A 144,179-nucleotide genomic window follows, 5' to 3' on the forward strand; every position below is an offset into this window, starting at 1 on the left:
TCGTCTCACCACACGGCATCAAACCCAGGTCCTCCCATATGGTAGACACAGGCCTATCACTTAAGTCACATTTGCTTTCCTATATTTAATTTTAGAATGGCAATAATCCTATAAGGGTCTTCGGACACTTTTTTTTTCCTCCACATTGCATCTTTCTGACTCTTATTATGTGATTGTTCTAGGTGCATCTTTACATAAAGATGCTCTTTGTCAATTTGTGAGAAACTCCACTAAATTTAATAAAATCAGAAGCTATCTCGAATATGCTCCAATTGCAAAACTCAGGATAAATGTTGGTATGTGAAGGGATCAAATATCCCAGGATCTTTTGTCCTACCAGGGAGAATATGCTTTCAAGTACTGATATAGGGAAATGGACTTTGGCCCAGTGGTTAGGGCGTCCGCCTACCATATGGGAGGTCCAAGGTTCAAACCCCGGGCCTCCTTGACCCGTGTGGAGCTGGCCATGCACAGTGCTGATGCGTGCAAGGAGTGCCGTGCCATGCAAGGGTGTCCCCCGCGTGGGGGAGCCCCACGCACAAGGAGTGCGCCCGTGAGGAAAGCCGCCCAGCGTGAAAAGAAAGAGCAGCCTGCCCAGGAATGGCGCCGCCCACACTTCCCATGCCGCTGACGACAACAGAAGCAGACAAAGAAACAAGACGCAGCAAATAGACACCAAGAACAGACAACCAGGGGAGGGGGGGAAATTAAATAAATAAATAAATCTTAAAAAAAAAAAAAAGGACTGATATAACTGTTTTAGGAGATGCTTCACTAGGCTTAAAGCATGAATAAAGAAGGCATAAGAATATCCTCTCAAAATCTCATGTATAACTATATATATATAGTTTGGCTATATAAGTACAGTAGACTGATATAGGCAAAAATTAAAAAGTAATTTGTCTTTTCTGAAGTTACTTGAAAAGAGTTTGTAGGAAAAATTTTCCAGGATAATTGTCAGCTGCTATCTTCTTATGTAGATAAGATATATGCATCTTTTTTATTCTAACTGTGGAAAACTTTTCTTTGGAGCATAGAATTCCTTTAAAATAAATCTATCTACACTGCAAATAATAACAATTGTCTGACATTAAGAGGCAGTGAAGAAGATGGACAGGCATATCAGATAATAAATAAGCATATAATTACCATGAGGGTGGTTCTTGGACACAGGATTTACCCTGAATCTCTGCACCCTTTCCTTTCCTTCAAAATGTTTATCATAATTATAAATAATTAACTATATGATGGGCCTTTAATAAAATTTTCCATGCTAGAATGTGTGTTCTATAATGTCTTGTGTATTACTACAACTAGGAAGGTGTATTTCATATATAGAGGGGACAAAAAATAATAAGTGATGTCATAATGAATGATAGTTCTACTGTTAAACTGATTTTAATTAGCTTTGCATTATCTTTATTGTTTATCTCTCAGCCCTGGTTTAATTTTTAGATAGGTTTTGTCATTTATTCCTTTGATTATAGTAGTTGAAATATTTAAAAATAATTAATGATCTAAAGGATATTCTGAATGATCAATGTTAGGAGACTTAAATATAATTTATAGAAATTATACACTAGAAGAGTAAACTTCTAGTTTTAAATATAAAACAATCACACACATAGTAATACGTAAATCATGCAATGTATTTTGTGTAAGCATTCTTTAGGACACGTTGCACGCTAGAACTCTCATGAAGGTATTCAATGAATTCTTCAGGAGAAGCTGTCTGGCCAAAATAGAGATTGAAATTCTTTCTTCAGATTGCTGAAATTATCACTTCTCCTTTTAAGACCTTCAACTCATGGGATTTGAAGACTTTCATAAACTTCTCAGTTGATTGTAGATGTAATTAGCCATAGATGTGATCGACTTACTAATGGTTTAAGTCCATGAAATGTACTCATAGTAACAATTAGGCTAAAGCTTCTTTGACCAAACAACTGGCACCATTACCTGGCCAAGTTGACACATATGCCTAACATCACAGTTCACCCCTTGTGAACTTGGCAGCCATACACATCATTTTAAACCACACATAATCTCTAAATAAAAACAAATAACATTTTTCACCTAATAATACACAAATGGCCTTTGTACAAAGAAAAATGCACTAAGTCTTTCCAGAATAGGGTGCAACTCCTTGGATGATATGCCCTCTTAAACTTGATATCCTATAACTTAATTATTACAAAATAAAACTAATATAAGTTATGTCATAAGATAGGCAGGATGGAGAGGGAAGAAAACCAAGGTATTTTCTTACGTACATCTACAAATATTCTCATGCTAAAATAAGGAATAAATATCTATAACCATTACAGTCTTTGTTTTTGTAATTAGTCTTATGCTCATAGCTTATATTTATCACTACCTTCTTCCATTATCCACTCCATGTTCCCTTTTTCCTCAATAAGTACATCAGTTGGCTAGAGTTCTTTTCTTGGAGAGGTGACCCAAAACTTCATTCCTGAAGTTTCTGGGACATTATTAGTCCTGACTAGATTGCATTGTTGCAGTTTTCCATGGAGCTTCAAGGCCTGGTAATACAAAGACATGTTCCTAGGGGATCTCCTGTATCCAGGCAAATTCTTCTTTACTGCCATCTTATAGTTGTAATTCTATTTCCCCTTCTTTGTCAGAATCAAACACAATACCCACTATAATAATTCCCTTCTTTGCTTATTGATTTGGAGGCATGATTAAACCACAGTGGCCAGGTGACAGTCTTAGCTTCCAGTTCAATGGAATCATTGTTTTGTCTCCTTATGGAAGAACAGCTCCTTTTGGAACTAAGACCTATAGACCAGCAGAGCTTAAGGTTGAAGGGACAGGAAGCAAAATCATTCCTAGTGGTTCACTAGGGGTAATAGTGAGTGGTGACTCTCTCCTCCCCACCCCCTGATTCCTGAACCTGTGAATTCTGGCTCAAATGTATCCAATAAAATATATTTTGGAGATAAATTTTTGCATGGATGCTTTTGATGGAAAAATATTTCCACATATCTATTCCATGTAGGAATATCATGTTCAAGTTTACTTTATGTCTATAGCTGGAAGAATGTAGTATCCATCCGTGGCTTCAGGTAGGGAAAATAATTTATTCTTATCATAGTGCAAAGTAAAATGCAAATGTCTTCCATGGATTGTGCAACACATCAGTATCAATTTTGGTATGACACTGGCTTAAAAATCTTATTCTGATTCCTAAAAATAAATTTAGTTCTGTTTGACACTGGTCACACAGAATAATAAGGCTATACTGAGTTCATCAGCTAGAACTAAAGGAAATCATTTACAACAAAATTCTTAGTAATAAACCTTTTAAAATATATTTTAAGTAGTTGGGCTTTTGATGACATAAACAATATTCAAAAATTTTCATATAACTTGTCGATAGAATATGTGATAAAAAAAGATTTTTCAACAAAGAAAAATGAATGTCAGTTAACAATGCCTCACTGATCAATAATTTGTACATGCACAGAATTTTTTGACAGCAAGGGATATGAGTCACTTTTTAGTAAAAGACTGATATTTTTTGAAAGAGGAAACATTCAAAATTCCATATGACAAGAGAAAATATATATACTTATAGCAACATATTCTGACTGCATAACCATTATTTTGTATTACTCACACTTGATCTTAAAATGAATTGTTTTTAACTTTTCTTTTTATGTGGTTGTTACCCAATATCATTTATGGTTCCAGAGCTTCTTCATCGCATTTTTCACCTCTGCCTTTCTGAGGGTGTAGATTAAAGTGTTTTGCATGGGTGTTACCAGAACATAAAATACAGCCAATGCTTTGTAAATGGGGAAAGCATTCATGAGCAGAATGTATACAAATATGCAAGGCACAAAGAATAAGACAACCACAATAATATGTGAGGCACAGGTGGAGAGAGTCTTCTGCCATCCTTTAGAGATATGAGTTCTGAGGGAGCAAAGGATGAGGACACAGGAAGTAATAAGAACAAAAAAAAACTGAGTAAACACATGAAGCCACTGTTGTTGACAACAAAGGGTCCAATGAGGTGAGGGTCATTACAGGAGAGCATCAGCAGAGGGTAAGTATCACAGAAGAAATGGTCAATGACATTAGGGCCACAGAAGGGCAATCACACAATGAAAAGGACTTGAATCAGGGCATGAAGAAATACCCCAGCCCAGGACATGATCACCAGAATGCCACACAACCTCCAGTTCATTATGATCATGTAGTGCAAAGGCCTGCAGATGGCCATGTAGTAGTCATAGGCTACCACTGAGAGTAGAATGATCTCAGCTCCACCAATGACATGCTCCTCAAAGAGCTGAGTCATACACCCAACAAAGGAGATAGTTTTCTTCTCAGAGAATAAGTCAAATATCATTTTGGGGGCTGTAGTAGAAGAGAAGGCACCATCTTGAAACGACAAAGAGGACCAAAAGAAATACATAGGAGAGCCAAGAGGGGAGCTGCTGGCAATTGTTACTATGATGAGAAGGTTTCCTGCCATGGTGAGAGAGTAGATGATTATAAACACAACAAACGAGTTTCTGCACACCTGGATTTTGTGTCAAGCTTAGAAGGATGAATTCTGTTATATTGTTCACTAGTTCCATGATCCAATTTTTCATTTAAATAACTGATCTATCTGCAAATAGCACAGGAAATGCCATAGTGGTAGATCAATTTTGTTCAAGAAAATAATATATCTCTCAGGTAATTTGTTCCTTTTAACGTTGATGTTAACCCAAGCATACAAAGTCTATACTTAAGTACCACTGTATTTTTAATCAAAACATTGTTGATTGCAAAATCCTCTTCTATATACACATACACAGACAAGCACCATGAGAAAAACAGCATCTGTTACTTGTGGCTGGTTATGCTCATGTTTTTCTTCAGACTGAGGAATCCCCAGAGTCTGTCCTAACCAACATTTTTAAGTGTGATTTCAGGAGATATTTAAATTGATATTACTTAAGGGTATTCTGTACTTTCAGTTCCCAGAGGATTAGAATTAGCAGCTGCAGTTAAGAAGGCAGCCAAAAAAGTTCATCCTGTTCTCTCTTATGGCTGTAGCATCTATGACCATGGTTGGAGTTGGGGGGCAGGGATAGGGCAGGAATGAGAACCAGTTAGGCTAGGTTAGCAGGCTCTTTGTGAAAATAGTTTGGAAGTGATCCTCCAGTCTGGGATATAAGGCACATAATGTTCTACTGTTGAGCATATGGGTGCATGAACTAATTAGAGACTATATACAACACTATTGATACATATCTCAAAGAATTAAAAATAGACTAAGCATGTGAAAAAATCCAGATCAATACAAAACTTCTATTTTTCTGTTGAAACCCTGAGGAGAGATACAAGCAGGACAGAAACACTATTGTCTAATATTAAAAATTGGAATTATTCACAGGAGTAAGAGCTTTGGAATACAGCAAGTCTAACCTTCTAAGGCTATCTCTTCTACTTATTAATTATGCAAAGTTTGGCAAGATAATCCAAGTCTTTTGCCTCAGTTTCCATATCTGTACAAAGTGGATGACATGGTACTAATCTCATAGGACTGTTCTGGGTTTATGTGAAACAATGTATGATATGTGTTTAGAATGCTGCTTGAGATAGAGCAAAGGATCATTGTTTGCCTCTATCACTTTCTGTACAGAAAATGAGAGCTCATGAATTTACTAACCAGGTTTATTATTGTTTCATTCATTCAGCAATTGTTTCATTTCATTCATGTAACTTGCTTTATTTTTCTCTGCATTTGAGAAGATTCTGGAAGAATGCTGAAATTAGAAAAGAAAGACTAGTTTTGTGACCCTCAATACTTATTCAAGATTGATAATAATTAAACGTTTTCAATAAGGTGTTAGATCTCTTTACTAAAATAACTGACAGTGATGTTGAGATTTCCTAAAAAGGTTGAAGGAGTTAACGCAATTATAAATACCATGTGAATTAACAAGTATCAAACATTTTCTAAGCATAGATCACTCATTATGTGAGAATTATATAGTGCGGGAGATACTAATGTCTCCATTTTCTATATAATGAAATTAATGCTAACTTTGAACATGACTTGGATAGGATCTCAATGCTAAAAATAAGTAAATCTTAGTTTTACATCCAGGTTGATATGATTCCAAGTTTGTATTCTAGTCAATGTGTTATGTTACCTCTTCAGAGACTGGTGCTATGATGTGTCTTATTCACTGGTTGTGATTGCAGAGAAATCCTGACTCAGACAAGCTCGTCTTTCTACCATTAGTGGCAGACAGTGTTTATTCTTCAGACAGATCCACATCAAGCAGCTCAAGAAAGAGTGATAGAGAAAATAGAATATCTTGTAACTTCCTTTGCTAACTCCTAAAAAGTCTGGAGGAATTACCTAAGCACTATCAAGACACATTTGATTCTGGGAATTTCTTAGAACCTACAGGATGGAAGAAAAGTATAAGAAGTTCAGACTTAGAAGCAGGGACATCACCTACATGAAAAGTATATGGTAACATTTTAGAGAAATTAAACACATATCTAATTTTGCCAGTGCTGCTATGACACTACAACACAATGTGTTGGCTTAAACAATAAGCATTTATTGGAAGTCCAAAATCAAGATCTCAGCAAGATCATGCTCTGTCTTGGACTTGGTAATATTAGAATAATGGCAGCCCTCTGTCACACGAACATATCTTGGGTTACCTCCTGTGACTTTCCCTGACTCTGGCATCTCTGATAGTTTCCAAACTTCCTCACATAATAAGGCTTCCAGTTTTGGTGACTATGTCCTGTCCTCTTTGAGTTTTGCCTTACATAAATAGTATCTTCAAAGATACTGCTCACAACTGAGTTCACAACCCAACATATTCAAAGATACTGTTTACAAATAGGTTCATTCAACCAAGAACATGGGTTTAGATCAGGACCCTTTCTTTATTGGGATACCTGATTCAGTCCTCAATACCACCAAACACATGAATTTAGAGATGATTCCCAATAGTTCCAATAACTAATTATATGACTCAATGAATCTCATTTAACTTTCCTGAGCTTGTGAATAAACTATAGATAAAAGTATGTAATTGGAGGAAGGAATAGCAAAGAATAATAATTGAAATCATCCATTGACAGTATTTATGCATAGAAAATACTTAGAAAATATTTTGTGAATTAAATTGAAAGAAAGGTTTTGAAAGTAGATGTATCAATTACTACTTCATTGGTCTTTATCATTTTTTAATTTCTGACCAATATACTTGGTTGCTTTGTGAAATTCCTTCTGCCTCCACTTTTCTTCTGCACAATTAAAGATTGCAAAATATAGAGTTGCTATAAAAACCTAACTATTAACTAAAAGGGGAAGATTTATTGAGGAAGAATATGTTTGCAATGGATAAAATTGATCACGTGTTAATGTCAGTGAGAGAAAATTAGTAGAGGTGAGGAGAAAAAGTAAGAGAGAGAAAGAATGAAAAGATATAGGATAGAAGAGGGGTAATCAGTAAAGGCTGGGGTGTGATAGACTGTTAATTGCTAACAGATTTTCTATTAGAATCTATTCTATTCTGGTGTCAGGCAATCATGCTTTTCAGGGAAATTGAGTCCATTCCCAAACTAAAGATGCAAATGTGGATTACATTTAGTTCAGATTAAAGCAAGTATGGTAATGAAATTCTTCTTCCAGTAATATATAAGAATAGGCAAATGGTAAACTTCTAGCCAATGCAGCAGGAGAGAAAATTCTAGAGGTCTTCTGGAAGATGTTCCTGTGTTCTAAAAAGAGAGAAATGAAGAAAAATTAAGTTTTCAGAATGATGCCCTCTGAAAGGTATACGGAATTGTCACCAAGCAGTGAATACTGAGCTTTTTAACTGCCAAGCTTTTGGACTGACCCTATAAAAATACACACCATTTGAAAGGCAATTGATAAGAACAGATAATACACTTAATCTTAGTCAAAAGGCTGAGAAGCAACAGCAGGCACATGGTTGGGAGGGAATTCTCCAGAACATATACATAGGGTACACAAAAATGTTTGGATATATGTTGGGTATTTTCTTAGTAGTTACCTTACAAAAGACAACTGAGGGAGTACTGAGTTCCTAGCCAGGGGAGCTCTATCACATTCCCCAATGGAATAGCAATAATCCATCAAGTGCAATGACAAAGACCAACAAAGAGGGATAGTCCAACCATGAACCCTTGATACTGATGACTATGCTTATGAGACTGTGTGCCTGAAATATGAACTAGGCCTAGAGTGGCAGGGTGCCTAAGAGTTACCTCCTGAGAGCCTCCATGTTGCTCAAATATGTCTTCTCTCTAAGCCAAACAAGCATGTAAATGCATTACCTTCCCCTCAGCCTGGCACATGACTCCTGGGGATGAGCCTCTCTGGTGCTGAGGGATTACTACCAAGCACCAGCTGGTAATGTAATTAGAAAAAGATCTTGAATAAAAAGGTCAGCTAAGACCAGGAGACTGTCTCACCCTACATGTAGGATCATGTGTTAAAAACTGCTTTTTCATCTGGCATAAAAGGGGGAAATGGCAAAGACAAATGAGTTTATATGATTAAGAGCTCTTCAGAAAAGAGTCAGAGGTCATCAATGGGGCCATGCTTATGCACGCCTCAGCAGGACCCCAGAGACAGCCAAGTAAATACTGGTTCTGCTGAGGGCTAAGGAGCAGACCCACAGTTTCTATAGTCATGACAAATGGCTCTGGAATTCAGCGCTGTTTCAGGTGGCCCTACTTTGGAATTCATGTTCCTGAATGTGATGGAGTTGGACTCCATTGTGACCTTTCTACACATGTCTCTTCTGCCACTTTTACTGAAACAGTGGTTGGTGCTATGGTTGGCATATACTCAGGAGACTTGAATCTCTGGACTGACCACCTGATAGATGGGCCCTGAGCCTCAGCAATCTTGCAACTCCTACCCTCTGGTTCACTGGACTTACCCAGGCCAGCTACCAGGGAGTTGAAGATGGTCAACTACCCCACCGAGAGTACCTACAACTTCAAGCAGGGGAATTGCATCCATCATTCATATGGAATTTAAGCCTACTCTTGATTTAGAGGTGGAGTGAACATCACCATCCCAGGGTCCACAGGATGGAGAAATAGAGTACAAATTAGAGTGGATTTACTGATATTCTATTCTAGAACTATGTGATTAGTAATGGAAGAAAATGTAGCATTGATATGGAGTAAGTGGTCACAGTAGTTGCTGGGGGCAGGGAAGGGGAAGAAGAGATGTGATGTGGGGGCATTTTCAGGACTTGGAGTTGTCCTGAATGATGTTGCAGGGACAGATACTGGACATTACATATCCTGCCATAACCCATTGTGTGGACTGGATGAGAATGTAAACTACAATGTTTACTGTTATCCATGTGGTGCGGCAGTGCTCCGGAGTGTATTCACCAAGTGCAATGAGTGTGCCGCGGTGGTGATGGGGGTTGTTAATGTGGGAGGAATGGGGTAAGGCGGGCTGGGGATATAAGGTAACCTCTTATATTTTTTGAATGCAACATTTTTAAAAAAAATAAAGAGATCATGGGGGGGGGGAAAAGAAAGCACATTAGAGCATACCAGGGGAAAGGCACGGATGTGGGTAGGAAACTTAGGAGAATATTTGTAAAATACATAAAAAAAGAAAAAAAGAAACCAGTTAATTTAAAAAAAAAGAAAGGCAATTGGTTGATTCATACTGGATTTTACTTAAAATTACATTTAGTACTGAAGGAAGTAACTCTTTTTTTAACTTAATTTTTAAAGAAGTTTTAGATTACCGATAAGGGAACCAAAAGTGTCTAAAACTGCAAGCAGGAGAATCACATCTATCAGCCATGAGGGATCTAAATCCCCTTTCGATTTAGAGGTGGAGTGGACATCACCATCCCTCAGTGGTGTTACAGCACCTATTCTCCAGTTCGTTGGACTTGACAGGGAGGTGAAGTTTGACAACCACCACACCAAGGAACCAAGAGAGTCTACAGTTGCAGGCATGAAAGCCTTATTCACCAGTCATGTGGGATCAAAGCCCCCACTCAACTGAGAGGTGGAATGGGCATTGCCACCCCAAGTCCTCAGAAGGGAGGAATAAAATATGAATTAGAGTCGACTTACTGGTATTCTACTTTAGAATTATTGTTACTCTAGCAATGGAAGAATTTGTATCATTGATGTGGAGACAGTGGCCACGGAGTTGCTGAGGGCAGGGAGAGGGAAGAAGAGATGTAATATAGGGACATTTTTGGGTCATGGAGTTGTCCTAAACGATATTGCATGGGGAGATGCAGGACATTATGTATCCTTCATAACCCACTGAATTGACTGGAAGAGAGTGTAAACTACAATGTAAACTAAAATCCATATGGTGTAGCAGTGCTCCAAAATGTGTTCACCAAATGCCATGTATGTGCCACACTGATGAGAGAGGTTGTTGATGTGGGAGGAGTGGTTTGTGGGTGGGGAGTGGGGTATATGGGAATCTCTTATATTTTTTAATGTAACATTTTTTATGATCTATGTGTCTTTAAATATTAAACAATTTAAAAAATGAAAGGAAAAAAATATAGGGGAATCCCATATACTCCAGCCCTACCCCCTCTCATATTTCCCCCTATGAACAGCATCTTATATGAGTTTGGTACATTTGTTATAAATGATGAACAAATATTGAAACATTGCTATTAACCATGGCCTATAGTTTACATTGTGGTTTATATTTTGCCCATTCAGTTTTATAGGTTTTGACAAAATGTATAATGGCACGCATCTGCCATTGCAAAAGCATGCAGAACAATTCTAACAACCTAAAAATGCTCTATGTTCCACCTATTCACCCTTTCCTCAGAACCTAAGGGTACCATTATCATTATGTCAATGTAACAGGGTCTTCGGTTGTTATAATAATAATGTTTAATTTTGTTCATGGTTGCATTTCCCCCTTATGTCTGTTCATTCCTCAATTTTGCCCATCCTACTTCTCACTGAAAGGGGACTTAGATCTAATGGGGCAGATGGAAGGAACAGTTTTGCTTGCAATTGTAGACATTCTTTGCTTTTGGGGATGGGTGGTGTGTTGTCCATCATCATCATTTAGTTAATTGCCCTGGTTTAGTTAGTTGCCCTGGGAATAAACCAGGAGATACAAAAAAGTAGAGTGGTGAGCCCACACTCAAACTGGGTAGAATGTACATATTGGCTGAAACTCTGCTGAGAATAAGGGCTCAACCAGAGTTCTTCATATAAGAGACCAAAGATTTAAGTCTCTGGGGACATATATTTAACAGGCATAGTGATAATTATGGGTTCAAATAAAAAGGGTATAGGAATCATTTATAAGGAAATTATGAATAAGCCTAACTCTGTTACAGTGGGGAAATTGGTTATTATATATTCCAAGGTAAGGCCTACTGACAGGATGCTAATTTCATGGGATTACTGCTTTGCCTATACTTTTAGTATCCAGATGTTTCTAGAGCTCTTGGTAGTATCCCTTTTTGAGGCTTTTTCACTGTGACTATTAGTGAGATCCATCTAAGATTCACTTAGGTGTAACATCTGAAATGATCTCCCAACTCATTTTGAAATCTCTTAAACACACACACACACACACAATATTTCAATATTTATATTTAATGCCTTCTTCTTTTGGTCAACGTCTTTTTCCAAATTCATCATGTTTTTGCTCTTGTTATCAATCATTCAGTGCCAGGAAGGCTTATTTGAAGGATCGGGTCCCATGCCAGAGGGACGATCGTGAGTTTATTTGCAGAGTTTGACTTAGAGAGAGGCCATATTTGAGTAACAGGGAGATTTTCAGGAAGTAACTCTCAGGCAATAGATATTATTAGGTTAAGTTTCAATTTTACAAGAAAAAGGTTCATGAATACAAGTATTAATTTTGAGTGCTTAGTGTATTGGTCTGTTTTCTTTTATTATGCACTGTCTGTGTACTCTAGAGATTCCTGCCACTCTATTAGAGTACATGGCTGGACTCACCAAGATGAGAATTTAAAATTCAGTTGGTTTTTGTGTGGGTCTCCACCCACCCACTAAGAAAACACTCTATCACCACATGAATGCATTCATATTCTTAAAGGCATACTTCAGTCTCATATACCCCACCACTGACACCCTGCAACAGTGACCCTCCCCTAACATAGTTGCAAAAAGAAATTTCCCGTAATTGTATTCTCAACCACAGTCATCAACCTCCCTAGAGTTCACTTGTTCCTTCCTCCAGCCCTCCCCCCAGCTCTATATATAGTCCAACCCCCAACTCCCAACCCTGCTCACATTCAAACTCCATCATCATAGACCCCCATCACCATTACTGCACCATCCATTGCCAAATGTCCCTAAACCAACTATCATAGATTCTACCCAGTTTGAGCATGAACTCACCGCTCTACTTGCTTTGTGTCTCCTGATAAACTGTCTTACAATATCTGCCTCTGTGAGTCTGCTCAATATCCTTAGTTCATGTCAGTGGGATCATGCAATATTGTCCTTTAGTGATGAGCTTACTTCACTCAACTTCAAGATTCATCCATATTGTCACATGTGTCAATACTTCATCCCTTCTTACCCCATCCTATGTATATTCCATATTTTCCTTATCCCCATTCATTCATTGATGGGTACTTGGATTGCTTCCAACTTTGGGCAATTGTGAATAATGCTTTAATGAACATTGGTGTGTATATATGTGATTATGTCCCTGCATTCAATTCTTCTGGGTATATACCCAGAAGTGGGATTGCCGGCTCATTTGGCAATTCTATACTTAACTTCCGGAGGAATGGACATACCACCCTCCATGGTTGTTGCATCATTCTATAGTCCCACCAGCAGTGAGACAGTGTTTCCCTTCTTCCACTTCCTATTCAACACTTGTGGTTTTATAATGTTGTTTTCAATAGCTGCCATTCTAATAGGTGTAAGATGATGTCTCATTTTTTTAATTTGCATTTCCCTAATTGCTAGTAATGTTGAGCATTTTTTTCATGGGCTGTTTAGCCATTTGTGTTTCCTCTTTGGACAAATGTTTGTTCAAATATCTTGCTCTTTTTTTTTTTTCTTTAAGGAGATAACTGTGATTGAATCTAAAACCTAATACATGGGAAACAAGCACTCAAACCTCTGAGCTTCCCTTGACCATTTTTGAAATAAGTTGTCTTTTACTTTTAAATGTAGGATTTCTTTCTATATGCTGACTTTTAGGCCCTTATCAAATAGGTGGTTCCCACATATTTTCTCCCAGTGAATAGGCTGCCTTTTCATTTCTTGACAAATTTCTTTGAAGGAAAAAGTTTTGAATTTTGAGGAGACATCATATATCTGTTTTTCTCCTTTTATTGCTTATGCTTTGAGTGTAAAGTTAATGAAACCATTTATTACTATCAGATCTTGTAGATGCTTCTCTACATGATCTTCTAGGAGCTTTATGGTTTTGGTTCTTATATTTAGGTCTTTGACCCATCTTGAGTTAATATTTGTGTAGGGGTTTAGATGATGATGATCTTTCATTCTTTTTTTTCCTCTTTTTTCTTTTTTTGTCTTTATTTTTTAACATTACATTAAAAAAATATGAGGTCCCCATATACCCCCCACCCCCCTTATCTCACTCCTCCCCCCATAACAACAATCTCCTCCATCATCATGAGACATTCATTGCATTTGGTGAATACATCTCTGAGTACTGCTGTACCTCATGGTCAATGGTCCACATCACAGCCCTCTCCAGGACTTATTTGTTGAAAAAACTATTCTGTCCCAGTTGAGTGGGCTTGGTGGCTTTCTCAAATATCACTTGGCCAGTCATATGAGGGTCTATATCTTTCATTGGTCAGTATGTCTATCCTTGTGTCAATACCATGCAGGACTTTTCTTTTTAATTAAATTTTACTTTTAAAAAACTTTAAATTACATAAATGTTACATAAAAATATAGAGGATTCCCATATGCCCCACCTCCTCCACCTCCCACATTATCCCACATTAACATCCTTCATTAGTGTGGTTCATTTGTTGTGATCAATGAACACATATTGTTGCATTGCTAATAACCATGGACTATAATTTACATTATAATTTATACGCTATCCTGCACAATTTCATAGCTTATGACAAAACATATAATGACCTGTATCTGTCATTGCAATGTCATGTGGAAAATTCCAATATCCCAGAAATGTCCCCATATTACAACTATTCTTTCCTCTCCCTCCCCTCAGAACCTGTGGTGGCCATTGCTATTATATCAATGATTAAAGTTCTTCCATTGCTAGAATAATAATGTCTATAATAGGATAATAATAAATCTACTTTCCTTGATGTTCATTCTCCATTCTTGAGGATTTTGGAATGGTGAAGCCCACTCTATTTGTAAATGATAGGAGACTTAGTTCCCATGTGGCAGACTTATGAAATTATCTTGCAGTTTCAGACCCTCTCTATTCCTTGGGATGGGTGTTGTCCATCATCATCTCCTTGTTAGTTGTCCTGGGTCAGTTCAGTGAACTGGCGACTAGGTGTTGCAATTCTGAGGAGTTTCAGGACACAACTGACACATAAATGGTCCAAAGATTAAATTTCTGGGACATATATTTAACAAGTATAATGGTAATTATAGGTTCAAATAAAAGGGGCAGAGGAGCCACGTGTGTGGAAATTAAACGAGTCTGTTTTGGTGAGCCAAAGGGGTATTGATGCAAAGTACCAGAACTCTGTTTGCTTAAAAAGGGTATTAATTTGGGATAAAAGCCCTCAGTTTCAAGGCTCTAAAGAGTCCAAGGTTTCTTTCTCAATAAAGATGGTTGCCAATCTCTGTGAGGGTTCAGGCTTTCCTCATCTTTTTTATTTTAATTTTTTATTGTTTTTTTTTTTAAGATACATATGTCACAGAAAATGTTCCATTAAAAAATATAAGAGGTTCCCATATACCCCACACCCCCACTCCTCCCATATCAACAAGTTCTTTCATCATTGTGTCACATTCACTGCATTTGTTGAATACATTTTTGAGCACTGCTGCACCACATGGATTATAATTTACATTGTAATTTACACTCACCCCCAAGTACTTTCAGTGGGTTATGGCAGGATATATAATGTCCAGCATCCGTCCTTGCAATATCATTTAGAACAACTCCAAGTCTCAAAAATGCCCCCACATCACATCTCTTCTTCCCTCTCCCTGCCCTCAGCAACTACCATGGCCACTTTCTCCACATCAGTGCTACAATTTCTTCCATTACTAGTCACAATAGCTCTATCCTAGAATACCAATAAGTCCACTCTAATCCATATTTTAAGGCTATGTGGTTCCAGTTTCTTCAAATCTCAGCTTTGGCTGGCAGAGGGCTGTATCTTTCCAATATCAGCTGCTCTGTTCTCTTCACAAAGTCAGCTGTAAACTGTTAATATTAGATGACTGGTTCATCTCTCTTGTAGGGGCTGCAGGATCAAAGCTGACAAACTTCTCTCTGTTCATATCTATGGCACTTTCTTCCGCTGTATATCCTCTTCTTGAGTGAATGTCTATTTATATATTCCACAAAGGGTGCAAGGACTACACCCTGAGAAACCCTAATGACATGGTCAAATCAAGTCCTAATCTTAATTTAATCAAGTAAATATAAAACCTTTGAATTGGGTACAATCAAAGGATATCATATACAGAGGAACAGATCAGTTTACAAACATAATCATTATCCTTTTGAGGGTTCATTAATAATCTCAAACTGCCACAAAGTCTATGTAACACTGGGAAACATAAATCCCAGAGGAAGATCCACTGAAATGTGCTGAATTCCTCAGACTGTCATTCTTATATTATTTGTATGTCTCTAGAGCCTTCAGGGACCCCAATGTTTGAGGTACTGTACTGTTTGCTGAGCAGTCAATGATATCCTGCTGGGATTTGCATATTCATAACCTCTGGAATGACCTCCTGACTCATGTTGAAATATCTTAGTCATAAAATTTCAAATATAATTTTTTGTCAAGATCTTTTTCTGGAAGCATTGCTAGTTGGCACATGTCCCATGCCAGGGTGAAGTTATTGTATTTATATTCTGAATTTGGCTTATTGTGTGGCCATATTTGAGCAACAAGATTTTCAGGAGGCAATATATAATACTAGGTTAAGTTTCAACTTCACAAGGAAAGGTTCATAAGAACAATCATCAAAATCAAGGGCCTAGCATAATGTTCTGTCTTCCTTCCCTAGGCACTGCCCTTGTACTCAAGGTATTCTTGTCATTCTATTAGAGAAAGTTGCAGATTTTCCAGGATGGGAATTTAACATTCTTTCAGTTACTGTGTGCATCTCCACCCACCAAGACAATGCAATGTGAACATGTGAACATATTTATATGCTTTAGTGGCACATTCACCACTCCCCTTGCATTCCCCAGCACCAACACCTGATACCAGTGACCCTCCACTGCCATAATTGTGACATTTTTGTGATGCAAAGCCTCTCTAAAAATGAAGTTAACAAAATAACCAAACAAAACTAATAGGAAAATGGCAGGATATATAATATCCAGCATCTATCCCTGCAATCCATAACCCACTGAAAGTAATGGAGGAAAGTGTATACTACAATGTAAACTATAATCCATGCAGTGCAGCAGTGCTCCAAAATGTATTCACCAAACGCAGTGAATGTGCCACAATGATGAAAGAAGTTGATGTGGGAGGAATGGGGTGGGGTGGGGTGTGGGGTATATGAGAACTTCATTTTTATGATCTATGTATCCTCAAAAACAATAAACATTTTTAAAAATTAATAGGAAAATGAAATAATCATAATTTAAAACATAACAAAGTACAAAATATTTGAAATAACATAAAAAATGCTTTGACATTCTACCTTTCATTACTGTAAGATCTGTTGTGTTCTATGTACCATGACAATTTCTTCTATGTATTCTCCCAGTGACAAACCCTGAACTAGACTAACAAAGAAAAAAGATAGAGGATGCAAATACATAAAATAAAAAGTGAGGAAAGGAATGTCATCACTGATACCACAAAATAAAGAATATCATAAGAGGATACTTTGAGAAATTGTATGCCAACAAGATGCATAACTTAGATGAAATGGAAAAAATTCTAAATCACACAAACAACTGACATTAATGAAAGAGGATATTGATGAACTCAACAGATAAATCACAAGTAACAAGATTGATTTAGTCATCAAAAAGATCTTGACTAAGAAAAGCCAGGGATGAGGTTATTAAATAGTTCTTCTAACAATCATTTCAGAAAGAACTATCCCAGTCTTACTTAAATTCTTCCAAAAAATAGAAGTGGGGAACTCTGCATAACTCATTCTATAATGCCAAAATCATCCTAAGACCTAAAGCTACACGAAGATGTACAAGAAAGGAAAACTACAGACCAATCTTTCTAATGAACCAGGATGCTAAAATCCTCAACAACAAAATACTTACTAATCATAATCAAAAACACATCAAACAAATAATATACATGACCAACTGGATTTCATCCCTGGTGTGCAAGGGGGTTTATACATAAGAAGATCAATCGTTGTGATACAACACATTAACATTTCAGAAGAAAAAAATCACATGATCATCTCTATTGACACAGAAAAAGCATTTGACAAAATACAGCACACTTTAGAAAGTAAACGTCCTCAACATGATAAAGGATAGATATGAAAAACCCACAGCTAATGTCATATTCAATGGTGAAATGCTAAAGGTCTTTCCCTCTTATATCTAGAACAAGACAAATTCTTATTTAACACTGTCACTGCTCTTATTTAACATCACATTAGAAGTACTTGCCCAGGCAGTTAAGCAAGACAAAGATATAAAAGGCATCCAAATTAGAAAGGAAGAAGTAAAAATTTCACTATTTTCTATGACATGATTCTATATATAGAAAGCACTGTGAAAATTACAGAAGATCTTACAGAGTAATAAATGAGTTCAGTAAAGTGGCAGGATATAAGATCGACATGCAAAAATCAATATCACTTCTGTACATCAATAATAAGCAGAGTAAGAAATCAAGATAAATATTCCATTTATAACAGCAACTAAAAGAATTAAATGCCTAGGAATAAACTTAACTAAAGATGTAAAGGACGTGTACACAGGAAAATATGCAACATTTTTAAAGGAAATCAAAGAAGACCTAAACAACTGGAAAATATTCCATGTTCATGTATTGGAAGACTGAATATCAAGATGTCTATCCTACCAAAATTGACTTACAGATTTAATGCAATCCCAATAAAAATTACAACAGCATCTTCTTTATGGAATTAGAAAGCTAATTATGCAGTTATTTGGAAGGGCAAGGGGCCCCAAATAGCCAAAAACATATTGTAAAAGAAAAACAAAATCAGAGTAATCGTACATCCTGACTTTAAAACATACAACAAATACCATGCAGTGATCAAAACTGCATGGTATTGTCACAGGGATAGGCATACTGACCAATGGAACTGAATTTTAAGTTCTGATATATATCCTTACCTACATAGTCAACTGATATTTGATGACAAGACTAACAAGACTATTCAAACTGGAAAGAATGGCCTCTTTAACAAATGGTGCTAAGAGAACTGGATATCCATATCCAAAAGAATGAGAAAGGAACATCTTATCACACCTTATACAAAAATTAACTCAAGATGAATCAAAGATCTAAATATAAGAGCCAAGAAGATAATGATCGTGGAAGATTATGGAAGGACACATCTACAATATCTTGTATTAGGAAATGGTTTCATGAACTTTACACCCAAAGCACTAACAATGAAAGAAAAAAATAGATAAATGGCACATCCTCAAAATTAAAAACTTTTGAGCCTTAAATGCATTTGTCAAGAAAGTAAAAAGGCAGCCTTCTCAATGAGAGAAAATGCTTGGTAATGATATATCTGATAGGGGCCTAAGAACCAGCATAAATAAAGAAATCCTACCCCTCAAAAATAAAAAGACTAACAACCCATTAAAATAAGGGAAGTGATTTGAACAGACATTTATCCACAAAAAGAAATTTAAATGCCTAAAAAGCACATGGAAATATGATCAATATCATCAACTATTAGGAAAATGCAAATCAAAACTGCAAGGAGATAACATCATACACACATTAGACTGGTGGCTATTAAAAAATAAGAATACAAGTGTTGGAGAGGATGTGGAAGAAAAAGAACACATATTCACTGCTGGTGGGAATGTAGGATGGTGCAGACACTGTGAAAGACACTTAGGCATTTCCTCAGGAACCTAACTATACAAATGCCATATAATGCAGCAATACCACTTCTGGCTATACACAGAAATAGTGAAAGCAAAGAAACAAACAAATTTGTGCACACCAATGTTCATAGCAGCATTATTTGATATTTCCAAAAGTTGGAAGCAACACAAATGTCCATCAACAGATGAATGGATAAGTAAACTGTGGTATAGACATACAATAGAATATTACTCAAATGTAAGAAAGAATGCAATATTAACACATGTGATAACATGGATGAAGCTTGAAGACCTTATATTAAGTGAAGTAAGCCAGATACTGAAGGACAAATGTTACATGACTTCACTGATATGACTTAAGTAAATTGAACAGACTCACAGCCAAATCCTGTAAGATAGGCTTGCAAAAGACACAGAGAGAGTAGAGAGTGGTCAGCCAAAGCCATATGGGCAAAATCTATTACAAGGTGGAAAAGTGGGGTTGTGCAGTGGATAGATGTGAAGGTCCTGCAGTGATGACTGGGATTGGCAGTAGTGGTCTGTGACAGGGAGTAGGGTGGGGGTGGGGGGGGTTGGACTATCCATGGAACTTGGAGAAGGGTTGGAGGTGAACTTGGAGATTTGCAGGTCTGGAGTTAAAACTACAATGTTGGTAATGTTCTTTTGGTAAATATACCAATGGAGGGTTACTGGTGTTGGGTGTTGGGTATGGGGGAATTTACAGAATAAGGCACACCTGGGGCATGCTTTTATGAAATATGTTAATGTTCATGTTGTCATAGTATGTTATCTCAGTGGGTAGAGACCCACACAATAAACAAGAAAATATGAAACTCCTATCCTGTGAAACCCTGCTATATTCTTATTTAGAGGCACAAGAATCCCTCAAGAACATAGGAAGTGCCCAATTAAGAATACAGATAAATGAGTCAATCCCTCAATATTACTATTCTTCAAAAATGGAAACTTACTGGTTACCATAAGTTCTGAAGGGAAGGGGAAAGAAGAATAGAATACATGGAATATAGGGCATTTTAAGGCATTAGAATAGTTCTGCATGATCTTTTAGTAACAGATATAGGCTGTTTTAAATTTTGTCAAAACCTATAAAAGACTAAAATACAAACCATGATGTAAAGCAATGACCATGGTTAGTAGCAATACTTTAATATTTGTATCTCAATTGTAACAAGTGTACCATCTGCATTTAAAATGTTATTAATAGGGGATAGTGGAAAAGGAGGGCACAGAGTATATTGGAATCTCCCATACATTTTCTATGTGACTTTTCTGTAATCTTATACTTCTTTGAAGATAAAATGAAAAAAAAAATACCATTCAGTTTTGACCTCTGTAGCTTTGTAGCATGCTTTAAAGTCATGTAGTGCGATTCCCCCAATTTTGTTTTTCATTTTCAATATGTTTTTGGCTTTTTGAGGCTCCTTAACTTTCCAAATAAATTTGATAATCAGCTTTTACAGTCCAGTAAAAACATACTATTGGACCTTTTATTGAGATGGTGATGAATCTGTAAATCAGTTTAGGTAGGGTAGATATCTTAATGATATTTAGTCTTCTAATCCATGAACATGGAATAATCTTCCATTTATTTATGTCTTTCTTGATTTCCTTTAGCAATATTTTTTAGATTTCTGTGTACAAGTCCTTTACATCCTTAGTTAACTTTATTCCTCGGTATGTGACTCTTTTAGTTGCTATTGCAAATGATTTTTTTTTTTCCCTTGACTTCCTCCTCATACTATTCATTATTAGTGTACAAAAAAGTTATGGATTTTGAGATGTTAATCTTAAATCCTGCCACTTTTCTGAACTTGTTTATCAGTTCTAGAAACTTTGTTGTATATTTTTCATGACTTTCTATGTGCAGTATGATACTATCTGTAAAAAGTTAAAGTTTTACTTCTTCCTATCCAATTTGGATGATTTTTTTTTTGGAGGACTAAGTACTGTGCAACTTCTTCTAATAAAGTATTACATAAGAATGGATACAGTGGGTGTCCTTGTCTTGTTCCAAATATTAGTGGGAAAGCCTTTAACTTTTCACCATTGAATATGATATTAGCTTTGAATTTTTCATATATTCCCTTAATCATGGTAGGGAAATTTCCTTCTAATCCTATCTTTGGAAGTGTTTTTTTTATCAAAAAAGGATGCTGTATTTTGTCAAATACCTTTCTGCATACTTAGAGATAATCACATGAATGCTTACCTTTGATTCACTAATATGGTATTCCATTCTATCTATTGGTAAAATAAAACTGTGGATATTGGACATTCTGATTAATTACATAAATTGTATTTAATTTGTAAATCTTAATTGAAATTCTTTAAGTATAATTGAGTTTTATCATCTTCTCACATTTAAATTATTTGTATTTCTTTAACTGTTAAATTGTCTAATAATGCTTCCAAATTTTTGGTTTGTTTATTTTTGGTATTTTGGGATGTACTTATTTATTTAATTGTCTTTTTCTCCCAAGATACATAGATTGCAGAAAGTTACATTAAAAAATATGAGTTTCCCATATACCCCCACACCCTACACCCCACACCCCTACTTTTCCCACATCAACAACCTCTTTCATCATTGTGGCACCTTCATTGCATTTGGTGAATACATTTTGGAGCGCAGCTGCACCACATGGATTATAATTTACATTGTAGTTTATACTCTCCCTCCGTCCATTAGGGGGTTATGGCAGGATATATAATGTCCAGCATCTGTCCCTGCAATATCATTTAGGACAACACCAAGTTCCAAAAATGTCCCCCACATCACGTCTCTTCTTCCCTCTCCCTGATCTCAGCAACTACCGTGGCCACTATCTATAATCAATGATAGAATTTCTTCCATTTCTAGAGTCACAATAGTTCTTTAGTAGAATACTAAATCCATATTTTATTGCTTCATCTTGTGGACCCTGAGATGGTGATGTCCACTCCACATCTAAATTGAGAGGGGATTAGTTCCCACATGGCAGATGGATGTGATTCTCCTGATTGCAGTTGTAGGCACTTTTGGTTTCCTGGAGTGGTGGTTGACCATCTTTACCTCCTTGTTAGCTGATGTGGGTAAATCCAAAGAACCAGAGAGTAGGAGATTCAACTCTGCTGAGGTTCAGGACCCAGCTGGCACATGGCCAGTCCAGAGAGTCAAATCTTCTGAGTATACAACAACTGCAGCACCAATCACAAGTTCAATAAAAGTGATGGAAGAAGCATAGTAGAAGGTCACATCTGAGTCTAACTTCATCACACACAGGAGCACAAATTCCAAAGTATCACTCACTAACAACACACTGAACTCCAGAGCCATTTGCCATCACCATTGAACCTGTGTGTCTCCATAACCCTCAGGAGCACCAGTACCTAGGGTGTATCTACTTTGGCTATCTCTGGGATCCTGCTTAGATGTGTGTAAGTGCGACCCCTTGGATGACTTCATGACTCATTTGGAAGTCTCTTAGTCATGTAAACTCATTTATCTTTATCATTTCCCCCTTTTATTCAAGGTTTTTTTTCTAGTCTCATCACCAGCTGATGATTGGTAGTAATCCCTTGGCACCAGGCAGGCTCATCCCCAGGAATTATGTCCTACTCTGAGAAGAAGGTAATACATTTATATGCTGAGTTTGGCTTAGAGAGCGGCCACATTTGAACAACATGGAGGCTCTCGGGAGGTAACACTTAGGCACCCTGCAGCTCTAGGCCTAATTGAAGTTTCAGGCACACAGGCTAAAAACATATTTATCACTCCAGTGGAGAAAAAACAAACACATTTATCAGTATCAAGTGCTCATTACTGGAACATCCTTCTTCACTGATCTTTACCCTTGCACTTGGGGGATTTTTGCTGTTCCACTGTGGAATGTGACAGAGCTCCCTTGGCTAGTACTCAGCACTCCCTCAGTTGTCATTTGTAATTCTAACTATTATGATAATACACAGTGAATATCCTAACATGTTTTTATACCCTATGTACATGCCCTGGTGATCTCCCTCTCAACCATGTGTCCCCCATCAATAACACCTCACACCGGTTCCCCGCCCCTGCCATAGTTGAACCCCTTTGTGGTCTAAAACATCTTCAAAAATGAAGCCTAATATATTGTCAAATTCAAATAGTAGGAAAATGAGATAGTAATGATAATTTAATGATTAGAAATAGAATACATGCTAATTAAGAAAAATTAAAATAAAACAAAAAATAAATTGGGGTATTAAAAAATGAAAAATATCATAACACTTTGTTTTTTACATTTTGCCTTTCAACACTGTAATAGGTATTGCCCTGTGTGTACAGTGGCAGGGCAATTTCTTCCATTCCTACTTCAGTGTCTACAACCTTTTTTAATTTTTAATTTTGTCTTCAAAAAAGTTTTAGATCACAGTAAAGTCGTGTATACAATATAGGGGATTCCCATATATCCAATATCAAACCCTTTTCCCCCTTTCCCAGCAATGTTATTTTTATATATCCATGTTGTATTTGTTGCAGCTGATGTATAGATATTGAAATACAGATACCAAACATGGTTACATTTTGGTTTATATTATGGTTTACATTTTAGACTACACACTTTTATAAATGTTTGGGGAAATTTAACATGTCCTATATCCATCATTGCACCATCTTGTGGAACACATCAATTGCTCCCCAATTACCCCTGCTTTCATCTACTCTATTCCTCTCTCCCCTTCCACTCAGGGCCCACGGTGACAACCTAGCTTCACTGCCTGAAGGATCACATTCACAGATGCTTGCAACAATGCTGAATGCTTAACCCACTAGACTATCCTCCCTCATTTGGAGTCACCAATTCTTTTGGGAGACACCCTTTCCTATGTTTGAATTTTTCCATGTTGATTTTTATGAGTTCTTGAAGTACCAGGGTAACATCCCTTTTATGCTCTTATATATGATAGTTATTTTAACATCTTGTGATTATTTTGACATTTATATTACATGCAGATTTTTCCACAGTTGAATTTTTTAAAAATTTATATACCCAGATCATTCAGTACTTTTTATACCTTGCTTAGAAAGTCTTTCGTAGCTCATGTTAAAATATTCTTCCACATTTTTTAACATTTAATTTTAAAGCAACTTTTGTTTTTATGTTTCATATTTTAAAATTTTGGTCCAGTTGGAAATTTATTTAGAGGTAAGTTGAGAATGAATTTTAATTGTTTTACTTCATAATTGTTTTTATAAATAGTTGTTTATTATTATTATTAAGTTTTTACAATTTCTGAAACTCAATGTTAATGTAATTTAAACACGTGTTTTTGGAATTATTTCAGTATTCTAATTTATTTAATTTACTTCTTTACTCATGTGCTTTTTAAGATATTGTGTAATTGCATTTGTTCTATAATGCCACTTGTTATCTGATAAGCCTAATATTCCCTCATTACTGTTCTTTCTTAGAATTATGCCAACTCCTGTTTATTTATATTTCTCATTAAATTCAAAATATGCTAGTCTAGGCATAAAACAAAGTTCAATTAGAGCTTCTAATGAATTAATCTTTTAGGAAGTTTAATTTAGAAAGAGTTTATGTTTTTATAGAATTGAAAATGAACATGATAAGTAATTTTTTCAATTGCTGAAGTCTTTCTTTATGCTCTTAGTAATATATTATATTTTCTTCATATAGATTTAACACTTTTCTCAATAAATTTAGCATTTTGGATTTAGTTGTTTTTGCTACTATAAATTGGATCTGGCCTTCTATTTTTATGTTTTTGTAAGGTCTATTGTGAAAAGGTAGGGAATCAGCCACTGTGGAGGAATGTTTGGCAGTTCCAAAAAAGTTAAATATAGCTTGCCATATGACCTGGAAGCATCATTACTGGGTATACACACAGAAGAACTGAGAGCAGTGACATGAACAGACATTTGCACACCAATATTCATAGTAGTATTATTCAACCTTTCCAAAAGATGGAAATACCGCAGGGGTCCATCAATCAATGAATGGATAAACAAACTGTGGCATACACATATAATGGAATATTATGCAACTGTAAGAAGATATGAGGTAGTAAAACATATGACAATATGGTGAACCTGTAGGACATTATGTTGAATTAAGCAAGCCAGACACGAAAAGAAAAATATGGTATGATTGTACTATTATGAAGTAAATATATTGAATAATCTCATGGAGTTAATAACTTGAATATGGGTAACCAGAAATCAAAAGTGGTTAGAGAATGGGAAGCTGAGGGTTAACTAGGAAAGAACTGGTGAAAAAGTAGCGTGGTAATCTTTGGAAATGAATAGAAAAGATGAAAGCACACCATAGTGTTGTTAACTAGCATTGCTACTATATGGGTATCCCAGTGCTTGAAAGGGAAAGTCTAAATTTCATCCATCTGCCCCTTAGCATATAAGCCTGCTCTTAATCAGAAACAGAGAGGGCAAAATCCTCAATATTGAAAAATAAACATAAGGGGACGGGGGGAATGAAACTATGGACTAAAGTATCCATTATTATTCTAGCAAAGGAAGAACTTGTAACATTGATATAAAGACAGTGGCCCCCAGAAGTTCTAAGGGGAGGGAGAGGGAAGAATTTGTAAAATGGGGCATTTTGGGGACATTGAAATTGTCTTGCATGACATTGCAATGATGGACACAAGCCATTATATATTCTGTAAAACCTGTAAAATTATGCGGTGCAAAATATAAACTATAATGTAAACTATAGACCATAACAGTAGCAATACTTCAATATGTGTTCATCAATTGTAACAAATGTACACACTAATGAAAGATGTTTTCAATGGAGGAAAGTGTGGGAGGGGTGGGTGGGGGGAGTATATGGGAATACCCCTATATTTTTAATGCAACTTTTATAGAATATTAAAGCTTCTTTCAAAATAACATTAAAGAAAAGGAAACTTCTAAGACCATAATAGTGCATATATAAGACTGTTTTACTTCAAAACTGAACAAATGCATGTTAATGTTACAAGATGTTAATATCAGAAAAATATCATTGTCCTAAATGAAAGAAACCAGACACAAAGTACTATGTAGTGTATGATTCCATTTATTTAATATATAGATATAGATCAATTTACAAGGATGACATTTTATTAGTGGTTATATAGGGCTGGGGAAGGGTAGAGGGATGAAGAAGTGATTAATAAAGGATGTGGGGCTTATCTTTTTGAAGCGCTGAAACTCTTGTAAATTTTTTGTGTGATGAATACACAACATTGTGATTATACTAAAAGCCATTGATTACACACTTTGGATAGATTCCATAGTATGTGATTATATCTCAATAAAACTGATTTAAAATAAGTTCTAATGCAAGAATAATCAGAAATAGCAGCTATGCACTACAGGGAAAGCAGTGAGAGTTGAGAGGTGATGAATGATTTTTTGTTTGTTTTTGTTTATATTATTGAAATAATGAATATGCTCTAATAATGATTGAAATGATGAGTACACAACTATGTGATTATACCAAATACCCATTGATTGTATACTTTGGATGGATTGTATGCTTTACCAGTAAGTATCAATAAAATTGATTAGTTTGAAAAAAAGAGAATAGGAAATTTTTAAAAATAAGATAACATTTACAGTGTAAATATTAATGACTTAATTGTACATTTTTTGTGAATTTTGCCAATATATATTTGTTTTTACCGCACAACAATCCTGATACAGATTGAATCATTCCCTGAAAATATTCCTGTGACATTTATAGTCCTCCCCTACTTCCAGGCCCTTCCTAACTCTTATTAGAGTTAGGTAATAATACTCCTATGATTTTATCTTTTACAAAATGTCATTTAAATTAAATTTATTATTCCTTTAAGCCTTGCTCTTTTCACTTTACATATACATTTGAAATTTGTTCCTGTTATTGTGTGTATCCATAGTTCATTAATTTTACTGTTGTGTAGTACTTCAATTTATAGATTTATTGCAGTTTGCTTATCAATTATCATTTTCAGAGTTATTTAGGCTTTTCTGATAGAACTTTGCAAGACAAGCATCTTTTAAAAAAGATGAATTAACGACATTTTCAGGGAAACAAACGCTAAGAGTGTATCAGCAGATGTGAAATGCAAGAAACAATAAAGCAAATCTTTTTAAGTTCAGGGAAAGAAATACTACATGTAAATATGGTTTTACACAAATAAATGAAGAATACCAAAACTATAACTATACACATAAATGTATAAGATTTCTCCCATATTAGCTAAATTTATTCATAATATTTGCACAGTTAAAACTAAAATACGCACTTCCTATATAACCTGGCATACTGTGTCAACTTAGTGATTAACTGGGAGGAATTTGAAGATAGCACTTCCAGGACTTCTCATGCTTTGAATGAGTGATTTAAAAGAGATAGATATAATACTTTCTTAATGAATGTCTGGAAGTCAATATATCATATGAATTTGAGGGAATAGAGCAGGCTTGTCTTATTCCTTAAAGAAGAAGAATCTTTTAGTCATAGTGAAAGACATGTATCTTTTTTGAAAAGGTGAATTAATGATATTTTCAGGAAAACAAAAGCTAAAAGAGTATATAGCATGTCTATATGCAAATGTCATTGAGAAAATCTCACATCCCTGACAGCTAGAGGCTAAAGAACAGAAACATCATTCGGAGTTGAATAAAACTTTCCTAGGAATTACCTAGTTTGACACAATAAAGATTGCACTTTGAGATCAAGTTTTTCATATACCTAAGGAGATGATGAGGGGTAGAGATGGCATGCTCCTCACCTACAGTAAGACCCACCATTCAGGCATTTCTTTCAGGAAAAGTGAGAGCTTTAGATCCAGGGAAACACTTATTCACTTATGTAGGGCATGACTTCCATCAATCTGACAAATTTGTTAGAGTTCTGTCCCTGTGAAAGTATGTCAGCAGAGACAAGTTAGGACAGATCCCTAGTGGGAAATTTTCTGGAATGACACAGAATAATTCTCCACAACTGATCTTTGATTCCACAGAGACAAAAAGGGAACTGCATTTTTTTAATTCCCTCCTATATGATCTTCCTTCTTGGTCCAAAACCTTCATTAGGTCTATCAGAATGCATAAACAATTTATGGATATATTACTATGGGAGCTAAAACTAATAAGACTCAGAAGACAGGGAGCAGTTTTTTTGCAGAACACATGGAGACATATTAAAACTAAATAGAAAGCATTGCATTTATTTTCATTGTTTGTGCAGGAAGGCAGTAATGTGAAACTTTTATAGGTATAATTATTGATGAGGATGCTTGAAGTTAAGATTGTTCTTAACTTTTCTGACAAGTACAAATTGTTAGTTTCTTCTGAACTGTAGGGGAAGTTTTTGTGATGTGGATTATAGGAAATTGGTGAAAACTGTAACAACTGCTAAGAAGAATGTATAGAAGAGTGAATGCCTAGAACGATCAGAATATTTGCTCAAAAATCATTGACTAGCAAGTTCACCTTAGAGTTTATAACTATTGTACTCTCCCTCTATTTATTTAACAATTGTATACTTTTCTTCCACATTATCTTAAAATTAGGAAAAGGGAGAAAATATGGTGTTAAAATTCATGGTTTCAATACTTCAGTTAGTGTAGGTTGTTACACAGAAACACAAAAGGTTTAATTTGACTTGACATATAAGGACTGTTATTTATTCATACTGCATTCTGAGCATTTAGAAAATTGCAAAATTTACATGATCGGATCTCTTTTAACTTAAAAACCATTGTGAAGATAATGGTAGGCAATGTATTACTGAAGAGAAGCAGCATATTAATGTTGTAATGAATCCTGAACTCTCTATGACCTAACATGTAAATTTTTACTATGGGTTAGTGTACCATGTAGGGCATTTTTTCAGCATGTAGTCACTTAGAAATCCAGTATTCCAATTTCCTTTTAGTATTGCCATTGTAATGTGCTTTTCCAGGCTTCCTGCAGTAAGGAAAAGTGAGGCTGCTACTAGCACACTGACTCCACACTGACTAGCACACTGAACGTGACATACATCACTTCTGCAAACTAGTCACATGTCCCTTCTTAAACACAAAGTGGAGTAGTGCATTTGGAGCACATACATGGGATTTGGTGATTATTAAATGGATTGAACACACTGCGAAAAAATGATTGCCTATTTGGAATGAATACTACGTCTAGTATATCAATACACGTGAAACCTATATGTGTATGTATATATATTATAATGAATATCAGGCATGACTGTAGAGTAATCTTGGTTAATAGAGTTCTTTGAAGATAGAAGGGACATGACTCAGATGTGCAAGGCATCTGCTGTGTTTCTAATCTGGCTTCTCTTCTTTTATTTGCGTTCTTTCTCTTAGAATTGGAGTATACATGGCTGTATCTCAAGTGGTATGCAATTGGTCTACATTTCCTATTCCAGTTTGAATGTGCCGACTTTCTGCCTTAATTACTAAGACATCATAATCTCTCTCTTTTTTTCTAGCTGTTATTGTTCCTATTATCTAAAGTTCAAATCCATTCAATAAAATATATTTTGGAGAAAAATTGTGGTGTGGATATTTCTGATGGGAAAATATTTCCCCATATATAGTCTATATGGGATATCATGCAAGTTAGCTTTATGTTTGTATTCAGAGAATATAATAGCCATCCTCAGCTCAAGGCTGTAAAAATAATTTTTTCTTAGCATAGCCCAAATTAAAATACAAATGTCTTCTGTGGGTTGTGCAACACAACAGCATCAATTTTGGGAAAACAGTTGCCTTAATAGCTTTCTCTCATTTTTCCAAACACATTCATTTCTGGCTGATTCCGATAATGCACATTATTATTTATTATGGCTACTCTGAGTTCAGTGGCTGGAGTTACATTTATTCATTCTCAAGAAATTTCTTAGCCATAAATCTTTTTATATATTTAATTGACTGGCTTATTGATTACATACACTATACAAGAAGTGTTGCAGATAAATTTTCTATAGAATTTATAATGCAAAGAATTTTCAAAACAATATTTTATGTCAATTATTAAAGTCTCATTGATCAATCATTTGTACATATGCAGAAATTTCTAATTGGAAGGGACTTCAGTTACCTTTTAATTAAATATTGTTATAGTTTATAAAGGAAACATTAAAAATTCCACTAGACAAGGGCATAAATGTACTTATCACAGCATATACTGACTGCATAATCAAGCAACTTTTGAATTAACAGTGCTTGATATTAATATGAATTTTTCATTCCTTTGTCTATTTACATGCTTTGCTACATGACATGATGCTTTTGTCCCAAAGCATCCTCATTGCTTTTTTCACTTCTGCATTTCTAAGTGTATAGATTAAAGGGTTTAACATGGGTGTTATCATCTTATAAAATACTGCCACAAATTTATCAATGGGAAAAGTGCTCATGGGCCTAACGTACACAAATATACAGGGCACGAAGAATAAGACAACTACAGTAATATGTGAGGCGCAGGTGGAGAAAGCCTTCCGTCGCCCTTCAGAGCTGTAAGATTTCAGGGAGCAGAGGATGAGGACATAGGAAGTAATAAGAATAGAAAAACTAAGCAAACACATAAACCCACTGTTGGTGGCAACAAAAGGCCCAATGATGTGCATGTCAGTACAGGAGAGCTTCAGCAGAGGGTAAACTTCACAGGAGAAATGGTCAATGACATTGGGTCCACAGAAAGGTAACCAAATAATGAAAAGGATTTGAATTAGAGCATGAAGAAATCCCCCAACCCAGGTCAGGACCACCAAAAAGACACACATGTACCGATTCATTTTTATCATGTAGTGCAGAGGTCTGCAAATAGCCATATAGCAGTCATAGGCCATCACTGAGAGCAAGATAATCTCAGCTCCACCTATAACATGCTCTACAAAGAGCTGGGCCATGCAGCCATTGAAAGAGATAGTTTTCTTCTCAACAAGTAAGTCAAATATCATTTTGGGGACTGTGTTAGAACAGAAGGCACCATCCTGAAATGATAAGCAAGACAGAAAAAAATACATAGGGGAGCCCAGAGCAGGACTGCTGGCAATTGTCACTATGATGAGTAGGTTGCCTGACATGGTAAGAAAGTACATGGTTATAAACACAACAAACAGGAGTTTCTGCACATCTGGATTCTGCGTCAGGCCAAGGAGGACGAATTCTGTCACATTTTTCACTTGCTCCATGATCCAGTTTTGTATTTGGATAATTGATGTATTTCCAAATGGCATGTGGATTGTGATGTTGGTAGATTAATTTTGATCAAAACAATATAATATCTCTCGGGTAATTTGTTTCTTTAGGATCGATGGTAACACAAACAGACAAACCTTAGACTTAAAGTACAACTACTTTTAGTCATATACAGTGTTGAATACATAACCCCCTTTTACACACACACATACATGCAAACACGGTTTATGGCTGTTTTCATGCAAGAGACATTTCATCCAATCATATACAGCTGTGTACTCTCCTTTTTAAGCCACAGGATTGTCTCAAAAAGAAAAAGAAGAATAAGTAACTGGGCACTTAATGACAAGCAGAGGCCTGAATTCCTGAGCATATGCTTCCCTGTCTAGTTATTTAGCCTGAAGAGTCTAAACTTATCATCTTAGCCTTTTTAGTTTTATCTTGTTTTATGCCAACTATCAAACATCAGGTGAGTTCTATATAAAATTAGGGATGATGCCACATTTAAGACATAATTGAATTGGGTGAACTTGACGCTACAGAAAAATGCACGTGACAGTTATATTTGTGAGCTCGTGTATCATTGAAACAGAATTGCATAAGAATATCATTGATTCCTTATCAGACAACTCTCCAAGAATGATATCTTGAAGAGGATAAAAGAGTCAACTTGATGCGTTGAAATATTCACCAAATTTATTTGTAACTTTAGTTCTTATCATTTGGAGGAAGTTTTGTCACAATAAGCTTCATGGTATTTTGTAATTCAACACTCAATTTAAGGAAGTTATGAAACATTCTCTGGACCTGTCCAGAAAATAGATATTTTAATATTAGGACATAAAAACAACATAATTAATTGGACAAAGCATGTAAAGTAGGATAGATATAATTATATTTTGTTTTCACTGATAAGTAGTTGTGTAATATTGTATATGAGCTCTAGTCTTATTGAGCCAAATTTTTTTCATATATAATGTATGAGAAATAACAAAAGGCATAGAAGAATTGAAGAACATCACTATTTCTTATATCAAAGTTTGTATCCTAAATGTAAAAATATAGTTTTCCACACATCTCCAAATGATTTTTAAAAGATCCAAAAAGAGAAAAGCACATATCCTAATTTTCATGATTAAAATAATTCCTTATTAAAATATAAGAGAAAAATAAACTATGAGTGTATATAAATGAAGTACTCACTGAAAGATGTTTGAAAAATCAACATATTCAGAAAAATTTGCCTGCAGAAATCAATACCGCAAGCAATAAAAAAATATTAGACAATAAAAAATTCAAAAGCGTGTTGGCATTTGAAGATACCCTTAAAGGTGATGAATATTAATAAGCTCAATTAGAAGCATGTAAGTTCAGATCCTGAAAGGTCATTCATATAAACAATATTTTTAAAAATATTATGCATGTTTCAGTGATGGTAATAGAATTTAATCAGCCACTGGTAGGTATTTATCAAAATAATATAAGTTTAGCCTATTATATGTTAATAGGGTAAAAACTAACAAGAAAGAATAGAACTGTATCACAATAAAACATGGATTATAGGTAATAACATAATTAAAATAATAATATTTCATCAGTTGTATCAAATGTACCACAGTAATGCAAGGAGTTAATAATATGAAGTTGTCATACTGGAACTTTGTATTTTCTGCATGATTTTTCTGAAAATGCACAATTTCTCTAAATTTTAAAAAAGCAAGAAAATCTCCTAAATTCAAGTAAGTCTATTTTTGACATCAACACTACATAAAAGGGGAAAAAAGCAAAAAAGTATTGTATTTATTTAAAACTTAAAGCATCAATTTGTTCAAAACCTGAAAAAAAAAATAACTTGTAACTGATCTGTAGATGGGAAAGACATGTTGTACAAATATGCAATCATATGAAAAATAGAAAATATTGATGGATTCAATACAGAATGATAGGGAACAAACTCAAAACATGTTTCCAACAGATGAAAGAAAACTGTTACTAAAGAAATAGCATTTGTAAACAAAGAAAATGTCTATGCACGCTGTTATAAAGAAGAGGCAAAAATAATGAAATGGCAATTTCCATGAAAAAAGTTAGATATCTGAACTACCCTATATTTTGTAAGCTCTCAAAGAAATGCAATTTAAAATGTGAAATATATTTCACTGACAAATTTTTAAAAAATCAAGATGACCTCTATTATCCAGTGCCAGTGAGTATATGTTGGTATTAAATATTCTAGAAATAAACATGACTATGCATAAAAGTACTTTGAAATTGGTTATGCTCTTTGGTCCCTTACTACTTACTCTTAGGAATCTCGTCTTAATAAGAAATATTGGCAAAGCTTATGCATACATATAGTTTATAACATATTTTTTAATAATATTAACAATGTAAAAACACAGTGTCTACAAAGATAAGGAGTCAAATGCAAGATGATGTATAGTTAGAAAATAAATAGAAAACTAATATATTTGTAATAAATAATATTGATGTGCAGAGGAGATTTTAGGAAAATAGTGAGTGGAAAACTGCAAATATAAAATGGCACTTATAATCTCAATTGAGTAAAATGACATATATAATAGAAATGACTCTAAAAATATATTAAAGCCTAAGTTTTTTTTGTAAGTATGGAATAAGGACAAATTTTGTGTTCTTTTGTAAAATCAGTTTTGTGATCCTAGTTTTTTTTACAAAGAGAATATATTGTCTTTATTGTAAATAAAATAATTTAATAAAAGATTTACATTTTTTTTCTTTTATCTGGCTCCATAGTATCTTAAGTGATTCCTTTCATGAGTATATTGTGTATGCTGGTTATTATTCATAAAGATCTGTGATAATACATCATATATTTAAATCTTACTTACCTGCAAACTGAAGATCTTAGTGTCACCCTGATAGAAAATTATCAATAGAGAAGTCATTGGTCTTCTCTTTCTGATATAATAAGACAAGAAATAGGCTCAATCTTTGACAAGGCATCTTAGCTATAAAAAACATGTTTCATGAACCTTCCAATTACTGACCCCTCACTGACTTCTGCTTTTCAAATTGATCCATTTTTACCTTAAGTATAGTAATTATGACTGTTTAGGGAAACTTCCTTTGTAAAGCAGAGTTCATGGGCAGAATATATTTTTAGTCTGTAAATTCACACCAACCTGTAAATGTGGTCAACAAGCATTCCGACTCAGATAATAAATTTCTTTAATCAGAAAATTTCCAAAGCTTTAAGCTTCAGTGGATATTTGGTGGAGAAGCTTAAATTTTTTGACAGATGTCTTTCCAGGAGTCTTCTTCTTGTGTGTTTGCTCTTTTAATCTTTAGTGACTATGTGAAATATAATACAGAGTCACTTGAGATTAGTTCAAACCATATTTAAAACAATAGAAATAGAAAATTATGTTGAAACAGAAAATTCATAGATAGCCAGCATTAAAAACTCTACAGAAAATGCAGTTGTCTTGAAGTAGCAAGTTCCCATTTTCACCTTTTTTTAAGACTGCTCTTAAGAAATTCTGTGCTCAGCCTAGAGTTAGCACCTTTGGTCATTGAGATCCTGGATCCCTATGCATTGGTAATGCAGACTGAAGCTTCTGTTATTTGCAGCTGCTTTTACTTACGTGTTGTGCAGGCTGAGGTATCACTAGAGTCTGTCTTTATCAACATTTTGAAGTGCAGCTTCAGGTAAATTTTTAAATTGATATTACTTAAGGGTGTTCTAAACTTTCAGTTCCCAAAGTATTAGAATTAGCAGCTTTAGCCAAGATGGCAGTCCAACCAGACCATTCTGTGTTCCCTTGTGGCTTTGGAATCTGCAACCATGGTGGGGATGAAATCCATTTAGGCTGGGCTAACGGACTTGCAGTAGTTTGGAAGGGAACTTCGAGTCTAGCACCTAAGACACAGAATGTTCTAGTGTTGATAGTACAAGTCCATGAACTAATCAGAGCCTATAAAGTAGCCCTATTAGTACCTGTCCCAAAGAATTAAAAAGAGGACTAACCATGTGGAAAATCTAGATGAATACAAAACTGCTATTCCAGTGTTTATGTCCTGAGTATAAACGCAAGCAAGTTAGAGATACATGCTGTCTAATATTAAAAATCAGAATCATTTCCAAGTGTAAGAGCTTTGTATTACAACAAGTTTAACCTCCTGATGCTGTCTCTTCTACTTAATAAATTAATTTAGGAAAGTTTTTCAGTCTCCTCATGTCTCAGTTCCCATATCTGTACAGAGAATGATAAGGTACCAATCTCATAGGACTATCCTTGAGTTATATGAGATAACGCATTAATTGTGTTTAGAATGCTCCCTCAGATAGAATAAAGGTTCATTGTTTGATCTTGACACCTTCTTTATAGGAAATGTGAGCTCATGGTGCTACTGACCAGTTTTATTGCAGTATTTGTACCAATTCACAGAGGTAGCTTGATTTATTGTTCTCTATATTTGGTGAGATTCAGGAAGAATGCTGTCAGTAAGAGAGAAGAAATGCCAAGTTTTCTTGTATTCAATAATCATCAATGATTCAATGAATCATAACAATTCAAAAATCTTCTATGAGTGATCAATCTCTCATCAAAATAGCTAACAGTGATGTTGAGATTCCCTGAAAAGGTTATATGAGTTAATGGAAATGTAAATATGATTTTAATTAACAAATAACAAGTACTTCCTAAGTATCAGTCACTTTGATTATATGGCAATTACATTCTCACATAATTTCATGGTGGAGATACTAGTATTTCCATTTTGAATATAAAGAAATTGTTAACTCTGAGCATTACTTGGTTAAGATTTTAATGCTGATAATTAGAAATGCTTGGATTCAAATCCATACTAATTTTGATTTCTAAGTTTGCGATCTGATACATAAATTATTGTCCACAACACGCAAGGATGCTGTATGTGTCTCATCCACTGGATGTGATATGAGAGAAATGCTGATTCAGATTAGCTCTTTGTTCTACTGCCAGCCAGAGAGTATTCCTCAGACATATCCCACATATGGAGCTGATCAGGAAAGAGAAGATGGAGAAATTGGAACATCGTATAACTTCCTTTGCTACCTCTTGAAGTATCTAGAGGAATTGCCTAAGCTCAATCCAGAATGCTTTGATTCTGGGAATTACTTAGAGCTTACAGGATGGAAGGAAAGTGTAAGTAGAAGTACAGCTTTAGGAACAGGGACTTTCTCTACATGAATATCATATGGTAAGATTCTAGAAAATTATAAACATATCTAAATTTGCCAAGGTTGCTATGATAATGTCTCACAATGAGTTGCTTAACAAAAAATATTTATGGAAATCTATAATCTAGATATCAACAAGGACATGATCTCCTTCAAAGTTTGTAGCATTGTAGTGATGGAAGCCTTCAGTTACATGACTATGCCATTGGTAACTTCCTGTGCTTACTCTGACTCTGACATTTGTGATTGTTTCCAAATTTCCTCACTTCATAAGGTCTCCGGGCATGAGAACTAAGACATGGTCTCATTGGTTTTGCCACACCTAAATAGTATATTAAAAAAACCTGTTCACATATGAGTCCTCACCCTGACATATTCAAATATACTGTTTATAATACAAATGGATTTACTCTGCCAAGATCATGGATTAAGATGAAGTATGTATGTGTCTTTTCTGCAGTGCATGATTCAATCCCTCCCTATCACCACCAAAAACCTGAATGTGGATATGATTCCCAATTCATCCACCTACTGATTATATAGCTCCATGCATGTAATTTAACTTATCTAAGCCTGTAAATAAGTCTTAGATAAAATAAGGCAGTTGGAATGTGTACAATAGGTAACAATTGAAATCATCCACAACTATATTTATGGAAAGAAAATACTTGGAAATATATTCTGTGAATTGAATTAAAAAATGTTTGACAGTATATGTACCCACTACTACATCACTCTTGGTTAATATTTATTGAATCCTGAACTATTTGTGTGATCTTTGGCTACTGATTCAATTTTTTTGTGCCTCAGGTTTTTGTTCTGCAAAATAAAAATTTGCAAAATATAGGGACCTTGTATGGATCCAAAGAAACACTAAAAGGGGGATATATTATTGAGACTGAATATGTTTTGTTTTGGAGAAAATTGATCAAGTTTAGTAATCAATGGGCAGAAAATAATACAAGTAGAGAGAGGAGAATGAAAGAGAGCGAGTAAAGATATAGGATAAAAATGGGGTAGTCAATAAAAGCATGTTTGAAAAGGTAGATGTTAATTTTTCACAGATTTCTTTCAGTCAGACTTGGTTTTGTTCTGGTGTAAAGTGGTCATGAATTAGAGGGAAAGTTGAGTACATTCTTAATCTAAAGTAGTAAATGTGGATTGAACATGAATTATACTTAACCGATTATGGTAATGTAATTCTTATTTCCAGTTATGCCATAAGGATAGACAAATAAAATTCCAGCCAATATAACAAGAGAAAAAGAACCTTGAAAGGCTTTTGGAAGATGCTCCCATGTTCTTATAAAGAGAATAATGATGACAATTTTCCTTTTCTGAATAATGTCCTCTGAAAGGGATACTGGAATTTTCACCCAGAAGTGATGGATAGGTTTTTGAACTTGGAAGCTTTTGAATTGACCCAGATAAAATCCACACCATTCAAAAGATAACTGATTGTTTTTTACTGGGTTTTATTTGAAACTGCCTTTACTACTAAAGGACATAACATTATTTCAAGACCTGTAATAACCATATATTATGGGTTATATGATAGTCATTCTAGCAAGAAGTGAACATAAGAGTTCTTTTAGTCAATAGAAATACAATTTCAATTACTTCTTGTATGGGTCCCATTGCATAGATAAATAGGTGGCTTCTCTGTCTTTGAAACCTGTATTAGATCACCATGAGGAATTATCTAATCTTGAAGCTTCTGATCTGTTATTGGAGGAGGTATAGCAAGAAGAATGTTTACAGATGATAGCTCAGATTGCAGGGCCAACACTCCATCCGCCAAGCAACAGCAAGAATGCCTGGAGTTTTACTATATTTTTAAATTGTTTTTTCTTGATTCACTACTCATCCAGTTCCTACAATTCTTTATTCTAGAGTCCTGAGAAAGATGTATCTACCAGTTTTTGCTAGTTTTTCAATGTTCTGTAGGGAACAGAACCCTGGAACACTTCACTCCCCTTTGTTGGTTAATCAGAAGTCTCTCTATATTTAAATTTTTGAGGAAATTCCAACTCTTTTTCTATAGTGGTTTTACCATTTTACATGCTCATCAGCAAGGGCAAGAGTTCTAATTTCTCTACATCCACGGCAATCAATATTTGGATTATCAGAGGGGTAAAGGTTAAAGTAGGGTAGAATGACAGAAATGGGCTTAGATATGCTTAGGAGGCATGGGATGACAATTCAGTGGGCTGGATACATGAGGCCTGAGACACACAAATCATTATCATCCTGGCTGGGAGTAAGCACCAACAAACACATGATACACTATGTGCCAACCACATTGAATATCACTGCTGAATTCATAACATGATCCCTTTAGGCTCAGCAAAAATTGCTAGTCAAAATAGTGCTTGATAATCATATTACCTTAGACTTCCTCCTAGTCCCACAAGGAAGCTAACACCTCCTGCTATAGGTGTGATATTTCAGGAAAGGTGGAAAAGGAGCCAATGAAAATCTGACACAAAGCCCATGGGTTGAAAAGTGTACAAAACATTCTATGTTGGACTTTTTCAGCTACATTGTGATGGGAGGGGGACATGGAAACAACCATTACTCCAGACAGACTTGATCACTCTGCTTGGAGTTGGTGAAGCCCCAGTCTTTTGCAGCAGTCAGTGTTCTTCCCAAAACTTTACTGTTAATATTGTTTGGAACCATAGGACAGTACGCCCTACCTGTCTCCATCTTCTTTTCTGAGTTGGTAGGTGAGTTTATGTTGTGGAAGTTAATGAAGAGGAGTAGACTAAGCCTGGTACAATCATGTAGGTATAAAATAAACAGAAAGAGACATACCCTTTGGCCTTCTACCATCCTATGCCCCCCCCTTCTTTGTTATAACGTGATGATGTTTCAAAAATTTCCAATCTCAGCAAAGGTAGAAGTTAAGTCTGTTGACATGGCCTGAAAATACCTTAAAACCAAAAGCCAGGAATAAGCAGTCCCAGTTGCTTACCAACACAAAAACTCTGTAGAAACAATGCCTGGGACATGCTTTTTGCTCATTGCAGGCCTCCCTTCCTTGGTGGTATAAATTGTGAACTCTTGGGAAGCACAAGTATCTCTTATCTCAGATGTGAAGCTGAGTGTGCTAAGATGCCATCCTCTAACAAGGTTGGAGCTATTGGTCTCACTTGAGAATGGGCTATGGTGTGATCTCTTCCCCTGCTCTTTTGGACATTTTGTGCTGTATAACTAATGAAGTGGCCACTTGCTGAAAATTTCTGTTGTGACTGAGTCACGAGACTGCATATAGGAACTTACTGAATACATGTCAATTTATCTATTTTCAAATTCGTCAAGACTATTTTTTTCTGCCTGCTCAGATCTGTGGAATCCCTCTAGAGAATTTTTCCTGCCAGTATTATACCTTCTATTCGAAAATTTCTAGTTGTTGTTGTTGTTGTTGTTGTTGTTGTTTTTTAATATTTACCTCTTTGTTGATACTCCTTATTTCCTTATTTTGGGAAGATATTCTTCTGGTGCCCTTTGCTTTTTTGCCCATGTTTTACTTTTACACATTAAGCATAAATAGCAAAGTTGAATTATTTCCTTTCTCTATTTTTCTAATGTATCTTCGTGCTTGAAGAGTTTCTATTTTTTCTGTGATTCAGCTATACCTTCTTTTCTCTTTGTATGTCTTATTCTTTTATTTTTATTTTTCAAAGCCTGGGCATTTTTAATATTATAATGTTCTATCTCTGGAAATCATGTGTTAATATATGTTAAGTACTTATAATAGTTCCTGGCATACAGAAAACATAAAATAATTGGATATTAAAAGGAAAAGTAACATTTGATTCTGTTTAAACATCCATTTTGTTGCATATTTGGGCTGATATCTCTTCCAGATAAGAGCAGCCATATTCTAGCCAATTCAGGACGTTTCTGGAACTTCTGGTGATACTTGTCTCTAAATATATTATAAGGTGCCTTCTGTTCTGATCAATTTATTTTCTCATAAGGTTTTCCTTGAATTCCAGACATGAACATTATTCACCTTAGGGAAATTTTTCAGCCTCTGGAAATTTTAGAGGCAGCAAAGTTGGATGGATTTGGAGCTATGGACTCAAAAGAACTAGGATTGAATTATGTCTTAGTAGTTATGTAACCAGCACCCATTTCAAATGATCTCAGTCTTTTTTTAACCTTGGTTAATATGTACAGTATAATGGTAGCAAGTATTTCATAGGGTTACTTATGCACTAGACAAGGGAGTGAGTAGGCATCCTGTTAAGAGCCTGGTACTCAGTATGTACTTAATAAATGTTATTGTCTATATTCCTTTTCTTACTATTTCATCAGTGTCCATTCACTTAATGACTTTAAAATTCTATGAATTGTTTTTACTATTCAATTTTATATAGATACTGTATTTAGATACATGAGTTAAATACTTATTTTTCAGAGTAAAACCAATAACATTAATGCCAGAAAGATGAAATTAGCACTCTGAAAAATTCACCTTAACAGTCAAAATAATTTCCAAATCAAAATCAGCTTTAAGAAGACAACAAAGTGTTAAGTATTTGTACAGGGAAGGAATAAAATGGCTACATAGGGATACCTTTGAGTAGGGCTTTGTGGGCTTGAGGGGGACTACGGATGGAAGGATGGGTCAGATGATGCAAGAAACGGGGGGGGGGCGGTGGGGGGAACATTTGAACATAGGAGATTGTCAGGTATGTGGTTGAAATTACAATGTAGAGAAAACTCTTTAGAAAATATAATATGGAAGGTTACCTGTTTCAGATGCTTAAGGGGGGCATCTGACAGAGGGCAAGCTTCTAGGGTGTGTGTGAGTGCTCATTTTGTCATAGTGGGTTATATCATTGGGTGGAGACCCATACAATGAGAGTGACGGTAAACCCACATCCTGGGGAAGACTGATGTTCTCAAACAAAGGGAATTGCATCTCTTGAGAGAATTGGTGGCTCCAAATGGGTTAGGGCAGTCGAGTATGTCAAGTCCTCAATATTGTTGCAAGTATCTGTGAATATGGTCCTTCCAGTAATGAAGATTGATTGTTACGGTGGGCCTTGGGGGGAAGGGGAAAGAGGTATTGAATAGATGGAATGAGTATAACTGTGGGACAATGGAAGTGTTCCACAAGATCATGCAATGATGGATATAGGATATGTTAAATTCATCAAAAACATATAAAAGTCTAAAGGCTAAAATGTAAACCATAATGTAAAACATAAGATAACTAAAATTTTTAAAAATTGTATAGTCTAAAATATAAATAATAATGTAAACCCAAATGGGACCATGTTTGAAAGCTATTGTTTCATTATCTGTACATCAGCTACAGCAAATATGATATGGACATAAAAAACAATCGTTTGGGAAGGGACAAAGGGTTTGATGTTGGATATGTGGGAGTACCATATATTTTATATGTAAATTACTGTGATCTAAAACTTATGTGAAGACAAACTTAATAATTAGAAAAAAAATAAAAATAAAAGATGTAGACACTGAGGAAGAAATGGAAGAAATTGCCTTGCCACTACACATGCAGGGCAAAACCTATAGCAGTGATGAAAGACAAAATGTCAAAAACAAAGCTTTTTCATTTATTCATTTTTGATACCCCAATTTATTTTTCCTTTATTTAATTTTCCTAAATTAGTATGTATTCTACATCTTTCCTTTAAACCCATCAAATATTCCATTTCACTAATAATGGAACCTGGCAATATATTAGGCTTCATTTTTAAAGAAATTTGGACTTCAGAGAGGTTCAACTATGGCAGGGGAGGAACCCAGGTGTGGGGAGATATTGATGTTTGGGAGAGAGTTCTCCAAGGCATGTACACAGAGTGCATAAAAATGAGTGGATATTTTCATACTGGTTTCAGTTTAACATGGCAACTGAGGGAGTGCCGAGTTCCTAGACAGGGGAGCTCTATCACATTCCCCAATGGAATAGAACAATCCCCCAAGTGCAATGGTAAAGACCAATAAAGACGGAGGGTCCAACAGTGAGCCCTTGATACTGATGGCTACAATTATGAGCCTGTGTGCCTGAAATATGAAATAGGCCTAGAGCTGCAGGGTGTCTAAGAGTTACCTCCTAAGAGCCTCCATGTTGTTCAAATGCGGCCACTCTCTAAGCCAAACTCAGCATGTAAATGCATTACCTTCCCCCCAGCATGGGAAATGACTCCTGAGGATAAGCCTCCCTGGCACCGAGGGATTAGTACCAAGCACCAGCTGATGATGTAACTAGAAAAAGACCTTTAATAAAAGGGTCAACTCATACCAGCAGAATAACTAGGACTACATGTTATGTCAGGTGTTAAAACTGTTTTTTGACTTTGGATAAAAGGGGGAAATGGAAAGGACAAATGAGTTTATATGGCTATTTAGTCTCCAAAAAAGCATTGGGAGGTCATCAGAAGGGTAATGCTTATGCACAACTCAGCAGGGTACCAGAGACAGCCAAAGTATATAGAAACCCAGATACCGGTTCTCCTGAGGGCCACAGAGACCCACAGGTTCTATGGTCATGGCGGATGGCTCTGGAGTTCAGTGCCATGTCAGATGGCCCTACTTTGGAGTTTGTGTTCCTGAGTGTGATGGATTTGAACCCAGATATGACCTTTCTACACATGACTCTTCTGCTATTTTTAAAGACCTGTGGTTGGTGCCAGGGTTGGTGTATAATCAGGAGACCTGAATCTCTGGACCGTCCATGTGACAGCCAAGCCCTGAGCCTCAGCAGACTTGTGCCTCCTTCCCTCTGGTTTATTGGACTTACCGTGGCCAGCCAACAGGGAGTTGAAGGTCAATTACCACACCAGGGAGCCAAGAGTGCCTACAACTGCAAGCAGGAGAATTGCATCCATCATCCATGTGGAACCTAAGCCTCCTCTTGATGTAGAGGAGGACTGGACATAACCATCCCAGGGTACACAGGATGGAGGAATAGAGTATGAAATCGAGTGGACTTACTGGTGTTCTGCTATGGAACTATTGTGATTAGTAATGGAAGAAACTGTAGCATCAATGTGGAGAAAGTGGCCATGGTAGCTGCTGAAGGTAGGAAGAGGGAAGAAGAGATATGGTGTGGGAGCATTTTCAGGATTGGAGTTGTCCTGGGTGGTTCTGCAGGGCCAGATGTTGGACATTGTGTGTCCTGCCATGGCCCACTGTGTGGACTTGGAGAGAGTGTAGACTACAATGTAGAACACTATCCATGTGGTGCAGCAGTGCTCCAAACCAGGTGCAGTGAATGTGCCATGATGATGGAAGTGGTTGTTGATATGGGAGGAGTGAGGTTAGGGGGCTGGGGGTATATGAGGACCTCATATTTTTTAAATGTAACATTTAAAAGAAAATAAAGAAGAAGAAGGAAAAAAATGTAATGATTTTTAATGAAAAGCAAGAAAGCTATAGAATAATAATAAATAATTGTAGGATACCTCATATTTATATAAAATAACATTCAGATAGTTTAAAAACATTCACCTATTTAATCCTCTAAGACTCTTACAAAATATGTATGCTATTTCTGCTTTCCAGAAGATTAACGGATAATTAACCCATTGATAATTTATATAACTTATTTGAGATGAAAGAGCTGGTTAATGCTCCAGACATATGTTTCTTTTTAATATTAATTGTGGTAACGTATATATACATGCAATTTTCTCACTTTAACCACTTTCAGATATGCAACTTAATGGGATTAATTACATACACAGTATTGTGTTATCATCACCACCATCGAATACAAAATTTTTCAACACTCTAAACAGAAGTTCTGTATTCATTAAGCATTAGTTCTCCTTTGTCCCATTCACTCTCCCCAGGGTAGGAATTGAATGCATGTTGTTTGGTACCACATCCTACATTTCAAAGTACTTTCTAATAGTCTTTGGCAATTAATAAGCAAACATATAAATAATCAAGATAACTACAGGGAACTAAAGTGCTGACAAGAAGTGAAATCTTGAGTGAGAGTATCTCAGGGTACCAGGAGACCACATCAGACTATGTATCATGGAAGAACCAACAGCACGAATTGAGGGTTCATCTAACTATGTCCAGGGGTGAGAGGCAATGAGTTAAGAGATGGGTAAAATGGCTTGAAGGAATTTTTAAGGTTGTGGGATGAAGAATTTTTTTTTTTTTACCAAGATGATTTTCATTATCCACTCTCCTCTATTCTGCTTCAAAGATCACCAACAACCTTAATTGTATTATTAATTCAGCTCTAAATTAAAATCAGGACAAAGAGAAATAAAACACATGCACTCAAGCACCACCTTTGCCCAGATTTTGTGTCCTTTCTGGCATTTGTTCTTTGTTACAATTTTTAGTGCAGTCACACTATTGAGTTCCACTTTCCCACTTCATGCTCTTTTAAAATTTTAATTTCTAGGATTTTTTTCCCCATGTAAAAAATGACTTAGAGTAGCTGTGTTAAGCCAATTAGGAGAAAGAAAGCTCTCTGTTTAATCAACCTTAGAGTAACTGTAATGTCTTTGCATAAGGCTTAGCACAATTGCTCCTACTCACTCATATCTGTGTCCCCACATTCACCCATGTGCATTGTTCTTCAGTCACATTGTCCCGATTCAAGACTTCCGAACGTCTCTTCTTGTTTCTAGGAATGTTCCTCTTCCTGATGTACATATGCCAAATCATCCTTATCACTCATCTGGAGTTCACATGCCCCTACTTAAGGAGGATTTCCTTTACCAACTGATTTATTTATATATTTTTAAATATTCTTTTTAACATTTTTTTCAAAGCTATTTAGATTACCCAAATGTTACATAATAATATAGGGGATTCCCATTGACATGCTCCCTACCATTCTTACACTTTCCCACATTAACAACATCCTTCCTTAGTGTGGTACATTTGTTAAAATTGATGAACACATACTGGAGCAATGCCACTAAGAATGGATTATAGTTTAAATTGTAGTTTACACTCTTTCCCTCAGAATTTTGTAAATTATGACAAGGTATACAATGGCCTGTATCTGTCCTTGCAATGTCATTCAGGATGACTCACAAGAACCAAAAATGTCCCCATATTAGAACTATTTTCCCTTTCCTTGCCCCCAGAATTTCCAGAGTCACTGCCTCCACATCAATGACAAAAGTTCTTCCATTGCTAGAATCACAATAAGTTTATAGGAGAATAACACTAAATCTACTCTAGTTCATCATTCATTCCCCAATCCTGAGGATTCCGGGATGGTGGTGCCCACTCCATCTCTAATTGAGAGGGGACTTAGATTCCATGGGGCTGAGAGATGGGATTACCATGCTTGCAATTGCAGACTCTCTCTGTTCATTGGGATGGTGGTAGTCCATCATCATTTCCTTGTTAGTTGTTCTGGATGAGTCCAATGAACAGGAGAGTAGGTGCTGCAACTCTGTTGAGATTCAGAACCCAACTGATACATGGACAGCCCAAAGAATTAAGTCTGTTGGACCTACACCTACCAACTCTAGTACTAATTATATATTCAAATAGAAGGGACAGTAGAGCCATGTGTAGGGAAACCACAACTGAGTCCAACTCTCTCACACTAGGGAACATAAATTCCAAAGTAGGGCCCACTGGCAAGGTACCAAAGTCCTGAGGTATCTGCTAAGACTATAGTGCCTGGATTTCTCCTGAGCACTTTTGAACCCTGCTATTTGGGGTAGTATCAACTTTGGCTGTCAATGAGGTCTTACTGAGATGTGCATAAGCATTATCTCTGTAATGACCTCCCGACTCACTTTGAAGTCTTTAGCTATATAAATTCATTTGTCTTTACTTTTGCCCCCTTTTTGGTAAGGTTTTTTTGTCAGTTGCATTGCTAGTTCACACTTGGTAGTAATCCCTCCATGCCTGGGAGTCAGGTCCTATACTGGGGGGAATTTTTGCATCCATATGCTGAGTTCAGCTTAGAGAGAGGTCACATTTAAGCAACAAGCAGGCTCTCAGGATATAACTCTTAAGCATCCTATAATACTAGGCTAAGCTTCAATTTTAAGAGTAAAGGTTTCTAAGCACAGTTATCAATATCAAGGGTCTGTCAATGGACCATCCTTCACTAGTCATTGCCCTGTAATTGGGGGATTCTTGCTGTTCCATTAGAGAATGTGGCAGAGCTTCCCAGGATGGGAATCTGATATTCTTTTGGTTAGTGTGTTAATCTCCACCCATCGTGACAATGCCCCATGAATATTTAAACACATTTATATACCTTATATGTAGGCCCAGTTAGCTCCCTCTGATGTCTCCCCCATTGTTGAAACCCCACACCAGTGATCCTCCCCTGTCACAGTTGTAACCCTTCTATGATTCAAAGTTTCATAAAAAATGAAGCCACTAAATATTTTAAAAAAATAACAAGAAAATTAAATAATAATTATATTTTTAAAAATCAGAAAGAAAATGCAAAAAATAAATATTTTAAAAATTGGGATAATAAAAATTAATGAAAAATGTTTTTTTTTTAATTTTTTGACATTTTGCCTTCTATCACTGTGAGATCTGTTGCCCTGTATATACAGTGACTTTTTTTTCCCATTTATTCCCTCAATGTCTTACTTTTTTATTTTGCCTTCAAAGAAATTTTAGCTTACAAAAAGTCATGTCCTAAAATACAGGGGACTCCCATATAACTGACTTCCTCCCCCTTTTCCTCTTTCCCATATTAATAACATTTTATATTTGGATGGTACATTTGTTACAACTGCTGTACAGATATTGAAACATAGCTATTAACCATAGTCAATGGTTAATTATGGTTTACCTTTGGACCATACACTTTTATATATTTTGATGAAATTTAATATGGCCTGTATCCATCATTGCAAGATCATGTAACACATATCATTGCCCCCAAAATACCCCCTGTTCCTTCTATTCTATTCCTCCCTCCCCTATCTCCTGGGAATGATGTCAACCACCAGCCTTCACTCCTTGAAGGAAAAGATTCATAGTTATTTACAGCAAACTGAGGGCTTGGCACACTTGTTTGCCCTCTACTATTAGGAACCACCCATGCTCTCAAGAGACTGGGGCCCCTCTATTTGAGAACATAGCAGACCTCCCCAGGATAGAAGTCTACCACCTTGCCACTCATTATGTGAATCTCCACCCACATATAACACACTATGACAAGATGAACACTTGCTCACTACCTAGAGGCCTGCCCCAGCTGTGACCTATCCTGAATGTCCCCACATCCAAAAACATAAGCCAGTAACCCTCTCTTGCCAAAAGAGCATTCCCAACATTATAGTTTCATCCACATACCTGCCAATCCCCAGTATTCACCTGCTCCCTCCCCCAACCGTCCCTCCAGTTCTATGGACAGTCCAACCCACCCTCCCCATCCTACCCCAGATAAACCTGCACCGCCCAACCCAATACTATCACCACACGCCTATCATGCCCATCCACTGAACACCTACACACTTCCACCTTATCATATATTTTTTCCATGTGGTCATTGGCTCACAACCTTCTTCTGCCTTTCTATTTCCTGTAAACCTATTTTCCAGACACTAGCTCTGTGAGTTTACAATTCATTTAAGTCTCTTAGACTAAGTTATAACATTTTTCTTTCACATCTCTCCCTTTTGGTCAAGAGTATTTCTGAAAGCATCACTGATTACAAGTTAGTTTTTGGTTCCCTGTGGCATCAGGAATATTCGTCCCTGAGAGTCTTGTCCTACATATGAGGACAAGTTATAGATTTATGGAGTCAATATCAAGCAAAAGCAGGATCCTTCCTCCTGATGCACCTTTAAAGCCAATTCCTATGTCATTGGGGTTTGAAAGAGAGAGTTTTACTGCTTGTATAAGCAATGGAGCACAGTGGCCTCATGGCCCAAAACTGCCTCCCTGATTTAAAGAACTTCCAAGTTTTATAAAATCAGAGTGCCAATGAATTGGGGTGAAGATGAGCACAGGTTCCTTCATTAATAAACATTAAGGGGCTGAACAGAACAGATGAGGGTGGGGTAGCAAACCAGGGTCAGTCAAAGGCCAATTAGACGGTCTAACATATGGATACTAAACAAGTGGATGTAGTGGTTACCATTCCAATAGAAATCATACACAAGGTTGAGTTCAATCCAGATACCAGCAGAACAGTAAGAATACACAAGGGTGAGGTTAAGTGTAAAGCAACCATAGATGGGTGGGGGCAATCTATTAACCTTTTGCTATTTTACAATATAAAGGCATCTGTGTAATGATTTAATAATCATAATTATCTGTTAATTTTTAACACTTGGCTACAACTCCTATTTCTCTGTTTACAAAATTTCCAATCTTGGGGATGATCTGGTCTTTGGATCTTTCTTCTTCTTTATGCTGAAAAGGAACATCAATATTATGCAGTTTCCACATTTTGACCTCTCTGTTCCATGGTTTGTCTGGCATTACACTAATTCAGAGACATTCTGAGAAATAAATTTAATATGTAAATTAAAAATTATAGGTTTAAATAACCATGTTATATTCAGGAAATGATTTTATAGCTTTTCTTAGATTTAATTTGGAGTGTTGATTTCATCTTTGAATGCTGTGGTTTTTGTTTGTTTGTTTGTTTGTTTGTTGCTGTTTTTGTGCTACCTTCCTGAAGCCTGTGTAACAGTAACCTAGAGAATGACCTCTTGATTTATTTGAAATCTCTTAGCCATTAAAATTTCATTGGCCCATGCGCTGTGCTGATGCGCACAAGGAATGCCCTGCCATGCAGGGGTGTCTCCTGCCTAGGGGAGCCCCATACACAAGGAGTGCACCCCCTAAGGAGAGCTGCCCAATGTGAAAGAAAGTTCAGCCTGCCCAGGAGTGGCTCTGCATACATGGAGAGCTCACGCAGCAAGATCTCAAAACATATATTAGAGATCAACTTAATGAAGTAAAGGAAGAGTTTAACAATATGAAGAAAACACTTGAAGAGGAAATTGTAGACATATGCAAAAATATAACAGATATGATGGCAATGAACACCACAGTTCAAGAAATCAAAAATACACTCGCAGCAAATAGCAGCAGGTTAGAAGAGGCAGAGGAGAGAATTAGTGATGTGGAAGACAGTACATCAGAAATCAAACAGATAGTAGAACTGATCGATAAAAAGATAGAAAAAATCCAGCTAGGACTTAGGGACCTGAATGACAATGCAAAACACACAAACATATGTATTATAGGCATCCCAGAAGGAGAAGAGAAGGTAAAGGGGTCAGAAGGGGTGTTGCAGGAAGTAATGGCTGAAAACTTCCCAAATATGCTGAGAGAGACAGATGCACATATCCAAGAAGCACAATGCACCCCAAACATCATAACCCCAACAGGCCCACCCCAAGACATATACTTGTCAAATTATCCAATGCTCAAGACAAAGAGAAAATTCTAAAAGTAGCAAGAGAAAAGAAAACCATCACATACAAGGGAGGCTCCATAAGATTAAGTGCTGATTTCTCATCTGCAACCATGGAGGCAAGAGGCAGTGGTATGAAATAGACAAGGTACTAAAAGAAAGAAATTTCCAACCAAGAATACTCTACCCAGCTAAACTAGCATTCAAAAATGATGGAGAGTTCAAAATATTCACAGATAAACAGAAATTGAAAGAGTATGCCAACAAGAACCCTGCCCTTCAAGAAATACTAAAGGGAGTTTTGCAGGAAGAAAGTAACAAACAGGACAGGCAGAGGTGGAGGACAGTGTAAGAGCAACAAAAAAGACAAAAGGAGAAGAAAAAAAATGCAAAATATGAAAACACAATTCCAATCAAAATATGGCTAACAAAAATAATTCCTTGAGAGTAATAACACTGAATGTCAACGGATTAAACTCACCTATCAAAAGATTCAGACTGGGACATTGGATAAGGAAATGTGACCCATCTATATGCTGTCTACAAGAGACACAACTTAGACCCAGAGATTCATGGAGGCTGAAAGTGAATGGTTGGAAAATAATCTTACAAGCAAGCAATAATCAAAAAAAGGCAGGAGTAGCTATATTAATATCAGACAAAATAGACTTTAAATGTGAAACAATTGTGAGAGATAAAGAAGGATACTACATATTAGTGAAAGGGACAATCTCTCAAGAAGAACAAACAATCATAAATACTTATGCTCCTAACAGGGGCACCTCCAAATAATTGAGGCAAACACTGGAAAAACTAACAGAAAGAATAGATGCATCTACAATTACAGTGGGAGATTTTAATACACAACTATCAACTCTGGACAGAACATCTCATAAGAGAATCACTAAAGAAACAAAATATTTGAACAGTATATTAGAGGAGCTGTATCTAATAGACATATACAGATCATTACATCCAAATACAGCAGGACATACATTTTTCTCAAGTGCACATGGATCATTCTCCAAGATAGACCATATGCTAGGCCACAAAGAAAGGCTTAATGAATTCAGAAAGATCGAAATCATACAAAATAATATCTCTGACCACAGTGGAGTGAAGCTGGAAATCTGGGAGGGCCAGAAGCCCAGATTTCACACCAAGATATGGAAATTAAACAGTACACTCTTAGAAAAACAGTGGGTCAAAGAGGAAATCTCAAAAGAAATCAATAACTACCTTGAAACAAATGATAACAATAACATGACATAGCAAAACTTATCAGATGAAGCAAAAGCAGTATGGAGAGGGAAATTTATAGCCATAAATTCATACATCAAAAAAGAAGAAAGAGCCAAAATTGAAGAATTAACTGCACATTTGGAGGAATTAGTAAAAAAACAAAAAAGTAACCCCACAGGAAGAAGAAAGAAAGAACAAAGATAAGAGCAGAACTAAATGAAATAGAAAATAAGAAAGTACTTGAAAAGATAAACAAGACCAAGAGCTGGTTCTTTGAGAAGATCAATAAAATTGACAAACCCTTAGTGAGATTAAGAAAGAAAAAAAGAGAGAAGATGCAAATGCACAAAATAAGAAATGAGAAAGGAGATATCACCACTGACCCCACAGAAATAAAGACTATCATAAGAGGATACTTTGAAAAACTATATTCCAACAAAAATGACAATTCAGAGGAAATGGACAAATTCCTAGAAACACATAAGCAGCCTATATTGACGAAAGAAGAAACTGATGATCTCAACAAACCAATCACAAGTAAAGAGATAGAATCGGTCATTAAAAAACTCCCAATTAAGAAGATCCAGGGCCAGACGGCTTCAAGGGTGAATTCTACAAAACATTCCGGAAAGAACTAACACCAATCCTGTTGAAACTATTCCAAAAAATCAAAACAGAAGGAACATTGCCTAACTCCTTCTATGATGCCAACTTTACCCTAGTACCAAAGCCAAACAAAGACACCACAAGACAGGAAAATTCCACACCAATTTCTCTAATGAACCTAGATGCAAAAATACTTAACAAAACACTTGCTAATCATATTCAACAACACATTAAATGAATTATACACCACAACCAAGTGGAATTCATTCCAGGTATACAAGGATGGTCCAACATAAGAAAATCAATCAATGTAATACATCATATAAACAGTTTGAAGGAAAAAAATCACATGATTATTTCTATAGATGCAGAAAAAGCATTTGACAAAATACAGCACCCTTTCTTGATAAAAACACTGCAAAAGTTCAGAATACAAGGAAATTTTCTGAACATGATAAAGAGTATATATGAAAAACCCACAGCCAACATCGTTTACAATGGAGAAATCCTAAAATCCTTCCCTCTAAATTCAGGAACCAGGCAAGGGTGACAACTCTCTCCCCTTCTATTTAACATTGTCTTAGAAGTACTTGCTCAAGCCTGAGGCAAGAACCAGATATAAAATGCATTCAAATTGGAAGGGAAGAAGTCAAAATTTCATTATTTACAGATGACATGATCCTATACATAGAAAACCCTGAGAGGTCTACATCAAGGCTTCTAGAACTCATAAATGAGTTTAGTAAAGTTGCAGATTATAAGACCAATGTGCAAAAATTGGGAAACGGACTTGGCCCAGTGGTTGGGGCGTCCATCTGCCACATGGAAGGTCCGCGGTTCAAACCCCAGGCGTCCTTGATCCATGTGGAGCTGGCCCATGCGCGGTGCTGATGTGCGCAAGGAGTGACCTGACATGCAGGGGTGTCCCCATGTAGGGGAGTCCCACGCACAAGGAGTGTGCCCATAAGGAGAGCCATCCAGTGCGATGGAGAGTGCAGCCTGCCCAGGAATGGCGCCACCCACACTTCCCGTGCCACTGAAGACAACAGAAGTGGACAAAGAAACAAGATGCAGCAAATAGACACAGAGAACAGACAACCGGGGTAGGGGGGGAATTAAATAAAAAAATAAATCTTTTTTTAAAAATGTGCAAAAATCAGTAGCATTTCTGTACACCAATAATGAGCAAGATCAGGAGGAAATCAAGAAACAATTACCATTTACAATAGTAAATAAAAAAATCAAATATTTAGGAATAAATTTAACTAAAGATGTAAAAAATTATACACTGAGAACTACACAAGACTATTCCAGGAAATCAAAGAAGACCTAAATAAATGGAACAATATTCCCTGTTCATGGATAGGAAGACTAAATATTATTAAGATGTCTATCCTACCAAAACTGATCTACACATTCAATGCAATCCCAATAAAAATCAACACAGCCTTCTTTAAGGAACTAGAAAAACTAACTATGAAATTTATTTGGAAAGGAAAGAGGCCCCGAATAGCCAAAGACATATTGAAAAAGAAAAATGAAATTGGAAGAATCACACTACCTGACTTCAAAACATATTACAAAGCTTTAGTAGTGAAAACACCATGGTATTAGCATAAGGAGAGACACACAGACCAATGGAATTGAATTGAAAGTTCTGTTATAGAACTTCATATATATAGCCATATAATATTTGATAAAGCCACCAAACCCTATCAATTGGGAGAGAATGGCCTGCTCAACAAATGGAGCCTGGAGAACTGGATATCCATATGTAGAAGAATGAAAGAGGATTACTATCTCATACCTTATACAAAGAGCAACTCAAGATGGATCAAAGACTAAATGTAAGAGCCAAGACCATAAAGACTTTGTAAAGCAGTGTAGGGAAACATCTACAAGACCTTGTAATAGGAAATGGCTTCATGAATATCACACCAAAAGCACAAGCAGCAAAAGAAAAAATAGATAAATGGGACTTCCTCAAAATTAAAGCCTTCTGCACCTCAAAGGAGTTTGTCAAGAAAGTAAAAAGGGAGGCTACACAATGGGAGAAAATATTTGGCAACCATATATCGGATAAGAGACTTATAACTTGCATATATAAAGAACTCCTATATCTTGAAAATAAAAAGATAAGCAACCCACTTAAAAAATGGGAAAAAGATTTAAACAGACACTTCTCCAAAGAAGAAATACAAATGGCTAAAAAACACATGAAAAAATGCTCCAAATCTTTAGCTATCAGGGAAATGCAAATCAAAACTACAATGAGATACCATCTTATTCCCATAAGATTGGCAGCTATGAAAAAAACAGAGGAATACAAATGCTGGGGACGATGTGGAGAAATGGGAGCACTCATCCACTGCTGGTGGTAATGCAGAAGGATCCAACCATTCTGGAGGACAGCTTGGTGGTTTCTCAAATAACTAACCATAGATTTGCCATATGACCCAGCAATACCACTGCTGGGTATATACCCAACAGAACTGAAAACAAGGACACAAACTGATATATGCACACCAATGTTCATAGCAGCATTGTTCACTATTGCCAAAAGTTGGAATCAACCCAAATGCCCATCAGCAGATGAGTGGATCAATAAAATGTGGTATATACATACAATGGAATACAACTCAACTTTAAGAACAAATACACTACAAACACACATGATAACATGGATGAATCTTGAGAAACTTATGTTGAGTGAAGCCACCCAGGCATTGAAGAACAAATACTACATAACCTCAATGATATGAAATAAGTAAACCAAGCTGCCTCAGAGAGCTAGAGACTGGATGATAGACTTACAAAAATTGGGGGTAGAGGAAGGATGTAAGTGGAAATCTACATGGGTGAAATCTATGATAAGCTGGAGGTAAGTATGTGTACAAGGAAGGGATAAAATGTGGGCATAGGGTTACCTTTGGGTGGGGCTTTGCAGGCTTCAGGGGGGCTAGGGATGGGTGGATGGGTAATATTGCCCAAGAAATTGGGGGGAGGATGGGGCAACATATGAATACAGGAGATTGTCAGGTGTTGGTTGAGAGTATAATGCTGAGAAAACCTTTTCAAAATATAATTAGGAAAGTTACCTGTTTAAGATACTCAAAGGGGATAATCTGATGTAGGACAGACTCCTAGGGAATATATGAATGTTCATTTTACCAGAGTGGGTTATATCATTGGGTAGAGACCCATATAATGAGAGTGAAGGTATACCCACATCCTGGGGAGGAATAAAGCCATCAAATAGAACTGTATCTTTCAAGAGAAAGGATGGCTCCCAGCGCATTAGGGCAGTTGAGCATGTCAAGCCTTCAACACTGTTGCAAGTATCTCTGAACATGGCTCCTCAAGAAATGAAGATTGACTGTCACTTTGGGCCCCAAGGGGAGGGGGAAATAGATATTGAATAGATGGAACCAATGTAACTGTGAGGGCAATAGAAGCATTTCACTAGAGTATGCAAGGATGGATATAAAACATGTCATATTACACCAAAAACACATAGGGGTCGACAGACTAATCATGTAAATCATAATGTAAAACATAGGATAAGTATAAATTTAGAAAATTGTATAGCCTAAAGTATAAACCACAATGTAAACACAAATATTACCTTGTTTGAAAGCTATTGTCTCAGTATCTGTACATCAGTTTCAGTAAATATGGTATGAATATGTTAAAAGATTATTGCTGTGGATGGGAAAAAGTTTTATATTGGATATGTGGGAGTACTGTATATTGTATATATGAATTACTGTGATCTATAACTCTTGTGAAGAGAAGCTTAATAATTAGGAAAAAAGAATAGAAAAATATAGGATGTAGAATTTTTCCAAATTAAAATGTATTCTATATCTAACCTTTAAACTCATTTATACTATTCCATTTTTACTATTAAGGGAACCTGGCATTATATTGGGCTTCACTTTTCAGGAAGTTCTGGATCACAGAGTGGTTCAACAATGGCAGTGGAGGAATACTGTTATGGGATATTTTTGACAGGGGACATATGGTTGACGGGGAGTTATACAGGGCATGTGTCCGGGGTGCATGGAAATGTTTGGATTTATTCATAGTGGAAACAATTAAAAACAGCTGGGGGGGTGCTGGTTTCCTGGCCAAGGGGGGTCTGCCGTAGTCCCTAGGGGAGCAGCGGCAGTCCCCTGGGTGCAACAGCAAGGACCACGAAGGAATGAGGGTCCAACAGTGACCCCCTGATACTAATGACTATGGTTGTGAGCCTATACACCTGACATAAGAACAAGGCCTAGAGCAGCACTATGCCTAAGAGTTCCTTCCTGAGAGCCTTCATGTTACTCAAATGTGGCCAGTCTTGAAGCCAAACTCAACATGTAAATGCACTGCCTTCCCCTCAGCGTGGGACATGGCACCCAGGGATGAGCCTCCCTGGTGCCAAGGGATCACTACCAAGTACCAGCTGATGACGTAACTAGAAAATGACCTTGAATTAAAGGTTCAACTCGGACCAGCAGAATATCCCTGTCTACATATAATAATAGGAGTTAAAAATGTTTTTTGACCTAAATTAAGGGGAAAATGGAAAGGACAAATGAGTTTATATGGCTATGAGTCTCTAAAAAAGAGTCTTGAGTTTTTCAGAAGGATTGCCTTTATGTACACCTGAGCAGAGTCTCAGAGACAAAGTAGATACAACCCCAGGTGTTGGTTCTTCTGAGGGCTAAAGAGACCCACAGGTTTTATGGTCATGGCAGATGGAGTTCAATGCCATGTCATTTGGCCCTTCTTTGGAGTTGGTGTTTTTGCATCATGGAGCTGGACTCAGATGTGATCTCTTTTCACAAGCCTTTCCTGTTACTTTACCAGAATTGTAGTTGGTGCTGGAGTTTAAGATATACCCAGGGGATCTGAATCTCTGGACTGAATATATGATAGTCAGGCCCTGAGCCGCAACAGACTTCAGCTCCTACATTCTGTTTTATTGGACTTATCCCACTCAGCTAGCAGGGAGTTGAAGAAGGTCAACCACCACAGCATGGAGCCAAGAGTGCCTACAACTGAAAGCAGGAGGATTGCATCCAGTATCCATGTGGAATCTAAGCCCCCTCTTGACAGAGATGTGGAATGGACACAACCAATCCAAGGTCCACAGGATGGAGTAAAACAGTAAGGATTAGAGTGGACTTACTGATACTCTATTCATGAACTATTGTGGTTAGTAATCGAGAAAATGTGGCATTGGTGTGGAAAAAGTGGCCATGGTGGCTGCAGGGTGCAGGGAATGGGAGGAAGAGATGAGATGGGGAGGCTTTTTTGGGACTTGGAGTTGTCCTGGGTGGTGCTTCACGGACAACTACGGGACATTGTAGATCCCCCCAGGGCCCACTGGATGGAACGTGGGAGAGTGTGGGCTATGATGTGGATCATTGACTATGGGGTGCAGCAATGCCCAGAGATGTACTTACCAGGTGCAATGGATGTGTCATGATGATGGAAGAGAGTGTTGCTGTGGGGGGAGTGGGGGCTGGGGGCGGTGGGGTTGAATGGGACTTCATATTTTTTGAATGTAATATATTTTAAAAAATGAATAAAAAAAGAAAACAAAATATCAAACAAACAAACAAAAACAAACATGAGTTGTTACACAAGATCACTTTTGACTCCAGAGCTTACTCATGGAATTTTTTACCTCTGCATTTCTGAGAGTGTAGATTAAAGGGTTTAACATGGGTGTTACCATAGTAAAAAATACAGTTACTGCATTATCCATGGGGAAGGTGGTCAAGGGCCGAAGATATACTAATGTACAGGGTATAAAGTATAAGACAACCACAGTAATATGTGAGGCATAGGTGGAGAGAGCCTTCTGCCATGCTTCAAAATTGTGAGATTTTAGGGAACAAAGGATGAGGATATAGGGGTTCATAAGAATTGAATACAATGTTGGCTGCAGAAAAAGTTCCAGAGATGTGAGTGTCAATGCAGGAGAGCTTCAGCAGAGGGTAAAGATGACACCTGAAGTGGTCAATGACATTGGGCCACAGAAAAGTAATGACACAATGAAAAGAATTTGAATCAAGGTGTGAATAAATCCCTCAACCCAGACCACGACCACCAGGAGGCTGTACACCTACAAGTTCATTGTGATCTTGTAGTTCAGGGGCCTACAGATGGCCATGTAGTGGTCATAGGCCAACACTGTGAGCAGCAGGATCTCAACTCCCCCAAGGAAATACTCTGAGAAGACCTGAGTAATGTACCCACCAAAGGAGATAGTTTTCTTCTCAGCAAGTAAGTTAAAGATCATTTTGGGGACTGTGGTAGAAGAGAAGCAGTAATCTTGAAAGGACAAGAAAAACAGATAGTAATACATAAGGATCCCAGGACTGGGCTGGTGGTGATGGTGACTATGATGAGAAGGTTGACTGCCAGGGTGATTAAATCCATGATTGTAAACATAAACATGACGAACAAGAGTGTCGGCTAATTCTGATTTTGTGTCAGGCCCAGCAGGATGAATTCCATTACATTGTTCACTTGCTCCATGATCAAATGATTTTGCATATGGATAATTGGTTTATCTGCCAAAAGCCATGATGGTAGAAAAATTTTGGTCAATAAAATAATATGTCTTTCAGATAATTTGTTTCTTGTAAGATTTATGGAAACCCCAAGCTTACATACCCCAGACTTATAATTTGGTTATATTTTTAAACAGCTACAGTGTGAATTCATAGTCTCCTTCTATACACACACACACATGCAAAACACAGTTTTAGGACTTTCCATTTCAGATACATTTCTTGCAATCATAAATGGCTGGATTTCTCCCAATCACTGTCACAGTATTTTCTTACATAAAAATCAGTAATAAAAAGAGGACTTTTAACTATGAGCAGAGCTTTGAATTCATGAGGGTGTACCTCCCTGCATTCTTTTCTAGTTGTGTAGGCCAATGAGTATAAGCTGCAAATAATTGCTGGATTTAACATGTTTCTAGGTGGCTATCAAATGCCAGATAAGTTCTGTTTGAAAGTAAGAATCATGTAGTCACATTTCTGAATTAACTGAACTGGGTGAATACTTGAGGCTGCAGAAACATACATTATGGTAGTTAGATTTATGAGCTTATGCTTCATTGAAACAAAATTTATAGGAAGATCATGGATTATTTATCAAACACCTCTTAAAAATGATAACCTAAAAGTAAAAACCTGAGAGCTCAATGCCATGCAATATTTCTCAAATTTATTAGTAACTTAAAGATTTATAGTTTAGAGATATCCTATCATAATCAATATCAGGTGTCCTTTGGAATTCAACACTCCACTTAAGGAAGATTATGAAACATCCTCTGAAGCTGTTCACCTGTTCAAAAAACAGAAATTTTAATATGCAGACATAAAAGCACTATAGGTAATTGGTCAAACCATTTTGTCTAAGATAGACATACTATGTTTTTACTGATAAGTAGACAAGTGATATTGTCTATGTTCCTTAGTCTTATTGAGCCCAAAATTTTTCATATGTTTTATAGGGATAATACCAAAGGGCATAGAAGAATTGAAGAACAGCAATATTACTTATGTCGAAGTTTGTATCCTAAAGGCAAAAATAGTCTTTCACACACCTCCAAATTATTTCTAAATAAGCCAAAATTAAAAAAAAACCACATTTATCATAATTTTATGCTTGAAATGTTTCCTTTTTATAATATTAAGAGTAAACTAAATGGACTATGTGTGAATGCAAATTAAACATGTACTCATCTCAACATGTTTGAAAAGAAGTTTAAATACATTAGATAAAATTTGAATGGAGAAATAAATTACCTCACTCAATAGAAAAATATTAGACTTGATAAATTCAAATGCCTATGATTTTTAAAAACTGATGAATAGACATGGTTAAATGAGAAGCAGGTAAGGTCAAACAACACATGACATTAATAAAAATAATATTTAAAGAATATTACATATATTTTACTCAGGTAATAAAAGTTTGTTCAACCACTGGTAGATACTTAAAGTAAGCATTGTAGGGGTCCCCGAAGTAAAGTGCAGGGCTCACACGACATTGCTAGGGAGAATCAGTTTGAGCAGAGAAGTGAGGGTGTGGTCAAACATGTCTGTACCTGCAAGTAAGCAGAAAGGAGCTGATGCTCTGATAAGAGGAAACTCTTAGAAAACCCTCCTTAAAGAACTTCATGCCTGATAGTCCCTGCTCTGAAAACAATGACCTAGTTAACTGCTTTAAATAAAGCTTGTGGTGCCAGCTCGGGCCTTAGCTTTGCCGTCAGCTAGGCCTGGTCCCACCTGGTCCCCTCTAATCTTGCCTTTGTCTCTATGTGTCTTTCTTCAGCTCCTGTTGTCTCCCCTCAAGTTCTCAGTTCACCTGCGCGGGTCGTGGCAAAGCATAGCCTGTATATATGTCAGTAGAAAAAAAAATAATAAAAATTATAGGAATGTATCACAAAAATAGAAAATCCTAATGTAAACCATGTGTTATTGTACAATATATAATTGTGTTATAGTACAATTTTAATAATAATGTCATCTCTTGTAATAAAAGTATCACACAAGCACAAGGTTGAATAACAAGGGGTTATAGTTGAACTGCACATTTTCTTCATGATTAAGTAAACCTACATAGTCTCTAATTTTATTGTGATTCTAGCAATGGAAGAAATTACAACACTGATGTGGAGGCAGTGACCACTGGAGGCTCTGGTGGCAGAGAGAGGGATAAACAGGTATAATGCAGGGGGGCTATTTTGGGACTTGGGAATCGACCTGAATGACAATGCCTCAACAGGTATACATGATTTTATATCTTCCCATAACATGCAGCATTGTGGGGGGGGTGAATGTAAACTACAATGTCAACTATGGTCCATACTCAGTGTCAATGCTCCAGTATGCGTTTATCAATTGCAATGAATGTGCCACTCTAATGAAGGATGCTGTTTATGTGGGAGGGTGTGGGTGGTGTGGGGAGTGGGCATATAAGAATCCCTAAATTTTCTGTGTAACATTTATGTAATCTAAGCATCTTTTAAAAAATAAAAAATACATTATTATAAAAAGAGATCATGGAAAAAATTAAATTTAATTTAAAAAGCAATAAGAAATCCCTAAAACAAAAATAAGTCTTCTCTTAATGTCATAATCAAATGAAGGGGAAAGAAAAGAAGTGCATGTATTAGAAACTTAAAGTATCTATCTGCTCAAAAATAGAAAAAACAGGAGACAAACATGTAACTGATCTCTGGATAGGGGAGGCATGTTATACAAAATACAGTGGTATAAACAGCACAAAACTGAAGGACACAACTGCAGAAAGATGGAACTAACTCGAAACATGTTTACAAGAAAAGTGACAGGCCACTATTATTATTGAAATAGCATTTTCAGATAAAGACAATCTCTATGGAAGCTATTAAAATGAAAAGGTAAAAGTAATGGAAAGATAATTCTCCTGAAAACGGATATCTGAAATACCCTCTAATTCATAAGCTCTCAAAGAAATGCAATTTAAAATGTGACATGCTTTTCACTGGCAAATTAACAAAGTTTTACCAGAGTTCTGTTAACCAGTGCTGGTGACTACATGTTGGTGTTAAATATTCTGGAAATAAATATTCTGGAAGTTCATATAAAAAGAACTTGGATATTGGTGATGTTTCTTGGACCAGTATTCCTTTCTGTTAAGAATGTAACTTAAATAAAAAATATTGTTAAAATTTGTGAAAATATATTGTATTTTACAACTTTTTTCATACTATACAAAATGTGAAGATAACCTAAATGTTAGTTAAATGACTCATGATGTATAGTTATGAAATATCAGGTACACATCAAAGTGATTTGTAAGAATTTCATGTGCACCTGATATTTCATAACTATACAACATAATTCCATGTTCCAAATCAATTAGTGTTTTGTAAGAATTATTGATTTGGAAAGGTGAATTAGGATAATATTGAGTAGAAAAATACAAATATAAAATGGTGTTATATTATGATCACAATTATCTGAAATGACATCTATAAAAGCACTGTCTCTAAAAAAGACTTTAAAGACTAACAGTGTTTATTTGAATTATGGATTATGGATAAATTTTATATTCTTTTTGAAAATCAATGTCATGATCCTAGTTCTCTTATAAATAGAATTCCTTGTCTTTATTATCATTCAAATAATTAAAGTTTTGTTCTTTTTCTATGGTCTGGTTTAATAATATTTCAAATGACAGCTTTTCTGAGTACACTGAATATGCTGGTGATTGCTCATAAAGATGTATGAGAATAGGAACACATATTTAAATCCAACTTACCTGTACACTGAAGCCTCTATTGCCAGCTTGGGAGAAAATTACCATTAAGAAGTCACTGGTTGTATCTAACTCTGAAAACATTTAGACAAGTAACAGCCTCTTTCTACGGTAAGCCATTTTATTTGTAAAGAATATTCCCTACAGAGAGAGCAATCATTTACTCATCTCTAACTGCTACTTAGGAATTTCATCATTTTTAAGTATAATATTCATTTCCCTTGATTTGATGACTTGAAAATGATTATTTTGAGAAATATCCTCAGTAAATATGAGTTTATGGGTTTTGCTGTAAAGGTTCATACCATCCTGTGAATATGGGCCTCAAGCATCCCATGTCAGGGGATAAATTTCTTTAACCAGAAAACTTCCAAAAGCTTTAGGCTCAATAGAAACTGAGGGTGAAAAATGTAATGATTTGAGGATGTCTCTCAATAAACTTCCTTTCTGCATGTTTGTGCTATTGATCTTTAGTGACTATGTGAATTATTCCAGAAATGAGAATCATTCTAACCTTATTCAAATCTTTGAAAATAGTAATTATGTTAAAGTTGAAAAATTAAGGATTGTCAGCATCATGAACTCAGCAGGAAATAACATTTACTTTGGAATAGAAGGTACCTTAATTCTTTAACCTTCTTAGAAAATCTGTGCTCAGCCTGGAGATTACTCCTTTTTTCCTTTGGATCCTGGATGCACATGGTTTGGAAACAGAACCAACAGCATTTGTAATTTGTGGCTTGTGTTTATGTGGCTTTCCATGCTCAGGTATCCTTATAGTCTGTCCTTTTCTACATTTTCAAGTATGATTTCAAGGATGTATTTAAAGATATATAAATTAAGTACAACGAGTTAATGGTGCTCTGAACTTTTAGTTTCCAGAGGATCAGGATTATCATCATCAGCCAAGATGGCACCCAAACTAGTTTATCCTGTTCTCTCTTGTGGCTGTAGTATCAGTAACCATGCCGGGGCAGTGCTGTGTGTGTGTGATATCCAGATAGGCTGGGTAAGCAGACTTTCTAGGGCAGTAGTTTGGAAGTGATTTTGGAGTCTCGGACATAAGGCACAGAATATTCTAGCATTGACAGTATGGGTGCATGAATTAATCAGAACCTTAATAATTGTCGTCTCAAAGAATTAGAGAAAGGTCTAAATGTGTGAAAAAAATATAGGTCAATGTAAAACTGATATTCTACCATAGATGCCCTGAGGATAAATACATGTAGGCTGGAGAGAGTGCTATCTAATATTTTTAAAATGTGAGTCATTCCCAAGAGCAAGAGTTTTGGAGTATAGCAAGTCTAAACTCCTAAGGCTGTCATTTCTACGTAATAACTGCAACTTGGGTAAGTTTCTTTGTCTCTTTACATGTCAGTTTCTGCATCTATACAAAGAAGACAATAATGTATCAACACACACGCCCTAATTAGCCAGAGCTGCCATGCTAAGTACTATACAGTGTGTTGGTTTAATCAATAAGTATTTATTAGAAGTCCAAAATAAAGATATCTGCACGATCATGCTCTCCTTCAGAGTTGGTAGTCATGTGACAGCTCTCTGTCACATGGCTATGCCCTTGGTAGCTTCCTGTGGCTTTCTCTGGCTCTGGCTTCTATGAAACACTCCAAATTTCCTCACTTAATAAGGTCTCCAGTTTTGGGGTCCTATCTTCAGTTTTAAGTCTATCTTAAGTCCTATCTGCAGTTTTGCCACACCAAAATAGGATATTCAAAGATTATGTTCACAAATGAGACCAGACCTTGACTAATCTCAACATATTCAAAGATACTGTTTACAAATGGGTTCATACATCCAGGAATGTGGATTAAGTTTAAGCATATGTCTTAAGCACGCATCTTAAGCACATGAATCTGGATATGATTCCCAATTCTTCACTCTACTAATTATGACTCTCTGTACATGATTTTACTTATACTAGTCTGTAAACTAGCTTCAGATGAAATAAAATAATTGGGAAGAATACCAAAAGATAGCAAATAAATTATCCACTCTGTGTATTTATGGAAAATATTTTCTGAATTTTATTGAAAGATATGTGTTCAATGTTGGCTTATGCACTAACTACTTCACTGTTGGTTATCATTTATTGAGTCCTGGTGAATATGTGTATCTTGGATTAGTCAACTTCCCTGTGCCTCAGTTTTCTCTTCTGCAAAACAAAAGGCTACAAACTCTAGTATTATAGAATCAAGTTAGTCACTAAAGGAGGGATAAGTGATTGGGGGTGAAAGCTTTTTATTATGGAGGATAATTGATTATGTTTAAATGTAAGTGGGAGGGTACTATTTAAGGTTGAAAAAGTAGGGAAAGAAAGAGAAAGATTAAAGATGTGTGATAGAAATGGGGAAATCAATAGAGGTATCCTGCATGTGGCAGACACTGTTAATTGCCCACAGATCTTTGCATGAAAACTGTTTTGTTCTGTTGCTTGGTGGTCACACATTTTAGGGAAAGTGAGTCAATTCCCAATCTAAATGTGTGAGTGTGGATTAAATATGCAGTTGACTACCAATTATGGTAATGTTATCCTCCATTCCATTGATTGATATAAGGATAGGCATGTAATGCAATTTAGCCAATATAATAAAAGTGAAAAACTTCTGGAAAATGTTTGTTCTTATATTGTTCATGAGTGAAAACTTCCTTTTCTGAGCAATGATCTCTAAATGGGGACGCTAGAATTGTCAACCTAAAGTCCCCACTGACCTTTTTATATGGGAAGTCTTTGGGCTGACCCATATAAAAAGTATCCACCATTTGATAGTTGATTGCTTATTATTGGATTTTATTTTAAATTGCCTTTATTACTATTTGATAATGCATGAATAGTGCTTAGAAAATTGCCTGATATAGACCAAAGGCACATTGTTGGCCATTTTCATCTTTTGTATAAGAAATGAGGGCTCATAGTACTCCAAAGATACTCCAAAATAATAACATTATTTTCAGATCTGAAATACCCACACCTCCTGCATTAGATTATAATCATTCCAGCAAGAAATAGAGAGAAGAGTTCACTTATTCAATAGAAATTCAAATTCAAGTAAATGTGATAAGGAAACCCACTGGATAAACAGATGAAGTCTCTGTCTTTGAGTGCTTTATACTATCCCCCTGAGCAGTTATCTAACTGTCTGCCTGAATGAACCCCTCTGTATGATATGTTACTGGAGGAAGCCTAGAAAGAAGCATGAATTTTAGATAGTTGCTCAGATTGTGGAGCCAACACTCAATCTAGAAAGCAGCAGCAAGTATCCGTGAAGCTTTATTGTGTTTTTAAATTGCCTTTTTCCGGATTTGGTAATCACTCAGTTACTGCTAGCTTTTTTTCTAGAGCAAGGAGAAAAATGGCTATGCCAGTTTGTACTAGTTTTTCAATAATTGGTGAAGAAAGAACTATGGAGTATTTCATGCCACTTTGTTGAACGAATTGTAGTCTCTCCATATGTTTAAGTTTTTGATGAACTTCCAAATTGTTTTCTACAGTGGGTGCACCCTTTTACATTCTCACCAGTAATTTCATTGGCTCTAATTTCCCCACATCCATGACAACATTGTTGCTTTCTCTTTTTTTAAGAACGTTTTAGCCATTTTAGTGTGTGTGAAGTGGTACACTATGGTGCTTTTTACTTGCACTTCTTCCTAACTAATCAAGTTGCGCATCTTTGATGCTCATTGACCATAGTACTTCCTCTTTGGGGAAAAATATATTCAAATTCTTTGCCCATTTTTAAATTGGGTGGTTTGATTTTGGCTTTTGAGTTGTGAGTGCATTTTAATATATTCCAGATCAAAGACCCTTGTCAGATATATAATTTGCCAGTAATTTCTTCCAAAGCATAGATTGTCTTTTGAATTTTTGATAATACTCTTGTCCATAAAAGTCTTAAATATTGAAGTTCAGTTTACCTAGTTTTCTTTTGTTGCCTGTGATTTTGTTGTCATATTTGAGAAATCATTGTCTAACCATCAGTGCCCCCATTTCTTCCCTGCATTGTTTAATAGTGTCAATACTGCCTACCAGGTGTGGAAAATGGCATTATTAACTTATAAAAGACCTTCAGTCAGTGGGTGTCATCAGCTCCATCAACTCTGGTATAATATCACAGTGTGGGCATACTTTCTCTTCTTCTTTTTCAACAGGAGGCCCAAGGGATCGAACAGATTTTTGCGTTGTACCATATTAAGTTCCTTCTTTTTTTCTATCTGTATGCATTTTATAGCTATGTAACTTGTGGTTACCATGTGGTTGAAATTTAACTTTATATGTATATATATATATCAGTAATATTTGGTTTGATGCCAAATTTACTTCAATAGCAAACACACATAGTCTTCTTACAAACTTCCATTCCCCCACCTTATTTTTATATTTTTTACCACTTATATCTTTCTACATTGTATGTCCAAATCCTAGATTTATCATTAGTTTTTATATGTTTACATTTTAGCATCTGTGTGAAGTATGAAGTTGGGTTACATACCAAACAATACACCCCAATAATCCTGGCATTTATATTTACCCAAATGGTTAGCTTTTCCACAACTCTTATTTTTTATGTCACATTGAATCACACTCTTGTGTCTTTTCCTTTCAGTCTGAAGAACTTCTTTTATCATTGTTGTAGGACAGATCTGGCAATGTTTTATCTCTCCTTCAGTTTTTGAAAGAAATTCTTGCCAGATAGAAATTACTTGACTGACAGTTACTTTCTTTCAGCATTTTCAGTATTTCAACTGACTGCCTTCTTGCCTCTATGTTGTCTGATGAGAAATGAGCACTACATCTAATTGGGACTCATTTTTTATATAACACATTGCTTTTCTCTTGACAGTTTTCAGAACTCCCAATTTGTCCTTAGCATTTAAAAGGGTAATCAATGTGTGATAGGGTGTATTTTTCATATTTATTCTATTTGGTGTTCTATGGGCTTCTTCACCCATTGGGCATATTCACTATTTAGCTAAATTTGGGCCCTTCCCTGTCACTATCTCTTTGAATATTTCTTCTGCCTCTTACTATCTTTCTTTTACTTCTGGGATTCCCATAATGCATACATTGATATGCCTAATGGTTGTCCAGAGATGTCTTAGGCTATTTTCACTTCTTATAATCTTTTTTCTTTTAATGTCTCAGCCTCACTCATTTCAAGTGTCTTGGCTTCAACTTCCCTGACTTGTCCTTCTTCCAGCTCCAGTCTGCTCTTAAAATCCACTTGGACACTTTTCATTTCAGCTATTGTGGCTTTCAGCTCTAGCATTTCTGTTAGCTTCCCTTTTTAAAATTACTTTTTCTTTACTAAGACTCTCATATCACTAATTCTTGGTTTTCTGATATCCTTTAATTCTTTCTCTGTGTTTTCCTTCATCTCCTTGGGCAATTTTAAGATTACATTATTAAAAGCTTCTTTTCAGTATTCCACTTTCTGGTCTTCTTTGTTGTGTTTTCAGGGTTTATATATTTTTCCTGTAAATTAGCCTTTATTTCCTATTTCTTTGTTTGTTGAGTACCCTTTTGTTGCATTTTGGTATGTACATTTTAATATTTTAAAATGTCAGCTCTAGGATTTATTTCCAGAAATATCTATTTCTTGATTTTGTAACCACCTGATGATAAAACAGAGATTTTCTTGAGCTTCAGCCCTTCTCTCTGGAATGTCTGCTCATGGAGAATGTAGCAGTGCAGGATTTTCTCTGTCTTTCTGAGCCTCTTCTTTGTCTTTGCCTTTGTTTTTTGTTTGGTAGTTGATTTGGAGTTCCCCTGCTTACAGGAGTTTGACTGTCATTCTGTCTCCCAGCATTCAGAGTTCCCTCTTCCAGGTGTTTGAAACCTGCAAGTCTTACCCACGACTCTAGATCTTTAGTTTCTTCCCCTCTTTTCTTTGTGTCAAGCTGCTTTTGCCTGGATGGCAGATTCTGGGAGGATGGTGATCCTGGAGAAGACTTTGCCAAAACACTCTTTCCTACCCAAAACAGGGCCAGAGATCCACAAAAGGGTGCAGACCAGACACACAGTGCCCTGAGGAAGAAAGAGGAAGAATGCCAAGAGCTTCTTGCATGATTGCCCCAAAGCTAAGGTTTCTTGGTTGGCCTAGCATCTGCTGCCCTTCCACTAAGTATTCCCCACAGTGCTGAGGAAGTTCAGCTTTCTTAAGTCTCCACCACTGTCACCACTGTCCATTGTGGTTTAAACAATGGCTGCCTTTAGAGAGAGGCACCTCATACTGTGAAGCTGTTAATCAAATGCTTTGATCAGCATTGGCCATTCCCACACTGGTCTTTTGGAAGAGTACTTTATGTCCCTTTCTGTAATCAGTAATAACCATGGACTGGACCTCATGGTTTCCCTCATGAGAGTGAGGGATGGGCACCAGAAGCCACTTCTTAGAGAAAGCAATTTACTGTACTTTCCATTATTTATCAGTTTCTTCCTCCCTTCTTCCCTTAATGCTGTACAGTGTTCTTCTGTTCTCAGGAGTTTAAAATAGTTGTTTCAGACAATTCTTGCCTGTAAAATAGCAGTTTCGGTGGAAATACTGAGTCTTGGAATTCCCTACTCTGCCATCTTCCCAAAATCACCTCCCATACTTGGTTTTGTGAGAATATTATTTATCCATTCGTGCTATTTATAGATCAAGATAATTGCAAAAGTTTTGTTAATCTGCTCTTTTATTAATATAGTTCTCTGTCAAGATAAAATTAGTCAATGCATTAGTGAAGATAAGCCAAGTAACAAATGAATCCTGAACTCTGCGTGACTTAATATTATCTTTTGTCAGGCAAAATCAAATGAGGGTTGGGGAAACCTGTATGGCAGTTGTCCTCTGAGTAATCCACGTTGCTTCCTTGTGTAGTCTTACCATCCAAATGAATGTCTTCCAGGCTTGGTGCAGGGAAAGAAAGACTGGATAATAGCATACAGTTTCCTAAATTATTCAGCCTAAATGAGGCATGCATCAAGTCTATTAGCTTGTATTTTGCTCCTGCTTAAATACAAGGAGACTACAAATATGGTGCATGCACAAGGATATCTGGTGGCCAGCAAATGGGTAGCCACCATTGAGGAAATTTATTTGCCATTTAGAAAGAATCATTTACTAAACTGTTGAATATTAATCTGTATATAATATATATTTTATCATAAGATATAGGCATGTCTATGTGTAATTTGTGTTAATTCAGTCCTTATAAGTTTCAATGTGAAATTACCAGGATTCCCAAGAGTCTTCATTGGCCTTTATCTGAATCCTCTTCTTTGTTCTGTATTCTTTCTCTTATAATTGCAATGGAAATTTCTGCATCTCAAATATTACCCCATCAGTTGCAATTGGTTTGCTATTTCATATAAAATGTTAAATGTGCAGACTTTCCAAATTGAATACTGAGATAGCAACAACACTTTTTTGTACCTGCTGCTGTTGTTGCTATTATCTAGGGCTCAAAACCATACTTTCAAAGCAGTTTTAGAGGTGAAGTGCTGTGTAGGTTTATTTTGGCAGAAAATATGCTCTATATTTGTCTTGTACATTTGAATACCAGGGCAAAATTGCTCTATAACTGTACCTGGGGTAATTGAATATCCCTCCTTAGCTTCATGCAGAGAAAATAATTTATTTGTAAATTTCCCAGATTACAATGGAAATGATGTCCTGTTAGTTGAGCAGATAGAAATAGATACCATACACTTAAAATTATACATTCTTACTACAAGATCATTATCCTTGCATTAGCCGAATTTGTTGTTAAAATAGAAATACGTTTTGTTTTTATATTATCTACTCATATTAATTGTTACAATAGATCACTCTTTTGCACTAGAGCTTCCTCATGGTATTTCAGTTTTCACCTCTTCACTTCAGAATATATAGATTAAGGGATTTTATGTGAGCATTATCATAGTATAAAACATAGACATTGCTTTATCAAGGGGAGGGTGGTCATGGATGAAAGATATATAGATAAAGAGATACAGAGTACAAAGAATAAGGTGAACACAGTATAATAGGGGACAGTGATGTGAGGACCTTCTGGTGCTCTTCAGAACTTCGAGTTCTGAGGGAGCAAAAATTTGGACATAAGAAGTGACAAGTATTGAAAAAGTGAGTGTACCCACTGTTGGTGACAACAAAGAGTCCAAGGATGTGAGTGTGATTGCAGGAGAGCTTCAAAAGAGGGATAAGACCACAAACGAACTGATCAATGCCTTTGGTGTCACAATAGAGTAACCATACCATCAAACGAATTTGAATCAGAATATGAAGAAATCATATTCTGGAGCAGGACATGGCCATCAAGAGACCACAGATCACCACCAGTTCATTGTGATCATGTAGGGCAGGGTCCTGCATATGACCACATAGTGGTCATAGGCCATCACTGTGAGCAGGTTGATTTCAATTCTCCCAAGGAAATATTCAGCAAAGAACTGAATCATACACCTGCTGAAGGAAATTGTTTTCTTCCAATGAGTAAATCAAATACTATTTTGGCGTCCATGTTGTAAGAGGCACAGGGATCTATGAAAAGCTGAGGAAGCCAAAAACATACACAGTGGATATGAGGGTCGGACTAGTGGCAATGGCCTATTCAATGAGTAGGATGCCTGTTAGAATGAGATAGTAGATCACTGTAAACTTAACAAACAAGAGTTTTTGCATGTCAAGTTTCTGTGTCCAGCTGTGCAGGAAGAATTCTGTCACATTGTTCATTGCACCATGAATTCAATTTGTCATTTGGATAAAAAAAATATCTGCAAATAACAATGAGTTTGCAAAGATGATACATAAATTTTGATCAAATAAATAATATATGTCAGAAATGTTTGTTTCCTGTAGTATTGATAGAAACCTCAGGCAGATAAACCTTAGCCTTAAAATGGGGTCTTATTTTTAGTTGCATATTGAAGCCTAGCCCTCTTCCACAGTCACACACACATACTCACACATATGCAGAACTATACATAAAACATCATGGTTTTATGATTGTTGGCCTGAGAGCTGCAATCCTACATGGACAGATTCTCTCCAACATTGCCAAAGTATTTTTCTTCCATAGAAAAACAGGACTGAAAACAAGTCTTCAAGGAAGAGCAGAGACTTGAATTATGAATATCTCCTGCCCTGTGTTTCTTTATAATTGATCTAGCTAATGAGGTTAAGCTGTAGTTTATCCCTGTGACTTTTACCTTGTTTCAATCCATGTATAAAAGATCATATGATTTCAGATTAGGGATGACGGGATGATGTAAAAGCATTTCAGAAGCAACTATACTGAGAGAACATTTAATGCTCAGTATTATACACCCTGATATTTAGATTGCGAGCTTATATTACTTTGGAATAGCATTGCATAAAAATACCATAGTTCTTTATTGAAAACTTCTGAAAGAAGGATTTCCTGAAAGGGATAAAACAGACAGTATGACGCAATGCAATATTCTGCTAATATATTAGAAACTCTATATGCATGATATGAGGAAATTCTTTCATATTTAGATTTTAGAGGCATTTTGTAAATCAACAGTCAATTGAAGGAAGATTGCAAAATGTTTTCTGCATGTGTTCCCCAAACAAATCATTTGAATGTGAAGTTACAAAATCAATATAATTTTGGCACAAGGATAGAATACTGAGCAAATGAAACAAATTAAGAGTTCTGATATAGATCCTCACATGTATATAGTTAACTGATACTCAAGAAGTCACCAAGCCCCCTGAGCTGGGAGAGAATTGCCTCTTCAACAAATGGTGCTTGGAGAACGGAATATATATATCTAAAAAAAATGAGAGAGGATACTATCTTTTACCTTGTACAAAAATTAACTCAAGAAGGATCAAAGATCGAAATATAAGAGTCAAGACCTTGAAGGTCTTTAAGATATTGTAGGGAAGCACATACAGGATCTTGTAGCAGAAAATAGTTTCATGAACTTTACACCCAGCATGAGCAAGGAAAGAAAAAATAGATCAATGGAACCTCCTCAAAATTAAAAACTTTTGCACCTCAAAGGAGTTTGTGAAGAAAGTAAAAGGGAAGCCTACTCAATGGAAGAAAATATTTGGTAACTATCTGTCTGATAAGGGCCTAAAATCCAGCATATATAAAGAAATCTTACACTTCAAAAATTTTAAAAAAAGCATTTTTAAAAAGCATTTAAAAATGGGCATGTGATCTGAATAGACACTTCTCCAAAGAAGAAATACATATAAATAAAAAGCACATGAAAAGATGCTCAACATCACTATTTGGGAAACGCAAATCAAAAAATATCATTTTACACCCATTAGACTGGTGGCCATTAATAAAGCAGAGGAATATAAGTGTTGGAGAGGGTGTGGAGGAATGGGAACCATTATCCACTGCTAATGGGAATGTAGAATGGTGCAGCCATTGTGGAGGACAGATTGGCAGTTTGTTGGGAAGCTAAATACAGAATTTTAACATGGTCCAGCAATCCCACTGCTGGGTATATACCCAGAAGAATTGAAAGCAGGAGCATGAGCAGATATGCACACCAATGTTCATAGCAGCATTATTGGCTATTGACAAAAGTTGTAAAAAAAACAAAAGTCCATCAACAGATGAATGGATATAGAAAACTCTGGTATATACATACAATGGAATATTACATAATTGTAAGAAGGAATGCAGTATTAAAACATGGAATAACGTGGATGAATCTTGAAGACCTTATATTGAGTGAAGCAAGCAAGGCACTGAAGGACAAATATTATATGACCTCAATTATATGAATTAAACAAATTGAGCAGACTCACAGAACTAGAATCTAGAAGATAGATTTATAGGAGAGAGAAAGGGAATAAAGGGTTATGAGCCATTGCCCATATGGGCAAAATCTATGATAAGGTGAAAGGGTATATTTGGATGGGTATGACAGTGGTGCAGTGATGCTGTTGGGCTGGACAAATATATTAGAAAAAATTTGAATGCAGATATCAATACATGTAAAATAGAAAAGTATTAGATTCGGTATGTACATTCATAATCTTATTGACATTTCAAAATACTATTAAAACAGATGAACACAGATAAGCTTAATAAGAAGCAAATAATTTTAAATCCCAAAGAACATCAATTTAAAGAATATTATGTTTATAGCAGAGGGGGTAATAATGTTTGTCAGTAACTAATAGGCATTTTTTCAAAACAATATGTTCTCTACACATTATAAACAAAAGTAAAATCATATATAATAAAAAAAGAATTGTTTATATTAAACCTTAAAGCACAAATGTGTTCAAAGCCAGAAAAAATAAACGAGATAAATATGTCTGCTAACTGGCTGGGAAAGACTTTGTAAGCAAAATGCAGTGGTAAAAAGCATATGACTGATTCACCTCCATGTAAGATATGGAACTGTATGGTAAATAGTTTCATTTGCGCAAATCATTCTCCCTTACTTGCTATAACTTTCTTCCCCCTTTTTTTCCACTGGAAACAAAGGAATTCTTAACTTATCATTAATTGTCTATGAACAGGGAGCTTCAGATGCATACCGCTTGACCCATACTGAGCTGATACAGAAATAGGTAAGGGTTTGCCTTTTTGTTTCTCTTCCTATATATACTGCTGCATGTCTCTACTCGAATTACAGAGTACTGCTTGGTCTGGTCACCACCCTGTACCACATCTCCCCTTTGTAAGCTTCCTTCTTGAAATACATGATTATATGAACTACCTGTGTCTTCCAGAGGCTTTCTCTGGGCTTCTCAGCAAAGATGCCATCACTTTGAAACCTAACATGGCAGCACTCCAGTTACAATGAGACAACTGGTGAACCAGCCAGGAGCCCAGAGATGTGAAGAAGACTGCAGGTGAGTGAGGAAGAGGAGACTCTATGGGGGGCATCCCAGACTCTGTGGCCCACATCCTCCATGTTGTTGGCATCTTATTTAGACACTTGAGGGCCAGTACATTAGTACCAAGATTCCCCAAAAACACCAAAGGGTGTTTCTTTCTTGGTATGGGAAAGAAAATAAGAGAATGTCAGGAAGGGACTTCAGAAGTAGGCTTGCATAAGGATCAGTGACCTATCAGCAACATGCTGCAGTGGCAAAGGTATGCCAATTAGAGCAAAAGCTAGGTTTAGAAAAGGACATGTGTGCAGCATGACTAACAATGTAGACTTAGTGACCACCAAGATACAAAAACAGGATGCACAGAGAGAAACCTTAGCCTGCCAGATTGTTGAGCTGAAAGGCTGACACTTTTCACAATAGGAAGTTTCCTTGCTTTATATTGCTGTTATAAAATTCCCATGCAATGCTTCTCTAAACCTGAGGAAGAATAACATAACATTATAAGGGTCATCAAGGTTTGCAGGGATAGAGTGTAAGGTAAATGATCCCATTTGTCTAAATCTTGGTATTTTATTTTTAGAATGACAATTGTCCCATAAGAGTGTTGAGTCTCCTTTTATCTCCGTTCTATATGTTCTTGAATCTGATGAAGTCATTGTTGTAGCAGCATCATTACATATAAATACCATTTCTCACTTTGTGGAAAATCCAAACAAATAAAATGAGAAGCTATCTTGGACACACTCCAATTGCAAAACACATGATAAATATTGGGATTTAAAGGGATCAAATGTCCCATGATCTTTGGCTTTACAAGCGATAAATGATAAAGCATATCAGAGAATATACTTTTCTCCTTTAAGTACTGGCATAACTAGTGCAGGGGTTGCTTCACTAGGCTTAATCCTTGCTACAAAGAATGCATAAGACCACAGGAATCATAGTTTAGGGGAAACAGTCAAGTTTGGAAAGCTCTCCTAAGGATGTCACCACAACCATGACCACATCTCCTTACAAGTGAAACACAAAATGGCTTTTAAAAAATACCCTGTAGATATTAAAGCAAGGGGAGTGAGGAAAGCAAAATATATGCAGCTCTTTAGTTGTGCATACTAGCTGTCATTGGTTTGGGCTAAATGGACAGTGACCCAATGGCAGTGGCCTAAATGGCAGTAAATTTAAAAAAAAAAATTGGAATTTTCTCTTTTCCTGCTGCTTCTTTTTCAAGGTAAAATATTACTGTTTAGAATGGAAAGAATTATTGTAATCTAATCCATTCAAGCTTAAAGAAAAGCAAAAACCAAAAAACACCCTGATGAAAACACCGGGGAAAAACTTGTACCTGGTTTTATTCAGTTCATCTTTCCTGTCTGTATTACATTGATGGAGACAGTTATTTCATTTTTTAATTACCAATAAATATATTAAATTCCCATCCTGGACAGTCCTGCTACATTCTCTAATAGAGTGGCAAGAATCTCTAGTATACATAGGCCCTGCCTAATTAAAGAAAACAGACCAATACACCAAGCACTCAATATTAATGCTTGCACTTAGGAACCTTTCCTCAAAAATGTGAGACTTAGTCTAATAATATCTATTGGCTAAGAGTTGCCTCCTGAAAACTTCCTTTTTACTCAAATATGGCCTCTCTCTAAGTCAAACTCAGCAAATAAAGTCACTTACCTTCCCCTCAGCATGGGACAGGACTCCTGGGGATAAGCCTCCTTGGAACTGAGGGAATATTACAAAGCACCAACCAGTGATGCATTTGGAAAATGACCTTGACTAAAAGGGGGCAAATTAAACACAAAAGAGTATTTTGAAGTGAGTTGCAAGGTCATTTCAGTGGTTACCCTTATGCACATCTCAGGCAGGATCTAACAAACTGCCACAGTAAACAAAGTCTCAAACAGGAGTGTTCCTGAGAGCTCTAGAGACATCTAAACACTGTGAACAAAGCACACAATCCCATGAAATCAGCACCTAGTCAGTGGGCCTTACCTTGGAATATATAACCAATTTCCCCACTGTAACAGATTTAAGCTTGTTTTTTTTTTTCATTTTTTTCTTCTTTATTTTCTTTTAAATGTTACATTCAAAAAATATGAGGTCCCCATATACCCCCCACCCACCAACACCACCCCTCCCCATCAACAAACTCTTCCATCATTGTGGCACATCCATTGCACCCAGTGAATACATTATGGAGAACCATTGCAACACATGGACTGTGGTCCACATTGTAGTACACACTCTCCCCCAGTCCACCCAGTGGGCCACGACAGGACACACAATGTCCAGCATCCATCCCTGCAGCACCACCTAAGACAACTCCAAATCTGGAAAATGCCCCCACACTGTATCTCTTCTTCCCTCTACGAACCATCAGCAGCCACTGTGGCCACCCTCTCCACATCACTACTACAATTTCTTCCCTTACTAATCACAACAGTTCCCCAGCAGAATACCAGTAAGTCTACTTTAATCCATAATCTATTCCTCCATCTTGTGGACCTGGGATGGCTATGTCCATTTCCCCCTACATCAAGAAGGGGTTTAGATTCTGCATGGATGGTAGATGCAATTCTCCTGCTTGCAGTTGTAGGCACTCTTGGCTCCCTGGTGTGGTGGTTGACCCTCTTCACCTAACTGTCAGCTGGCCAGGGTAAGTTCAAGAAACCAGAGGGTAGGAGCCACAAGTCTGCTGAGACCCAGGGTCTGGCCAACACATGGGCTTTCCAGAGATTCAGGTCTCCTGAGTATACACCAACCCAAATGCCAACCACAGGTCAGGCAGAAGTAACAGAAGAGGCATGTGTAGAAAGGTTATATCTGAGTCCAACTCCATCACACTCAGGAACATAGACTCCAAAGTAGGGCCGACTGACATGACCCTGAACTCCAGAGCCATCTGCCTGGACCATAAAACCTGTGGGTTGCTGCAGCCCTCAGGAGAACCAACACCTGGGTTTCCATCTACCTTGGCTATCTCTGGTACCCTGCTGAGGCATGCATAAGAGTCTTTTTTGGAGACTCTTACCATATAAACTCACTTGTCCTTTCCATTTCCCCCTTTTTATCTAAAGTCAAAAAGTAGTAGACTGAGATATTTTGCCAGTTTGAGCTGACCTCTTTGTTCATGGTCTTTTTGTAGTTACATCATCAGCTGGTGCTTGGTAGTAATCCCTTGGTGCCAGGGATGCTCATCCCCAGGATTCATGTCCCACACCGGGAGGGGAAGGCAATGCATCTACATGCTGAGTTTGGCTTAGAGAGTGGCCACATTTGAGTAACATGGAGGCTCTCAGGAGGTAACTCTTAGGCACCCCACAGCTATATTTCAGGCACACAGGCTCATAATTGGAGCCATCAGTATCAAGGGCTCATCGTTGGACCATCCATCTTTATTGGTCTTTGCCATTGCACTTGGGGGATTGTTGTTTTTCCATTGGTGAATGTGATAGAGCTCTCTTGGTCAGGAATTCAGCACTCTCTCATCTGTCATTTACAACTGAAACCACTATGAAAATATCCAGACCTTTCTATGTACCCTGTATACATGTCCTGGAGAACTCCCTCCCAATTGTGTGCCCTCCACTAATGACACCCCACACACGTGCTCCTCCCCCACCATAGTTGAACTTCTCTGTAGTCCAAAACTTCTTCAAAAAGGAAGCCCAATATGTCACCAGGTCCCATTAATAGAAAAATGGAATATAGTGATGGGTTTAAAGGTTAGATATAGAATGCATAGAAATTTAGAAAAATTAAATAAAAGAAAAATAAATTGGAGTATCAAAGAAATGAAAAAATGAAAAAGCTTTGTTTCTGACATTTTGCCTTTCATCACTGCTATAGGTGATGCCCTGTATGTACAATGGCAAGGCAATTTCTTCCATTTCTTCCTCAGTGTCTACCTCCTTTCTTTTTTTTTTTTCTGATTATTAAATCTCTTGACATAAGTTTTAGTTCACAGTAATTCACAGATACAATATATGGTACTCCCACATATACAACATCAAACGCTTTGTCACATCCCCAAAAGTGATCTTTTTACATGTTCATATTATATTTGCTACAGCTAATGTACAGATATTGAAACGATAGCTTTCAAACGTGGTTCCATTTGGGTTTACATTATGGTTTATATTTTAGACTATACAATTTTCTAAATTTTTAGTTTTCTTATGTTTTACATTATGGTTTATGTAATTTTTCTACACAAGATTCTTCTAATCATTTATATGAACCTATATTTAGCACTATACCCATTAATTATATGCATGCCTGAGTCCCTAGAAATGCAATCACTGGGTCAAACTGTACAGGCATTTAAATTTTTAATATTCATAATTATTGCAAATATATCATCCTTAACATTGTACCAAATACACTCTTGCCCACAATCTGTGAACAACTCATAAAAACCTATGATATTGGGTAATGTGTTCAGTTTTGGAAACTTAACTTCATTTGTATACCTTAACATTAATTCTTTAAATATAATTGAGTTTTAGCAACTTTTCACACTTAAAAATTATTTGTATTTCTTCATTTGTTAATTTTCTAATAATGCTTTTTACCTATTTTCTTTGATTATCAAGTTTTTCCATATTGATCTTTATGTTGATAATATATTAATGATTATTCCTTTTGATTATATATATTTGTAATTTTCCTTAAAAACTTTCTGTGAAATTTTTATGCTATACAGATTTTTTTCCATATTTTAAATTTTTATATACACACAGACAGATCAGTCAGTATTTTTTTTAGCTTGTTTAAATATACTTTCTGGCTTTATACTTTACAAAATATTCTTCCACATTTTTAGCATGTAATTTTTAAGCAACTTTTTGGCTTTATATTTCATATTTAAAATTTTTGATCGGGTTGGACATTTTCGATCTTGTCCATTTACATGATTTGTTACACAGGATCAGTCTTTGTCTCCAGAGTTTCCTTTTTGCACTTTTGCACTTTTCTCCTCTACATTTATGAAGATATAAATAAAAGATTGAGCATAGGTGTTATCATAGAATAAAATACAGCCACCACTTTATTAAGGGAAAAGGTGGTCATAAGCTGAATGCATACAAATATACAGGGTACAAAAAATAAGACAACTATAGTAGTATGGCAAAGGTGGAAAAAGCCTTCTGGTGTCCTTCTGAGCTGTTAGTTCTGATGGAGCAAATGATGAGGACACAGGAAGTGATAAAAGTAAAATTGAGAGACACATGAAACCATCACTGGTGGCAAAAAAAAGTTCAAAGATGTTTGTGTTAGTGCAGGAGACCATTAGAGGGCAAAGATCACAAAAGAAAATGATAAATTATATTAGGGCCATAGAAAGGCAACTACATAATGAAAAGAATTTAATTCAAGGCATGAAGAAACCTCCCAGCCCAGGACAGGACCACCAGGAGAACACACACTCTCCAGTTCACTGTGATCATGTAGTGCAGGGCCTTGCAGATGGTCACTTAGTGGTCATAGCCATCACCTGGATAGGATGACTTAAATTTTCCCAAAGAAATGCAAAAACTTTAATCATGCACTAAGAAGGAAAAAAATTCCTTCTTAGTGAGTAAGTCAAATATCATTTTTGAGGCCGTGGTAAGAGGGAATGAGCCATCTTAAAAGGACAAAAAAAAAAAAAATACATAGGGTAACTGAGAATTGGGCTGGTGTCAGTAATTACTCTGATAAATACATTGCCTGCCATGGTGAGAGAGTAGATGATTATAAACATGGCAAACAAGAGTTTCTGCACATTTAGGTTTGGTGTCAGGGTGAATAGGATGAATTTTTGTTATGTTTTTTTTACAATTAAGGTTTCTGAATTTTTAGTTTCAAGAGGATTCTGAATAGCAACTTGAGCTAAGGTGGTAGCCAAACCAGTTCAACCTATTCTATCTTGTGACTGCGGCATCTGTGACGATGGTAGGAGGAGATTCAGTTAGGCTGGGTTAGCAGTCTTTCTACTGAGTGGTTAAGGAGTTATCTTGGAGTCTAGGTCATAAATCACAGAATGTACTAGTGATAATAGTATGAGCCCATAAAGTAATCAAAGCATACAAAAGAGCCCTAATAGTACCTATCTTACAGAGTTAAAGAGAGGACTAAGCACGAAAAAAAAATCTAAATCAATGCAAAACTGGAATTCTATTGTTGATGCCCTGAGAATAGACACATGCAAGCTAGAGATACTGCTTTTTAATATTTTTTAAAAAGCAAAAGTTTTGTAATTTAGCAAGTCTAACCTCCTTAGGCTGTCACTTGTATTTAATAACTATGTGAACTTGGGCAAGTTTTTTATGTTCTTTACGTCTCATATCTTTACAGTTTTCACTTCTGTACAATAGAATGATAAGATAACAATCTGTTCATGTGGTTATATGAGATAATGCATGAATTGTGTTTATAAGGCTGCCTGATATAAAGGCCCAATGTTTATAGTTGTCTTCTTCTGTACAGAAAATGAAAGCTGATGAATCTATTGACCAGGTGTATGGCTATTTTTGTATCAATTCATTTATTTTAGTGTGCTTTATCTTTCTCTATACTTTATAGAATTCTGGAAGATTTCTGAAATTGGGAAAGAAAAAGGACAAGTTTCGCTGTACTCAATACTGATTCAAGAGCTATTATAATTCTAAAATCTTCTAGGCATGTTCAATCCCTCTAATAACATAACTGGCAATGATGTTGAGAGTCCCTGAAAAGCTTATAGAAGTTAATGGAGTGTAAATAATATGTAAATTAACAAATAACAGGTCAGGGCTCCACGATCGCGGAACCCCCGCTGCGGCCCTAGTGGCTTGGCTGCGGGATCTTGCGCCGCAATCGCAATCGCGCGTCCCGCTCTGCTGGTAGCTGGCAGGGGGGGGGGCGTTAGGCTCGGGCCCGGGGGCGGGGACCCCGGGGCCGCGCACAGGGGGACGCCACCACTTCTCCGAGGGCACCTTCGCCGGCTGGTTCTACGACCTACGCTATCTGTCCAAGGAGGGTTACCCTTTCCCTACTGCTCCTCCAGTGGATCCATTTCCCAAAATCAAAGTGGATGACTGTGGCAAGACCAAGGGATGCTTTAGATACGGCAAGCCAGGCTGTAATGCGGAGACCTGTGACTACTTGCTTAGCTACCGGATGATAGGGGTTGATGTGGAGTTTGAGCTGAGTGCAGACACATAGTTGGGTCTCGGTTGGATTCTCTTCGGACAAAAAAATGGGTGGTGGTGAAGTCATGGCCTGTGTCCATGATTACAATGGCAGGTTCCGCATACCGCACTTCTATAATGTGGACCAGTAGGCCAAGGAGATTCAGAGAAATCCTGCTAGAAATGAAGGAGTCTTTGAGAACAACCGCGTCGTCTGCAGATTTAAAGGCCCTGTGAATGTTCCCAGAGATGAGACAATTGTTGATCTGCATCTGAGCTGGTATTATCTGCTTGCTTGGGGTCCAGTCATTCAGGGTTCTATCACTCGGCATGATAGACTCACCCCTGCTTCAGAGTGTGTTGTCAGTATTTACAAGTATACAAGTATGAAGACATTTTTATGCCATCAGCTGCCTATCAGACCTTCTCCTCTCCATTTTGTTTGCTTCTCATTGTTGCTCTGACCCTCTACCTACTTATGGGAACCCCGTAGCCACAGCTGCAAAGGCAACAGATTAAATGGATTGGAAAGTCTCTAGGATAAATATATTTGTAAAGAAAGTTCATTAGAATTTTGGCTTCCCTGATTTTTATTTATTTATTTTTTTAAAGAGCAACTCCTGTCATTATGGCATTTTTGGAAGAAAGAACAAGCTTCTTTTCTAGTCGAAGAGGATTGTTTAATAATGACCCTGTACTTTGGGAAGGTTCTTGAAACTTTTCAAAGTACTTTCAATTTTGTTTTCTTATTCGAGCTTCACAAACGTCTCCGAGTTAGCTTGATGAAAATGATTACTGCCGTTTTACTGAGTGGGATTTGAGACCCAGAAAGGCTGCCTTTTTTCCCCCATATACCAGGTAGCCTGGGCCACTTGGCCAAATAACACATAACGAGGCAGAGAATGAACTAGGCATAGAAATCATGCCTCCATAACAACCTTTGCTTTTCCTCCTATAGCACATGACAGTGACTTTGCATACTAGAGAGAACTTTGGTTACTAGTTCACAGTCAGCCTTTTAAGGAGGAGAACTTTCACATTTTATGAAGCATAGGCTTTTTTTTTTTTTCTGAATCAATTACATATTTTTAATAATGTTGAGCATACAGGATTATCAATTCTGAGAGTTATTGAAGCCTTTAAGATAAGGTTGTCAATCTGATGAAATGACTTTAGATTTAAAACTTATGTTTACAAGTGAAAGTAGGAATAACTGTTTTTTTTTAATTATTTATTTATTTTAAAAAATTACATTAAAAAAATATGAGGTCCCATTCAACCCCACCCCCCACTCCCCCCACAGCAACACTCTCTCCCATCATCGTGACACATCCATTGCACCTGGTAAGCACATCTCTGAGCATCACTGCACCCCATAGTCAATGGTCCACATCATAGCCCACACTCTCCCACGTTCCATCCAGTGGGCCCTGGGGGGATCTACAATGTCCCGTAATTGTCCGTGAAGCACCACCCAGGACAGCTCCACGTCCCAAAAACACCTCCACATCTCATCTCTTCCTCCCATTCCCCAAACCCAGCAGCCACCATGGCTACCCTTCCCACACCCATTCCACATTTTCTCTGTGGACATTGGATTGGTTGTGTCCAAAAAAACAGAAAAACAAAAAACAAGCACTTTCTATGTATTAGTCACACTGCTTAGTATAACATCCAATTCTCATAACATCAAATTAGGGATATATTAATATTTGCATTTTGTATATAAGGAAATTAATGCTAACTTTGAGCATCACTTTGACATGATTCAAAGGTTTATAAGCAGTAAAGGTTGATTTTATATCCAGACTGATCTGATTTCTAAACCTGCCTTCTATTCAATGTTATTGTACCTCACAATCACTGCTGCTATGATGTGACTTATCCACAGGATATCATAGTAGAGAAATCCTGACTCAAACTACCTCTTCGTTCTATCACAAGTGCTAGGTAGAGCTTATTCCTCAGGTAAATCCCATGTGTGCAACTGTTAAGGAAAGATAGTGATGTAGAAAATGGAACATCTTTTTAATTTAATTTTCTACTTCTTCCACATCTGGGGAATTTCTAAGCGCCATCCAGGCAACTTTGCATCAGTCATTTCTTGGTGGAAAGAAAATATAAGTAGAAAATCAGATTTAGGCACAGGATCATCATCAACGTTTATGGCATATGGTAAGATTATAGAGAATAATACACTTGACTTAATTTGCCAGTGCTGCTATAATATCGCCACACAATGAGTTGGCTTAAACAATAACAATTTATTGGAAGTCCTTAATGAAGTTATCAACAAGGTCATGCTCTTTCTCAGATTTGGTACTACTGGAGTGATGGTAGCCCTCAGTCACATGATTTTGTACTTGGTAACCTCTTGTGGCTTTATCTATGATTCTCCTATAGGTTCCAAATTTTCTCACTTAATAATGCCTCCAGTAATTCTAGAGCCTCTGGAGGCACCTGACTTTTCTTATTCTCATGGTCCAGTATACCATGGAAGGCCCCCTTTTTGTGCCCACTTACCAACATCTTCTTTATTCTTTTAGTAGGACCATGTATCTTCAAAATTCTACATTTATTTCTTCCAGGATCAATTCCCTTCAGAACCAGCTGTTATTCATGCAGATATTTCACCCAATTCCAACCACAGTGCCAGCCTCACCTGCCCACAACATCAGTAGAATAGCTGGAGGGTCTTACATCCTGTCAGGCAGGGACTATTGCCCCTAGCCAGTAAGAAGAAATAAGTATTAAAACATAGCAGTATTTTAAACAAAATTCATAATCGTTAATCAGTGAGCAGACATATGAGGGAGTGTATTTGTGGGAAGGGGGGAGAAAAATAAAATAATAAAAAGTAAGCTTAAAAAAAAAAACTATCCATGGATTACAAAGAACTTAAAAGATAAGTAATGACTATAGTTAACATATTACTTTCATAAATGCAGATTACTTAATGAGAGTTTATTATAAAATAATGTCATTCATTGAGAAGGAAATTTAGTTGTTTTGTGGCATGTAACATTTTTAAGGATAATTGAAACTATGTTTGATAACATTATTTTGCTGTCTAATACAAGGCCAATCATATTTTATGGACAATGAGGACATTGACAAATCTTTGGAAAATCATAAACAAATCTTTGGAAAATCATATAATTTTCAGAATTTATTTATAATGTGTTATTTATACAAATTCAATAGACAAAGAATTTTTAAATTTGATAGTTCCTATGTAATTTATAACATAAAATTTAACTATTTTTAGCACCTTCTTTTTTTTTACAAGGTTGAAGAGTAGATTTTTTTTTTTTTTGACTCTCCAGGGACCTTCTTAAGAACTCCAAAGACAGTTTGAAATTTTAAAAAAAAATTATTTAGCATTTAATTTTAAAAGTTCAAATATTAAAATTTGCCCAAATGTTGAACACTTGGTTAAACAGGATCACAGGTAATTGTGAAATAATATCTAGTTTTCATTTTAAATTAAATAATGATAAAAGATTTTAAAAGTAAATATAGGACATAACATGATTGTAAAGCATTTTGTTTAAATTAACTACATGATTATGTTAGCATAAAGTATAAAAAGTTATTTTGAAAAAATATAAACTCTTTTCCTTATATGCATTGATTATTTCAATAAAAACTGTAATTTTTTACTAATAACAGACTAATATGCCAAGGAAACGTTTGTATTTTAACAAGAGAAAATCAAATTTTACTTTCACATCAATATACTTTTTGACATTAAGGCTCTTAAAAATTTTATAGATAGATCCATAATATTTTCCCCAAATTTAACCACAAGAATATAATTATTTTCCCTTGAGCCATCTACAACTTCCCATATTTATTGAACTTGCATGCTACATTTTCCTTTCTTCATGCTGTAATAACCAACTGCAACAGTTTGAAGCTTTTTGTGGATCTTAGAAAAAATCAGGTACTTAGAGCTAATCCATTCCTGTGCATGGGAAACCTATTGCAGGTGGCAATTCTTGAATAAATTTCTTCCATTAAGGGCCTTTGATTAGATTGACCAGGGTGGATCTTAATTCACTTACTGGAGTCCTTCATAAATGGAGGACTAAAAGCAACTGATACAGGAAAAAAGAGGGCAGAGACACAGAGAGGCTCCAGAAGTTGGTAAGTCCGGAAGAGAGAAAAGCCACAGGCCTGGAGGAAAAAGGACAGATGAGCAGAGAGATGTTTTGCCTACCATGTGCTTGATTGTCCACGGCTACAACTTGGTGAGACAGCTAGATTTATCTTTTTCCTTTGTATGTTTGCAAGTTTGGATAAATGACTAATTTTTTGAAGAAATGCTTTTGGTATGGCATTTAATTTATCATTAATACTTTGGGAACATCCTTACCTGCAGCATTTGCAGTGTCCCCTATACAAGCTCCCAGTAAGGATTGTTTTAAAGGAATTTTGCAATTAGTTCTTCTTTTTGGCTTATTTGTCACGTAAATTAAAGCATGCATTCTCTTGTCTCTCGGGGCTTCTTTGCATGGATTTCACATTAAAAGGGACTAAGAGAGGTGGGACTGAAGAAGTTTCTTGTCCCTTATTATTAAAGAAAAACTTGCAAGGCTAGGATAAATAGGAGGTGAACAGAGAGGTGTTGGAATAAAGGTCATTAGATGATGGGAAGATAAAAAGAATCCTGATTGAAGCATCTGGTGAAGGATCTGGGTGAATATTAATTCAAGTGATAAGGTGGAGATGTAACTATTGATAAATGAATAATGTAATAAAAGAATGTAATATCACTTTGGTGCCTCACAAGAAGATAAAGTGGTTTGAAACTCTGCATACCCTAGAAAAATGTCTTTAAATTGAATCCATTCCTCTGGATGTGACCCATTGTATGTAGGACTTTCGATTAAGCTAATTCAGTTAAGGTGTGATCCACATCATTTGGGATGTATCTAAATCCTCTTAGAGGAATCCTTTATAAATGAAATGAATATAAACAGTGAGAGAGAAAGCCACAGAAGAATCTGAAATCACCAAAACCTGGAAGAGAAGGGAGAGACTAGCAGATGCTGCCATGTGCTTTGCCATGTGGTACAGGAGTCAAGAATCACCAGCAACTGGTCTTCTGGATGAATGCATCACCTTGAGGATGCCTTGATTTGGAGGTTTTCTTGGCCTCAATGTTTTCTGTCATTACGATGTAGCCTAATGGTTTGAAAAACCTTGTGGGTAAAGACACTGAATAATTCTAATTTTATTTTGTCTTTGGGTTTTCATTTTACAATCTACTCCCATTACAGAAGATCTCTTTTGGGAGACAGCATGTGGGCAATATTATCTCCTGGATACAAAGAATTTCATTTGACAACAGAGACTCAAGTCACGTCCAATTATTAACCTAGGGAATGGCTTGTTTATAAAGAGACCCAGATACTCTATACATAAATTATCTTCTTTATGTCTGAGTTGTCCATATTATTTATGCATATTAATCTTATTTTTTTTTCCTTTTGAGGGCAGTCATAAAAGTATAGAATGCATGGAAAGAAACCAATCTCACTTTAGGGTTGACTTGGTGGGCTCATATGCTTAGTTCCAATGACTGCTATGGGTACCTGTAGAAAGTTCTTTAGCACACTCAAAGTAAGTACCTGTATTTATAAACAATACCTACATGACATTATCTTGGGTAATGCAACATATTTCGTCCAAAATGTAAACTGGACTTGCATGTGAGCATCCCATATTCAGAGATAGTGTGTTTGATGGATAAATTATCACTGGCCAAAATACCCTATAACAATCATTGTATTCTAAGCACAGCTCTTGAAGTTCAAGCATAATTTGCTTTTCTGAAGAAAGCCATAGTGAAGAAACGAACTTATTGGCCCATACTGGTAACACAGAAGAATTTTTTTTCCAGGAGAAAGTGAAAGACAGCAAGCTGCCTGGACAAGTGTAATATTTGTAGAAAAATGGATATAACATTCTCAATAATAGTTATAAATCATACCAGGAAACAAAGATGGGAAAGGCCATGCACATTAATCCAAGAGGAGCTGTGAATTATGGATTCATTGGTAGTTTAAAGACACCAGCCTCTGATCTTGTCAGGAGAAGCACAGGAATGAATTTATGGGTATCTTTTGGTCCTCATAATTTGAAGGAATACATGAAAAGATGGTGTGAATTTTTTAGGTTCTCTCTACCTGCCAAGGCTCCACCATCAACTAAAACTATATGTACCTGATAGTGCAGTTGGTTAGAACTGGAAATCTATTAAATGTGATTAGAATTTATAAGTTGGTAGAAGATGACCATTATTTCAATGTAAGGCTAATTAGGAAATCAAAGTCAGTACAGTCTTCTAGTAGTAAAAGGGCATATGGCAAGGCCACTGTATTAGTCAGCCAAAGGGATGTTGATGCAAAATACCAGAAATTAGTTGGTTTTTATAAAGGGTGTTTATTTGGGGTAGACGCTTATGGTTACCAGGCTACAAAGCACAAGTTACTTCCCTCAACAAAATCTTTTGCCACATATTGGAACAAGATGGCTGCTGACATCTGCCAGGGTTCAGACTTCCTGGTCTCTCTCTTCCCAGGACTTGCTTCCCTCTGGACTGAGTGGTCCTCTCTTCTCTGGGTTGCATTTCTCTCTGGGCTCAGCTGCTGTGCTCACTCCACAAGGCCAGCTCTAGACTATTAGGCAAATGGCTATGTCTCTCTCCCTGAGGCTTCTGCCATGTGTAAGGAGCTGTCTTTATTCCTCTGTGTTCACTTCCTGGACTCCAGCTCAAAACTCCAGCAGCAAAACTCCAACAGCAAAACTACAGCATCAAAAAACTCTGTCCTTTGCCATACCTTTTTTTTTTTTAAAGATTTATTTTTATTTTATTTATCCACCCCTTCCTTGTAGCTTGCTTGCTGTCTGCCCTCTCTTTCCATTTGCTGCATGTTCTTCTGTGTCTGCTTGACTCCCTTTGTTGCATCATCTTGCTGTGCCAGCTCTCTGCAGCTGCAGGCATGGGCCAACAGCTCTCTGTGGGCGCGGGCCAGCTTGCCTTCACAAAGAGCCCTGGGATGTGAACCCAGGGCCTCCCATATGGTAGACGGGAGCCCAATCGATTGAGCCACAGCCTCTTCCTTGCCATGCCTTTTGATTCCCCACTCACCAAGGAGCAGGGACACCTTACTGACGTGGCCCAATCAAAGCCCTAATCATAATTTAATTATGCCCAGGTACAGAGGAGTTTACAAACATAATCCAATATCTATTTTTGGAATTAAGACTATATCAAACTGCTACAGCCACCAAGAAACTCAGATCCAGAATTAACTGAGACTTGACTCTTGATTATGATCCAATCCATGACAATATTTGATAGATAGGTAAAGATCAATTTTATTTAGAAGGACTAGAAAATATGATCACAATTCTAAATGGATTATTTTGTAATAACCATAATGTATTTGACATAATACTGTTATAATTTGTGGGATTAATTTGGCTGATTTCAACAAAATATATAATACTGACATTGATTGACAAATGTATTTGGAAATCAAATTTAAACCTCCACATTATGCTCATCCAATGAAATCAGAATGGACAAAGAAGGAACAAGTGTTAGTTATCCATCAATTAATTGTTGCATTAAATCAATATATTCATATATATATGGAAGATTCATATCTTCCATAAAGTTAAAATTACATTGGTGAGAGGAGACAAAAGAGTTTTCGAACTCATACATGATTTCTGCATTCAGCTCATAATAGTTTGACTCAAAGGAAAGGCAATGCAGAAATAAAGGTAGAGACAGACGAGAGGAGACAAACCTGGGACCAGGGGACTCACAGCTTCTGGAACTGAGAGCCTCAACCCTAGTTTTCCCATCACATTTATTGGGAAACTACCAAGCAGCTGTTTGCTATCTAAATTGCAACATCATTTACAATAACAGAAAACAACTGCAACATCTATAATAGAACAGGTGTAACATTTACAATTAGAAACAGGTAAGTCAGTTTCCCACAACATATGACTAAGAACAATTTGTGCTGGAATATTTGGCAAACTGAAATTCTTCTTTAAAGCAATGTCTATACCTTATATTATGGTACAAATTATTAGCATTTTTATGGTTATCTATTTGATTTTTTTATTATATAAATGATAACAATATGGAGGAGAAAGATGATCATTAGTGATTTAAAATTAGAAGGGCTTGACCATGGTCGAAGGGTGGTCTGTATAGGATACAGTTATTTTACAACTTAAAGAGAAAGCTCTATCCTTATCTCTGAGCACCCCTGATTTTGACCCTAGGCCAGGATAAAAGTAGGAGGAGTTCGGATATGCCATTTAAAATCCACATCTCCTTTGTAAACCCAAGGGTCAATGTTTTTACTGATGGTTTTCATCTGACATAAGTGGTTTGACCAGAGGGACACAAATACCCCACTGGGAACGTATGCCTTGAGCCTTCTTGCGATCAAGGTTTATCATGCAGATTTTGGTAGTTCAACTGAAGGTAGAGCTAGTCTGTGTGTGAATAAGAAGCCCATAGTCATTGTGCCCAGCTGTTTCTTAGATCTCTAGTGCTTACCCAAACTCTACTTCTCTTATTGCACAATTTCTTTTGCCTTAAAATAAAAGCCTTATCTGAGAATGCTCTTTGGAGGCTTGTTAGTCTTTTCAAATATCCAAATGCATGAATCCTTTGCAAGTGATGACTCCATTTAAATTATTTTTAAGATCAGTGGGTCATAATGAGGAGGTGAAGGAGACTGGAGTTACACAACTTTTTATCTTTATCACCTCGCAAAATTTTTCTTTTGCATTGCCTGATCCAGTGAGCACAGGAATGGGATTAAATTTACATACACCCAAGGAAGGTGTAACTGATGCCTAAAACACAATATCCAATGCAATTAAATTTGACAATATGTATTCCCAAGACATTTTACTGTGGGCCATATATTTACCTCATGTAGTCCATTTAAAGATAACCATCAATTTGGTCTACATACCAAATGACAAGAACAATCCTGAGATTTTTCCTATCAAATCATAGGATATTTGTCTGAATGTGTATCCAGATATATGTTAACAATATTGCTCTTTTATATGTCCCTGTGGGTAAACAGTATGTTTAAGATGGAAAATCAAAAGATGGGTAGAAATTTGTGGTCAAAAGTAGTTATAAAGGGAAACAGCGCATATTGCAGCAAAATGAATAGCACCCATGTGTGGTTGATGATACCAAGAGATAATGTAATCATGCTTTGTCCATTATCAATTTATAATAAGTTGCAATACTTGTATCCCTTTCTTTCTCGGATATGGTGCTGATTAAAGGCTCCCTCTGAAAATAAACTGCAGACTTGTTTACCCCAGAAAAGAGAAGTTGTATCCCTGATCATTTCCAAGTTCTGCCTAAAATCTCAACCTGACTTATATAGAGAAAGGTGGTTACTCAATTTATAGGTAGACAGCTATAGTGTTATTTAGTTTTGGAGTTTATAGACTGAGTTATTTTACAATCTGCTTATTTTTTCAGATGACCTATGATAACTACTAGAAATACCAGACAGGGCATATAATGTTGAGAAACAAATCAGTTTGATATACTGTTATGCTGTCTGTATAATAGGAAATAGTCAATTACTAACTGCCAATTGTGTCAGAGCTTCATTAGCTCTGTAGAGTATGCCTATGTAAAAGTAAAGAAAGCAAAAGGAGTAAGAAAAGAAAATGAATAATAGTAATATTGATAGTAAACATAAACAGAGGAATCATGTGAGATCTAGGAGAATGGTACTAGACTCATGTAAGGTATGTAGAGTTATAACAGTAAGAAAAGTAGAATAAATATAATGAGACAGTAAACTGAATATGGGGAGGAATATAGTGTGAATTAAAAGGCCAGTGTGTTCAGGAGAGAGGTAAAGAGAAAAGAAAGGACAATAATATAAAACGTGAATATAAGACAGAAAACAGAACAAAGGTATTAGAAATAAAAAGTCAGAAAAATAGGAGGGCAACCAAAGAGAGGTGAAATGTAAGAGAAACAATCAATGATGGAGGATAGAAATATGTAGAGGAAAGGGGATAGTGTTGGTGGCCAAAATCAGTACACACAGAAAAGAGGAAATTGAGCAAATGTGAAGAACTCCCTGCAGCACCTACTATAAAAAGAATAAAAAACAAGAGAAAGAAAAATGGGAAAAAAAGGAAAAAAGGGAAGGGGGAAGCAAGAAAGAAAAAGAAAAAGAGAAAAAAAGAAAGGAAAAAGGGCTTTTGGGGGGATAGAGAAAGGGAAGAAGAAATATGATGTGGGAACATTTTCATGATTTGGAGTTGTCCTGGGTGGTGTTGCAGGAACAGATGCTGGACATTGTGTGTCCTGCCATGGCCCACTGGGTAGAATGGGGGAGAGTGTAGACTACAATGTAGATCACTATCCATGTGGTACAGCAGTGCTCCAAAATGTATTCACCAGGTGCAGTGAATGTGCCATGATGATGGAAGAGGTTGTTGATGTGGGAAGATTGGGTTAGGGGGGTGGGATGTATATGGGGACCTCTTATTTTTTTAATGTAACATTTAAAAGAAAATAAAGAAGAAAAAAAAAGTGAAGAGAATGAAATTAAGGAAATTAGAAATGGAACCAAAGGACAGCCATGAGGTAGATGAAATTGGGTATGATTTAGTATCGCAATGTTACTGAAATTTCCCCTCTGGAGCTATAAAAATGGCATTTATGGGAAGCCTTATGGCATACGCAGATGGGGCTGTATTTAGGATATAGCATGATCAATCGTCATGGTCATGGGACAAGCAATATTTTGGGATGAAAACTTTTCCTCAAATTGCACAAACCATGGAGATACAACTGCAACAAAATATCTTGTGGTTTAAACAGCACTGATTCCACTTTGCTAGACATTCTGCAAAAACTTTAGTTAATAATCATAGGGTACTAAAATAATTCAACATGATAATCTAGGAGGCTTATCACGATGAAAAAAACTTGCTCATTCAAATAAGAGTACTAGAGGAGATAGCAGGACTATTTACTCAAGTAGCATTGAACAGCTATCTTATCCTGAAGTTCATAATTGTTGTTGACACCCTCTAATATACTACTACATAATTTTCTTCTTTATTGCATTACACTTTAGGCAAAGGGAAAAAGAAAGTGTATAAATTTATAGTTTAAATACCTCAATTAGTAAATATGTTACACTGAGCAGAAAAAAAGCTTAATTTGACTTGATTTTTAATTATTGATATTTGTCCTTTCTGAGAACCTAGATAATTGCAAATAGTGATATGTCCTCTTATTAGCACTAATAAATCTTTGTAAGGATGACATTAGTGAATGCATTAGTAAAGATAAATTGTGTTTCCTTGTGGTAAAAAATGTGAAAATGAATCTTGAAGACTCTGTGGCTTATCTTGTGCAATTTTATTTTCTGTACAGGCAAAATCCACAGAGAATTTGGGGATCATGTAAGGCATTTGTCATGGCCCTTCTTAAACACAAATAATCTGAACATACACATAAGGGTGTTTGAGAATATGGATATTTGGGTATGAGAAATATTTTGGTCACAATTGAGAAAAAGTGATCTCCAATTCAGAATGAATTGTTTACTGTTACATATCAATATGTATTCCATATATGTATGTATGTATGTGTATATGTATGCATATATATATCATGAGCTATAGGCTAGCTATGGCGCAATTTGGGTTAATTCAGTCTTACAAAAATAAAAATGAAACATCAAATTTGGCAGAACATCTGTGTAGAATCATCTGGATCTTCTTCTTTTATCCAGACTTTGTTCTCTTAGTTAGAATTGCCCTATAATTGACCACATCTTAAGTGACTACCAAAATAATTGGAATGATATTGGTCTGTAATTTTCTATTCAAATTTAAATGTGCAGATTTTCTGCTTAGATTACTTGGATAGCATAAATTCTCGGTTTCGTAGGAGCTATATTTTTTCCCCATTAGCTACTGCTCTAATCTATTCAATAAAGGTATTTGAAAGTGAGGTGCTCAGTGGATTTTTTTTTTATGGAAAAATTCTCCACGTATGTTTCTACCTCAAAATATCAAGTGCAGAGTTGCTTTACAGCTGCACCTGAAATAATTTAATATCTTTCTTGACTTTAGGCAGAGAAATTTGTCTGGGCAGAGCCCAATTTACCATGTTGTTTGTGCTTCTTGGCTTGTACAGCTCAAGAGCATAAACTTTGGGGTGATTCCTGCACCAGTGGCTCTTTTTCATCCAAACCCTTTGATTTCTGGGTGATCCTTATCTCCTACATAAATTCCTCTATCCTGATATCACCAGTTGTGATTTCAAAACTCATTTTTTGACAAAATTCTAATGATAAAACTTTTTAATGAATTTTTTATACTTGAGCTATTGGTTACATAAGCTATACTTGAAGATACGCAGATTATTTTATAGAATATATAATGCCATGGATTTTCCAAATATTGTTAAAATTTCATGTCAATTAACCAAAATCCATTGAATATTAATTTGTATATGCAAGTAGTTTTCTAATTGGATAGGACTTAAACCACTATTTAAGATGGAGGAACCATTCACATTTTCTATAACAAGGTGATAATATGTACTTAATTCACATATTCTGACTGTAAGATCATTTCTTCTGAACTCGACACAAATGTTCTTAAAATGTGACTAGAATTTGTGTCATTTTATTTATTTCCCTGAATTGATATATATCACTCTGACTCCAGAGCTTTTTCATTGCATTTTTCACCTCTGCATTTCTGAGTGTGTGATTAATGGGTTTAACATGGATGTTATAATAGCGTAAAACACAATCACCCCCTTTATCAATGGGAAAAGTGCCAATGGGCCAAAGATAAATAAATACACAGAGTACAAAAAGTAAGATGACCACAGTAATATGTGAGGCACAAGTGGAGAGTGCCTTTCTCTGTCCTTCAGAGCTGTGAGTTCTGAGGTTGCAAAGGATGAGGATATAGGAGGTCTTAAGAATAGAAAAAACAAGCAGACACATGAATCCACTGTTGGTGGCAACAAAGAGTCCTAGGATGTGAGTGTCAGTGCAGGAGAGCTTTAGCAGAGGGTAAAAATCACAGAAAAAATGGTCAATGTCATTGGGGCTACAGAACTGTAGCCACATCATAAGAAGGATTTGAATTAGGGCATGAAGAAATCCTCCAGCCCAGCACACAGCAACCAGGAGGCCCCACACTTGCTGGTTCATTGTGATCACATAATGAAGGGGACTGCAGATGGCCATGTAGCGGTCATAGACCACCACTGTGAGCAGGATCACCTCAACTCCACAGATGACATGTTCCACAAAAAGCTGAATCATGCATCCATGGAAGGAGATAGTTTTCTTTTCAGTGAGTAAGTCAATTATCAATTTCGGGGCTATAATAGATGAGAAGGCGCCATCTAATAAGGACAATAGAGAAAGGAAAAACACATGGATGATTGCAGAGTTGGACTGGTGACAATGGTCACTACACTGAGTAGGTTGCTGGCAAGAGTAGGAAGGTAGATGAACATAAACATACCAAACAAGTGTTTCTGCATGTCTGGATTCTGTGACAGCCCGAGCAAGATGAATTCTGTCACATTATTCATTGCTCTATGAATCCAGCATTGCATTTCAGTAATTTATTTATCTGCAAATGGCACAAGGATTGTAATGGCATTGCATAAATTTTGTTCAAGAGAGTAAATACATTTGTTAGATAAAATGTTTCAGTGTAATTGATGGAAATGCTGAGTATTTACATCCTAAATTTAATATTGGGTAAATTTTAAGTCACATACTTTATACATAGGCCACTTCTACACACAAACACAAATGTTATTTTATGACTGTTGCCATGCAAGTCACCTGTACTGAAATCATATATGACTGAATCCTCTTCTAGTCAGTGCCATAATATGTTCTCCCATGCAAACTAGGAATAAAAAAGCACCTGTATCACAGAATAAAAATTAACAAAAGTAATCCATCAAATGACACTGCACAGTAAATGCTAAATTAAAACAAGGGCTATAGTTAATAGTACAACTGTAAAATGTGCTATCATCTATTGTAACAAATATTGCACACCAGTGGTAGCTGTTAATGACAGGGTGGTATATGAGAATCCTGTATTTTTGGCATGATTGTTCTATAAACTCACAACTCTCATAAAGTAAAAAAGGTCCTATAAAGAGTAGAGGTTTGAATTCATGAGAGTCCATTCTCTTGTGTCTCTTCTGTAGTCACACCTGCTGTTGAGGGTAAGTTGTAGAGTTTGCTTTACTTTTATATTTTAAATTTGTTTCAGAATGTCTAAAAACATCTGGCGAGTTTAATTTGAAAATAGGAATGATGTGGACATATTTCCAAATCAACTAAACTAAGTGAATATTTCAAGCAGTAAGATATACCCTGGTAGATTTGTGAATTTATGCTTCACTGAATCAAAATTCTATGAGAATATCATTGACTCTTTATCGACATCCTCTGGAAAAGAATATCAAGAAGAGGATAAAACAGGCAGCATGATGCAATGAAATATTTCTTAAATGTATTTGAAACTCTGGAATTCACTATTTGGGGAACTTCTATCATATGTTAATTTCAGGTACTTTTGCAAATAAAAATTAAATTTAAGGAAATTATGAACCATTCTCTGGATCTGTTAAAAACAACAGGAACTTCTTAAGCAAGAAACAAAAGCACCACAATTTAGTGGTCATTTGTATTATTTAGAAAAGACTATTTATAATATTTTTGCATTTTGTTTTTGCTGACTACTAATCTTTTTGAGCTTAATATATATACTTATATATACACATATATGTGATATATGTTTGTATATGTGTATATATATGTATGTATGTGTGTGTGTGTATATATATATATATATACACGTACATACATATAAAAGGGAAAAGAACAAAGGGCAGAGAATAATATTTTAACCTATGTCAAAATTTGTGACCTAACACTAAAAAGTATAGCTTTCCTCATACTTCCAAATTACTGGTAAAAGAGCAAAGGGAGTAACCAAACACAATAATTTTACCTTGAAATATTTCCTTATATAACATGAATTGAGTAAACAAATGAACTGAAAAACAAAATATATTATCTAAGTACTCAATTCAAGAAGCTAGAAAAACAGCCAATTATATTAAGAAAACAGTTTGAATCAGAAATCAATACAACAGACAAAAAATTAGACCATAAATAATTTCAAATGTTTATTGGTTAGAAAATACCAATGAACTGATGTGCACAGATAAGCTCAATAAGAAGCAAGTATGGACAAATCCTCAAAAGACTGATTTTTAAATATATTAAAGGAATATTAGGTATAGTTTAGTGGAGGAAACAAAAGTTTTTTTCAATAACTAATAAGTGTTTTTTTCAGAACAAATTAAGTCTTTTCCTCCAGCCATCCTGAAATTGTAAATAAAATAAAAAAGGGAATTGTGCATTAAAATATTAAAATAAACCCTAAATTAGTCAAAAAATAAAAAATTAACATAGAGATTGATATGAAGTTGATCTCTCAATGGAGTAGAACTCCGTTGGAGTTAAGCAAAACAAGTAGTATAAAAAGACAAAAATAGTAGATTGAACTATGTGAAGTCATGTAATACACTGGAAAAATAATTGCAACAAATGTCACAGGCAATTATTATAACAGAAATTCCTTTGAAAAATAATAAAAGGTTTCCCATATAATTCCACACCCTGGTGGAACATTTATTGCAGATTATGAGACAGTATCATCAGACTATTACCACCAATCATGGTCCATAGCATACACTTGGCACACTTTTTCCATCCACCTCCATTATCAACACAGTACAGCTTTGGCATTGATGCAAGAATATTATGGTATTGCTGTTAACCACACTCTATAGATCACACCAATTTTAGTTTTCCCATGCTTCTTATTTTGCAAGTTCACAATATATGTAACAAAAATATAGTTTTTAAAAAATAGTATGGGCTGGGGAAAAAATGCATCACATGTAAGATAAGGACTATAGTTGGTAGTTAATATTTTGATAATGCTCTTACATAGTTGTAACAAATGTTTCACAACAAAGCAAAGAGTTGGTGGAGAAGTGATGTGTGAGACCCTTGTGTGATGTTATGTATGTTTGTTTTGTAAGTTCACAATCTTTACTATGCACTTATTGTTTATGCATGTTTATGTATGATGATATACTTCAATAAAAATTAAAAATTAAAAAAATGAAATGGCTCTATACAAAATGACAAAATTAATGAGAAGATAATTCTTAGGAAAAATAGACTTCTAAAAGTACGACATTTCACATAACATCAATACATGCAATTTAAAAATAATCCATTTTAATTGGCAAGTTAGCAGACATTAATGAGAGCTATATTATGCAGTGTTGGTGAGCTGTGTTGGTATAAATGTTTCAGTATTCCTTATTCTTAGAATCTACATCACACAAAAGAATATGGCCAAAGCTATGCATACAGTTTGTGTTTCACATTTTTTAAATAACAGGGAAAAAGTATTAAGACAAACCAAAAGTCTACATCATGGTATAGAGTTAAATGCATTGTGATGATTTGTTATGAAGTATCAGATGGATATTACAGTGATTTGTAAGAAAATAAAGAACATGGAAAAAGCTTTCAATAGAGGAAAAGGTATGATATATAATGGCATATATATTCTGATCTTAAGTCTAAAAGGACATATATTCATAGAAACAGACATAGAGGATATACACTGAAGACTAATAGTCCTTATCTGAAATGTGGGCTTAAGGAGGATTGTTGTTTTCTTCATTTATTAATTTCATGATCTGATTTTTCTGTAAAGAGAATATATTAACTTTGTAATCAGCAATATTATTTAATAAAATAATTTTTATTTGCTTGTCTCATATCTGAGCCATAATGTCACAAGTGAATGCTATTCAAACTAGTCTTAGTATGCCAGTTATTATTCATAAAGCACAGTGACAGTAGAAACTCATGTATAAATATAATTTACCTATAAATTGAAAATGTCATCTGGAGAGAAAAATGCTAATTAAGAAGTCACTGGTTGCATCTATCTCTCTGAATACATTTGGAGAAGAAATAAGTTTATTCCATATTTGTAGAAAATACTTTCTATGGAGTTAGAAATCACTGATCCATCACTAACTGCTACTTTGCATGTTCAGTCACGTTTACTTTAAGTACATTGTTTCTTAACCTCAATTAATGACTTGAAAATGATTGCTAAGGGAAAATTCCTAAGTAAATCTTAGTTTGCAGGGCATGAATATCTTTGCTCTCTAGGCTTGATGTGGGCTATGGGTGGGAGGCTCCTTGTCTCTTCAGAAATAACCTAAGTTGTCTGTCCTGACTTGTGGGTATGGGATGGTAAGAGACTACAGTTCTGCCCTTGGTGATCATGGCAATGACTCCAGTCCCAGGAAACAGTTTAGCAATGCAAACTCTATAAACTAAATATTCAGGGAAAATGTAAACCAAATGTGCTAAAAGCTTATATAGAATGTGCAAGGTCCATGCTAAGAGCTTACCTAGGATGTGGAAGATATATGCTATTTCAAGCCTATTGAGCACTGAAACAAAGAACAATTTAACCCTTCCTTTCTGTATAAAAAGAACTCAAAATTCTTGTTCAGGGCTCGGGTTTGAAACAGAAAGCTCCCGATTCCAGCCGGCCATCCATCAATAAACCATTTTTCCTTCTCAAAATCATTCCTGAATCCCAATCTTTCTATACACAAATAATTGAGCTTCTCTCAAATTCTACAACATTTTGGAGGCTTGTTGGAATTGCAAACGAAGGCCAGAGATGGCAGCATTTTGCTGCCCCTTCCAAATCCCCAAGGAAGCCAGAAGGACTCAGGTGAACCCCAAATCTGGGTGCCCGTGGATTAAATTTAATCCAGAAAAGATGTGGGCTCCACCAGAATCGTCCTGACAAAAATCGATGGCAATGGAAGGTCTGAAGTGAAAGATTTTGAGAATGAAAAAGAACTCCGAACATGGAAAAAGGTAAGACTCCCTGGGTGAGCACAGTCTGGAGAACCCTAGCTTTCATTGCTAGGAAGGGAGGCTAATCACATCCAGAGAGAACCCTAATAGCCCCAGAAAACTGGGATGAAGCCATTCTCTCTATGTCTGGAAAAAGGAGAAAAACTGGGAAAAAGCCTGGTGTTTTGGGTTTGTCTAACTGCATGTTAGAATCTGGTACTGGTCTTATATTCACTGAAGGAGTGGAGGCTTGGTTATAATAGGAAAGGCTGTTTATAGGTTCAAGTCCTGACATCCTGGAAATTGGTCTGGATTTTAAAAAACTTGGTTACAGGAAAATGGATCAGCTTTTCTAGTGAAGCTTGGTCTGGGTGTAAAGTTAAACAGTGCAAAAGGTCTAGCTAGAATCTTTTGTTATGGTGCTGAATTGCGAATGAATTTGCTTTATACCAGATGTTAATGTTAAGTGTTCTTTCTAAGATTTGTGATGGCTGTGAGGGCAGCCATGCTGGAAAAAAAAAACATATATAGAACTTGTGGGTCAGATTATTGCTTCTGCTTGTGTCAGCTCAATGTTGGTGTTGGAGTTGTGTTGCTATGTAAAGTGCTGGAATTTAATTGAGCTGGAACCCTCCCTTGCAATTGGCAAGGGGGTGAATTCATTATGGGGCAAAACTATGGAGTCTGGATATTCGTGGAGCCTGGATGTTTGTGCATGCTCTGCTGCCTTGTCTCTGGTCCACCCCTTTGCTGGGGCTTGGAAGCCATCTGTGTCCATGCCATGCACCTGGGTTTGTTGGAGCTGCCCCAGTCAGGGTGGCTGGGTCCCTGGGAGGAGTGCCAAATTTGAGTAGGTTCTGTCTGCCCATTTTGGCAGAAAGTTGGAAAGGGAGGAGCGGCTTGTACACTTCCAGTGAGTTCACACCTTCTATTCATAAGCCACATTCCTATTTGATTGTTGTGCACCTGACTGCCTGGAAGGGGGAAGGTAAAGGGGATGAAAAGCAGAATCAAAATAAATGCATTAAAGTTCCCTCCCTAGTGTGTCAAGGCCAAAATATATTTGCAATCTGCCCAGGTTCTTTACTTTACCAAATCTCTCTCTCTCTGTAAGACTATAGAAATACTTTGAAATATTTTAGAACTGTAAACTTGTCTTCGAAAGGAGGCTATCAGTTGAAACAGTAGACTTCTAATCCCTTGATAATCTTTTCAATGGTCTGGCTAGGAAGTTCAGGGTTGTGAGACTCCAGAGGAAAAAGCAAAAAAAGAAATGAAATGCCATTTTGAAATCTATGTTTGGCTTTTGTCACTTGCTGGCATCTAAGAATTCATGGTAGAAAGGTAAAAACATAGTTTAAAATGAATCATTAAATGCCAATACTCTCTTGCTGGTGAATTAAATGCATAACTTGCAGATGAGAATTTGTTCCATTACTAAGAAAAGGTGGGACTTCACAGAATTGTTACTAATAAAATTCTTGTAGCTTTATTAACAAAGGTATCCAATTCACCTTAAGGTTAAAAAATTAATAAAAACTGTAACTAAGAGTTAAGATAATTTATATATGCATTTATATTATAAAACAGTGGAAAGATAATAACTGAAATAACTGGGTGGATTTAGCCTGAAACTATTATTGTAAGTGTAAGTTCTAAACTAACCTTACCTTCATTTATTGTTACTTCAAGCCTAGCCTTACCCCTTGCCTTTGCCTATGGTTATTTCATAGCAGCTTCTGCCCCAATAGTCCAGGGAAAGGCAGACTTGGGGACATCCCTGTCTCTTGTCCTACTGGTATTAGTAACCCTGCTTTCTCTCATGAATCCAAGTATAAACTAAATTGCTGTCTGGTGGAATTCTTTTTTTTTCTCTTTTCCTGGTGGAATTCTTAGCCCTTGCGTTTAAATGACCACTGGAGTTTTATTATCTCCAAAGACTGGGGGAAAAAAAGAGGGGGAGGAGGGAAGTCTCCTGCCTTAACTGTGTCAGTGTTCCTAAGAGTGGCAATTCATGAGAGAACCAGTCTGTCTTCCTGAGGCTTTGAATAGCATCAATAAATATATATAAAATTAATCTTGTTGCTTATCCAAAATTCTGCTAAATTCAAGGTAAAATATAAAGTTTTGAAACAAAAGAAAATGGTGCTAAAACATTGAGAACATTTTGGTTACAAGCCATTAGTAAAGAAACAAAATTCTCGTGCAAAACTGCACAGTCATACTGCAAATTAAGAAAAGTTTCAGGGGTCTTTGAAATGTTTTGCAGTCACACTTATTTTGTAAAAAATGGAAGTTTTAAGTAACTAAAATTATATTTTTGTCAAACTATTCATGTCTTCTTATTTACTCAAATTGTTAAGGTTAAATATGCAGTTATATACGTAATATATACTTCTGGAACCCAAATTAAGCTAAATAGCATATAAAATAATGCAAATTATAAATAACATCAATGAGTTGTGTTTCTGTGTCTAACAATTTGTGTCTGCCCATTTCCTCAGTGTATGTCTTCATATATCTGGATGATAATATCAAATTAACAAATGAAAATTCTTAAAAAAGCTCTATTCAAATTGTTAAAAATTAAATATGCAGTTATATATGTGAATAAATATTCTTGGAGACCAAATTAGACTAAATAGGATGGAAAAGTCATATAAAATATCTGATTATAGAAACTATTAGGAAAGAGCCTCCTCTTTGCAAGAGGTTTGAGGGAAGAACTAGGTGTGGCAGATTAAACCTATCTACTAGGCTGAGGAATTAAGGATCAATTTGCCCTGTAATTTCCCAGTTTAAACCTTTGACAGCCATAAAATAAAGGTAGTTAGTGGTTCTATTGACAAATTTCAGTAAGTAAGGAAAAGTCCATAAAAACTATGGAAAAATCTTTCTGGGATTATGATTAAACAAATTAAGTAATTGTGTAATGTGTTTTGAAACCTGGTAGTCAATGTGCTTTTAAAAATTATTCATTTTCATAACTTAAACAAAGAAAATAAGTTTTAGCTTCCTGTAAAGAAAAAAAAGAAAACATTCCTTGCATAAACTATAATGGTTTCAATTTTATTTAGCTTAGGTGTAATCTTCCTGAGCTTATAAAATATCCATTAAATAAATTAATATTATACGTCCAAAATATTTAGAGTAATAAAATTGTAAGTTCATGTTAATAAAATTAAGCTAAAAAGGAAAGATTGTAGATATACTGTCTTAAAAAATAAAGTAAATTTCTTTGACTAGTAATTGTAATTTAATAAGTTTATTTAAACTTAAGTTAACTAGTCAATGTGGTTGTAGTCAATTATAAAGAGTTTGTAAAACATCTCCCAACTGAAAACATTTAAAGAGTTCTAGTTCTAAAAGTCATTGTTAACTAAAAACTTGAATTAGTATTAGTGGCAAAAAACAACTTTGTGATAATAAAACCTGTCTGAAGGCCACTGCTAAGTGCATGTTCAAGTAAACACTAATAAAAAGTTATCTTGATTCTACTGGGAATCTTCTGTTTTCATTTTAACAATGAAAAACAGTTTTTCCCTCTATTACTAAAGTAAAATACCTACTATTATCTTAATGGTAAAATTGTATAACTAAACAGTCATTTGATATATGATGTGTTGCATTAAATTGTTTAAAATATATATAAAAACAAGGAATAAACTTTAACATTGTCAAACTCTTTTGTGCATACAAACCAGGCCTTGAATACATTACAGGTTGCCTCTCCATGTGAGTTATTGGCTAGGCTGGTCACTGACCCCTCAGTTAGAAATATTTGCTATATCAGCCTCTCATTCTGCTCCTGAAGTTGATGGAAACTACATTGCAGTTTCAAGCTCCTGCAGCAGCCAATGATGACTCAGTATAGCCAAATGTACAATAGATATTGCCTCCAGACTGGCCCTGTTCCATAGTACCAGAGAGCACTATGCACCAGGCTGCTATAATACTGGAAACTCTCTCTAGGATCAATGATGCTGAGACTTACTCGCTGTGTGAAGAACATACTAAGTAGAATCATGATACCAGGATACTGTAAGTAAAACTTAAACATAATTGGCATTATGGCCTGCTCCCATAGAGAGATAACATTTAAAGTATTACAATCCTGAAATTTAAAACTATGAATTGCAACTCAGAATCCTTATGCATTAAGTAATACATTAATTAATATTAAAGTGCTATACTTTTATCCTGTACTAAATATATGCCTAACAATTATAACATTATCTTTTCTATTCTGGATCAGGTACAAAATTATAGAAGACATGCTAAATTCCTGGTAACTTTATTTTCTACATAGTTAATAAACATGTCTATAAAATAAGGCAGTGGTCTTAGCCAGGCTCATCCAATTTACTATTCTAGCATACTCTACTGAGTAGCAAAAATGATGCTTGCTTGCTAATAATGGGTCACCTATTAAACAGTCAAAATTACCAGAAATTGTACTATTAAAACCAAAATGTAAAAAAAACTTTATTCTGTAGTTCTGATCTACTCCCACAGCTAAAACCTAAGAAAATTTTCATCTTAGTGAAATAATCCTGAATGAAACCAACTGTCCAAAAGGTGCCAGTTCACCAGGAGCATCTAACAAAACACATGAGTGCCAATTATTAAACAGCCTGACATGTGTCTTCAAAACAAAGCTAAGTATCTATTGCAATTTCTCTCTGAAAATAACTTAGAAAAAATATATATATATATATATTTACTGTTCCCACCAGCTTTTAAAAAGGGGTGCCACCTTTATAAGCACCTAACCTTGTCTACCTCTGTAATCCAATGTCCTCTATTAAAAATGGGCATTCCAAAATTTTATTAAGTTTGTTTCTTTCAGAATGAACATCTTATTAACCATATGAAAACCTCATCCAGCTTCATACAGAATGCCAGATCCAACTTCCTCCAGTTAAAATAATAGTTTTACACTTTTATTAGGTAATGGCTACAGCCCATGGCCATCAGGAAGCAGTTAGAGAAAAGAGATCATCTCCCTTCAGCACCCTCTTAAGATTAAAGGGGTAAACTCTTTAAGGTTAAAACAAAATTAATAGATGGTTCTGGAGCTTAACTGGAAATCCATGTGAGCGCTGGTGGCCCCAGGATGACTGCAGGGGGGCCCCCACCCCAGGATTCTGATGTCCAGAATGAAAACTTCTAAGCTTCTAAAAACAAAGTCCTGGATACTATACTAAAAATTGATTAGTAAAATAATCAATCAAAACAACAAATAGCCACCCACCTCATAGCTCCAACGATAATTATGCCAAAGCTTAGCAAGTTAACTTCAGCAACCTCGGCATAAGGGGGGGAAATGATGTGGGCTATGGGTAGGAAGATCTTTGTCTCTTCAGAGATAACCTAAGCTGTCTCTCCTGACTTGTGAGTGTGAGATGGTTAGAGGTGCAGTCCTGCCCTTCGTGACCATGTCAATGACTCCAGTCCCAGGAAACAGCTTAGCAATGCAAACTCCATAAACTTTAAATATTCAGGGAAAATGCAAACCAAATGTGCTAAAAGCTTATCTAAAATGTACAAGGTCCATGCTAAGAGATTACCTAGGATGTACAAGGTCCAGGCTAAGAGCTTATCTAGGATTCTAATTCAAGCCTATTGAGCACTGAAACAAAGAACAATTTAACTCTTCCTCTCTGTATAAAAGGAACTCAAAATTCTTATTCAGGGCTTGGGTTTGAAAGAAAAAGCTCCCGAATCCAGCCAGCCATCAATAAACCATTTTTCCTTTTCAAAATCATTCCTGAGTCCCAGCCTTTCTGTACACAAATAATTGAACCTCTCTCAAATTCTACAATAGGCTCAGACAAACTGGCAAATGTGGCCACAAGCATCCCAGCTTAGAAAAGTGTTTCTTGATCCAGAACTTCCAAAACTATAGGCTTCAAAAAACTTGATGACTGGAAACATAAACATTGAAGGACACTTCCCATGCCTCCCTGCTGCACATTTGCTTGTTTTCTTGGTGACTAGAAAGAGCATAATAAGTCTGTTGATTCTTGCTGTAACATATTTAATGGCCTGAAAATAGCAAACTATGTTAAGGCAGAATAATTGAGGATTACAAGTAACATGAACTCAGCTGCAAATGACAGCTGTCCTGGAGTAGCAGTTCTCTGATGTCAACTCTTTTAAGCCTTTTCTTATAGAAACCCTGTGCTAAGACTGGAGATAACTGCTTTAGTCCCTCAGAGTCTGAGTGCAAATTGGATGGCAATTTAGAAATAATCAGCATCTATAATCTGTGGCTGTTTATGTGGTGTTACAGATTCAGTAGCCCTCAAAGTCTGTCCTTGTTAACATTTTCATGTATGATTGAAGGTATATATTTAAAAGTATGTTGCACAAGCACCAGAAGAAGTTAGAGATGTTCTGAACTTTCTGCTCCCAGAAGATTAGAATTAGCAGGTTCATCCAAGTTGGCAGCCAAACAAGTTTACCATGTCCTCTCTTGTGGCTTTGGTATTGGGGGTGGGCAGAGAGCCACTGGAGTTAGGAAAGCAGCATCTTATGCCTGCAGTCTGGAAATCATCCTAGATCCTGGGAAGTAGGGCATAGATTAATTTAGTCATAGAAGCAAGTGTGCAAGAGTTTATCAGAGCATTAAAACAATTCTATTACCCTCCCACAAAGCTATCTGGAGGAGTAAAGAAAATAAATTGTGAAAACACCTGGGCCATTAAAACTTCCATTCCAATGTTGATGCCCTGAGGATAGATACATGCAGGCTAGAGAATCTGCTCTCTGATATTAAAATTCTGACAAGTTTATGAGGAAGAACTTGGAATACAATCAACTGCACCTCCTAGGGCTGCCTCTTCTACTTACTACTATGTAAATTTGACAAGGTTCTCAGCTTCTTTATGCCTTGTTTTCATAACTGTACAAAGAGAGTGAGAAGGCACCTATCTCATCAATTAGTGTGAGGTTATAGGAAATTATGCATGTAATGATTAGAATGGCATCTGTTACAAAGTCAACTCTTTGTTGTCTGTTGTCATCTTCTGCATAGGCACAGAGAGCTAATGATGTAACGGTAACTGGCCCTGGCAAAAATTTTCTAGACTCTTACATGCAGCTTGTCTTCATTTCTCTTGTGGATGGCAGGATTGCCAGTAAATGCTGAAATTAACAGAAGAGAAAGTTCGAGTTTAGAAATAGTCAATAATTATTCACAAGTAAAAATAATTGTGAAATCTTTCTAGGAGTGTTTAATCTCCACTCTCAAATACCTAACAGGGAAGTTCAGATTTCCAGATAAGATGTAGGGGATAAAGAAAATGTGAATATCATTAGAACTAATATGTAAATTACACTTTAAAATATCAATGAATTTTCTAAGTATGGTATCTCATCTTAGTCTCATTTAATTACCATCATGAAATTCTTGTTATTTTCATATTTTATTACAATTAGATTTATTTAACATGCTATTCATTATTAAAACAAAAATAAACACCAACTAAATATCTTAGGGATAATGATTGACTGAAAAAACTTGGATAACCAGATTACAAATATTTTCTCAGCTGAATGCATGGATATAAAAATTTCATTTCACATGACTAGTTAGGAGTCAGTATAGCATATTGGGATTTATGGTGTTATAGGGGGAGGAGTGGGGTAAGGGGGATGGGGAATAAATGGGGACCTCATATTTTTTTAATATAACATTAAAAAATAAATAAAGACAAAAAATAAAAATAAAAATAAATAAAAATAAATAAATAGATATAAAATCCTAAAAAAAAAAAGAGTCAGTATACCATAAAAGATATGGAGGAATAGAGCAGCCTTTCTTCTGCCCCACAGATGGAAATTCACACAAAGTTAAAGTGAAGGTCTTTGTTTATATGAAGAAGTCATTGAAAAAAAAAAATCACTATCAGCTAGGCCTCCCTTGTAAAACACATCTAGTGGATGAAGAAAATAAACTCTGTAGGAAGGAGAGTTCCACTTCAATTTCCTCTCGTTCAGCTTCCAATGTGAACTTGATTGCAGTCGTTCGAAGGATCATTTGTGTTGGTGTAATTCACTTGACATTTTGGGTTCAAGTGTTTCCTGAACTTAACAAGATTATAATGGATTTGGATAGGCACCCTCCCCATTCACAGAAAAATCCACCATTAGGAAACTTCTTTAAGCAAGGAGTGAGTGTTCTTGAGGATACAGTGAAAAACACTTACTCATTTATATAAGACATGGATTTAATTAACCAGATTACTTGGTCAGAGTTGTCTATATAAGGGGATATCAGTAAAGACAGTATCAATGTATCCTCTTTTAGTGAGAATTACTTGCATTGGCACAAAACAACTCCAACGACTCTAACTCTAATAACTCCAGCAACTCTATCATCTCTAGCTCAATATCTAACTCTCTCATTGTCATAGAGAGAAGAAGGGTACTAGATTTGTACTCCTATCCATTGTTTTAATTCTGGAGCAAAAACTCTCATTAAACCTTAGCAGGAGCCATAAACATTTTGAGGGGGCTCTAGTTGTGGGAGTTAGAAGTAAAATTTCCAAGAAGACTAGAGGAACTGTATGTTGATCAAATTATTACACATTGAATTTTAATTGGAGCCCATGCACATATTGTTCTTATGGACAGGTAGAAATAAAGGTGAAGAGGGTTTTTAGATATATGGATGAGGAGGCTTGAGATTGAAGTAATGATTCTGTGATGGCCCCTATTTTCCTGACAGGTAGAAGGCATTAGATGAGAGGAGAATTTATGGGATAAGAGTTACAGGAAATTGGTACAAAATTGGAACCTATGCTAAGAAGAATGTATAGAAGAGGAAACCATCAAGAACAGCCAGAAAATTTGCTCAAGAACATTCAAGAAGGTGTTCATGTTGGAGTTCATAATTGTTGCTACACCAAGAGGAAGATTGTATAGTTTTCTTAAGCATTACCTTATATCTTTGGTCAAGGGAAAAGATGCTAATGTATAAATTTATAATTTAAATATTTCAGTTGCTGAAGTGTGGAACACCAAAAAGAGGGAAGTGCTAATTTGACTTTATTTTAAAAAGATTGCTATTTATTTATCCACTCTACACTATTTTGGAATCGCAACAATTGCTGACTCTTAATCTGTATCTAAAATATATTTAACAAAATATTTAGTTGTTGTTATGGAGTAATTTGTACTAATTTGCATCTTACTAATATGGAATTGAATTCACTAAGAGCAGCAGGACTTCTGCCCTAGGCCCTAATCTGGATTCTGTCCCCAGAAATTTTACATGTCAGTTAATTTTTCACCTATGTATTTCTGACTGTGTAGATTAAAAGTTTTAAAATGAGTAATACTATAACATAAAATACATCCACTCCTTTATCAATGGCAAAGGTTATCATAGATCAAAGTTATACAATTATACAGGCATAAAGAATAAGATAGCATAGAAATATGGAAGCCATAGGTGGAGAAAGCCCTCTTCCATGCCTCAGAGCTGTAAGGTCTGAGTCAAAGTATGAGGTCATAGAAGGTGATTAGAATAGAAAAATTGAGCATACATAGCAGTAATGGCTGGTAATAACAAAAAACCCAAAAACTTAAGTATCAATGCAAGAGGCATTCAGCAAAGAGTAAGATCACAGAAGAGTCAATGACATTGGGGTCCCAGAAGGACAATCAGATCATAAAGGATTTTAATCAGGACATAAAGAAGTTCCTCAGCCCCATACCCAGCAACAGGGAGACCACACACCCATTGGTTCATTGTGATCATGTAGTACATGGTCGTGCAGATGGCCATGTAGTGATCATAGGCCATCATCATGAGGAGAATCTCAATGCCCCTAAGGAAATGTCCCCTAAAGACCTGAGTCATGTACACATTTAAGGAGATTGTTTTCTTTTCAGAGAGTAAGTCAAATATAATTTTGGGGCCTTTGTAGGCTACAAGGGGTCATCAAAAAGGACAGGAAAGACAGAAACAGTACATGGGGTAGGTCAAGGCTTAGCTGGTGGCAATGGTCACTACAGTCAGAAGGTTGCCTGCCAGGGAAAGTAGATGACTTCTAGATAAAATATATGGGCCAAAATTAAGCATATAGATTTTATTACAGAATTTCTTAAATAGTGAAAAATGGAGAAAATCCAAATGTATACATAAAAGGGAAAAATTGATTGAATTAGGATATATAATTTAAAATATCAAGTGGACTTTAAAGTATTTTGTAAGAAGAATTAATGATGAGACAGTCATTCTTAATACAATACTCATTTCCAAAGGGGGTGAGAAGGAGCCTAGCTCGTGGGACCATTGCTGTACAATATGAGATTATACACATAAAGCTTGGAATGCAGTCAGGCATAGAGTATACACTTTTTTTCCTGTTGTCATCTTCTGTATAGGAAATGAGAACTCATGTTGTAACAAAGATAGATAGATAGATATTAATATATCAGACACTACACAATATGTATAGATACATTTTTATTTTCTCTTAAGGTAGTTAGGATTCTGGGCAAAAGAAGAAATTAGAGGGAAGCGGACTTGGCCCAGCAGTTAGGGCATTCATCTACCACATGGGAGGTCCATGGTTCAAACCCCGGGCCTCCTTGATCCGTGTGCAGCTGGCCCATGTGCAGTGCTAATGCACGCAAGGAGTTCCCTGCCACGCAGGGGTGTCCCCCATATAGGGGAGCCCCATGCGTAAGGAGTGCACCCCAAAAGGAGAGCTGTCCAGTGTGAAAGAAAGTGTAACCTGCCCAAGAATGGTGCCGCACACACAGAGAGCTGACACAGCAACATGACGCAACAAAAAGAAACACAGATTCCTGTACCGCTGACAACAACAGAAGCAGACAAAGAAGAGGCAGCAAATAGACACAGAGAACAGACAACTGGGGTGGAGGGGAGATAAATAAATAAATAAATAAACAAATAAATAAATCTTTAAAAAAAGTTTAAAAAAAGAAGAAATTAGAAGAGAAGAAAAGTCAAGTGTTTGCATATTCAGTTAAGGTTCTTATAATTTTGAAATCTTTTATGCACGTTTGATCTCTAAACTAAAAAATCTGACAGTGAAATTGAGATTCCCTGAAAAGACTGTGGGAGATAAAGGGGATATGAATACCATGAGAATTAGTAAATTATGAGCACTTTTATGTATCACCTAGAAGAGGAAGATAGAAACTCTGCAGCAAGGAATACTCCCCTTCCATTTCCTCTTCCTCAACCTGTAACGAGCACTTGGTTCTAATCTTCCCAAAAATCATTTGGGTTGAATTAATTCACCTGCCATTTTGGATTCAGGTTGTTCCTGTACTTAAGACAATGAGAGGTGGTGTGAACATACTCCCACCTACAGAAAAATGCACAGATGAAAGTCTTTTGAGCAAGAAATGTATTTCCTTGGGGATCCAGTGAAACACTTATTTACTTATGTAGGGCATGGCTTTTGTCAACATGATTCCTTGGTTTTAGTTCTCTCTGTAAAAGGATGTCTGCATGGACAAATGATACTAACCCTAGTGAGAATTTCCTGGCAATGGCACAGAATAACTCTAAAAACTTCAACTCTGTGTCTAGCTCTTACTCTATGTCTATGTTCTAACTCTAATATTAGTTCTACCTTTATTATTATTTCTACCTTTATCTCAAACTCTAAAGCTAACCCTACCACTAACTTTAATTCTACCTCTGAACTCTATCTTTTATTATCATACAGAACAGAAAGGAACTGAATTTTGTAAAAACCCCATTGTTTTTAATTTCTTGGGTCAAAATCTCATTATGGCTTAAAAGGACCCATAAATATATTTGAAGTGCTCTGATGATGGGCATTGGAAAGAATATTTCTGAGAAGAAAAGAAGGAGCTTAATGTCACTACATATTGACATATTAAAATTATATAGGAGCCCTGCACATGTTTTACATATCGAATAGGAAGAAGTATAGGTGAAAAGGGTTTATAGGTAACAATTATTGATGAAGAGGCTTAAGAATGATTCTGTGATGATCCCTATTTTCTTAACAAGTAGGAGAAGAAATAGTCTTTGGAGACGATAATGTGTAACATTGTCCCCATCTCCTTCCCACCCAGTATTGGCAGCCGGCGCTGCCCCTCCTTCTCTCCTTCTCCGTCTTCCGCCTAGCCGTTATCTAGACAGCCCACACTTTCCCCTTCCCCTCCCTTGCTCCTAACCCCTTAGCGGCCTACTGTCCAGTAACCGCCTACTGTCCAGTAACCGCCTACTGTCCAGTAACCGTCTACACAAGCAACAGCACCCACCGGTACCAATCAAGTCCCTTTACGTATCCCTAGACCCTATAAAACCATGTCCCCTTCTACAATAAATCAGACTTGTGCCTAGACCTCGTCTCCGTGGTGTTTTTGCTTGCACCGCGCGTCCCCCGTGCCTGAGCGGAGAGAGCGAGGGCCCAGCGGCTTTGTGCCGACTCCCCTCCTCTCCTTTAACCATGGGGCAGCCCCCGTCCGGAGAGCTCACCCGGCCATCCGCATCGACCCTCCCGGAGGCCCGCAGCTGCCCACATTTGGCGCCCAACGTGGGGCCCACTCTGACACCTACCCGCCACCCTTCGCTCAAGGTAGGGACTCTTCGGCGTCTCCCATTCAAACCAAAATGGGTGCTTCACTCTCCTCCCATCAGGTCCCGCAGGTTCGGGCCCTGGCTGCCCTCCTGGAAACTAACCAGGTTAGAGTTTCCATCCGCCAGCTTCAGCGCTACTGGGACTTACTTCTCCCGTTCAATCCCTGGCTCATCACCTGCCCACTCTGGAATCCTCAGACTTATGCCCGGCTAATCGAACGAGTAGCCTCAGCCATGGAACATGAGGGCCGGGTCTTTCCCCCCGGCCTCCTCCCCGCTCTTGTAGCCATTCGCGCTTGTTTGCAAGGCGTGCCCGCTCCCGAGGCCAAAGCCTTCCCGTGCGATACCGTGGATGAGTCAGGGGAAGGGCGCGGCCGCCATGACGGCGCTCCCGGTAACGACTCCGATGCCAAATCGCTCTCGGCTCAGTTGGAGGCCGTGCTTGAGCTTGACCCCCCTCGCGCCGCTGATTCTGACTCCGACCAGGATGGCGCAATTCCGCCTTCTTCCTCATGAAACAAAGAAAAGCCCACCCAAGAGGGCGCGCTCCCTCCTTCTTCCTCCCAAAAGAGGAAGAAGCTGCACTCCCCACCCCTTCCTGCTTCTTCACGGAAGGACTATCCGCCGTTGTACCCTCCCCTTCCTGCCTCAGCACCATCTTGCCCCTACCCGGAACCGGCATCATCTTGCCCTTACCCGGGACCGGAAGCGCTTCATCCGCCATCTTCTGATGACGACCTAGATGATGCGTACGAGCGCCCGCCGTCTTATGTGCCGCCGAATAGACACCCCCTCCCGCGCTCTAATAATCTTCTCTTCGAGCCCCCCACTGCTCCAATCGCTGATATGTATCCGCTAAATCCCAATCGTTCTTGAGCAAACCCCCAAATATGGGTTCCCTTCTCCCCAAAAGACGTGCAAACCCTCCGCAGCGCTATCCGAGAGGATGGTCTCGCCAGCCCCCATGCTCAAGACCTCCTTGAACGTATGACCTTTGCCTGCTGTCTCCCCTACGACTGGATATCCCTCGTGAGAGGCATACTTCCCTCGGGGCAGTTTATTGACTGGCGCGCACATTTCGCTGCCGAGAACGAAAAACAAATAGCCGAGAATGCCCGTGACGGCACCCGATATCCTGCCAACGCGTTCCTCGGACTGGGGCGCTACGCCATGCCACAGAGCTACGTCGCCCTCCCTCAAGGCTTCTACATCCAGCTAAGGCAGTGTGCCCTCCGTGCCTTCCGCAACTGCGCCGCCTCCGCACCCGAGCCACTCACCAGACTTTTCCAGAAACCAGAGGAACCGTTCTCCGACTTCATGGCGCGTGTCCAGGCTGCGGCCGAGCGCAAAGTCGTCGGCACGCAGGCCCAGACTGCCTTCATCAAGGACATTGTTCAGGAGGGCACAAACCCAACTTGCAAGGGATCATCAGGCCGCTGAGAGACAAGTCCCTCCACGACTGGGTCCTCGCCTGCTCCGGAGTCAACGCCCAGGCCTCCGCCGTGGCCCAGGCTGTCCTCGCTGCCGTCTCGGCCTCCAACGAATGCTTCCACTGTGGCGAACTCGACCACTTCGCTCGAGACTGCCCCAACAAGCCATGGCCGCCGCCGGACGTGCCCAACATAGGCCATCCACCACGGCCTCCTTCCACTCCGTGCCCGCGGTGTGGAAAAGGATACCACTGGGCCCGTGACTGCCGCGTCCCTAACTCCAGCCGCAAGCCTTTAAACGGCCATGGGGGCAGGCCTCAGCCCCACAACAAAGAGGCCGCAACGACTCAGCGCCCCCGCCCATGAAAGTACTCTGTTCTATTCCCATCGCACCCTCCACCAAGCCTCTTCTCTCTATCCAAGTCTCCGGCCGCTGGCTCACAGGGCTACTCGACACAGGAGCAGAAATTTCCTGCATCCCACTCGACCAGGCCGGGCACCTCCCTCTGACCGATGGCCCCCTAGTGGTGGGAGCCACCGGCCAAGCGTCCTCCCAGCAAGTTGCCCAGGACGTTGTCTGGAGAGACGCAGAAGGTCGACAGGGAACCTTCTGCCCCCTCGTTCTGAAGGAAATCTCGCAAGTTCTTTGGGGCCGTGATATCCTGCATCAGTCGGGAGCCGTTCTCACTGCATCGCCACCACAGCTGCCCCCCCAATAGTTTCGGCCATTGCTCGCGTTCAACCTCCAGCACCCGTTCCTCTGCAATGGGATACAGAGGAGCCCATTTGGGTGGAGCAATGGCCTTTCCCAATTCCTAAACTGGACATTCTTAAGGGGCTTGTTAATGAGCAGCTTCACGCGGGCCACATCGAGCCCTCCACCAGCCCATACAACTCGCCAATTTTCTTCATTCAAAAGAAGAACGGGAAGTCCCGTCTACTTCAAGACTTAAGAGAAATCAACAAACACATCAAGCCTATGGGATCGCCGCAGCCCGGCCTCCCCCACCCTACCGCGGTGCCCCGGCATTGGTTTGTTGCAGTGATAGATATTAAAGACTGCTTTTTCTCCATCCCGTTGCACCTGGACAACTGACCGAAATTCGCCTTCACGGTTCCTCAGACCAACCATCGGGAACCGGCACTGCGATACCACTGGCGCGTTCTGCCTCAGGGCATGCAAAACAGCCCTGCCATTTGCCAGATGTATGTACGCGAAGCCATCCAGCCACTCGTGAAGTACGCTAACATCATCCACTATATGGACGACTTGCTCGTGGCCCATCCCTCAGAGTCAGGCCTGCACGCAGTCCTGGAGCAACTGCTGCACCACCTTCGAGACCTAGATCTCAAAGTCAATACACAGAAGCTAACGGTTCATCCACCCTACCAGTTCCTAGGGTTCTCCATCACTTCCACCGTTGCGCCCCAAACGCCACACATCAGAATTCCTGACCTGCTTACGCTCCTCGAATTACAACAACTCTGCAGACAGATCAATTGGTTGCGCCCAGCGCTGCCGCTTACCACAGAGCAACTCCAGCCCCTGTACCGGCTACTCTGCTCCAACGCTCTGCCATCATCCGCACCCGGAAAGAGGATTTGCCTCACCAACGAGGCCAAAAATGCCCTGGCCCGGGTAAATAGAGCCATCGAACAGTGCCAACTCCAGCGACATGAGCCTGGAAAACCATTGTTAGGCCTAGTCTTACCCACTCGGGGAACACCTACTGGCCTTCTTTGGCAAGACGGACCGCTCCTCTGGGTCCATATGGCAAAGAGCAAGCTCCGAAAGATTGGACCTCAAACCACCCTACTCGTTCAGCTCGCCACCGCCCTAGTCACACAAGCCACCCATCATTATGGGTGCCCACCTGACACCATTGTGTGGCCCTTCACTACCGGGCAAGTCACCACCCTGCTACGCAGCTCCGTTGATATGCAAACTCTTATGGAGCTTTATCATGGCAACTTCGATAACCACTTTCCACAGCATCGGTTACTGCAGGGCCTTCCCCTGCTAGAAATCGCCGCCCCCGGCCATTTCCCTTTTCCGTCCAGCAAGCCTCTTCCAGACAACACCATCATCTTCACAGACGCCTCCAAGACTAAGTTTGCCGCCGTTGTCTTCGCACCCGGCGAGCACCAGCCACGTTCACACGTGCGCCTCCATCAATCCTCTGTGCAAGTGGCCGAACTGCGTGCTGTCATCTTAGCACTCCAAACCCATCCCCACTGTCCACTGAACATCTTTACAGACAGCCTCTACTGCCTACAAGTCTGCCAAGTCATCGCCTTTTCTGCGTTTTTTCCGCCCGACAACTCAGCAAGTGAAAGCATTAACGTCGCTCTCCTGGACCTTCAAGAGCTCATAGAGAACCGCCGACAGCCTTGGTTCATCGCTCACTTCCGCAGCCATTCCAGCTTCCCAGGCCCCTAGCCCACGGCAACCACCTTGCTGATCAGGCCGTTCACCTGCTTCTAGCCAAGACCACCGTCGCGGTCAGAGACCTCATCAATCAGGCCAAGCTGCTGCATGCCAGATTTCACTTCTCAGCAGCTGGCCTCCACAAACTCTTTCCAGACCTCCCAATCCATACCTGCAAACACCTTGTGCAGTCATGCCGAACGTGCGCTCCATTACTGCCCTTGGGGCTGCTCCAACCGCAGGGAGTTAACCCTCGTGGGCTCCGCCCCAATTCCAGATGGCAACTGGACGTCACTCACGTCCCCCAGTTTGGCCGATGGAAATACCTCCACGTGGCCATCGACACCTTCTCTCATCTCTGCTACGCAACCGCGCTCACCGGAGAAACAGCCAAGCATGCCATCCAAGCGCTCAGAGAACCTATTCTTTTCATGGGCGTTCCATGGGACATCAAGACAGACAACGGACCTGCCTACCGGAGCGCCTCCTTTGCCAAATTCCTCAAACTCTACGATATCACCCATCACTTCAGCATTCCCTACAATCCACAGGGACAAGGCCTAGTAGAGCGTGCTCACCAGTCTCTCAAAACCCTCATTCTCAAGACATCTGCCGACCAGCCACGTCGCACCCCTCGCGACGTCGTCACAGAGGCCCTAATCCGACACAACCTGATGACCTTCAATGCCCAAGGCTTTTCACCAGACCACATGCACTGGGGGCCTACCTTCCGGCCCACCCCTGCACCGCTTGTCCTCTGGCGTGACCCGCAGACCACCCAATGGCATGGACCTGCCCCTCTCTTAGCCCAAGGACGGGGATTCGCCTGCGTTTTCCCTGAATCAGAGCCGTAGCCCATCTGGGTCCCAGGACGTTTCATCAAGCCCCACACCGCCGAGGCTTCCGCTAACGCTAACACCAATGATCCTCCTAACGAGTTGCCTACCTAACTTGCCTCCTTCCCATCGCTGTTTCCTTTGTAGTCTTCTTTCTCTCTTTTGTCTCCACAGATGATTCGCCGCAACGCGGGTAGTTCCGTTCTTCCCATTGCTCTCATCGTCATGCTTCCCTTCATCTCCCCGGCCGTTGTCAACTCGCCCCATCAATGCTCCAATTGGACCCTCCAGTGCTGGCAAGAGGTAGCCTTCCTCATCATCAGAAAACTACTGCACACGCCTGAATCCCCACCCCTCACCGTTGGCCCCAATAAAGTCCTCAATCCCCCCACCTTCCCCCCCCTTCCAGCGGCACCCCCCCCCTCGTCCATCACTCCCCAGCTATGGCCCCCCCTACCAAGTATTCCAGTCCCCTTCTCGCGTTAATCTATGCATCCTACTTATCTCTAAATACTTCTCAACCCAACCTCACCAAGAACTGTTGGCTCTGCCTCTCCCCCTCCCTTCCTATCTATGAGCCTGTCGCCGTTAACTTCACGTTCGACGAATCCACTTCAGTATACCCAGCCGAGTGCAACTGGAACACTTCCTCCGTCCCCCTAACCTTTCAATCTGTTTCCTCCACAGGATGCTGTGTTCATTCTCGTCAAGGTTCCCACCCCTCCCTTAGTGCTTGCTCTAGCTACTCCTCTCCCAGCGCTTCCGCCAAGTTCTTAATCCCCCTTAACACCTCCCAGTGGCTTTGCACCTCCACCGGGCTAACCCCCTGTCTCAATGTCGCCACCCTCAACGATACCCATGAGACTTGCCTGCTCATCCTTCTCGCTCCTTGAGTCGTTTACCATTCTGACCACGAATTTTTCTGCCACGTGCTGAGCAGACAAACCTCCCTTCACTTACAAAGGAGAGAGCCTGTCACCGCAGTCCTGACAGTCGCTACCCTCCTAGGTCTTGCAGGGGCAGGCACAGGTATCGCCGCCCTCGCCACACAGTCCTCTGCCCTCTCCTCTCTCAGACAGGCCGTCGATGAAGATATCACCTACCTTCAAAATGCTGTAAAACATCTAAAAAATTCTCTCAATTCTCTCTCTGAGGTAGTCCTCCAGAACCGCCGCGGCCTCAACCTCCTCCTCCTTAAGGAAGGGGGTCTCTGTGCCGCCCTTGGAGAGGAGTGCTGCATATACGCCAACTCCACCGGCTTAGTCGAGGACAACCTGAGAAAGGTCCAAGAGGGATTGGATAAGCACCGCAAAGAGCGAGAAAATGCGAACTATTTTTCCAGTGTTCTCCATACCCTCCTCCCATACCTCCTTCCATTTTTAGGCCCACTCATCATCATCATCTTAGTCCTCACTGTAGGACCCTGGGCCGTCAAAAAAATAGTCCGCCTCACCAAAGACCAAGCCAAGGCAGTATTCAGCTCCTTTGTGCAGGTTCATTATCAACGCCTCGCCACTAAAGAGCCACCACCAAGCCACCCGCCACGCTCCTCCCGCCCCTGCCGCAAACACCGAACCACACACCTGTAACCTCCTGTCTCCCTTTCCTCACTCATCTCCCTCCTTCTCCCCCAATCGGGCGAGGGGTTCAGGAACATCACGACCCCGTTTTGCTGGCAGAGCTCGGTGCGCGCCAGGCGCCGGTGTGCGCCGACCCCAGCAGCAGGCAAATGCGTCCTGGCCAGACGCTGTGTCCTCTGCAGCTGAGAGCAGCTGGGAGGGCCCTCTGCTTCTCACCGCCAGCCGGTCCTCATGGTCTCCCTTCTCCCCTCGTCTTACCCCAGTACCCCGTCCCATACTGCCCCTGCTGCCACCAGTTCACCTCCCCCAAAGCACATACTTTTAAACAAAAGGGAGCAATTGTCCCCATCTCCTTCCCACCCAGTATTGGCAGCCGGCGCTGCCCCTCCTTCTCTCCTTCTCCATCTTCCGCCTAGCCATTATCTAGACAGCCCACACTTTCCCCTTCCCCTCCCTTGCTCCTAACCCCTTAGCCGCCTACTGTCCAGTAACCGCCTACTGTCCAGTAACCGTCTACACAAGCAACAGCACCCGCTGGCACCAATCAAGTCCCTTTACGTATCCCTAGACCCTATAAAACCATGTCCCCTTCTACAATAAATCAGACTTGTGCCTAGACCTCGTCTCCGTGGTGTTTTTGCTTGCACCGCGTGTCCCCCGTGCCTGAGCGGAGAGAGCGAGGGCCCAACGGCTTCGTGCCGACTCCCCTCCTCTCCTTTAACCGTGGGGCAGCCCCCGTCCGGAGAGCTCACCCGGCCATCCGCATCGACCCTCCCGGAGGCCCGCAGCTGCCCACATAACATAACAAGAAATTAGTAAGATATGTGCCATATGATAAGAAGAATGTGTAGAAGTAGGAACTGTCCAAAAACAGCCAGAATATTTGCTCAAGAAGCATTGAAGATGGAGTTGATATTAGAGTTCATATTTGTTGTCACTATGCCCTTTCTATGATTGTAGTCTTTTTTTAGCATTGCCTTCCATATTAGATAAAGTGAAAAGGTGATGTATAAATTTATGGTTTAGATACTTTAGTTGGGGTATTATGTTACACTAAAGCAGAAAGAAGCTCTAATTGTTATTCATTTTATAAGGGTTACTAATTATCCCTTCTACTCTTCTTGAGAAACAAGATAATGGAAAAGGTATGCAAATCTGTTCTTTTATTAATATCTGCAGGTTTTCTAAGACAAATAATAGGGAATGTATTAATAAGAATAAGTTACATTTGTTGTGGTAACAAATGAATCCTGAAATATCATGACTGATCGAATACAATTTTATTTCTTTTTTGTCTTTATTTATTTTTTAATGTTACATGCAAAAAATATGATGTCCCCATATACTCCCCACCTCCCTCACCCTACTACACCCCCATAACAACAACTTCCTCCATCATCATGAGACATTCATTGCACTTGGTGAATACATCTCTGAGCACCATTGCACCTCATGGTCAGTGGTCCACACCATAGCCCACACTCTTCCACAGTCCACCCAGTGGACCATGGAAGGTCATACAATGTCCATTAACTGTCCCTGCAGCACCACCCAGGACAACTCCAACCCCCCAAAATGCCCCCACATCACATCTCTTCCTCCCACTCCCTACCCCCAGCAGCCACCATGGCCACTTTCTCCACACCAATGCCACATTTTCTTCGATTACTCATCACAATAGTTCATGAAGAGAATATCAGTAGGTCCACTCTAATCCATACTCTATCCCTCCATCCTGTGGACCTTAGAATGGTGGTGTCCACTCCACATCTATATCGAGGGGGCTTAGCTTCCACATGGATGCTGGATGCAATTCTCCTGCTTTCAGTTGTAGGCACTCTTGGCTCCCTGGTGTGCTGGTTGCCTTCTTCACCTCCATGTTAGCTGAGTGGGGTAAGCCCAATAAACCAGAGTGTAGGAGTTGCAAGTCTGCTGAGGCTCAGGGTCTGGCAATCACATGGTCAGTCCAGAGATTCAGGTCCCCCAAGTATACACTAAACCCCAGCACCAACTACAGATCTGGTAAAAGTAACAAGAGAGGCATGTGGACCCCCAGGTATTGGTTCTTCTGAGAGCTACAGAGACCCACAGGTTCTATTGTCATGGAAGATGGAGTTCAGTGCCATGTCAGTTGGCCCTTCATTGGAGTTTGTGTTTCTGTGTGATGGAGCTGGACTCAGATGTGATCTTTGTTCACAAGTCTCTCCTGTTACTTTTCCTGGAATTGTAGTTGATGCTGAGGTTTAATTTATACCCAGGGGACCTGAATCTCTGGACTGACCATGCGATAGCCAGGCCCTGAGCCTCAACAGACTTGCAACTCCTACACTCTGGTTTATTGGACTTACCCCATTCAGCTAACATGGAGGTGAAGAAGGTCAACCAGCACACCAGGGAGCCAAGAGTGCCTACAGCTGAAAGCAGAATTGCATCCAGAAATTCTTGGTATATATGTGGAGTAGACACAACCATTCCAAGGTCCACAGGATGGAGGAATAGAGTATGGATTAGAGTGGACATACTGATATCCTATTCATGAACTATTGTGATGAGTAATCAAAGAAAATGTGGCATTGGTGTGGAGAAAGTGGCCGTGGTGGCTGCTGGGGGTAGGGAGTGGGAGGAAGAGATGTGATGTGGGGGCATTTTTGGGGGTTGGAGTAGTCCTGGGTGGTGCTGCAGGGACAGTTACTGGACATTGTATGACCTTCCATGGTCCACTGGGTGGACTGTGGAAGAGTGTGAGCTATGGTGTGGACCACTGACCATGAGGTGCAATGGTGCTCAGAGATGTATTCACCAAGTGCAATGAATGTCTCATGATGATGGAGGAGGTTGTAATGGGGGGAGGAGTGAGGTGAGGGGGGTGGGGGTATATTGGGAGCTCATATTTTTTAATGTAACATTAAAAAATAAAGAGAAAAAATTGAAAAAAAGAGATCACATCTGAGTCCAGCTCCATCACACAGAAACACAAACTCCAAAATAGAGCCAACTGACATAGCACTAAAATCCATCTGCCATGACCATAGAACCTGTGGGTTTCTGTAGCCCTCAGAAGAACAAAAAGCTGGGGTTGTATCTACTTTATCTGTCTCTGGGACTCTGCTGAGGTGTGCATTAGGGTAACCCCTCTGATAACCTCCTGGCTATTTTTAGAGACACATAGCTATTATAAACTCATTTGTCCTTTCCAATTCCCCCTTTTGTTCAGGTCAAAAAGCATTTTTAACTCCTGGTATTATATGTAGACTGAGATATTCTGCTGGTCCGAGTTGACCCTTTTATTCAAGGTTATTTTCTAGTTACATCATCAGCTGGTACTTGGTAGTAATCCCTTGGCACCAGGGAGGCTAATCCCTAGGAGTTATATCCCATGCTGGGGGGAAGGCAACACATTTACATGCTGAGTTTGGCTTCGAGTCTTGCCCTATTTGAGTAACATGGAGGCTCTCAGGAGGTAACTTTTAGGCACCCTGCAGCTCTAGGCCTTGTTCTTATTTCAAGTGCACAGGCTTACAAGCATTGTCATTAGTATCAAGGGCTCATTGTTGGACCTTCCTTTTTTTTTTTTTTTTTTTTGCCATTGCACTTGGGGGATTGTTGCTGTTCCTTTAGGGATTGTGATAGAGATCCCCTGGCTATGAACTCAGCACTCCCTCAGTTATTGTTTTTAATTGTATCCATTATGAAAATATCCAAACATTTTTATGTACCCTGGATATATGCCCTGGAGAACTCCCTGCCAACCATGTGTCCCCTGTCAATAACATCCCACACCAGTATTCCTCCCCTGCCATTGTTGAACCTTTCTGTGATCCAAAACTTCTTTGAGTAGGTCCCATTTATCTATTTGTTCTTTTGCTGTTCGTGTTTTGGGTGTGAAGTTTATGAAGTCATTTCCTATGACAAGTTCCTGTAGATACTTCCCTCCACTGTTTTCCAAGATCTTTATGGTCTTGACTCTTATATTTAGTTCTTTGATGCATCTTGAGTTGATTTTTGTATAAGTTGTGAGATGGTAGTCCTCTTTCATTCTCTGCATATGACTATCCAATTCTCCAGGCACCATTTGTTGAAGAGGCCATTCTCTCCAAGTTGAGTGGGATTGCTGGCCTTGTTGAATCACAGATGACTGTATAATGAGGACCTATATCAGAACTCTTAATTCAGTTCCATTGGCCAGTGAGTCCATCCTTGTGCCAATGTCATGCCATTTTAACTAGTGCAGCTTTTGGTGTTCTTTGAAGTTAGGTAGTGTGATTCTTACAATTTTATTTTTCTTTTGCAATACATCTTTGGCTATTCAGGGTCTTTCATTTCCAAATAAATTTCATAGTTAGTTTTTCTACTTCATTAAAAAATGCTGTGTTGATTTTTATTAGGATGCACTCAATCTGTAGATCAGTTTTGGTAGGATAATCATCTTCATGATTTTTAGTCTTCTTATCCTTGAACAGAGAATATTCTTTCATTTATTTAAGTCTTCTTTGATGTCCCTGAGCAGTATTTTATAGTTCTCTGTGTATCAGTCTTTTATATCTTTAGTGTAATTTACTCCTAGTTATTTGGTTTTTTAATTTACTGCCATAAATGATATTTGTTTCTTAATATCCTCTTCAGATTGCTCATTATTGGTATACAGAAATGCTACTGATTTTTGTGCTTTGATCTTATAACCTGCAACTTTACTAAACTAATTTGTAAGTTCTAGAATCTTTGTGGTAGACTTCTCAGAGATTTCTATATATAGGATCATGTCATCTGCAAGTAGTGAAATTTTGACTTCATCCTTTCCAATTTGGATGCCTTTATGCATGGTTCTTGCCTTAGTGCTCAAGCAAATACTTCTAATGCAATATTAAAGAGAAGGGGTGATAGCGGGAATCCTCGTCTTGTCCCTGATCTTAGAGGGAAACATTTTAGGATTTCACCATTGTAAATTATGTTAGCTGTGGGTTTTTCATATATATCCTTTATCATGTTGAGAAAGTTTCCTTCTTTTCCTATCTTTTGCAGTGTTTTTATCAAGAAAGGGTGCTATATTTTGTCAAATGCTTTTTCTGCATCTATAGATATGATCATGTGATTTTTTCCTTCAATCTGCTTATGGGGTATATTACATTAATTGATTTTCATATGTTGAAGCATCCTTGCACACCAGGAATGAAACCCGCTTGGTGATGGTGTATAATTCATTTAATATGTTGTTGAATATGATTAGCAAGCATTTTATTGAGGATTTTCCCATCAGATTCATTACAGAGATGGGTGTATAATTTTACTGTCTTGTCATGTCTTTCTTGGGCTTTGGTATTAGGGTAATATTGGCATCATAGAATGAGTTAGGCAATGTTCCTTCTCATTCAATTTTTTGTAAGAGTTTAGGCAAGATGGGTATTAGTCCATTCTGGAATCTTTGGTAGAATTCAAATGTGAAGATGTCTGGCCCAGGGATGTTCATAGTTGGGAGGTTTTTAATGACTGTTTCTATCTCTTTACTTGTGATTTGTTTGTTGAGATCATCAATTTCCTCTTTCAGCAATGTAGGCTGGTTTTGTGTTTTCAGGAATTTGTCCATTTCCTCTACACTTTCCTTCTTGTTGGAATATAGTTCTTCCAGATATGCTCTCATGATAGTCTTTATTTCTGTGGGCTCAGTGGTGATATTCCCTTTCTCATTGCTTATTTTGTGTAGTTGGATCTTCTCTCTTTTTTTTCTTTGTTAGTCTAGCTAAAGGTTTAACAGTTTTATTGATCTTCTCAAAGAACCAGCTTTTTTTATATTTTTTCTTACACTTTCTTATTTTCTATTTGATTTAGTTCTGTCTGATCTTTGTTATTTCTTTCTTTCTTCCTTTGGGGTTAGTTTGTTGTTGTTGTTTTTACTAATTCCTCCAACTGTGCAGTTAGGTCTTCAATTTTATCTCTTCTTTTTTGATGCATGAATTTATGGCTATGAATTTGCCTCTTGGTACAACTTTTGCTTCATTCCATTAGTTTTCATATGTTGTGTTATCATTTTCATTAGTTTCAAGGTAGTTACTGATTTCTTTTGAGATTTCCTCCTTGAACCACTGTTTGTCTAATAGTGTGTTGTTTAATTTCCATATCATGATGTGAAATCTGGGTCTCTGACTCTTGCTGATATCCACCTTCATTCCACTGTGCTCAGAGAAATTATTTTGTATGATTTAAATCTTTCTGAATTCATTGAGCCATCCTTTGTGTCCTAGAAAGTGGTCTGTCTTGGAGAATAATCTATGTGTGCTTGAAAAGAAAGTATATCCTGTTGTATTTGGGTGTAATTTTCTGTACATGTCTGTTAGGTACAGCTCCTCTAATATATGATCCAAAGTCTTTATTTCTTTATTGATTCTCTGTTTAGATGCTCTGTCCAATGGTGATAGTGGTGTATTAAAGTCCCCCACTATAATTGTGGAGGCATCCATTCCTTCGCTTAGTTTCTCCTGTGTTTGCCTCACATATTTGGAGGTACTCTGGTTAGGGGCATACATGTTTATGACTGTTCTTTCTTCTTGAAAGATTATCCCTCTCACTAATGTGTAGTGTCCATCTTTGTCTCTCACAATTCTTTTGCCTTTAAAGTCTATTTTGTCCAATATTAATATAGCTATTCATGCCCTTTTTTGGTTATTGTTTGTCTGTAAGATTGTTTTCCAGACATTCACTTTCATACTTCTTGAACCCATGGGTCTTAGATATGTTTCCTGTTGACAGCATATGGATGGGTCATATTTCCTCATCCATTCTTCCAGTCTGCATCTCATAACAAAGTGAGTTTATTCCATTGACATTCAATGTTATTACTTTCAAGGAATTACTTATATTAGCCATATTTTCTTTGGATTTGCCCTTGTTGTATGTTGTTGTTTTTTCTCTTTTTGTCTTTTTAGTTGTTCTTACACTCTCTTCCAACTCTGTTTCTCCTAGTTTTTTCTTTCCTCCTGCAATACTCCCTTTAGTATTTCTTGAAGGGCAGGTTTCTTGTTGACATACTCCCTTAGTTTCTGTATATCTGTGAATATTTTGAACTCTTCATCATTTTTGAATGCTAGCTTTGCTGGATAAAGTATTCTTGGTTAGAAATTATTTTCTTTTAGTACCTTTCCTATGTCATACCACTACCTTCTTGCCTCCATGGTTTCAGATGAGAAACCAGCACTTAGCCTTATAGGGCTGCCCTTGTATGTGGGCTGCCTTGTATGTTCTCTTTTCTCATGCTGCTTTCAGTATTTTCTCCTTGTCTTGAGCATTGGATAATTTGACAAGTATATGTCTTGGTGTAGGCCTATTGGGATTTATGCTGTTTCACATGCTTTGTGCTTCCTGGACTTGTATATCCATCTCCCTCAATAGGTTTGGGAAATTTTCAGCCATTATGTCCTCCAACACCTCTTCTGTCCCCTTTTCCTTCTCTTCCCCTTCTGGGATGCATATAATGTATGTTTGTAGTTTTGCATTCTCATTCAGATCTCTAAGTCCCTGCTGGATTTTTTCTATCTTTTTATCAATCAATTTTACTATCTGTTTGATTTCAGATGTACTGTCTTCCACATCACTAATTCTTTCCTCTGCCTCTTCAAATCTGCTGTTATTTGCTGAGAGTGTATTTTAGATTTCTTGAATTGTGCTGTTCATCACCATCACATTTGGTGTCTTTTTGTGTATGTTTACAATTTCTTCTGTATGCTCTCCAGGTGTTTTCTTAATATTCTTAATCTCTTACTTCACTTCATTAAATTGGTCTATGATATATATTTTGAGAGGTTTTATTAGTTTTTTGATGCTCTACTCCTCTTCCTGGTTTTTCATTGGGCCATATTTTCCTATTTATTGGTATTGTTTGTCTTTTTTTTTTTTTTTGCTGTCTGGTCATCATTTTATCTTGATTTATTCAGTTAGTAAGTTTCTCTGTCTAGTCTCGGGGTTTATTTATGTGCTGTTTTTGTGTGCATGCTAAGTCTTGTCTTTGACACTTTTTTCTTCTTATTCTGTTTCCCTGTGGTTGTCTATGTTCCCTTGAAGGAAAATATTAGGCTAGAGAAAGCAAAAGATGTAAGAAAAGAAAAAGTATAATAGTAGTATTCATAGTAAATTTTAGCAGAAGAACCATGTGAGATCCAGGAGAATGCATATTAAAATCATGTAAGTTGTGTAGAGTAATAACAGTAAAAAATGTAGTATTTACAATAAGATGGTAAACTGAATATGGGGAAGAATATAGTATGAATTAAAAGGTCAATGTGGTCAGGAAAGAGGGAAAGAGAAAAGAAAGCACAATAATATAAAGAATGAATAAAAGATAGAAAACAGAATAAAGATGTTAGAAATAAAAAAGTCAGAAAATTGGAGACTAAACAAAGAGAGGTGGAAGGTAAGTTGATGGAGGATAGAAAGATGTAATGGAAAGGAGACAGCATTGGTATCCAAATCAGTACACACACAAAAGAGGCAACTGAGGATGAGGAAGAACAGCAAATAAGAAACACTGCCTGCAGCACCTAATAGAATAAAAAGGGGAAAAAAGGGAAAAAAAAGAGCAAGGAAAAAAAAAAGGCTGTGGGAGGATAAAGAGAAAGTAAAGACAAGAAAACAAACCATCAAAAAAGACCAGACAAGACCTCAAGCAACAAATCCTCTTTGCAATCGAATAAGCTGCTTAGAAGTCTGGCCTTCCCCCTTTCTCCTTTCCTCACTTCCCTCTCAGGGCTACCATTGGAGATTCAAATGGGACCCTGGTGAACCAACTCACCACAGAATATAATGACTGTTAGTTTCTTGAGAGAGAGCATTCACATCTTGCCAGGAACCCTATGTGTGCTCTTGGAAACCTACAAACCACGTCCTATTTTCCCTCTCCCTTAGGTGTGCCATGGAGGGCTAGTTAATTTTTTGGCTCCACTTTCTCCCAGTCCAAGTTTCCTTATCCCAAGGCATTTAGGTAAATCAGACTCTCTCAGCAGATTCTCCTCTCCTTTCTTCCTAGTCTCCCCCAAGCCAGCCATTGTGCTCCTCCAAGCTCAAAGAAAGGGGGGACAAGAAAATTAACCCTGCACTCCTCAGGCCTCTCTATACCCCTCATCAAAACCCTTCCACTCTCAGAGCTTATCCAAGAATGGAGGGTTAAGGGAATATCAGAGTTTGGGGAGTGCTGGGTTCAGGGAACGTGGGCTTGGGAGAATGCAGGTTCAGTGTACCCAGGTTTGGGGAATGTGGTTATGGGGAATGCAGTATTTGGGGAATGTGAGTTTCAGGGAACATGGGTTTGAGAATCATGTATTTGGGGACCATGGAGCTTGGGAACACTGCCGTGTGACCAGCAAAGTTCAGGTAACACTATGGCTCTGCCCTAGGGGAAGGGTTTTGCCTTCCCACAGCTTCCAGCTTTAGTGTCTGAAACCCACTGTTTTACCTTGAGCAAACCTTATATTTGCCACAGGCTCTCCAGAATGATGTCCAGATACCTCCTCCTTTGTAGGTTCCTAAAACTTCTCATTTAGACAGGATTCTATCCTCCCCTCTCAGCCATTTTTTTTTTTTTTGCAGGAGAGATGATGAGGGTGCACTCACTTGGACACCACCTTGCCCCACTGATTTCATTTTTCCAACATGGTTTACCTCGGTGATTATTCAAATTGTCCTTGAAAAAAATTTTATTCCACTTTTGCAGAGTAGAGGATTCACTGTAATTCATGTAGGCTAATTTGGTCTACAGTATTGTTGATTGTCCCCTAAAACCTTACTAGTTCTCTCTCTAACAGTTATATTTTAATGGAATATCAGAGTTGATGTCACCAATTAAAATTGTGGGTTTGTAAAATAAACACTTGCTTTTAATTGAGGAGGACTAGAGAAGAGATATATTTTTGTATACTTCATTTTTATTTAACCCTTTCTTATTTATATTCTTTAATTAAAATTATCTATATGGATCAAAAATAATATACAGAGTATAAAGAATAAGACAATAACAGTAATATGTGAGATGCAGGTGGAGAGAACCTTCCACTGTCTTTCAGAATTTTTAGATTTTAAGAAGCAAAGGATAAAGATACAGGAAGTAGTAAGAACTGACATACTGCATATACACTGGAAACCACTCTTGGAGGAAATAAACGGCCCAAAGACATATCAGTGCAGGAGAGCTTCACCAGAAGGTAAAGATTGAAGGTGAAATTGTCAATGGCATTGGGACTACAGAGGGGTAACCATAACATAAAAAGAATTTGAATCAGAAAATGAAGAAATCCCCCAGCCCAGGACACTTCCACCAGGAGGTCACTCATTTGCCAGGTCATTGAGGTCATGTAGTACAGGCGGCCTTCAAATGGCCATGAAGCAGCCAAGGCCATCACCATAAGTAGGATTATCTCAGCTCCACCAAGGAAATGATCCATAAAGACCAGTGTCATGTAGATTGTCACATAGCTGTCATAGGCCCTTACCGTGAGCAGGAAATGAATATTACACAACAAGTTGACACAAAAACATTGCACCCAATGAGTTTGCTTAAATAACAAGTCTTTATTGAAATTTCAAAATCCAGGTGACAGTAAGGTTGTGCTTTTTTGGAGTTAGGAGTGTTGTGATATAGCAAGCTTCCAGCCCATGGTAATGTTCTTTGTAGGGTAGATGATCCAATCCCCAATTCACTAGACAGGCACATGAATATGATTCCCAATTTTACTTACTAATTACATGATTCTAAGCATGTCACTTAACTTACTTGAGCCTGTAAACCAGTCTTAAATAAAATAAGATTATTGGAAGTTACAGCAAAAGAGAGCAATTGAAATCATCCAGTGAGTATTTATGCATAGAAAATACTTGTAAATTATTTTCTGAATTAAATTGAGAGAAATTTTTTCTAGTTAAACATGTACATTACTGCACTGGTGGTTATTAGTTATTGACTTCTGACCAATCTATGTGATCTTGGGCAAGTTAGTTAATTTCTCTGTTCTTCATTTTCCTCTTCTGCAAAATACAAGTTTGCAACATACAGGGTTGTTATAGGGAACAAATTAGTCACTAAAATAGGGATGTGGGTTTGAGGGTGAATATTTTTAATATGATGGAAATTTTATCATGTTTAAGTGTCAGTGAGAAAAAGCTAGTAGAGGTGGAGAGAGGAGAGAGATAGATATAGGACAGAAATGGGGACACCAGTGGAGGCATAGATGTAGCACACATTGTTAATTGCACACAGATCTTTTCTGCCAGAACAGTATTGTGTTCTGGTGTCAGGTGCTCATGTATCTAAATGGAGTCTATCTCTATGCCCAGTCTAGCAATGTGAATGTGGGTTAGACATGGATTAATCTAAAGCAATGATGTTAGCAGTATTCTCCTGTACAGTGATTGATGTAAGGATGGATATGGAATGCCATACTAGCCAATACAAGGAGAGAAGACAAAACATTTGGAGGTCTTCTGGAAGATAATGCTGGGTTCTTAAAAGAGAAAAAAAAATTCCTTTTTTGAATAAGCCCTCTGAAAGTGATGTTGGAATTGTCATCAGAAGCGACCATTGGTCTTTTGGACAGGGAAAACTTTGGGCTGATCCAGATAAAAAGTAGACATTATTTTGAAAGGCAATTGCTTGCTTGTTATTGGATTTTTTTGAATCTGATTTTCCTACTGAAGAACATAACATTATATTCAGATATGAAATGTCCATACATCCTGGATTATATCATAATCATTCTAGCATGAAATGAACAGAAGTGATCCTTGGTTCAAAAGAAATTCAAATTCAAGCAAATGTTACAGGGGAATCCCACTGCATAGATATGCAGGTGACTTCTATGACTTTGAGATATAAAATGGACTAAACAAGAATATAAATGAAATAAATACTCATCTCAAGAAGTTAGAAAAAAATTATAGTAGGAAAACTTTGAATGTAGAAATCAATATGTCAGGCAATAAAAATATTAGACTTCATAAATAAATTCAAAAGCTCTTGGTATATTTAAAAGCCCTCTTAAAAGTGATGAACACAAATAAGTTCAATAAAAAGCAGGCAAGGTCAAATCCCAAGCAGATATTAATATAAAAAATATTTTAAAGAACACTATGCATAATCCAGTGGGGAAAATAAAATACTTTTCAGGAAGGTATATGTGTTAATGAAAACTCTTATCTCATTATCATCAAGAAAAATAGGACAGAAAAGGAAAAATATTTGCCTTTATTAAATAAAGTATTGATCTTCTCAAAAATGGAAAAACAGAGATAAACAAGCAACTGATCTCTGGATGGAGAAAACATGTTTAGCAAAAATGCTGTGGTGTAAAACATAGCACAAAACAGTTAGACTCAACTACATAAAGACAGGGAACAAACTCAAAATGTTTTTAGAATAATGGTGACAGAAAATTCTTACTATAGAAATAGCATTTACAAATAAAGAAAAGCATCTACATACATTAGTACAGAGAAATGGCAAAACTAATGTAAAGGTAATTCTCATGAAAAAAGTCAGATATTTGAAAATTCCTCCATTTTATAAGCTATCAAAGAAATGCAATTTAAACTGTGAAATACTTTTAACTTAACAAATTAGCAAGATGTATGGGAGCTACATTATCCAATACTAATGAGTGTGTGTTAAATATTCTGGAAATAAATTTGAATTTATATCATATACAATTGATTGTGTTCTTTGAATCTCTACCCCTTACTTTTAGGAATCTAGTCCAAATTAAATATAGGATCAAACATATGCATACATGATGTGTTTCACAATGTATTTTTAGCTATTGATAATGTGAAGAAAACCCAAATGAATAATTAAAGGAAAACAGTTGAAGAGCTTATGTTGTGTAATTTTGAAATAGCAGCAGGGCATCAAAAGGATTTGTAGGAAGAATTAATGATGTGGAAATGTGATTTCAGTATAATACTAACTGGAAAATTTAAAATATGAAGAAGTATAAATATGATTCCAATTTTATAAAATGATTTATCTACATAGATTTTTTTCTAAAAAGTACACTGAAGATTAATACTTATGTAAATTATGTGATTAAAAGCAAATTTTATGCAATTTTTAAAAATCAGTGTTGTGATTCTAGTTTTTTATAAAGAGAATATACTGCTGTTATAGTAGTAAAATAATTTATTAAAAGTTTTGCTATATTAGTATGGCCTGACTTCATAATAACTCAGTATTTCTTTTATGAGTGGACTGGTTATGATGCTCATTGCCCATAAAGATCTGTGATAGTAGAAAGCCACTGTTTTAGTTTGATAAAGCTCCCAAAAGTAATAAAGTAGAACTGGATTGGCTTTTACAATCAGAATTTATTAACTTGCAAGCTTATGAATTTGAGGACGAAAAAAATGTCCAAATCAAGGCATCATCAGGCAATGTTTTCTTCCCAAAGACTGGCTGCTGGCAATCCTGGACTTCTCTGGTGCATGACAAGACACATAGCAGTGTCTGCTGGACTCTCTTCTCTTCCACGTTTTGTTGCTTCAGCTTCTTGCTTCTATGACTTTCTCTCTCTTCCTTTATATTCATCCAATTTATAAAGAACTCCAGTAGGAGGATTAAGACACACCCTGTATCTCATGGTATTTTGATCTGCATTTCCCTTTTTGATAGTGATGCTGAGCATCTTTTCATGTGAATTTTAGACATTTGTCTTTCCTTTTGGGGAGTGTCTATTAAGGTCATTTTAAATTGAGTTATTTGTCTTTTTTTTATTGCTGATTTTGCCCATTTTTTATTGGGTTGTCTTGTTGTTGAGTTGTAGGATTTCTTTATATATTCTTAATATTAAACTGTTGTAGGATATGTGGTTTCTGAAAATTTTCTCCCACTGAGTGATCTGGCTTTTCAGTTTCTTAACAATCATTTGAAGCACAAAAGTATTTAATTTTGAGGATGTTGCATTTATCTATTTTTCCTTCCCTTGCTTATGCTTTGGCTATAAAGTCTAAGAAAACTCTGCTTCCAACAAGGTATTGATGGTGTTTCTCTACATTATCTTCTAGAAGTTTTATACTCCTGGCTCTCATATTTAGGTCTTTGCTCCATTTTGAGCTGTTATTTGTGTAAGAAGTATTATAGGTATCCTCTTTCAATCTTTTGGATAAGGATATCCAGTTCTCTCAGCAGCTTTTGTTGAAGAGACTGTTCTGCTCCAATTGAGTGGACTTGGTAACCTAGTAAAAAATCAGTTGGCCATAGATGTGATCATCTACTTCTGAGCTCTCAATTCAATTCCACTGATAAATATATCATCTTTATGCCAGTATCATGCTGTTTTGACTACTATAACTTTGTATATGATTTAACACCATGTAATGTTAGTCCTACGACCTCTTTTTTTTTTTTTCAGGGTGTTTTTGGTTCTTCAGCGCCTCTTTTCTTTCTAAATAAATTTCATAATGGACTTTTGCAGACAGTTTGTCAGTCTATTGGGAAGTTAAGGGTAGAATCACCATATGCTTCAACAATCATATGATCCAGCAACCCTGTTACTCAAAAGAACCAAAAGTAGGAATATGAACAGACATTTGTACACCAATGTTTTTTTATTTGTGTATTTGTTTATTTGAGGGTCATTATTTTATTAGTGTATATAGATATAAATCATTCTTTTTTAAAAAATAAACGTAGATTACATAAATATTACATAAAAAATGTGGGGGATTCCCACGTGCCCTGCTCCCTACCCCTCCCTCACTTACCCACATTAACAACATCCTTTATTAGTGTGGTACATTTGTTACAATTGATGAAAACATATTAGAACATTGCCACTGAGTGTGGATTATAGTTTACATTATAGATTGAACTCTCTCCCACACAATTTTGTATGTTATGACAAGATGTAAAATGGCCTGTATATATTATAAAAAAGTCATACAGGACAATTCCATTATCCCCAAAATGCCCCCATATTACACCTATTTCCCTCTCCATCTCAGAACCTCTGGTGCCCCTGTCTCCACATCAATGAAAAAAGTTCTTCCATTGCTAGAAAAACAAAAGTCTATAGTAGAATAGTAATAAGTTTATGCTAGTCCATTGTTTATTCCCCAATCTTGAGGATTCTGGGATGGTGATGCCCACCCCACCTCTAATTCAGAGGGGGTTTAGATCCCTTGGGGGCAGAAAGATGACACTATCCTTCTTGCACTTGTAGACTATCTCTGTTCCTTGAGATGGTAGTTATCCATCATCATTTACTTGTTAGTTTTCCTGGGTTAGTCCACAGGACTGGATAGTAAATTTCACAACTCTGTTGAGATTCAGGGACCAACAGGCACAAAGAAAGCCCCAAAATTTAAGTCTCTTGGACATAAACCTATCAAAATTAGTACTAACTATAAGTTCAAATAGAACGGGCAGAAGAATCATGTGTAGGAAAACCACAACTGAGTCCAACTCTGTCAAACTTAGGAGCATAAATTCCAAGGTAGATCCCACTGGCAGGGCACCTTGCCTAAAGTGTCTGGATGTCTCCAGAGCCTTCAGGAACCTACCATTTGAGGCAATATTTACTGTGGCAGTATATGTGTCCTGTTGAGATGTCCATAAGTGTAACCTCTGAAATGACTTCCCAACTCACTTTGAAGTCTCTTAGTCATATAAATTAATTTGTCTTTACCTTTTCCCCCTTTTGGTCAAGGACTTTTTCCAGTTGCATTGCTACTTAGTGCTTGGTAGTATTCCCTCCATGCCAGGGAGCCTCATCCCTGGGAGTCATGTCCCACACCAGTGGAAAAGTAAATGCATTTATATGCTGAGTTTGGCTTAGAGAGTGGCCACATTTGAGCAAGGAAGATCTCAGTAGATAATTCTTAGGCAACCTATAATATTAGTTTATTTCAGTTTCAAAAGAAAAGATTCATAAGTTCAGTCATTATTATCAAGGGCCCATCAATGATCTGTCCTCCTTCCCTAGCCACTACACTTTTACTTGAGGGTTCTTGATGTCCACTAGAGAATGTGGCAGAGTTCTCCAGGTTGGCAATTTCACATTTTTTGTTATTGTATGGATCTCCACCCACTGTGATAGTGCCCCATGAACACCTGAACTCTTTCATATGCTTTATAGGTATGCCCCAGTTGAATCTCCTCCAATACATCCCCCATCACTGACACTATGCTAGTGATCCTCCCTTGCCACAGTTGTAACCCTTCTGTGATCCCAAACTTCTTCAAAATGACCCAACAAAATAACAAATAAAATTAATAAAAATCGCAATATTAAGTTTTTAAAAATAACATACACTACAAAAAATTGAAAGTAAGAAAATAACCAAATTTTTAAAAACTGTTGTTCTTTCATCACTGTAAGATCTGTTGTCTTGTATGTTCAGTGACATTTTCTTCCATTTATTTCCCCTGTGTTTTATTTTTTTCATTTCTTCTCAAGGAAGTTTTACATTACAGAAAATCACATACAGAATACAGGGAATTCTCAGATACCCCAAATCCTCTCCCTCTTCTCCTTTCCCTATTAATTTAACATTTAACACATGGATGGTGCATTTGTTACAATTGATGTACGAATATTGAAGCATTGCTACCAACAATCATCAATGACTTGCATTATGATTTACATTTCGGAACACACTTTTAGAAATTTTAACAAAATTTAACATGGCCAGTATCTATCATTGGAAAATCATGTAGAACAATTCCAATGTCCCCAAAATGCCCCATGTCCCATCTATTCAATTCCTTCCTCCCCCTCCACTCATGACCCATAGCAAATAGGAAGTTTCACTCCTGGAAGAACAAGACAAATTTACTTGCAACATTAAGGTCTTGACATACTGTTCTGTCCTGCCCAATTATACACTGCCTGTGCTTTCGAGACACTCCCAATCCTCTATTTGAGAACGTAGCAGGACTCCCCAGGACTTCAATCCAACACCTTCCTATTCATTGTGTGGGTCTCCACCCACTGATACAATGCACTATGACAGAACGAATATTCCACAATTCCTAGAAGTCTGTCCCAGGGCATGCCCCATCACATTCAACAACCTAAAGCAGTAGCCATCTCCTTCCATATTTGCCAAAAAAACATTCCCATATAGTTTCAACCAATACCTGAAAATCCCCAGAGTTCACTTGCTCCCTCCCCCAATCCTCATCTCAGTTCCAGGGACTATCGACATGGACTACAAATCCTACCTCCCACTCAGACCAGCACTGCTCAACCTTAGAGCATCACTGCACAACTGCCATGCCCATCCACTGCACAACTACACCTTTCCATTTTATCATACATTTAGCCCATGTGGGCATTGACTCACAGCTCTCTACTTCTCTTCTGTCTCCTGTAAACCTATCTTCCAGACTTTAGCTCTGTAAATCTCCTCAATTTGCTTAACTTGTATCAGTGAGTTCATGCAATGTTTGTCTTTCAGTGCCTAGCTTTTCACTCAACATAAAGTCTTTATGATTCATCTGTATTATTCTGTCAGTTGATACTCAATTCCTTCTTATAGCTGAGTAATATCCCATTGTATGCATATACTAGAGCTTGCTTATCCTTTCATCTGTTAATGGACATTTGGGTTGTTTCCAACTTTCAGCATTAGTGAATAATGCCATTATGAACATTGGTGTGCATATATCTGTTCGTGTCCCTGCTTTCAATTCTTCTGGGTACATACCCAGTAGTGAGATTGCTGGATCATACAGAAGTTCTATAATTAGTTTCCTGAGGAACCAACCACCTGTTCTCCAAAATGTTTGCACCATGCTGCATTCCCACCAGCAGTGGGTAAGTGTTCTCATTCATCTACATCCTCTCCAACAACTCTGTTGTTTAAATAGCTGCCACTCTAAAGGGTGTGAAATGATATCTCATTGTAGTTTTGATTTATATTTCCCTAATAGCTAATGATGTTGAGCATCTTTACATATGCTTTTTAGCCATTTGTATTGCTTCTTTGGAGAAGTGTCTATTCAAATCATTGCCCATTTTTTTTTTAAATTGGGTTGTTTGTCTTTTCATTTTTGAGGCATAAGATTTCTTTATATATACTGGATATTAGGCCCTTATCAGATAAATGGTTATCAAATATTTTTTTCCTATTAAGATGGCTGCCTTTTCTTGACAAACTCATTTGAGATGTAAAAATTTTAATTTTGAGGAGGTCCCATTTACCTATTTTTTTTTTCTTTTATTGCCTGTACTTTGGGTGTAAACTTCATGAAACCATTTCCTACTGCAAGATCTTGTAGATGCTTTCCTACATTTTGTTCAAAGATCTTTATGAACTTTGCTCGTATATTTAAATCTTTGATCCAATTGAGTTAATTTTTTATAAGGTGTGAAAAGATGTTCTTCTCCCAAACTTTTGGATATGGATATACAGTTCTCCAAGCACCATTTGTTGAAGAGGTCATTCTCTCCCAGTTGATTGGGCTTGATGGCCTTGCCAAGTATCAGTGGACTGTAAATGTAAGGATCTATATCAAAATTCTCAATTCAGTTTCATTGGTCAATATGTCTATCCGTGTGCCAATATCATGCAGTTTAGCTTTGTATTTTACTTTAATGTCAGGTACTGTGATTCCTCCAATTTTTTTCTTTTTCAATATGTTTTTGTCTATTCAGGGTCCCTTGTCATTTGAAATCAATTTCATCGTTAACTTTTCCAATTCAGTAAAAAATGCTGTGGTAATTTTTACTGAGATTGCTTTAAATATGTAAATCAGTTTGTGTAGGCTAGAAATCTTAATGACGTTTAGTCTTCCTATGCATGAATAGGAAATAGTCTTGCATTTATTTAAGTCTTCTTTGATTTCCTTTAAGAGAGCTGGGTACTTTTGTGCATATAAATCATTTACATCTTTAGTTAAATTTATTCCTAGGCATTTGATTCTTTTATTTCCTATTATAAAAAGTTTTTTCTTGATTTCCTCTTCAGGTTACAAAGAATTGGTGTACAGAAATGCTACTGATTTTTGCACACTGATCTTATAACTTGCTACTTTACTGAACTCATTTATAAGCTCTAGAAGCTCTGTTGTAGATTTCTCAGGGCTTTCAAGATATAGGATCACGTCATCTGCAAATAGTGAAAATTTTAATTTTTCCTTCCAATTTGTAAATCTTTTATATCTTTCTTGCCTAAGTGCTCAAGCAAAAAATAATTCTAACACAATGTGAAATAAGAACAATGACAGTGAGCATCCTTGCCTTGCTCCAGATCTTAGAGGGAAAAGTTCTAGGATTTCACCATTGAATATGCTTTGGCTGTGGGTTTTCCACATACAACCTTTATCTCATTGAGGTAGTTTCCTTCTATTCCTATCTTTGAAGTGTCATTATCAGAAAAATGTGCTGCATTATCCTGAATGTTTTTTCTGCATCAGTATAGAAGACAATGTGTTTTTTTTTTCTTTCAAACTGTTTCTGTGGTGTATTCATTGATTGATTTTCTTTATGTTGAACTATCCTTGCATACCAAGGATGAAACACACTGGGTCATGGTGGATATAATTCATTGGATTTGTTGTTGAATATGATTAGGAGGTATTTTCTGGAGGATTTTGACATATAGTTTCTTTCGAGAGAATGGTGTATTGTTTTCCTTTCTTGTGGCAACTTTGTTTGTCTTTGGTATTAGGGTGATGTTGGCATCATAGAATGAATTAGACAATGTTCCCTCCACCTCTATTTTATGGAAGAGTTTAAACAGGATTAATGTTAGTTTTTTCTGGGATATTGGGTAGAATTACCCTGTGAAGCCATCTAGTCCTGGGCTCTTCTTACTTGGGAGGTTTTTGATGACTAATTCAATCTCATTACTTGTGATTGGTCTGTTGAGTTCACCAATTTCTTCTTTTGTCATTGTAGGCTACTTGTGCATTTCTAGGAATTTGCTGATATCCTATAAATTATCCATCTTGTTGGCATACACTTTTTTCAAAGTATTCTCTTTTGATACACTTTATTTCTCAGTGATCAGCAGGATATCCCCTTCCTTCTTTCTTATTTTATGCATTTGACAATTCTTTTTTTTCCTTTGTTAGTTTAGCTAAGGTTTTGTCAATTTTATCAATCTTTTCAAAGAACCAGCTTTTGGTTTTGTTTATTTTTTTCTAATGCTTTCTTATGTTCCATTTCATTTATCTCTGCTCTAATCTTTGTTATTCCCTTTTTTTCTACTTCCTTTGAGGTTAGTTTGTTGTTCTTTTTCTAATTCCTCCAGGTGTGCAGATAGGTTTTGATTTTAGCTCTTTCTTCACTTTTAATTTAGGCATTCATAGCTATGTATTTCCCTCTCAGTACTGCTTTTGCTGCATCCCATAGATTTTGATGCATTGTGTTGTCATTTTCATTCATTTCAAATGATTTATTTTGTAATTTCCTCCTGACCCACTGAATGTCTAAGAGTGTGTTTTTAACTTCCATATATTTGTACCTAATCTGCCCCTTACTGATTTCTAGCTTCATTCTATTGTGGTCAGAGAAATTACTTTGTATAATTTCAATCTTAATTAATTGAGAGTTGTTCTGTGGCTTAGCATGTGGTCTATCTTGGAGAATGTTCCATGTACACTCAAGAATGTACAGCCCACTTTTTGGGGATAATGTTCTTTATATATTTATTAAGTCCAGAACCTTTAATGAATTATTCAAGGTCTTTGTTTCTGTATTAATTATCTGCCAAGAGGTTCTGTCTAATGGTGATAGTAGTGTATTAAAGTCTCTCAATGTAATTGTAGTGGCGTCTATTTTTCCACTTAGTTTTTCCAATGTTTGCCTCATGTATTTTGAGGCACACTTGTTAGGTGCATAAACGTTTATGATTTTTTTTCTTCTTGATAGATTACCCCTTTTATTAATAGATAGTGTCCTCCTTTGTGTCTTACAATAATTATGCATTCAAAGTCTTTTTTATCTGATATTAGTATAACCTTTTTGATTGTTACTTGAATGTAAAATTGTTTTCCAACCATTCAATTTTGGCCTCCTTGTATTTCTGGATCTAAGATAAGTTTTTTATAGACATTATATGGATGGGTCATATTTCCTTATCCATTCTTCCAATCTGTGTCTCTTTATCAGAGAGTTTAATCCATTAACATTCAATGATGTTACTGTCAAGGAATTACTTACCTTAGTCTTATTTTCTTTAGATTTATGTATGCCATATGTTGTTTTTACTTCTCTTTTTATCTTTTTAGTTACTCTTATACTCTCCTCCAACTCTTTACATTTTTTCCTTTCAGTCTGCAGAATTCCCTTTAGTGTTTCTTGAAGGGCAGGTTAATTATTGATATACTCTCCTAATTTCTGTTTATCTGTGAATATTTTGAACTCCCTATCATTTTTGAATGTCAGGTTTGCTGTATAGAGAATTTTTGGCTGAAATTTTTTTTTAGCACCTAAACTTTGTCATACCACTGCCTTCTTGCCTCCATGGTTTCAGATGAGAAATCAGTACTTAATCTTATTGAGCTTCGCTCAGATGTGATGGATCTCCTTTCTCTTGCCGCTTTCAGCATTCTCTCTTTGTCTTGACCTTTGGACTGTTTGACAAGTATATGTCTTGGGGTTGACCTGTTAAGATTTATAATGTTTGGGATACACTGCACTTCCTAGACATATACACCATGTCTCTCAAAAGAGTTGGGAAATTTTCAGCCATTATTTCCTCTAACACTCCTTCTGCCCCATTTCCCTATGCTTCTCCCTCTGGAATGTCTACAGTGCATATGTTTATGCATTTTGGGTTGTCATTCAGATCTTAAAATCTCTGCTGGATTTTTTTGCTATCATTTTATCTATCTGTTCTACTATCTGATTTCAGATGTACTGTCTTCTACATTGCTGATTCTTCCCTCTGCCTGTTCAAATATGCTGTTATGTGCTTTCAGTGTATTTTTTACTTCCTGCATTGTGCCACTAATCTCCATCATATCTGTTATATTTTTACATCTATTTACAATTTCAGTATTGTCCCGAGTGTCTTCTTAATATCCTTAATCTCTTCCTTCACTTCATTAAGTTGATTCATGATTTTTTTAACATCTTTGATTAGTTGTTCCACATTTTACATCTCTTCCTGTTTCTTATTTGTTCATTAGACTCACCCATGACTTCCTGTTACTTAGTATTGTTTTTAATTTTTGTTGGTGTTTAGGCATTTGTTAATTTTGATAATCTTTTTCAGTTGGTTAGCTCCTTTTCCTACACTATGGTTTTATGTTGCTGTTTTGTGTGTGTGAGATTGTGTATGTGGTAAATTTTCTTTTTGACATGTTGTTCCTCTTATTCTATTTCTTTGCTGTTGTCTGTGTTCCCTTGAAAAAAATATTAGGACCAGAGAAATGGAAAGAGCTATGAAGGGAAAAAAAATAGTAATAATTATAAAAAAGGTAGAAGAGGAACTGTATAAGACTTAGGAAAATAAATAATTAACACAAGTGAAAAAATCACATGAAGTACAAAGGATAAGAATTAAAAACTGTAATACAAAAAATAAAATGAGAAACAAAATAGAGATAAAAGTAAAGAATGAATTTAAAGTCTAGAATAATGAGGAGAGAGGAAAAAACAAAAGAAAGCATAAAATAAAAACTTGAAGGTGAACAAAAAGTTGTGTAATGTCAGTAAAACAATAGAAAATAGGTGATAGAAAAAAGGAGGAAAGAAAAGAAATAAAATAGATAGAAAAATATAGGTGAAAGAAAATAAGGGAAACAAAAAGGGATACACAACAAACAAGAAACAAAGCAATAGCAACAACAACAACAACAACAACAACCAGCAAGATAGTGGCAGAGTAAGGAACTCTTAGAGTCAGTTCCTGATGCAGGGTAGTTAGTAAACATACAGAGCCATCATGAGATAGCTGAAGCACCTGTTTGGATGATCCAGGAGACAAGAAAGGCATCCTGCCACATCCTTGAAGGAATGGAAGAAGGAGACTGCCCATCTGAAAAGAAGACTCGTAAGTAGAGCACTCCATGCCAGGGAGGCCAGGGCCCATCCTCCACTGGAGGCAAATTGCCTCCAGAGCTGTCCTGTGCCTGGAATTGAAAGCTTCATTTCCCAAAAGCAGGGGAGAAAGAGACATTTAGGCACCAACTTCAGGTACTAATGAATAAATTCAGTGGGCTAAAGTATAATCCTGAGAAAAGCTAGAGTTTGAGCCTGCCCAAGTCAGAAAGAGGATGGTAGATGCCATCTTAACTTTGTGCCTGGCATGAGGAGAGTGGGAAGGACTGAAAATCACAGTCCTGGTAGGGACCAGCTTCTTTCCATCCAGATCAGAGGGAAGCTCTAGCCTAGGCCCCAGTGCCACCTCCAGCAGGGAGGAAGCTGCAAGAATCTGTGCCAGACTCTCCAGAAATTACTGGCCATGCTGCAGAGAATGGTGATTATCTTACTCTGGTGGCACAAGCCATCCCAGGAGTAATTCTGTGGCTGGAATTGGAAGCACCATTTCCAAAAAACAGGGGAGAAGGAGAACATTGACTGCTGATTTCAGCTACTCATCAGTAGACTCAGCTGGCTAAGGTGAAACCCTGGGAACAGCTGGAGTGTGAATCTGCCTAAGACAGATAGAGGCTAGTGGCCACCATTGTGACTCTTCTCCCAGCAGCCTGATGGGAAGCCAGGACCAAAAATCATAGTGATGGTAGGAACCATTTGCTTTCACCCAGTTTGGCCTGCAGCCCTAAACTAGACTTCAGCCCCAACTCTGGAAGGGAAGAACCTGGCAGAGCCTGCATCAGCCTATCCAGGTAACTGAAGATACCTTTGGCTGGCACAGACTGAAGATCAGAAGTCTACCAGGGCAACTGCAGTCATCTTGAACCTGCACTGCATAGATTGCTGCACACACCTGCAGCTCCATCCCTGCCCCACACAGGGGAGAAAGGAGTGTGAAGCTTCATTTTGTCTCCCTGGGAAAGAAATTCTAGACCTACATGATTTGGATTATTCCACACAGCTATTACTCTGTCCCTAACCCTGGCAAAGGAGAAAATTGGGAAAAGCTTCATTGGTCCCTGACACAATGAGGGAAGCTTAAGCCTCCACAGTTTGTAGCACCAATTGCAACCTTGGCTCTTACCGCACAACTAGTAAGAGAGAAAGGGGAGGAAGCCCTAAACTAAAGAGAAAAACTGCATCCAGAATAAATACTCTAGTAAGCCAGATGCCAAGAACCCAACAAAACATTACAAGCCACTTCCAAGAAACAGGAAGCTATGGCCCAGTAAAAGGAATAAACTAAGCCTCCAGATGAAATAAAGGAATTGAGATAACAAATCATATATATTCAAACAAATCTCCTTAATAAATTCAATGAGATGACTAAAGAGATTAGGGATATTAAGAAAACACTAGATAAGCACAAAGAAGAATTTGAAAGCATACATAGAAAAATAGCAAATCTTATGGGAATGAATGGTGTAATAAATGAAATAAAAATATTGGAATCATATAATAGATTTGAGGAGGGAGAAGAAAGGATTGGTGAGCTTGAAGAAATGTCTTCTGAAAGTGAACATATAAAAGAACAAATGAAGAAAAGAATAGGAAAAATTGAACAGGGTCCAGGGAACTAAATGACAGCAAAATTCATGCAAACATGTGAGTCATGGGTGTCCCAGAAGAAGAGAAGGGAAAAGGGGCAGAAGGAGTATTTAAAGAAATAATGGTAGAAAATTTTCCAACCCAGTTGGGGGACATATATATCCATGTCCAGGAAGCACAATGTACTCCCAGCTGAAAATATCCGTATAGACCAACTCCGAGAAACATACTCATCAGAATGCCAAATGCCAAAGGCAAAGAGAGAACTCTGAGAGCAGCAAGAAAAAAGCAATGCATAACATATAAGGGATACCTAATATGATTGAGTGCTGATTTCTTACCAGAAACCATGGAGACAAGAAGACAGTGGTCTGATATATTTAAGATACTACCAGAGAAAAACTTCCACCCAAGAATTTTATATTCAGCAATTCTCTTTTTCAAATATAAAGGCAAGATTACAATATTCACAGATAAACAGAAACAGAGAATTTCTGAGCAAAAGAACAGATTTTCAGGAAATATTAAAGGGTGTGCCAAAGCCTGAAAAGAAAAGAAAGGAGAAAGAGGCCTGGAAGAGAGTCTATAAATGAAGATTTTATCAATAAAAGTAGCTAAAAGTGTCAAAAGAGTGGTGCAAATAAAATATGACAGATAAAACTCAAATAGCCAGGAATAATTTTAACCAATGATGTAAAGAACTTGTATGCAGAAAAATGCAACTCAATGTTAAAAGAAATTTAAAATGTCAAATAACGGAAGATCATCTGATGCTCATGGATTGGAAAACTAAATATCATTAAGATGTCAATTCTCTCCAGTTGATATACAGATTCAATGAGATCCTGATAAAAATTCCATCAGCATTAAAAAAAAAATTGAAAACATGTTCATCAAATTACTTTGGAAGGGTAGGGGTCTTGAATAGACAGAAACATCATACAAAGGAAAAACAAACCCTCATCTCCAGACTTTAAATCATCTTGCCTAGCTATAATGTTAAAAACAGCATGGTACTGGCCTAAAGACAGACACAATAGACCAATGGAAACAAATTTATGGTTCAGAGACAGGCTCTCACATGTATGGTCAAGTGATTTTTGGCTAGCCTGTCAAACCCATACAGCTTGGGCAGAACAGTCCAGTCAACAAATGGTGCTGAAAGAACTGTGTACCCATAGCTCAAAGAAGGAAAGGGGACCCCTATCTCACACCTAATCCAAAAATTAACTCAAAATGGATCAAAACCCTAAAAAATAAAAGCAAAAATCATAAAATTTCTAAAAGAAATTGTGGGAAAATATCTTCAAGACATGGTGGTAGGTGGTGGATTCTTAAAGGAGATAAGAGGACTGAGATGGATTACTGATGTTTTACTGATGTTTAATGTATGTAGAAGTTTTAATTAGGTTTACTGTAAAAG

At 37.3% G+C, this 144,179-nt stretch overlaps 1 protein-coding gene and 3 pseudogenes across 1 annotated transcript; 1 reads left to right on the forward strand and 3 right to left on the reverse strand.

Moving 5' to 3' along the window:
• Positions 1–3,701: 3,701 nt before the first annotated feature.
• Positions 3,702–4,613, reverse strand: LOC139439918 (olfactory receptor 4C5-like; annotated as a pseudogene).
• Positions 4,614–30,537: 25,924 nt separating this feature from the next.
• On the reverse strand, positions 30,538–31,476 carry LOC101412167 (olfactory receptor 4C5-like). The gene has a single exon (XM_004455311.2). The coding sequence runs from the start codon at positions 31,474–31,476 to the stop codon at positions 30,538–30,540; it is 939 nt and encodes a 312-aa protein (XP_004455368.2).
• A 4,947-nt stretch (positions 31,477–36,423) lies between these two features.
• Positions 36,424–81,737, forward strand: LOC101411280 (DOMON domain-containing protein FRRS1L-like; annotated as a pseudogene).
• A 12,217-nt stretch (positions 81,738–93,954) lies between these two features.
• LOC139439919 (olfactory receptor 4C5-like) lies at positions 93,955–94,910 on the reverse strand (annotated as a pseudogene).
• Positions 94,911–144,179: the final 49,269 nt, after the last annotated feature.

The sequence above is a fragment of the Dasypus novemcinctus genome, chromosome 10 (assembly GCF_030445035.2).
Source record: "Dasypus novemcinctus isolate mDasNov1 chromosome 10, mDasNov1.1.hap2, whole genome shotgun sequence".
NCBI classification, from domain to species: Eukaryota; Metazoa; Chordata; class Mammalia; order Cingulata; family Dasypodidae; genus Dasypus; species Dasypus novemcinctus.

Excerpts from the sequence above, each read along its gene's own strand:
- LOC101412167 (XM_004455311.2), bottom strand. The coding sequence starts at position 31,476 with ATGGAGCAAGTGAAAAATGTGACAGAATTCGTCCTCCTTGGCCTGACG.